A 121,896-nucleotide genomic window follows, 5' to 3' on the forward strand; every position below is an offset into this window, starting at 1 on the left:
TGCTGAGACAGTATCAAAATTATAAAATGTTTAACAGTATACTGGAAGAAGCATCACTAAACATGCACTCATGATGATAATTCATCCCGTCATCAAAGTCATATTTTTACATGCAAAATTTTACCTTGACATTATATGCAACATCATATATATTACATTATGTTATCAATTGTACCTGTAGATGAAATACATGTAGCAGCAGTAAAGCAATTTCATTTTACAGAATGTGTGATTGCTATTTTCATTTTCTTGTGTGTTGTATACAATACTTTGAGCATTTAAGAAAAAATATCTGTCCTTGTTAAGGTTAATTTGTACCACAGGAAAATAACAGAACGGTTTAAAAAAATCATTGCAAATGCAATCACACACTCCCCATCATCTCCCATTTACACACACTTTCATACAAAACTTCATAGGAATATTGCTCTAGGTAATTACCTGGCCTATGATCTGTCTTAATATTGATCTGAAATGAAACAGGAAGTACATTGTAACTTCAAGACAGGTTTCACTTTCAGATACAATGAACCCAATTAGAGAAAACAAATATAGTAATAATCAAAACAATTGCTGGTTAAAGCACTATCACAAATCATAAGTCATTAATTCTATTATCTCTGAAATTCTGTTTACTTGGGTGCATATTGTTTTCTGAATAAATGGATACTTGTGAACCTATTAGTGTGCGTGTATGTACTAGTGAGGAAGAAAAGGAGAATGGACGAGGGAAATTGTTTATAGGAATGAGCAATTATGCACAATACCCACCTAGTATGAGGCTACCTGAGCATCTACCATAGTGTAGTATCTACAATATTATTCCCTAATACTTCTAATCAAATATAATCAATATCACAGAGAAATGTAATAAAAGTGCATATTGCCAACTATCAATGAATCAGTGCTGGAAGCTTGCTTGCATATCAGAAGGGAGCTTGTAAGATTATGCTTGTAGATATCACCTAAAACTACTTCTACTTACTTTGAGGCATAATTTTACAGCTTCCATGAACCAATACGGACTGTAAAGCTTTATTTTCTTCTTTGACATTATGAGAAACATATATCCCATTTATCATTGAAATTCTCTTAAAATGTGGGATGACTAGACAAAGAGGAAAGTATAAAATAAAAACAGAAATTACAAAAAATACAAATCACAGAAAATTTGACCATAAGCTACACAGTACATTCCTACACAGATTCCAATATACAGTCATTTCAAGTCAACTGTCATGAGATACCGGTAGTTACTGTAAAACACAATATTTTTGCGGCATGAAAATTTCACGATTTGGAGCCGACAGCCTTTTTCCCGACATGAGATTTTTGCGAGTTGTCTCTAACATTCAATGTGTATAGTGCAGACAAGAACTTTCACATGCATTCTAATTTCGCGAATCTTGGCTCTCACGAAATTTGCGAACCTTGGCCCTCGCGAAATTCGGGAAATTAAAATGCACGCTAACGTTCCTCATTTAACAGTACATTGCATACATAGCACTACCAATTTGTTTTGAAGAAAGACAGGAAAAGTCTTGGGTTTTTTTCTTCAGAGTTCTTTTGTCATGGAGGATGTGAAAGTATCATTCTTGATATAAACCTGTTGAGGATGGGCTGATTTTTCTATAACACACATTTTCCATACACATCTGCCCCAGTATACTCAGGACTAGTCTTCAACAGGTTATGAAGTAGAAACATGGATAAACTGTGTGTAGCATGAAAATAATTAAATATGACACAAAACAGATTTCATCAAATCATTCTACCAAAACAATTATCTTAAGATTGTCAAAGGGCACCACATTTGATGAGAGATGGTGACTTTCATTATATTTATACTTTAAAAAAAAAATGCATTTGTTTGAATATTGCATTCAAATGTTTGTTCATTTGTAGTTTACAAATTCTTTTTTTTTTTTGGGGGGGGGGGATTAAATCTACCTTTCATTAACTTTGTTGTGTTATGCACAATGCACATTTTATTCTGCACTATTTGATTATCATGTTCAAATTGCCACAAGTATCAAGATATGTTACAGGCCACATAAAAGCATTTTTTAGCTGTTATATGGAAGGTTGCAGTCACTTTTTCTCTTTTCTTTTCTTTTTTGTTGTTGTTGTTGTGTCTTGGGGGGGGGGGGGGAGGAGGAGGGGTGTTCTGATTGTAAATTTATCTGTATCCCTACATGTTTCTGAGCCCCTTTCAAATCCTGATCATTTTCCTGTTTTATCATCACCTATGCACTTCCACAGCTAAAAGGTTTGGTGAATGGCACGTTCTCATTATCAATATTAATGAAAGCCATCTCTCCGTAAATTAACGAGACAAAGGGAAGGGCAGGCAGCTGCAGTGCCATAATGCACACGACAAGTGGAACTTTCTCATTGGCCAGCTACAAATATTAAAGGCACAAGAGAAGAGAGCTAATATCCTCTACACAGAAATGTTTTGGGTATGTTGTAGCCAAATGAAGATGATGAAGTAATACTATAGTACTTTGCTACATATTGGCAATATATAAATTGAATTGACTTGTGTCATGGATGCCCTCACAATTTTTTTTAAAGTTCATGTTATTATTCACATGCATTGCACTGTATTGAACAGGTGCAGAAGTACGTCTAAATTTATCTTTATGGTATATCAATTATCTATCCCATTTTACTTCATTTTCATTTCTCTAAATTACACAATACTTTGTCATAATATATAGATGAGATGGAAAAGAATAAACATATATTTCAATGTGAATAAGCCTTCTACAGTAGCAATCTTTTGCAAAATGCCATCAGGCCACTCTAAAACCTCTGTCCTGTATATTGCAGCTTATATACACTTACAATATATATGTAGCTACTGATATACAGACACAGAGTATTAAGGCCATTACGGTATCTCACAGAACACAGTCAAGTTATTTGGCTTTAAGTTCTGTACAAGCCAGTAGCCCTGTACAGCTATGTAAAAATAATCAGTGGATCATAGATGAAATATCCTTATTCACCTCGTCCATTATTTGCTCATTCTTTTACTAGAACATAGACCACCTCTGCCAGCACATATTCTGAATATGTTAAAATAGTATCAGGCTTTTTGTTGGATAATGTAGAAGTCAGTTTACCAACAGGGCTTCCACCCAAAAGTGACCTTTGCCATTATCACTTCCTCTCAGGTCTATCACTGATCATTTTTTTATTGTTCCACTGATACTGAGAGATGCTTCAGGTAATGGCTTTCAAGGAAAGCAGAAATCTTACCTTAATCTTTCTCCTTTCTACCCATTCTCTTCCTTTTATCTATGCCATTGATCCAGTATTGTAATTCATATTGCACAATACCATGGTCTACATGCCAATAATTCTGGAAATAGTCTAGAACTAAGCTTGTAGCCAGTGTATCATGACAGATTCTCTTTGCCTTGGTAGTGTTAAAAATAATGCATACCATGTGATTTGTGCAGTTTACTAGTTTATTTCGATATCATCATACCTGGTATTTGAATGTCAAAAGAGAACCAGGTTTTCAAAAACACTACCAGTAGCTGAAGAAGCAGAAAGCTTCTGGTATGAGAATGTCAAAGATATGGGTAATTCCATGAAGTTGGGGCACAAAGTGTTACATTTTAGCATAACTCAATACTAATTATGCTATACATATATTGTTTATAGGCTTTACATTTGTATTGAGACCATACATTTTCCTGGAAATTTTGTGCCATTCCGACTCAATTTTGATGAAGTTATTTTAAAAAAATGTAACGGTGTCCTGTAGCATCGTGACGTGTCCATGTAGCATCGTGATGGTTAAAATCTGGTCCTAAAAGACAAATTAATGCAATTAGCTTGACCAAAATTTGATGTAATATGCATAATTACTCGATTAGTCAGATAGCTAAATATCTTTACTCTCCTTTCCACAGTCTTACTTTTACAAGAAAATTACAAAATGTGTCACTATGCTACGCGGTGTCCACCAAATGTAACGAAAAAGGACACCGCGTAGCATCGTGACACATTTTGTAATTTTCTTTTAAAATGAAAACTGTGTACAGGAAATTTGAGATATTTAGCTATCTGACTAATCTAGTAAATATGCATATTGCATCAAATTTTAGTCAAGCTAATTGCCATAATTTGTCTCTTAAGACCAAATTTCAAAATATCACGATGCTACATGGACACGTCACGATGCTACAGGACACCGTTACATATTGTTTAATAACTTCATCAAAATTGAGTCTGAATGGCACAAAGTCTCCAAGAAAATGTGTGGCCTCAATGCAAATGTAAAGCCTACAAACAATAAATGTATAGCATAATTAATATTGAGTTATGCTGAAAGGTATTTTTCAAATATCACGATGCTACATGGACACTGCCCCAACTTCATGGAATTACCCATATACATTGTGACTGCCGTGGGGGCTTTGTCATAACATCTCTGCCAAACTTTGTACTTGTCATGGCAATGGCTGCTTATACTCAGTGAGTGTTGCAAGGAGAAACACCCTCTTAACACCACCATAGGATAATTTGAATACCTGGGCGTGAACTACAATGAACGTGGCCTAAAGAGTGGCCCATAGGAGAAGGCTTGTCACACAATAAACATTGTTCACACTCCTAGTTGAGCTATGTATCAAAGCAGCTGTTTGAATCACTAAATCACTAAAAGATAATTTGCCAAGAAAAAAATTAAATCATACTTTACTAGAATTATCACTGAAGGTGATTAATACCCCCCCCCCCAACTAGTGTTGCTCTATAGTTTTACTATGTAATATCATGAGGGCAATGACATTAATACCAAGTTTGTGCACTTGTCGAATTGGAAACAGAATGATTTTAGTTTACTGTACAATTACAGAGTTGACACTGAGAATAAAACTTACAGCAAATGGAAACATGCTTTCCCCCAGCATCACTACACTTAAAGACCATCATACACACCAAATTTCACCTTCATAGCTTGAATGGTTTATTTTCATACAAAAATGAGTGGTTACCATGGCAACACATTTTCCATAATCTAACACATTGGTGTCTTGCAAAACTACACTTCTAGATCATGATACATACTAAATTTGACTTTAATTGCTTGAATGATGGAAAAGTTAATCGATCTGCAAGGTTTTGGGAAAACTGTGGTTACCATTGCAACGGTTTGTGTGACAAACACAAAAATTATGTCTTCCACATCTATAACTCAGGGCCATAATGACTATCAAATTTGGTTTCAATTGCCTGAAAACTGTGGAAGAAGTTCACTCCACAGGATAAAAAAAAAACATGCGGTTACCATGGCAAGGTATTGTCCGATACAAATATAAAGGACATTTTGCAAAACTACACTTAAAGAGCATCATACACACCAAATTTCACCTTCATAGATTAAACGGTTCAATTTGATACAAAAATGAGTGGTTACCATGGCAACACATTTTTCTTATATTAATATATTGTTGTCTTGCATAACTACACCTCCCAATCATCACACATACTAAATTTGACCTTAAATGCTTGAATGATGTGGAAGTTATTCAATCCATTAAGGTTTTGGTAAAATTATGGTTACCATGGCAATGCTTTGTCCGACAAACACAAAAATGATGTGTTCCACATCTATGCCTCAAGGCAATAATGCCTACCAAATTTGATTTCAATTGCTTCAAAACTGTGGAAGTTGTTCACTCCACAAGATTTCGAAGAAAACATGTGGTTACAATGGCAACGCTTCGTCAAGTACAAACACAAAGAGTGTCTTGCATAACTACACCTATAGATCATCATAGATACCAATTTTGAAATTGACTGCTCAAATACTATGGAAGTTATTCAATCCACAAGGTTTTGGTAAAGTTATGGTTGCCATGGCAACGCATTGTCCGACAAACACAAAAAACATGTCTTGCACATCTATACCTCATTATCATCATTTACCCTAAGTTTCATTTAAATTGCTTTAAAATTGTAGGAGTTTGCGACGCAAGATTTTGCGACAGACCGACCGCCCGCCTGCTCGACCGCCCGCCCGACCAACCGCTTGCGCGACCAACCGCTTGCGCGACCAACATCACGGTGATTCCTATATACCCCCTTCACTTCACACTATGTGTGGCGGGGGTATAAATATTGAAACACTACTGGGGCCACACATACAAATTATCTTATTATTGTGTAAGTCCAAATGCCGACTTAGATACAAGATCATGCTGGACCCACAGTAAACTATTTAAATAAGAAAGGATTTCTTTCTTCAGAATGACATTAAAAGATCAATTAAATCTGCTCCCTATATACCTTCATCTCAAATGTAGTATAGGATGAGCATACTTTCAATGGATCACGTGCATGAAATTCTACGAATATAGTCTATTCTTCATGAGCTTATTTCATTTCATACATTAGGATGCAAACAGCACAGAATAACAATTGAACATAGGTCTACAATTCATTAAAATGACGAATAAGACTTATCTTCACACATCTTGAAACCAGCAAAAGATTAAGTTCATAAAAATGTCATATAGTATCAACATATATCCAATCCATGTATCATGCCACATTGTAAACACTAATTCTAAAAGAGGGAAATGATCAATCAGTCAGAGACTAAAGGCAGAAAAAGAGGGAAGAGGGAAAGGTAAGATTGTACATCACTGTGCTAGAAAGCTTTCTCATGGCGTCGCTACATAAACAAAACAATTGACTGGGATGCTGATTATGGGGAAAAGAACTGTAAATGGGTCAGGGACAAATGTGGGAAGAAAAGGATGGCTGAAGCGACAGGAAATGGCAATTTCTGTATCATGAGCAAGACTAATGAAAAGCAAGCATGCAACAGCATTTGAACAAGATTTTGAAACAGACATGACCAAACTGAGAAAGTGTTCAACATAGCTGCAAATAATTCTTTCCTTCTTATCAGATCTCTCATACACTTGGCATCCAGCAAGAGAGAAGTAAAATCACACATTCTGATCATGAAAACTCAGTTTTCGACAAGCTACTCTGACACAAAAATGGGAAGTTTCAACAGATCAGATTTATTTGAAAAAAAAAAATGAAAATCATAATATAATACAAGTACAATTATTGTGTGTTGAACTAGGTCTACCCAAGCATCTTTTTGTTTAATGTAACAAAACAAATTAGTGACTGGAAGGATAAATTCATGTTAAAAACTAACCAGCTTAAAACTGTCTGATGAGCTATAATGCATTTGTTAAATACTGACCTTCTTGAAGCAAAGAAGTGAGATTTGTTAAAATGTCTTTTAAAACTACGCAGGGCTTGATATCAGCAGTGGCCTGGTGGCTTAGGGCCACCAGAAATAGGTGTAAGGCCACCACTTTTTAGAAAAAGATATGTTTTTGCAGCCCAATCAGGCCATCAAAAACTTTTGATTGTGTAGATTGTTTGTATGTGTTTTTCTCACTCAAAAAGGGGAGAGTAACTCGCAGCTCAGTGCTTCATAACTGCAAGCATTTCAGCAGATACCACAACCAGGGTTTTAAAGGCATATTACACTGCTTGTTAATTTGCGGTCAAAAGGAGGGGCCATAATATGATGAACAATGCACACATTTTTCTTTTTTTTTTTCTTCTATTTCAGATTTGATAGTCTTCATAAAGTGATTGATCTAAGTCTGAGTACGCATGTGGGTTTGTGTTTAATAACGCCCTATACTATTCTTCACGACTGAATGTTTGTCAGAAAACATGGAGCGTAACAGACAAGTCCTGGGTCCTGTACGTAAAATGTACAACCGTCATACTATCTCTGTTGTTGGAGTGTGCCTGTGACTATTTGCCTGTTTGTGTTGGGCACGCCACTGGCGAGAAGTTGGCATGGAATGTGGGGCAACTGCTTTCAATTCTATTGTTCCTGGTGTGGAGACCTTGTGTGGCTAGTGCCTTTCGTGAATGCATGAAAACATTTTGCAAGGTAGTGTTTACCCACCATATATTTTCATATCGAACTGTGGGAACGTTAGTCTTTCTTGCTAGATATGTATGTATAGAATACTAAGCAAATAAGACTAAACAAACAAGCTGGCATTTGGGTGGAGGAAAATATTCAAGTGATATTCCTTATTGCATTACTTAATGAAATTTTACATACATATGGAAGAAGAAAACAAGTATGAGAAGGCACTTTGTCTAAAAAATCAATCTTTTCACCTTTATCGTGCTAGACAATTGACTGAATTTCATCTTCCTCTCCGAAGAACATTATTAGCCCAAAATACTTTTATCTTCACTGGTCCCTGATTCAAGAACTCTCTTGACAATGAAATCAATGTACCCCTACAGTTAATTCTTTGAAGAGTCAACTCAAATTTCCCCCCTTACAGTCATATATTTCCCCTACAAATTAATCAGCATGTGTCATTATTTTTATATGTACCAGCATTTCCTTATCACGCATAGTACACATACTGTTAATGTACAAGTATTATGCCACTTCAGAAAGTTATAGCACATGATTCAGATCTGTCTGATCCTTCTCTTTATCTTCTCTCAAGCTCTCTCTCTTTCCCTCTCTCTCTGTAGGCTTTGTTTCCATTGTTCATCTATCTATTTCTCATGTCTTCTTGTGTCCATTGTCCTATCATGTCATCCAATGTCCCGTCTTTATTTTTTTTTTTTAGTTGTGGGCTATACCTATATCAATATCCCTCATGTAAAGTATCTTGCATTATGACTGTAAAGAGCACATAAAGGGGGTAGATTTACTAGCATCTATGAGCAGCTGAGAGTGGTGCAATGACTTACTATCTAGCATGATATAGTACATTCGGAAATCGACGATCTGCATGCAATTGCGATTCTGCAATCAATATCTATATTTTTCTCACATTTTTGCGGTGCGCGTGCTATGCTAGCTACAGTTGTACAAATGTACACAGAGACCTGAATGAAACTTCAATAAATGTTCAAATTTAGAGTAATTGTTTGGAATATGTATATATGAAGAAATAAACTAGTAATTATGCATTTTTGGCCAATGAAGAATGAGTTTATTCGACTCAAAATTTCAGCAGCCTCCGTCTTCTTCAGAAGTCTTGTCATAAGACTCCTGAAGAAGGCAGAGGCCGCTGAAAATTTGAGTCAAATAAACTCATTCTTTATTGGCCAAAAATGCATTTACCAGTTTTAAATTTCTTCATTTCTTCTTGGAGCCAATACGTGAATATGTTTAAATATGCAGTATATATGACAGTTCTAGTTGAGTACTGAAAAAACAAGCTACAGAATGTAGAATCTATTTTTGGCATACAGTGTTATACAAATTAGACAAGGTGATGATGTCATTACCTCACAATTCTCCCATTGATTTGTATAATATACATGTACACTGTAAGCTATTTTTCTTCAGCTCATGCCAAAAACAAAACAAGTGAATGTGTGAAAGTAAATCAAATACTTAATCTTAACCTACTTAACACTCTGTGACTGCAACAAGTATCATTCTGCAACAAAAATATGATACTTTCTCATTATCTCACTGCTATTGACTTGTTTTAACTCCAAATTTCACAGTTCTGCTCGCATGATTTTATGCCTCTTGTGAAAGTCAACTTTAAAATGGGATGAACATTTATTGAACTTTTGTCTGACACCTACATCGTAATTTTGGTATTGTCATTAACAGTCATTGTTTGCAAGCCAAGCAGCTGAGAGTACCTGCTTGAAAATGCCTGTAATTGCCTTGCCCAACCAGAAGAAGAAGACCACTGAGCTAAATGTTGCATTGCTCAAGATATGGTATGAGTAGTATACATTGTACTGTATAAGCTGTTATTTACCATTGTGAATGGTCTCTTAATCCTTATCACTAACCTAATGACAGCATGCTTGCATAAGTTTCAAGCCTATCATATTTCATGGATGATCATAACTAAGTTATCATATGTAAATCATCACATACCAGTATCTTATTATCATGTTTTGTCATTATCATCGTCATCATTTTCATCATTAACTTCATAATTACTGGAAAAATGTAAATTTGTTTACTCACACTATCTTCATATTTCATAGCAAATTTACCATTGATCAAAAGAAAACAAGCCAGTAACAATGTATATCATGAAGATTACACAACACCAGATCAGACTGCCACAGAAGAAGAGGGTTGAATCAGATGTGCCGTTAATTATTTGAGATTGTTGGGGCAACCATTCCCAAACGCCCTAACACCTAAACTGACAAACCCGACAAAATGACAAAGTGAGATTTTATAATCTACTCAGATGGTCTTTCACCATTATCAAAATTGCTCATACAGTGTACAATCTCACAAGTAAAATGGTTTTTGGTCATACAACTTTCCCTACCATAGCACATGTTCATGCAAGCTAAATACCAAGAGCTCCAAAGTTATAATGCCTAGTTAACAATGATTTTCTTAAAGATTTTTCTGAAAGACTAACAGTGGATCTGAAAACTAGGTTTTGTTAAACTGGGGTTTTGGCAGTGTAAATGTGCCCACTGTCTTTGAAATTCAAAAGTATAACAGATGCTGACAACAGATAAAACAATCAATCGTGAAAGAAATCCAATTTCACCTACATGATAAGGGATGTACCGGTACATGTAATAGCAAGCCATCTGCAAAAGGGATCTGAGATCTACACTGTAGATCTCAGTACACCTGTATTTCTGTACAGGTGTACTTTCCTTTTAACAAACTTCATATCCCCAAAAAGTAGTGATGACAAAATCACTTCTGCATTCTTCACTCTAATGGCCTCACATTTCTCTTCTCTAAAAGTCAGAGAATTTCGCAGATATGTCCAATGCCACTCCCTGTCAAAGAACTCCACCTTGCCAAAGGTCAAGGGTTACATACTGAAAATTTTACTCAGGAGGCCCAACAGAACTCTCCTGCCTCCACTAATTTCACTGCCGTCATGCAAACTTCAGACGTGTAGATGGCAGAGCTGGATTTGTGTGTTTGATAAACATTACTGTGAAATGAATTATTTTTGCACTGGTCATATGAATATTTTTTCCTGATATTCTTTTCATTCTCCCTTTAACTTGATAACTCTCTTATTTCTTTTCTCTTCCCTCTCCCTTTCTATCTCCTGATATTCTCACTTACAATATACCTTATTTTTATCCTTTAAAGGCATTTTTACCATATTTTTGCAGATGAAACAAAAACCCAGCTTTTAGTGCTTCGAAATAGTTCTAAAATGTCAGTTAGGGATAGAAACAACCAATGTAAAACTGTTTATCAGTATAATCAATGCTAATTATACAAAATGTGAAAAATAATCATAATAAAATTGTTTCTTGAATAAACTGTCTACAGTTAAGGTTAATTGAGAAAAACAGTGATATCTCCTTATATTTCAGGCTTTATTACAATTTTTTTTTATACAGTAGGATGTTTCGTGATACAACTGACCTACACATACATGTATATAATGCATCAAATGTGATAACTGAAACATTTTTTAAAGTTACTGCTCCTGGTGGTAAACAATACCGCTAAAAATTCCCCTCCATTGCATCTTCAGTTATGCTGTAATTTTCAATACTAATTTCATGGCTGGTACATATACACTTTACAAGCTGTATAATGGAGTACTTGGGAGTATATAATTTTGACGATATTAATGTTTTGAAAAGAACTGGCAATAACACAAATACATGCTTCAAATCACTGTGACTACATTAATCTAGATTACTACATATTGTACAAGTGATCATTTGTGAAAAACAACAAAATAAACGTAGTGATGTTACATAATGTAAGTAAGAACTACCTGCAGAGTCGTTTCCATTGCATAATGTCATTGCAATGATGTTAACCTGACAAAAGATACAAGGCAATCTATTTCAAGGTACAGTTGTGGTTGGGTGCATGGTGAAATTATATCTACAGTGTATTGGTCATTCTTGTCACAAATACTATTTTAGAGCTTTTGTGAGTATTTGTTCGTGGTAAACGGGGCAGTTCTTTGCAGAACATTATTGGTTCACACACAAATAAAAACTTTTTACCAATCATCATACAAGCAACTTAGGAATTCTGAGCAGTAAACAACACCTGGAGGCAGTTTCTCGTTATTGCAAACAATGTAGTGATTGGTATACAAACTAAGATCCTGCCATCTTCTTGAATTATATACACATTATATATTTGGCACAATACCCTGGGTTATCAAAAAATGGATTCATTAACTTTCAGTGTGAGAATATTTTGTTGTGTTTATTAATCTCACGACAATTTCAATATTCAAATGAAAGCTAATACACCAAAAATAAACCCAATGATTTACCTAATTATAATTTTTTCTTTCTCTCTCTCCCTCTCTGATGGTACCAAACAGTATAATGCTAATGCCCTGCCACTACAGTGGTGGTTTAGGCAGTACTCAGCAGTGTTAGGCAGCGTCAGCAGCACCACTTCCACTGAACTATGCATTATCAACCCATATACAGCTGTACTTGTAAAAATAAGTGATCATGGGTCAAGCATCTTGACTAAAATGGTCTCTATCTAAATTACTGTCAAAAATGTCAGCAACATTTCTAGACAAAATATTAAAAAAGAAATCCTTTTTGTAACTGTAATAATGTTACAGGCATTATTTTGCCATTTGCAGATGAAACAAAAACCCAATAATTCTAAAATGTGAGTTAGGGATAGAAACAACCTACATTTGTAGAAGTAGAAATGTTACATGTAAGTATTGTTAAATATACAAAATGTGAACAATAATTATAATAAAACTGTTTCTTGAATAAACCTTCTACAGTTATGGTTTATTGAGAAAAATAGGGATATCTCCTTACATTTCATGCTTTATTGAAAAATTTTTATATGGTAGGATGTTTTATGATACAACTGACCTACACATATTCATCATATGTCTGAAATCTAACTTTTTTAAAATAACTGCTCCCAATGGTAAACAGAACTTTTAATAGTTTCATAATAGGGACGAATTGGCATAGGGATCATTATCACCGATTGCTAAAATTTGGCTGCCATGACAGCTGTGCGTAAGGGTCCATACACTATGTGTATACATTGTATTATCAAGAAAACGAGGTGGCGCTACACAACGCTTTACCCCGGGGTATGACGGTACCCCAGGTTACGAGGATGTACATGCCGCATTCTCTACTTTCAGAAAATTGTCACCAAAAGAGGGCAGCATGCTGCCAAGTCTGAAAATTAGATTGAGTAGGAACATACATTGTATGGTATACTACTATACTGCTGATAGCTCAATCAACTCAACCACGCACACAATATGACAACAACTAAATCTTCCTACCCCTTTTAAGCTTACGGCATGTGGCAACAAAGACAGCAGACAGGTTGAGGTACAATACATTTTTCTTTCCAGTGTAGATAGCATACAATTGTACATATGAACAATGAGAATTTACTGTATACTCAGAGCCATATTTTGATGTCATGTTCACCCTCAGTGGCGTCAATCTGGGGGAGAAGGGGGGCAGTGCCCCCCCCCCCCCCCCCCCAATTATGGAACAAGAGAATAGTCTTAATTTGATATCAAGCCAACTTCAAAATCTTTTTTTTTTTTTTTTATCAGAGCTCAACATTCAAAATAAAACTTGTGACTTTTGTGCTTTAAATGGCAAAATACAACAAGATATGAAACTCGTCACTGAAGATGAGTTGGTGATAAGCTGGGTTGATATTAGATACCGGTCATCCGTGGTCGACAATGAAAAGAATGTGAATATGAAACGTTACCTGAAAAGAGTTAAACAATAATAAAAAACAAAAGTGTCCTGTGAGCATCGATCTCTCAAATGCGTGCATGCGAAACCGTTACTTTAACCACTTGGCCACGGAACATCCATGGAAATGGTAAGATGACAAAAAACAATGTACAGTGTATAGATATAACAGGGGGAAAAGTCAATACCCACTCAACAAACATGGCCGCGTGAACATGTATTGTATTGCTAGACGGAAATGCGGCCTTGTAAGGACTGATGGCGGTATGCCATTTCTGGCAACTGGGGAAAAATACATCCTGTAGACACAACACGTAAAATCGGCTGATTTTGATACCTTGCCTTTAATCACAATTTTCAGTGTGATGACGTCATCAAATTACAAAACAATGACATGGACTTGAAAGACAATTGTTCAAAGTACAGCGTATTCATCGTACGTCGTCATTATATACTATGATCAGTTTGACAAACCAAGCCTGCAAAATTTTGCAGCAGTCAAAGCAATGTGGTCTCCAACACAAAACAAAGGGATATTGTGTGTGTGTGTGTGTATAGGTGCGTTTACATGCGAACGTGATTTCTACATGGACGAAGGTGTAATACTCCTTTGAAGAAAAAAAAGTAAAAGATATAAGTATTTTGTTTCGTGCTCTTGTGGGATTCGAACCCGCACGTGTGCAACCTCACGTCTCTGAGACATCGCCTTCAACCTCTCGGCCATACGTCTCAATGAGAAAATATGAGGAACGTAAGCTTATATGTGAAAGATGAATCAGGAATCGTTTCGTCCACATTCCCTTCTCATTTTCAGTTTTAAGCTGCAAAATTGTCAACCTGATGAGGAGATTTGAAAAAATAAAATGCATGATTACTGCAGCTTATTGTCTCAGCTACAACATGCTTAAGTTTCAGAGGAAATGGAGCAAAATCAGCTGAGGTAAAGGTGCTTAAACGTTGTCAAATCAATGCATGGTTTATAAAAAAAATCACCTCCCATAGACATAACACGTAAACTTGTCTGATTTTGAGTCACTACATTTAATCACAATTTAAAGTATGATGACGTCATCAAATTTCAAAACCATGACATGGACTTGAAAGGCAAATGTTCAAAGTACAACATATCTGAATTTGGGATAATATTGAGCTTAAACAAGAGAGATACAAGCAAATGAATGTCAGAAGCAGTACCTCAAAAAAATTAATCCACTTTTTTTATTTAAGATGACGATATGATGACGTCATAGAGCATATATGGAAATATTGATACTTGAAATGTTATTTACAATTCATGCTTTTGTAATATGCAATAAAAACATAGGGTCAACGGACGATTTAAAGAGCTATGGCGAAATAAACACAGACATGTTTTTTCCCTATATTTGCAGAAAGACGTGCGAGCGGATTTTTCACTTTGACGCCAGTGCATTCCTTCGTTATAGGTCAAAACCGATCGGAAATCAATGGATATTGTTATTTAAAGTATCAGGAATCCAAATCAGTCAAAAAAGGTGCATTTTCATGTTGCTAACGCCCTGTGCGCGCAAAAACGCGCGGACAGACGCATATGCGCAAAATTGTTTGAAACGCTTAAAATTGTCTGGAACTTCGAGATTTCCAATTGGGAAGTCATTTTGAGCATTTTAAAATTTTGACGCATGTCATGGTGTCCTGGGTAATTAGCATACAAAAGGGAGATCAAGCGTGACCTGAACTTTATGTCCACCGAAAATGATACAGAAATGACATTTAGTTATGAAGTTATGTTTGATCATGTGACATTGTCCGAAAATCACAAAATGGCGCCTAGATGACGTCAGAGATATGTTATTGTCATGAAAATGTTATTGTGGCTAGATATTGTCATGAGATACAATTGTATGTTGACTGAAAATTTCATGTTATCCCGTCATGTCATTATTGAGATGTGTAGACGACACAAAATTGTCCAGAAAGAAAGAATAAAAAAAATAAAGGAAGATTTTAGCAAACACAATAGGTGATACACTGATAGCGTATCACCTAATAAAACTATTCTATATCTGGGATCAATGTAACTGAGCTTAAAGAGGCCTACTACAAACTGTTACAATAACTACTGCAGAGCCCTTGTAAAGACCCTTAATTATAAACTCCATGAACACATAAATTCTACTTATCCACGTTCAGAAAATGTTTTCTTTATATTCTGGACTCTACAAAATGTAAATTCAACAAGTTACAATGTGCAAGTATACTCTCCAATGTACAGTTGTATTTTGAGAGACACTGCGTGATCAACGTGATGTTGACAACTTAATAGAAATAGCTGTCTGGCCTAGGAGAGATTAATAAACACTACCTTATCATTCCAGTGAATGAATTGCAACCAGATCACTGAAACATGTACACAGGTACATCATTGTGTACACAAAAGATTTAAATGTTACATTTTTATTAAACTAACAGTAATTATGAATTACACCTCAATATTTGTTCAAATCTAAGATGAGTTAGTAAAGGTGCAAGAATTTCAAGAATATGCAATTATTACATTATAACTACTTAAGGTTACATGTGGTCTACACAATTTATTATGAAGAATGATTTGAACGAGGCTGCTTTTAATACCACACATTTGTGTACATACGTACCGAGATTCTATAGTGTACTAAAAAGTGTAAATCTTCAACACAGTTTTTGTAACATTGCACACATGCTTTTCTTTCACACCAATTCAGGAAAAAAAATTGATATATTCTGATAATTACTTCGTGGATCATGCCCCTTTCTTTCCTAACCAGCAACATTAATGTGCCAAATATCAATAGAAGAAAGTTTAATAATACAACTTATTAACCTACAACTATGTCAGTCTGTGTTTGTAGGGCACCAGTTTTCAGCACTATCAAAAGACAAGTTCACCTTCATGTGTGAATTAAAAGAATGCAGCAATATTAATAGAACACTCCACGTCAGTGAAAGTTTGAGGAAAATCAGACAATCCATGGAAAAGTTAGGAATTGTTGAAGTTTCAGTGCTGCCATTGCTGAATGAGAAGACTGCTACAGCTTATGATGTATAACGATGAAGAAAATAGAGAGAAAATTTAACATGTTTTCACCTTTCTCCCATGTTAAAAAAGTGCACCTGACTTGTCTCTCTCAGAAGGCAGGGAGAGTGATATACAATAATAATAGTATATACTTAGTTTTGTTTGAGATGGGGTTCAGGTTTCCATTTTTTTTTTTTTTGGTGACATAATGAGAAATCTTTTATGAAATATTCAAGGGCATACAATTCTAAGAGGAATTAAAATTTATTTGATGAAAATTGGCTTTGAAATGTCAGAGATATCCAAAAACAAAGATGTCCTAATATACATGTAAGGTGGGACCCATCTTTTATTACGAACCACCTTGTTTTACAGCTGTACTTTGTTTTTTGAAGTAGAAAAACAATTTTCATAAAAAAACTTTGAATTTCTCTTAAAATTGAATGCTCTTTAATATTTCATACACTGTAAGTGGTTTCTCATTATCTCACAGAAAATTAAAATCTGAATCCCCTATCTCAACCAAAACTATACCATCCCTCTATTATATACAGTAGCGCTCACGGTAACCTGTGTCACTCCAGCGTATTCCCGCGTGCTTCTTCGAGTGGATAAATCGGTGTTCACTTCTGACATACATGTACCTGCGTGGATACGGGGTAATACGCAGGAGTACAACGCAGCGAGACCGCGTGCGATTTATCGTGTGGGAAACACGCCAAAACAGCCCGATGTACGATCAACGCAATGTATGAACAATGCGTGATCTTTTGCTATACCTCGCATGGTTGAGTGTGCGATTTTGCGCTGTTGGCCTAGGGTGTGTTTATGCTCAATTTGCGAAGGCAGAATCAGCGTTTTGAAACGCTGATTCAAAATGCTGATTCAAAATGCCGTTCACGGGAACACTGTTTATGCTCACTTTCTTCGAGCCTTGGAAAGACCGTTTGCGATTGCTTCGCTGACCTCAGCAGAGACAGGTCAAATTGGGGCGCGCGTATTTTGAAAGTTCTGGCCTGAGTGTGTGCATTGTTCATGTTCCGTAGCATGTCTAATATAATTTCGATTGCTTTACTAACATGACCTGTAGACAGTGATGGGAAATATGAGTTTCTATTTCATTGACAAATTGTTGTCCTCAGTTCATCGTCTTCAAATTTGGATCCTTTATTCATTTCTGCTTTTGTTACAAACTGTATTGAAAATCAGTCATTTGTGACAACTGTTACTTTGTGTCGCGATCGGTGGCCTGGCCTGGGAGAGGAGCTGGGAAAGACATGCGTATATGCACAGTACATGGGAAAATTGCACAGGCCAGGGTACACCACTGGCCGGATGCGCACTTTTTCACGTGAACTGGAAAGGCGTTTAGATGACGTCACTCTAAACGCGTTTAGAACCGCTGTTGCATTTATGCTTCCCCGTGAGCATGAACGCAACAGCGTTTTGTACTAATCACGTGTCAAAAGCCTGATCTTTGCCCCCGAAATGAAAGCATAAACGCACCCCTAGTAGACCGTACATCCAAATTACTATTCCACAGTGATAGAGTAGGAGGGGGGTTGTAATCACAATTTTTTGACCTTTACCTTTGTGAGGGAGCAGAGCGACCGAGCGGGGGAAGGGTGTGGGAGGGGGGTGTCCCCCCCTCCCACGGTAGGGAGTTTTTGAATTTTATATCTTAAAATGGGGCCATTTGGTGCATACAAAAATGACCTTTTTTTCCTGTTGTATGTAGGGTAAAAAGCCCTCGAAAAATAAAAATGTCTTTTACAAAGAGTGGACCTTTTGAAAATTTGGGGGGGGGGGTGGGGGTCGTACGACCCTCCCAACCTCCCCTTGCATACACCCATGAGTAGGTGGGTACTCCAGTTTGTTAGCAAACTAATCACTTTGTAGGTATGACAAGTTTACTTTCTTTGTCAATTCCGCCGCCCACTAACCTTTGCCTTTGGGCGCTTTTTCTGGAATCCCCCGACGCGACGTTACATCACATCACGCATCCAGCAAACACAGACAGCGCCAGCTTGCGCGCTGTCTGTATGTGCTGGATGCGTGATAATGATGTGATGTGATGTCGCGTCGTAGGATGATTCCAGAAAAAGCACCCAAAGGTTAGCGGCCGGCGGAATTGACGAAGAAAGTAAACTCGTCATACCTACAAAGTGATTAGTTTGCTAACAAACTGGAGTACCCACCTACTCTATCAGTGTGGAATAGTAGTTTGGAATATATTAATGCACAAGATCAGGTCAGTACTGATTTTATTTTTCCCCGTTACGAATTTTTGTAAAAAGATGTCAGACTTCAGCTTCAAGAGGCTGATTCGTGCTCGGAGAGGTGAAAGCCGCAGAAAAAAGCATCGAAAATATTTAGTCGGATCAGGCCGCTCGGTGCGGCAGTCTTGCATTGTGCGAACACGCTGGCGCCCGTGTTTTGATGGGTCGCTCTGCATCGGTTGATTAAAAAAAAAAAAAAAAAGAATATTTTCTTCTTTTCATCATGGATAGTGAACATTTGTGTGTAACAAAAAATCACTGTGCAAAGTTGTGACAATTTATGTGTCATATGTGAGATGAATAAAAAGTGAATAGGGAGCTTCTTGAGGCTCTCCCCCGGGAGGCCTCATGAGGCTCTCGGCAGGCCTCGTGAGGCGGGGCAGTGCTCGTACGGGGGAGCAGGCCTCGTGAGCAGGTTTCCCGGACTGATATACAATTTAATTTCTTTCAATTCAATCAATTCAATAACTATACTAAAGTTTAGAACTTTTGTGACAAAATAATCTCACCTGTCTACCACGACGAAATCGTTCAAATGCAGCTTGTAAGCCAGATTTCCTTTTCTTGGGTTGGTCCATTTTTTCACTCCTATTCATACCATCAGTCTTGGCATTACTATCATCATTTCTGATGGTCACTGTACCAGGATCAGACACTGCAGACATTGGTCTGAATGTATGTTTCGATCGAGTCACATTGTCTGGTTTTTTCCCTGATACAAAATCTATGATGAAAGCCTCTGCTTTCTTTTTCCGTGGACTGCGCTTTGATTGATGCGTTTCAGCCATTCTGCCATCCAGGAGTCGTATTTTTTAAATTCAACATTAACAAAGCCAGGGGGCCAAAATGTCATTGCCGTTGTTTTCAGCGCATTCGTGGAAACCCTTCACATTCATAACATGATGACACTTGTTGACTTGGCGTTTTGGGGTTGCGTTGCGTTGACCTTGTCCTTGACTTGATTTGAGTCACTTGGCACAATCTCACCACGGGTACGAGGTTCTACTCAGTAAATAATTGAGTGCAATAAAGACCCCTGCTGAGGGCTGATAAGGGATTATATTACCAAGCATCAATTGCATTCAAATCTAGTATTCCTACGTCCGAGTCAGCCCAACTGACAACTCATAATCCAGCTCCATGCTCCAGCCTCCAGCTCCATCTATCCGATATAGATCTATGAACAACTCACACAGAATAACACAGGTGGGACTGGCGTCAATCTCTTGCTAAGCGAAGGACCGGCGAACGGGCCTGGAGTGGATGGCGGTGAGAAAGCCATGGTGTACTGCTGATGTCTATCAACTGTAACAGATTACGAAAACGACAGCACGACAACAACACACAGTAAGATAAGCAAAATCAAAAGTTCAAACTCGGTTAGAGTATGCTAGATCAACGCGTACGTTTCTTCTGTCTCTTGCTTGTAAATTTGTTTAGAATGAATCCTTGGTGAGCAATAGTAGTCAGTATAGTAAGCACTTTTATGATTGGTGAATCTCTGAGCTCTTGACCAATTGGAGCGATCGTAGCTTACTAGTACTCATCGCGAGGAAACTGGCTCGGCGATCGGGAGGCCAGGACGGAAGTAGGACGGACGGAGAACAGAAGTACAACAATACGTCATGTGAAGATACTTTCAACGACTCCAACTACCACTTTGAAGTGCGAAATCCGCCACCACCTGACTATGCGCATCTAAATGAGTACATACAGGTGTCTCGAAATGACGATTGCATAATCATGCATCGTCACTGACAAAGGAACTGTTTCCCTAATTCCAGGTTTATTTAGCTGAAAATGTGCCTTTTAGCATGTTTAGGCGGAAACGTCTTTGAATAAACGCCAATGATGAGAAGCAGCAAACGTCAGAACATGACTAATTTTTTGTCGTATACTAACTGGTATTTTGCTTGGAAATCCTAGACTCGCTCACTATCGCTCACACATAGGCCTACAACCTTGCCTAATAGTGAGACATACATATCCAGGGGCGGATCCAGGAATTCCGTAAAGAGGGGGCGCGTTTACAAAATTAAAGGGGAGGCGCACGCACCCCTCCCCCCCATTTTTTTTTTCTTTTCATTTTTTTTGTTTCAACAAAAATAAATAAATAAAGGGGGGGGGCGTGCGCCGGTTGCGGTCCTCCCTGGATCCGCCCCTGCATATCCGCTTCCCTATACTGTCTCTTTTTACTCTGGAAAAGTGTGCGGAAAAGCGGATGGAAAATGAGATTAAAAAACAATAAATAATCAGCTAAAAATTTAGCTTTCTCTAAGTATCTGCATCTCGCTCATGAAGTTATCTGAGAGGTGATATACTAATACATACCACAACTGCACATATTGTATTTTCCTTGATTTATGACAGTAGCATCTTCTGCGCATTTGGTTCTTTATATTGAGTTTTCAAAGCTGCGTTGTGTTTGCTCTGCTATAATATGGCTTGCCGGCGGCGGAGATCATTTTGTAGGGTCAAAGCAGGGAAGAATGTTTACAATGTTGGTTATACTTTTGACATAGACAGAGGCATGTATTAATAAACGAAATAATGAATGCCTATGTGTAGTAGGTCCATGGTTATACTTTCACTGGCTTCATGCCAATGAAGTAAATGTACACGTACACACACAATATATCAATATCATTATACATGATATAGGCCCCTATGCAAAATTACAGGTAATTTAACTATGTATGTAACTATGTAATGTACTGATGTAAAGCACATTGTAAACAGTACTAAATTGTCTTAAAGTGCAAAAAATCATAAACTTAAACTACCATAACAATGTTAGGCTCTATCAATAGGCCTATAGGTCCTACTATTCATTGGGTCATGTACACGTGCATACAAGGAAAATATCATGACTTAGGTCACCTAATGCAAAGACAAACTGGTGGTCACACAAAGGAAAAAGAAAAAATGCATCCAGGAACAAAAGACACAGTATTGTACATGTAGAAAGAACAAGAACAGAATGACATTATACAGCACAACGAGGAGAAAGGAGAAAAGCAAAGAGGGAAGGACAGCTCAGGTCTGTGAACACGCCACTCATATCGCCAGGGCAAAGGTTGTTATGCAGTTTAATTATTAGCAGGGGCGGATTCAGGGAGGACCGCAACCGGCGCACGCCCCCCCCCCCCCCCGTTTATTTTTTGTTGAAACAAAAGAAATAAAAACAAAAAAATGGGGGAGGGGTGTGTGCGCCCCCCCCCCCTTTAATTTTGTAAACGCGCCCCCTCTTTACGGAATTCCTGGATCCGCCCCTGATTAGGTCACCTGAGCCGACGGCTCCAGTGAGCTGAATTGTTTAATTGCAATCACTCATTGTCCAGCGTTCGACGTGCGTCGTGCGTCGTGCGTAAACTTTTTCATCTTCTTCTTAAAAAACCTATGACAAATTTTCTCCAGATTCGGCATGTGCAGCATCCCTATAATGGGGATAGGATCTCATTTTGTTCAAATGGGGACCAAGTGCCCCCGAGGGCCCCCGCAAACACTTAGAAACCCCACTACCCAACTTGGGGGTTTTCAGGGAGTTAAAACTAACTTCTGGAACCCTATTTCACGATTGTTTGGGAAATATTAAAACACTACCCCTAATTCAAAATATTTTGGGAAAAACACTTTTAAAAAAACAGCCTATATCAACGATTCCAAACAAATAATTCATTAGTGACAACTTTACGCAAAGTCGGTATGAGCAACGGTCTAGTAATCCGGAGGTCTCGGGTTCGAATCCCGATGGAAACCCATTTTCTTTGCTCAAAATTGTCACTAATAAATCATTCGTTTCTGGTTAGTTTTCCCTTTGTTGCTTTCATTACATAAAAAAAAAATAACTGTATCAATTCGGTGATACCTTGCATTAACTAATCCCCAAGTTGATTTACATCCTTCGGGTTTAAGGAGGTTACTGTGTGTGCGTGTGTGTGTGTGTGTGTGTCAGTGTGTGTCAGTGTGCGTATGTGTGCGTGTTCGTGTGTTTGTGTGTGTGTGTGTGTGTGTGTGTATGTGTGTGTGTGTGTGTGTCACACATAATAGCTTTTGACCATCCCCGAGCACTGAGAATCAGTGGTTTATGGGACGAACACTTACAGTTACTGTTAGTAAAAGGACTTTTTATAAGAGCACCGATCTTGCAAAGCAATCCGGAGGTCTCGGGTTCGAATCCCAATGAAAACCCACTTTCTTTGCTCAAAGTTGTAACCAATAAATCATTCGTTTCTGGTCAGTTTTCCCTTATCCCCAAGTTGATTTATATCCCTCGAGTTTATATCAGGTTAATGTGTGTGTGCGTGTGTGTGCGTATGTGTGTGTGTGTGTGTGTGTGTGTGTGTGTCATACATACACACATTATATCTTTTGACCATACGAGCATTGAAAATCAATGGTTTATGAAACAAACACTGTACTAGAGCCTTCTATAGTCGGTAGAATACCGGTCTAGCAGTTCAGAGGTGTCGGGTTCGAATCCCGATGGAAGCCCTTTTTCTTTGCTCAAAGTCGTCACTTAGTTAATGGCAGATATCATTTTGAAGATGTTATATATCAAAATAAAAGACGCGTCGTCAGTGGTAGCGCGCCCATATCTTATTATTTATGTCGTTATATAAATATATTCTGATGTATTTTATTTGTTTCTCTTGCTCTCTTTGCTCTCTTTTCCTTTACGTCCCTTTCCTTCATTTCATAGTTTTCGTTATATACTAGGTTGTTTGTTATAACAGGAGCGGATCCGGGAATCCAGGAATTCCGTATAAAGGGAAGTCGCCTTTACAAAACACGCCCCCCCCCCATTTTTTTCTTTTAACTTCTTTTGTTTTAACAAAAATAAAGAGGGGACGCGCGCCCGGTGCGCCCACCTCTGGATCCGCCACTGGTTTAACAAGACCAACATTTTTACCTAGGGACCTACACATTACAAGCTCTGTTTTTTAGTAGGTGCCCCACATTCATGTTTGTAAAATTGTCTTCTCTTGCATTCTTTTTAATTCGACGCTATGTCTATAGTTTTGTATTATGTTATTTGTGTTTGAGATGTGGAACAATAAAATCAAATCAAATCAAATCAAATTTAGATAATGAAGATCAATGGGCGGAGCAAACTTCAATGACGTCACAAGTATCAAGCGTGTTCGGCGAGTTTCGGTAGGTTTTCGAAATAGAAAGGAGAATTCTCCTCGCTTTCGATGTTGCACAAATCTTTTCCGAGAGGTCGGGAATAGTAACACATTGTAACTGGGGTTAGCTTAAACTCTACTTGCAATTTCACGAAATATTATTCATGTTTAATATCTTTGAATGGGCAGTTTAATGGTTTTCGTTCGAGAATCAGAGCCGTTGACATGTACATGAACCACACGTGAACCACTATGGACAGGCTTCTCTACGTATGGGGTCTAGGGCAATTACCCCCTGGGCAATTACCCCGCACCCTTCCCCTGGCCCTAATCCTAATCCTGAACCTAACCCTAACCCTAACCCAGACTCCTAACCCTAAACCTAACCCTAACCCTAATCTTTACTCTAACCTTACCACTAACCAGTATTTGGCCGGGGGGTAATTGCCCTCTGGGGGTGATTGCCCGGATACGCTACGTATGACGTATATAATATGGAGATAGGTGTATTATGCATGGTTAATCGTATCAAAAGCCTTGGAGAAGTCCAGAAATCCTGGATATATCTATTAAATATATATATATATATATATATAGAGAGAGAGAGAGAGAGAGAGAGAGAGAGAGAGAGAGTAGCCTAAGTAGCTACTAGCACATCAGTAAAACCAATAACAGCGCAGTAATGTTTTTTACCTAGTGGCAGCCCAGTGACGCAAAAGTATACTCATCCCTATACAGCCCCTTCTTTGAGTTTATTATGAAATCCTTTATTTTGCTTCCTGGTTCAAAGGATCATCATGCCCGGGTGTGGGGTGCATCGTCACGCTGTCTTATCAGTAATCTGGAGTGGGGCTTTGGTGATGAAGGTTATGGACCTGTTATGGGGGAGTTATCGATGCCAAACTCGTAAACTGCCATCCATCACCCTTTTCCGGGGGAAAGGAGAATTGACCATAAAAAAGAGGAAATCCAACAAAAAAATAAAGAAGAGGAAATCCAACAAAAAAGAGAAGAAGAAGAGGAAAGTCTGACAGGACGCTAAATAAAGGATTTCATAAACTCAAAGAAAGGGCTGTATAGGGCTGTGGGGAAGTTGTAAAATTTTATCCCTGAAAAATGGCCAGTTAGGGGGAAAAAGCTTAGCTCAAATTTGTAAAATATTCTTAGAAGTTAAACATTGGGAATTCCACCATTCTAATTGCATTAGAATAATATCATATATGTTATGAAATACAACAAACCCCATATTCCTGAAATATAATGTGTTATAGAAATCTTTAACATTATTATTTGCATACAGTTGTGTAATATTTCAAATTCTACGCCGCGGCGTTACATGTCAAGCCGTTATTAAAGCATTTTTTTCTCTAAGATTTGCTCTTTTCGTGAGTTTTTTGTGCAAAGCAGGTTTCAATTCATTTTCATCATTATCATTGCTGAGCAATTTACGTCATCTCATTAGTAGATCTTTGGTAAAGGATTTTTAACGTAACGGTGTGACATTTTGTCCTCCCACTGCAATTCAACAGATAATTGAATTATAGGCAACCTATTTTCAGTTAGGCATAACAGACTTTTTGATACATTACATTGTATCATTTCCTTAACTCCACACCCACAAAAAACCCAAAACACTAGACAGTAACACTTGTACTATGCTAATGAGCCTCAACTTGACCCACTAATTAGGGTAGGAAAATATTCTTGGCCTATTCAAATGGCAGTAATATTTTGTTTTACAATATACGTGTGCATGAATTCAATGATGTCAGAATTTCAAAATCTATATGCTCATTTTTGGCTGTTGAAATTGAACAAGAATGTAGTACTTTTGTTTTCAATTTGGATACATGTTTAGTTGTAGAAATGTATAATTTCAAAGATTTTACAAGTTACGTGTAACTATATAGTGTACTGAAATTCCTTTGTTATCAAAAGTAAAAATGTGTCCATAAATCCGTTTTAACTCTATGTATGACAGCCTTTTTTCATAGGAAGTGTGTGATACAAATTTAATTGAAGCAGTATTATCTAATGAGTATTTTTTTGGCTATTTCTATAAAACAGATGTTCATTACAACATTACACATGATGGTGAATATTCAAAGACATGGTTACCAAGTAAAGAAACAGAAAGTTGAGAACGTCGCTTGTTTCCACAGGAACAGTACATTGCACTCGCATCTTTGTACATACATTTTGTAACCCTGCCTAGTAAATTTTGTGCCATATATACTTCTTTCAAGGAACATACATAGGAAGATTGTTCACATGGAGTGAACGATGTTTTCATATTGAATTTATTGAAAGCAGAGTTTTATATAATTAAAATTTGAGTTACACTACTGTATGAAATTTGAGAAGATGAATTTTCCACTCTTCCTCCTTAAATACATCACTAAAAATGTGAATTGTTCAAATGTTTCAATTTGATCATTTCTGCTAACTTCTGGCCAGTTTAATTGTTCTGGAAATGGATTTCAGTTCAATTTGAAGTAAACATTCTTGATTAAAGACAATTTTCATTGTCAAATTTCAAATGATTAATTGCTACCAGAAGACTTTTCTCATTTCATGTTTTTCCTGTAATAAAATGTATCGTACTTAACCATGTAATAAACTATCTTAATGACAGGCTAATCATCACTTAACCTTTTTTTTTCCTCCTTATTATCAATCAAATGCATCATTTATGTGAAAAAAAAAATCATCATGGTTCCTCTTACCATAACAATAGGATTCCCAGCCAACCTAAAAATCAGGGAAAACCTGGAAAAAGACTTTTTTAAGTTACGAAAACTGCAGGAAAAATGAGAGAAGTGTCTGTGATCTGGGAACAATCATGAATGTTTATTTGTCTGTTTGTTCGTTTGTATGTATGTATGTATGTTTGTTTGTTTGTTTGTTTGTTTGTTTGTTTGTTTGTTTTTTACAGTGGTAGGACTTTCTCTCCTCCTACATTCAAACAGTGAATCCTTAGATTTGCACAAGTCACAAGTAATCGCACTGAATAGCCTAGGTAAAAATGATGATTGTGAAATTTTGAACTTCCATTTGAGGAGGGAGAAAAAATAGGGAATCATAAATAATTATTCCAATGAAATGCTGGCAATAAGGAACCTTGTTATTAATAATAACCTTGATATCTTCTTCAACATCAAACATAATCTTGCATCATTTAGGGGTGTTTAGATCATCTCTCAAACAACACCAAAATGTGTAATATTGATAAATTATGTCACGCCGTTACAATTATGTAACGCCGTTACAATGTCACGCCTGTCAGGCCGTTACGCTGGTAAATGAGAATCTGATTGGTGGTACAACTGTATTGATAGGTCCTTCCCATTGCCCACTAGTCCAGTCAAAATAGGGTTTCACCCACCACCAACTGCAACAGTAAGAACTCCACTGCAGTGCAACTTGTTATGGGCTTCTAAACACCATACTAAAAGTCCCAAGAAATCCAGTGGGGCAAAGTGGCTAAATTTGCATAATATGCAAATTAGCTCCCATAATGATAAAGATACAGTGTTTCCATGAAAACTATGCTTCTAGGTTTCACATTGGAACACCAAAAGTGTTGGAACCTATGTTTACAATGTCAGCTAGTGCGATGCAAACATTGCCATGTACATAATATAGGCCTCATTTGCATAATTATGAAAATTAGCTCTCATAATGATAGAAATACAGTGTTTCCGTGAAAACTAGGCTTCTAGGTTTCACATTAGAACACCGAAAGTGTTGGAACCTATGTTTAAAATGTCAGTTAGTGCGATGCAAACATTTCTATGTACATAATCTGGGCCTCATTTGCATAATATGCAAATTAGCTCCCATAATGATAAAAATACGGTGTTTCCAGGAAAACAATGCTTCTAGGCTTCAGATTGGAAGGCTGAAAGTGTTGAAACTTATGTTTGCAATGTCAGTTAGTGCGATGCACACATTTCCATGTACACAATCTGGGCCTCATTTGCATAATATGCAAATTAGCTCCCTTAATGATAGAAATACAGTGTTTCCATGAAAACTATAGGCTTCTAGGTTTCAGATTGGAACACCGAAAGTGTTTAAACCTATGTTTACAGTGTCAGTTAATGCAATGCAAACATTTCCATGTACATAATCTGGACCTTATTTGCATAATATGCAAAGGTACCGAGCCAACGGAATAATTATTCAAATGCATCAAAGTGCCCGATATGAGCATATCAAGAGTGTTCAAATATGATATTTCAGTTTCTCTTCACCAAAAACAAACTTTACAGCATTAGTAACCTAGCATGAATAATATGCAATTCAGAGTTTGTTATCAGACAGAATCATAATGATAGCTTATCCATTAATCACGAAGAATCAAAAGACGAAATTATACAAGAGGTTAGTGTCAACATCTATTACTTGTCGAATTTTGTCATGAATGAACTCTATTTTGAGGGTGGTTTATTCGAATCTTGATGATTCCGTTCCTCCATCCTTGAGGGTCTCGAGATATTAAAAGGGATGGCGTTATAACTGATCAGCGGGAATCAGTGGAAATGCTGGGGGATGACTGTTCCAATCCTTGTGGTATTCATTTAAGAGTACATTATATATCTATTGTTGTGTGAAAATTATTTGCTTCAGAATGGTCTCATATTGAAGTAATGTGCAGTTTAATGTTTCCAGGTTAGCATGCCTGTACAGTGACGGGGCGATCGTTGACGGCCCGTTTGTGATCTTTTATTTCCAGGAAATAGAATTGGCATTGACAGCAAAGACATTTTTCTACAATGTGTAAATTTTTTTCAAAAAGTGGTGCACAGTCAAAGTGACTCGCAGGGAGGTACTCGAATTTATCCCTATAACCTCACGACCAGATACAAAACATAATCATACACACGTGAATACAGCTGTTTTCAGCGAAAACCCCTATAACGTCCTTTTCGTTTAATTTCCATTAAAATTCAATGAAAGTTATAGAAGAATCATTGTTCTACAATATTCATAAGGCGAAAATGGTTCACATACGAAGGCAGCCACGTGGAGGGTGCCCAAAATTACTCCACCCGGAGGCAGTCTTCCCGATAAGACATGCAATAATCATGTACCAACGCAAATACATAATTAAATTTGTTCCATGGGTACATGCCTTTAAACAGTCCTGAGTTCATGGTCCTCTAGCAAAGAAACTTTTATTTAATGAAATTCAATGGGGTTAACAGAAGATGATATTGCTCTGCAATTTTGACTGACACTGAGATTGTTAAAGTGGTGATCATTCGAAGGGAGCCTATTATATGGGAAGTGCCCACATTAATTGCCTCTGTATATGACCCTTATAACGCAAATACGAACGCAATTACAGTTGTATCAAAAGTGCATGTCTCAAAAAAGGTCGTTCCTTAAGTTTTATGACTATCATTTGAGTTTTATGACTATTTATAATTATCGTAAGGTGCTACAATAATTGTACATTCTTTTCATCCTACATAGTTTGACGCACCTCATTTTCTGTTACAAAAAAAAAGTGATGTCTATATCTTCTCGTCGGAAAATGAAATAAAGAAAATGAATTGGATTGTATTGAAATGAATTCCTGCCATATCAAGACACTCTTATTTCTATAAAAATTGCTAGGGTAAAGATCAAATAACAACATTGATCTACAATATCTGTACAGTCCAAATAGTTCACTTGCAGAGACCGCCTAGTGAGAGGTGCTCAAAGTAACCCCATGCATCCTCAAGGCAATGAAAAAAAAGGCAGTATATAAAACTGCGAAAAATGTTCCATGCGTATACATGCCTCTGAAAAGTTCTTCCGCCTGTCTATCAGCACATACGTTTTTATTTTCATAAAATGCAATTAAGGTATTAACATATAGAGGAGACGTTACTTTACAATATCTATTTTGTCAAAAAGGTGGACATTCAAAGGCTAGCCCTTGGGAAGTGCCCAGATCACGCCTACCCTGACCGTCGTGGTTCCCAAAACAGGTTAACAAAACATGCATTATAATTATGCCAAAGCAAACTCAGTTGTACATGCATGTAGAAAGTCGTTTTGCCGGAGGGTAAATAAAGTCACTTTACTTTTCATGATTTTTAAATGGTAGAGACACTGCTTTACAATAATCATGTAGTCAAAGGAGTGCACATTCAAAGGCAACCGAGTGGGATGTGTTCAAATCATCCAATCCCCAGGGCAACATAGGAAACATGAACTATCATTTAGCACGAATATGTTCCAATTTTCCATGCCTTCACATAGTCGTTACGGTTGTTTAGCAATTGTCCTTTTGTTTTCAAGAAATGCAATATAATTACAAGAAGAAAAATTGTTTTACACTAACTATATTGTCGAAAGGGTGAACATCGTACCAAAAGCAATGCCTTGGGAAGTGTCCAAAATTACACCTCCGCTCAATCCCCGTAATTACAACACAGAACGCAAATACCGACGTTCTTTCGTGCATGGTTTTAGAAGTAGTTACGGCAATACAGCTACACACTTTTATATCAATGAATGTCGTGGAAATGATAGAAGAGACATTGCTTCACAATATCTATTCAGTGAGAGGATGCACCTTAAACGGCAACCCTGTGGGATGTGCCAAAAAATACTTCACACTCACGGCAATATAGAAAACATATAATATATAACGCGAATATATATGTTCCAAACGTACATGTTTTCCAAATTCCATCGTGCCTAGCAAAGGCACTTTTGTTTCCAAAAAATGCAAGTAATTAATAGAGAAAATATTGCTCTATAATAACTACATTGTCAAAAAGGTGAACATTCAAAGGTAATCTCTTGGGAGGTGTCTAAATTTACACCTACGCTCACGCCCTTTATTACAAAATGCGGATATTAGCAACGCAAATACAGTTGTTCTAGCGTGAAGGTTTTAAAAGTAGGTCCGGTAATAGGCCTACAGCAAATACACTCTTATATGAATGAAAAGTCATGAAAATGATAGTAGAAGATTTGCTATACAAGGTCTACGCAATAAAGAAGGTGCTTATCGAAGGGCGATCCTGTGGCGTGTGCCCCCAAAATGCCCTTTATTCTCTTGGCAATATAGAAAACATAATGCGAATGTTCCAAACGTATACATGCTGTGAAAATTCGATCGTGCCTTATAGCAAGGATACTTTTGTTTCAAAGAAATGCCAATCAATACAGGAGATATTGCTTTACAATGCTTATATAGTATAAAGGGGTGCACATTTAAAGTGGCCCCTTGGGAGGTGCCCAAAGTTACCCCCTCAACCCAGCGTCCCCATATGCAAAACGTGCATTATGCCAACGTGATCTGAGTGCCAGTACTGTTGTTATGAATGTACTCTTAGTTTTACAGTTACCACTAATTTGCATTTTATGTAAATTATTTTTGTATGACCAATTCGAAAAGGCATCCATCGTGTTCATTGACCTACAAGATATAAGTTAATACATTAAAGTCTTTAAAATTGGATAACGGGAAACTAAGATATGTCAATTTTCTTTCATTACAGGTGCTAATTTGCATATTATGCAAATTCTACTATTTTGCCCTAATGGATTTTTTGGGACTTTTCGTTTGGTGTTCAGGAGGAGGCCTCAACGACTTGCACTGCAGTGAAATTCCTACTGTTGCAATTAGTGGTGGGTTACCCTCTGAAAGTGCTAAAGATTGACTGGTACTAGCACTACACCGAGAGTTGTTTATGTTGCGAAGAGAACCAGAGTCAGAGAACCATCACCAGACGGCGTACGTGCGTGCAGTGAGTGGAATACAGTGCGTACCGATGAGGAAGAGTTTAAAGTAGTTTATATTAGTAAATGGAATTGCCCGTATACGACTTGTGGGTCTCTCTTCTTGTCACTCAGCGATGTGAAGCTCAAAACAAAATGGTGATTTGTGATGATGTGTAAATCGGCGAAGAAATCAGCATTAGTGTCGAATGATCGAAATTTTACTACCGTGGTCCCACGTATTGTATGTCGTGTGTGTTTCATCTCATCTGATCTCTTTGGGGGGCATATTTCATGAAGCATTTTGTCCAAGTTGTCGGACAAATTTACTCTCAGCCAATCAGATGCAAGGATTTCCGTAGCTTGTAACAGTTTGTCAGAAAAATATCCGACCAAAACGCTTCATGAAATGCCCCTGGAGACTTCGAGTCATGATGGTTTCTGTACATTCCTAATTTACTCATGTAATTTACAACTTCAAAGAATGAACCAACCTAATCTAATCACAGTCGCACCTATTAACACTGCGACGGGGTAGAACCACTTTGCTGTGCTGCACTGCTATGAATAAAAATGCTTTGAACGTTTGCTTGGGGGAATCTCTTCTGCCAGTGCCATCCCATATTGTGTTCACTATTCTAATGTTAAAGGGACTGTACAGTACTGGTGAGGTGAGGATTGAGAGGTTTATGACATTTTTTTTGTGAGATAGAAACCTCTAGCTCTAGGCTCTATGATATGAAGGAGCATGTAATATCAAGAAGGATTCAACGTTTATTTGACGAAAATTGGCCTTGAAATGGCTGAGATGTAAAAAAAAAGCGATCCTAATAAAATTGACAGGCCACAACTTTTTATTAGGATCTCTTGTTTTACCTTGTTTTTAGATACCTCGGTCATTTCAAAACTGATTTTCATCAAACAGACTTTTGATTCCCCTTAGAATTGTATGCTCTTAAACATTTCATAGAGTGGTTTCTAAATATCGCAAAACATTACAAGCTGAATCCTCACCTCAACAAGTACTGTACACATCTATAGCATTTCTATAGCATTTTAGTGGAACTCGCTGAACTTGTCTAGAAACCAAGAACTGAAGAAGATTAAGCTTTAGGCCTTCATCGTTTGTGACGTGATTCTGCGGTTCGTGTAACAGACTCCCAGCAGTCCATTTCAACAGAAAGCACAATCATGAGTGGGCTTCACATCATTCTTTCCTATACGGATATTGCAGCTGCTGGAAGGTAACTTGATGATTTTGTACTTGTATCTGAAGCCTAGGTAGTCTAGTATGGGCTTGATTGCAATTTGATGCGTAGGTAAATTTTGTATGAGTTTGGGCCAGGAACAAATTGTTTTGAGACCCTGTGATAATCTTCCATAGGCTAATTTTCCAAATTCTCATCTGATGGGTTAACTCACAAACTGCAGCAAGCCGGAATGATTCGTGTTCAGGCTGCTCCCACAATATAACTGTGTGGAAGAGCACCCCGAGGTTACTGACGGGTATGTCAGAGCCCAGAGGAAATGTACTGGGGCCAGTTTCATAAAGTATGAGTGTAACTTGGATTTATCTCGCACTCGATTCACTGAATTGATAAATGAAGGAGATGGAGCACAAGATAAATCTTAAATCTTCAGCATGTTATGATACAGGCCCCTGGTGGCACACTTTTTATTAGACAGAAAAATCCATCTGTCCAGAGGAGGTTTTTTTAAATAATTTTTTGACATAATTCACGGCTCTGTACAAATGTGTAGGAGGGGATTCCATGAAGCCAGACATAGTCTTTGCGGAACATATCCCCGACGACAAGATACAGACTGATCTTTCAAAGTTTCAGTCAAACTATTTATGGACTACATTGTACATAGAATGTGTAAATCTTCACAGATATCACATGATGCCCAGTGGGCCACAGTGTTGCCTTTGTACATCCCGAGAAAGTCCACCCCTAAAATGAGTGTATTTCAGTGATTTCTAGATGTGATCTTTGTAAGCTTGGGTTGGGGATGTATCATCCAAGGGTCTTTTTTAAGCCTTTATAATCATTCATATAAGTCAGGCGGATCCAGGAATTCTGTAAAGGGGGGGGGGGGGTGCAACTAATATTTGTGGTGCCACTTCCGGGTTTCATTTCATTTCTTTTTTCTTGTTATTTATTTTGTTTTTAACTTAATTACAGGGGGGCGTGCGCCGGTTACGCCCCCTTCTGGATCCGCCACTGTAAGTCTTATTGCATTTTCGCAACCCTTCTCTCATTGCATTGTTATGACTTTTATATGCAGGGGCCACTGAATTTTTTTATTTCTTTATTTATTTATTTATTTTTTTTTTTTTTTTGGGGGGGGGGGGGTAACAAGACAAACATGGAGGCTCCACCCACCCACCCCCCGATATGCATTGGGTGTTAATCGCAAATTTAACAAACCTGAAAATACTAACTCTGATCCCAACATGAATGTGATGTGCATGCCTATATGTACTGGTTTGCTGTATACAGTACAAGTATAGGCTTATGTGTATTTCATATGCACTCCTTTCTGAAAATGAATGAGCCATACTTATTTCTCTGTAACTGCAGAGTCTTAAAATTGTTGGGAAGTCTAACTCACCAAAAATTAAATTCATGAAGATATATGGAATGCAGTTTTTCTAACCCTGGCAAGTTGTGAGATTTTGTACTCACACAATAAGCCAGTTCGTAATTAGCTCATGTGCACGTTGGTACAAATGACCTTTCTATTTTCTTAGCTGGTTAGGCACTTCACTCATATTCAAAGCAACATAATGCGTACCGGTGAGTTTGCCCGGCGTAACAATTTATGGAATTCATGTTAAACAAAAAATGATCTTGCACAGCGAGACCAGGTGACCAGAATGGTCCGTCGAACAACCCTCGGGGAAGCATCCATTTCTTTGTTTTGTATTAAATGCATTAAAACATGTTTATATTCGTAATGCCAAATACCACATTTGCAGTCAGGTGGATGTAATGGCAAGTATCATGCACAAGGATTGCATGAATAATCATGATATGACAGATGCTTATCTCTGTGAATTTAAAAACCATCATGCGTTTTGGTACCAATGACCTTTTTCTGCTCATGCGCAAAGTAGAACTACGAACTGGCTTATTGACATGTCACAGATCTTGCTTTAGAGATATTTGATGAGTGCTCTGTATCATTATTGTATCTTTTTCTTGCTTCCTCTCACCTGTTTTCTTTTGTTTCAATCCACAGCCGTGCTTGTCGTGGCATTGATGAGGAAGTAGATGTCTGCCCCCTAGATATCCCAGAACTTGCTGATCAGGATATTGCAGTGACTGCTGAGAGCAATACTGCAGAGCACACCGTTCAGACCATTAACCTGAAACAAAGCAAGGTGCAGATGTCTGCCTACATGGAACAAGGTTCCACACATTACAATAATTGCAGTATAGAATTATATAGTGTCCGTGATAGCAGTCATGCAGCTACTAAGCAGACTTTGCAGTATTTCAGTTGTTGCTATGGTAACTGTAGTTATCTCTTCCTGTAGTTGCAAACATCTTTATGAAATTGGCTCCAGGTTAAATCCCCTTCTTTGGTCCCCCCCCCCCCCCCCAAAAAAAAAAAAGACCTTACAGGATATGCCATTTCATCTATGTTTATTTTATATTTGCCAAGTTCACAACAAGCCAAATTATCACTCCTAATACATGAATGCAACGTGTACAAATTTATGTAGGTATTGCCAATTCATGACACAATTTTGTCCATTATTGGTTCTCAATTGCATCTGTCTTGTTCCGATTCTTTGATGATTGTGCCAGCAACATTGTACGTCACGATAAACTCAAGTTACAAAAAGTTTTTGGGAGGTTTTTAAGGCCTCTTCCCTATTCAACTCTAATATGCTACTTATTGCATATTCATTGGAAAGGTTATGATGTTTTTCAGATAACATGCATCGTGGTTAACTGTAATATTCCCTCGGACATCAGCCACCAAGTTGCAAATGCCCTCCTTGATCATGTGATCAGCAGCGGGGTGGAGCAACTGACTGTTGTCACAGCGTTGAGACCAGACCCATCCTATGCCAGTGTGATGTCCAATGTGATGGAAAATTGTTTCAACTGTAAATCAGGTTAGCTAGTTCACATGCACTTATAAATACGGTACATATGCTTACATTTTAAAGGTACCGTTTACCTTTGGGAGCAGTGATTTTGAAAATGTTTGAGTTATCACATTTGATGCATATGTGTAGGTCAGTTGTATCACAAAACATCCTACCATATAAATATTTTGCAATAAAGCCTAAAATATAAGTAGATATCACTATTTTTCTCACTTAACCATAACTTTTGATAGTTAAATCTAGAAACAATTTTATTATAATTATTGTTCACATTTTGTATAAAATACTGAACATTGATTATGTTGATTAACTTTATAAACACTCACATTTTATAACTATTTTGAAGCACTATAGCTGGGTTTTTGTTTTATCTGTAAATGGTAAGAAATGCCTTTAACATTTATTGTTCTTTTTATGCCTCTGCTATGAAGTGTCTCTAGAGGCATTATGTTTTCGGCTTCGCTGTCCGTCCTTGCATCTGTCATAGCGTCCTTTCGTCCATCCGTCCATAATCAATTTTAGACAGTGTAACACAAAAACTGAAGTATTCTAGTGAAACTTTGCGTATATACTGTATGCTTGACTGGATGAAGTTGTACCTATCAACTCGCAAGTGCACATTCTCAAGGTCAAAGGGCAAGATAAAATGCTCAAAACTTCACTATTTTCCCCATATCTATGGAATGCCTGAAAGTATTTTCCTGAAACTTAGTGATATCTTGGAATTGGCTCAAGGTATATTCATGGAACCTTGTACATATGCATATACTGTAAAGCCAGAAGGTGTTTTCTTGAAAGTTAGGGTATACATGTATTACCAGATGTAGTCTATACTTTGGGAAAGTTTTGGGCCGTAGGGTGTGGGTCAAAGGTCAAAGATCAAGGGAAAATGCTAAAATTTCACTTTTTTTCTCAAAATCTGGAATTGTCTCTAGGTTTCATCATGAAACTTAGTACATGTACGCTTGTACTGCCTGATGGTGATTCTCTTGGGAATTTTTTGGTCTTGGGGTCAAAGGTCAGAGGTCGGGTTAAAATGCTTGAAATATACTGATTAATGCTGCAGTTTAATACATTTTTCCCCATGCCTTGGAGATTACTCCATGCATAAACATAATAAAAGGGCCAAAGGTCCAGTGAAAGTCATCAATCCCCAAATACCTACTCTCTGAAACAATATAGCCATCCATCCAAATCAAACCTAGTTCAAGGAAAGTAAGCACTTGACACGTACATTTGTGACAAACATGTCATTTTAATTTTTTGCTAATTCTGTGAAACTGTTATCTCACATGAGGTTAGGTTAAGGAAGGTGAACATTCAACACATTTGTGGCAAACTTGTCATTTTAATATTTTGCCAATTTTGTGAAAATGTAATCACACATTGTCTACATGTACTGTAGACCTATTACGAGAATCATGCATTATGGCGGAGGCATACCAGTCGCCTTAGCGACATTTCTAGTTTTATTCATGATTTAGATTATTTCCAATATTTACACATCAATACCTATATTCATTTTAGATTATGGTTGATGAGAGGATGATGTAAATGTTTGAGGAAAATATGCATCTGTTGGTTTTTCCTGACCAGATGCAGGCCGTGCAGCAATGCCAGAAGACTTCCAAGTTCAGGATACATTTCTTAATGCTCTGCTTCGTCTCCTCAAAGTGGAGGACATTCCTGTTAGATTTCTAGTTGCTAGGGGATACCGTGCATCTAGAGGTTGTCCCTCAGACTCGGATGGCTCTGCACAAGTCAGTATATTGTAGCATTACCTATATTTTCTCCTTTAGATAGATAAGAACAAGAATGATGAAAATGTTGAACTGTGTGGCTAGACAGTTACATAGTTTTTGTTTGTTTGTCTGTTTGATACTCTTGCCTCATTAGATGATTAGTAGTGTATAAGAACTAGGAAGAATCTAGAAATAATTGATCATGGATTGTTAGTTCATGATGTTCATTAAATACATTCTACTCCATGAACTATCTGGAAAAAAAAAACAAATTTCACATTATAGATTTTGCTGCAGGTAGTGTTTTCAAGGCTCTTGCATTGTATCTGTGTATCTCCTTTGTTCAGACAAATGTGGGAACACACACACACACATATATATGTATATATATATATATATATATATATATATATATATATATGTATATAAGCTAAAGAATGTCTCAATGCTGGATTACCAGTCAACTTTCTGGTTCTTTAGGCCATGAGGGCACTTGAGTGTGAATTACCATGTACTCATCATGTCATTGAGATACATGTAAGGTCAGAACCTAAATTATTTTAGTAATTTCTGCATATATATAAAATGTTGAAAGAAAACACTGAAACTTGAACTCAGTTTTGATCATCTAGTACATAATCACAGAAGTCGGCCTAATCAGTACTGATGCTGCAAATGATGTGGATCACATATGTGACTCATCACATTTGCCTAGTAAAGTCCTAAACATTGATTTTCTCATTTTGACATTGTTAGATCTTCACTTTTTGCATGGACATGTATATATATATATAAGCTTAGAAATTATAGACAATGTAATAGGCAAACAGTACCATATTGTAAATCCAGAAATTTTTTCATGCATGAAACTTCCGCAAGTTTTTTCGAGGAGCCAAAATTCATGAAAGTTAGGGTTTTTTTTAATTCTTAATTTTTACACAGTGCATTGAATGCCAGTGGCAATTTGCAAAAGTTTCATGCTGCGAAAGAGGTGATTAGCTCCAATTTCGAAAATTCCATGTCACAAATATTTCTGATTTTACAGTACTTCAGAAAAGCCAATGAGTTTTAAATTTCACGGTATTGTTTCACTCTAAAATTGGACAGAAGGTAGTATGGAAGTAAAAAAATTCATTTTATTTACAGATGTCAAATTGTTGTGCTTTTTAGTCAAGTCACCTTGGATTATATTTTTCATTTTACATGGCTTTGATTTCTGCAAGGCTGTGAGGGTAATGTGGTGATGGTTCTTATATAAAAATGTGTTGTGTATGATGTCACATTTGATGTAATTGCAAATGTATGCAGTTACATTACTGTTAGCTTGCAGACTGCCCTAATGTAATATGCTGTAAGTGTAATTGATTTGCCAATTTCTTAATGATGTGGACATGAGAAGCATAAATGCAGATTTGTGGGTTGGTTGTGTCAAACATAATAATTTACTTTGTGGCTGTTGTATACACATTGATTTTTTTATTTTCACAGACAATCAGCAGTCTTCAAGATGCTCTGTCCATGATTTTGGGACTGAAATTCAGCAAAGAAAAGACTGAAAAACTGGTAAGGAACTAGAAGAGGACTCACTCCTATTTTGCCTGCACTTGAGATATAATACAATGTATACAGTCAAAACTCCATACATGTATTAGTCAAAGTCGCAAGAGAAAAAAATGGAAAATGAAAATTGTTGAATATCTGTGTACAAACCAAATGGAGAGCTGCTTAACAACTACGTCACGCATAGTTGCCATTTTGTCTTACTCTCTAAATTTTAACAATTCATTATTTTCTTTTTGTGATTGATTTTCCCCAAAGTTTTGCTGATTTACTTCATATATTTCTGTTTTCATGCATAGCAACATGATATTAGGATAACATATCCCTTTAAGTTTAAGCAGGTAGTCAGTCACTGCATGTGGGACTATGGTATTGGATTAGTAATTTCACTAATTTTGTGATAAATCTTTAAGAGGTACTATGTTATAGATATGATGTAATCTTGTCAAATTGGGCATTGTATTTCTTATTACAAGACAGTTTAATGATTGCAGATAAAAGGTTTTGCTGGATGGGTGTTGTCAACACCAAATTATACAAGGATTACGCCCTGTATGGTACACAGTATATGGAGCAATATCAGTCTACATTGCTATATAATATTGTTGCATGTAAGTTTCTGCATACCTTACTTTAGCAGACAATACTTATATCACTGCCTTATTTCCATTTTTCTTTTTTCTTCTTTTTATTTCCCTTCTTTCCTACTAGAAATTCAATGGCCTAGATGATGATGAAAAAGAAAACAAAAGCATGCTGTACGTGTGATTTAGCCACCCTGTGATCAGCTGAGAATGAGTACCATACACAGAAAGTATCCACCGCTCTGATTAGTGTTTGAGACACTCAAGGAAAATGAATACTAACCACAGCAGATTTCCAACCAACATACTTGTTGTTGTGGTTTGCAAGGAGCCAGCCAGCATGGAACCAGCTACACAATGAGCTCAGGAGCAGATTACAGAGGACAAAATCCATAGTCCAACCTTCTTGTCTTGATGAAATCTTGTTGTAGGCAAAGACAATTTAAACAGATGTGCAAAGAAAATTAAAATGTGGTCAAACAATCCTGTATCTTCAAAACTCTCCAGCTGAATATACATTGTACATTATGCACTGAACATATATTTTGCAACCTGTAATAGATTTACGTGCTTTCATGTAATTACTGTAAAACCAGAAATGTTTGCATGCATTGTAATTTTGCAAATATTGCGAGAGCCAAGATTTGCAAAGTTAAAATGCATATGCAAGTTCTTGTCTACACTTAATGCATTAAATACCAGTGGCAATTCACAAAGATTTGATGCCGCGAAAAAGGCTTTTGGCTCCAATTCGTAAAAAAAAATTTCATGCTGGAAAAATGTCTTGCTTTACAGAGATTGCTGTATTTGATGTGAAAGTAATCTTATCTTTTTTCAGCATCTTCCATTTGGTGTATATATCTGTAGCAAAAGTGACAGTTACAACTCGCTGTTTCATCTTTTAGAGTACAAGAGAAATAGCCCATAAGAAATGACAGACAGACAGATAAATGCACACGAAAACATAACCTCCGCTAGCCATAGGTTTCAACTACGGGCGGAGGAAATCATCCATTAGGAGTTGCATCCATGTAGATGATTCATCTCAAATCTGAATTTGTACAATCATGGCCTGCACAGGCCATAGGCTTGGCTGAATGAAATATGAAAATAGAAAAAAAAAAAGTATATTAGAATTTGTCATCAAAATTTAGAACCACAATGATGTGGAATAAAAAACAACAAACAAACAAACAAAAAACCTTACAGAATAAATGTTTGAGCAATTCCATGGTTATCTCATGTAGTCCAAGGGGTTGGTGACTAATACCACATTAGCCAATATGTAGTAGTGAATAGACCATTGAAGAAATAAGAAATATTACAATTGCATGTTTTCTCTTATTGTAAGTCTTAATACTTGTACAGTGGACTCCTGTTAAACAAAGTCCTCGGGACCGGCAGTTTTCTTTCGTTATATCGTAATTTTGTTACAACCAAACAAGTAAAAAAAAGAAAAGAAACATAGAGTGGATAAAGTTTGCGGCCTGAAATTTTACTTTGTTATAACCGTGTTCGTTATAACGCGAGTGCATTGTTTCTGGATTTCACAGATTATTAATAGGAAAGTCTATACAGCTGTAGTTATGTTCAGATTTAGTGGCTGTCATGGTAGCATCCCAAAGTTGTAGCTACCATGATCAAAAAGGCCTTCGACCCAAGAAAGATTGTATTTTCCTTGAAGGAGGTACATGTACATTGTAGTTTTCATGATGGAACAAATGTAAAAGTGAAGCGGCACATTTGTTGTGGTAGAGATAAGGAGAAAAGGAAGAAATGGAAGGTAATATTCTTACTTAAATAGTGTTAAGAAATACATGTATTATTTAACAAATTACCTTTGGAAATATCAGCTTTCAAAGCTGTGGAATCTTTGTATGAATAGGTCTTCAAGAGTGTTCATTGTATCAGGTACACATAATTACAGTTTGTCATGGATGTATCAATACCCACAAAAAAAAGAACGAATGATTTAATTTGGTTCCACTTGGGTAATTTTTGTTTTACAGATCTTGTTATAGCAGGTGTCCACTATGATAGCTACTGTTCACTTTTAAGCGGGGTTCCCACTATCGTGCGATCCTTTGCGAACGCCACGATTGGACATTCGTAACTGATCGTGGAAAATTTGTTGAACTCGTCTGAAATTTCACGTTTGGATACGAGGTTATGCGAGTCAATACGTGTTGGTCCGCTGGGATGCGATATGGTCACGATTGGTCTATTTTAAGCAATACGATCTATCACGATGTGGTCTCCGATTCAAATATGACCCGATAGGATTGTCCCGATTGAGTCTACGATTGGTTTCGATCTAACACGATCATTACGATCGGGATCCCCGATCTTGTGCGTGCAGCTATGTTCTGATACGTTTTAGTACGAATACCGCGAAGCAATGCGGGCTGTTGAGATAAGATACGATATCTTTCACGATCGGGATCAAAAGCGACTCGATTTAAGGCGCGATTGGACCCGAATGGGAATATTATAGTCCGACTGACAATGTCTTTCATTATTTCTATAACTTCTGAAGAGTGATTAGGCCTATTTATCCACAACCATTGATGATGGCAAGGGTTGACTGAGTGAGGATGATGACAACGTGACCTTTGCAATATTGCGAATGACGATTACGTTATCATCAGAGAGAAAGCAGCGCCTAGGCCAGCCACAACGTCAGAAAATCCCTCTTCTAATTCAACCTAAAGATTATTGAATCGACATGCTCGTCGTCATCACCCCCTCCCCCCCCCAAAAAAAAAAAAAACTGCATACGCAAGATCAAATCATTGCCCCCTCTTCCCCCCCCCAAAAAAAAAACAAACAAACAAACAAACAAAAAGAAGAAGAAGATAAAGACAAAAGGTTTTCGCCTTCCTTTGAAACACATGAAGAAAATATGATGAAATGGAAGCTAAAAAAGAGGATTGGATCTTTTTGAATGCTGGCTCAGTATAAGAAAGTTGACCGAACTTATAGTATTGCTCATGTGTTTGATTTCATATTCGCATAGTATGTATATATGCCTATGTATTTCAAAATTTCGTTATCTCATGGGGTATTGAAAGTTTGGTGGGTTTGGCTTGATAAATAGTTTTATTTAACAGTATTTAACAAAACCGATATACACACAACAGAGAAGTAACTCACCTAAAATAAAGTCACTTTTTAACACAAAATAAGTTTGAAGCAAAATTATTTCGCTGGGGTGTTGCTACACTTATTAACTAACCTCTATGTGAAAAATGACAGTGATCTTTATAGTCATGTATGAGTGACAATGGTCACTTTTCAAAAGTCACAAAAGTTTTCGTGGGGTGTGAGAAACATTCTGCTTCCGGTGAATGTTTCAGTGGTGTTGTTTTAGGATTCATTGTGCCAGCCCTCTTCTATTCAATATCAACCGTACAGTTTTGCAGTTTTTGCTCCATCTTTAAAGTGTACATGCTTACTCAATGAAGACACAACTACTCTTTCTTATGCTCACTTGACATGGGTTGCTAGATCTTAGCTGCATTATCTGACAACAATCTTAAACTAAATGGATTTTGCAGTTTAATGAGAGTAGACACAGCTATTTTCCTCTAAAAACCCGAAACCACAAAAAACAAAACATGAAAAGTGTCACAATAGATGTGAAGGGGTCAAATGATGGATGATGAAACAACAACAGCGATTGATAATTATATGCAATACACAAGAAACAATACTTTACCCCCCCCCCACCAAAATAAAAAACAACAACAACAACAAACAAACAAACAAACAACCCAACAAAAAAAGTAAAAAGTAAAAGTAGTTCTAAAAAGTAATCAAATTTGCCTTTGATGTGTGCTCACTCATGCACGATTCAGGAAATCATTCTCATTTTTATACTGACCTTAGTCAATAGGTGCAGACATACCACAGTCGTATTAGTTTTGCTATTTTTTTGTTTGTTAAAAAATTACCCCAGATTGATTACGGGGAACTCCCTTTTTTTGTGCGTCTGTGTTATGGTAAAACTATGTATAGTAATAATAATGATATGTATAAAAAATATCTAATACTCGCGGAATACAAAATATGTACGATCTTGGAGCAAAATAAGGGCAAATATAAAACAAAAGAAGAATAAACATATACATATAAGTAGGAGGGAGGTGAAAAAGTCGATCCCGATCAACACGATTAAGAAGCACGATTAGATGAGATTTGCTGCGTTTTGATACGATCCAAGACAACCTGATGCGATGATCACGATCAACAATTAATCGTGTTAATCGTAGAAAATTTTTGAACCGTCCAAAATTTTTCTACGATTAATGCGATTGCCACGACTGACGTCAAGATCTGATAAGATTTGATAAGATCACCACGATTCCTTCACGATTGGCGCCACGATTTCAATCGTGGCGCCAATCGTGATAGTGGGAACCCCGCTTTACAAGGTGGCATTGGGTAAATCAGATTCAGTTTGATCTCCAGTTGGTACATTCACAGGTGTTACTCTTTTGTGTCCATTTGTAAATAAAGGCAGCATTCCAGAATATTATTTCCTCCAGTGTCCAGAAATCTCATTTGGCTATTAGAAATACTTTATTCAAGGAGCAGATTAGTGTGCCTCTGAACATGACCTGAAGAAGTGTGCATTCACAGGTGTTACTCTTATGTGTCCATTTGTAAATAAAGGCAGCATTCCAGAATATTATTTCCTCCATAGTCCAGAAATCTCATTTGTCTATTAGGCTGCGTTCACATAGAAGTATTCGCTATTCGCTATTCGCTATTCGGGCACCAAGTACACCATCACCCGCACCGTCAACTCACCATCCCATGCAGTGAGGATTTCTTCCTCCTACATCCCAGCAAATCATATTAACAATTTCTAAACTGCATCAGAATGTCAGTCTACATGCTTATTTTTGCTAAAGGGCAAATCCAGACCAAAATTGTCTTGATTTCATAAACGAGAGACGGTATACGCTGCAAGAAAACCGAACAAGCTCGATTCCCACTTTGCTATACTTTTCGCAGCTATTGGGTACTTTCGAATAGTGCCCTCTTATGTGAACTGGTGTGAGGAAATCCTATCGTTCAATTCAAGCTATTCGCGTGCCCTCGAAAAACGAGCCCGAATACCCGAATAGTATACTTCTATGTGAATGCAGCCTTAGAAATACTTTATTCAAGGAGCAGATTAGTGTGCCTCTGAACATGACCCGAAGAAGTGAAAGCGTGTTTACAAATGAAGTGTAAAGTAGGACGTAGAGGTGGCTCAGTCGGTAACATCTGCTTTGCCATGGAATAATGTGGGCTTGAGTGTGGGTGCCCAGTGAGTCTTATTGAGCAATGTTTTATCTTATGCCGTCCCCTCTGCCCTAGTAGAGGCGAGGCGCTCTGTCCTTCAAATGCAACATAGAATGGAGGTCCTGTGTGTGAGAGTTCCACGCATGTAAAAGATCTCACTTCATTTATTCATTGCAAAGAGCGGGGAGCATAAACCAGTGAAGAGGTACCCGGTCCACTCCAATTATGTACAGCTGGACCCCATTGTAGACCAGCTAGTGCAGCTGAATATGGGCTATAGCTTGCCATCTTGTCAAATGGAAAATAAAAACAAACAATGTTGATATTGAGATTTGAATGGATACATTTTCATGCAATCTCTTTGCCTCAGTGGGTGTTAACCATCACTGTATGCAGGGCTCGACACTAACGGTGGCCCGGTGGCCCGGGGCCACCAAAAATGAAAGTCGGGCCACCAAATTTAAAAAAAAAGGCAAATTTCTTTGAAAAGTATGTCAATAAATTCGTAACTTTTTGCGCCGGAAATTAGCAGTTAAATTTGTTCAAAGGATGGATGAAAAGGACTGAATGAATGCCTGAGAGTGAGTGTTGCAAGTTTGTTGAAGTTTATTTATGAGTAGATATGTCCAACTTCTAATTTTTACTATCATAAATCTTGAATATTTGACTCATTAAAAAAGAAAGGACTTTTAATATTTTTTTGTTTTTTATTTTCGGGACACCAAATTTTTCTCTCGGGCCACCAAAAATTTGAAATTTAGGATTTTGGTGGCCCCATTGGGCTACCAAACAAAAAAGTTAGTGTCGAGCCATGATACATAACATATAACAACTATAAATGAAACATGGAAACTACAAAAGACTGGAGTCTTGTCAGGGTAGTTCGCAACAGAAAAAATAATTATAGGAAACAATATTGCTTTCCGATCAAGACATAGGACAGGTGAAAATATTACCAAAACACGAAAAAACAGACAAACTTACACAAAAAATACATTATCATTAATTGAATAATGGTGTTTAGTCATATCACCCCTCGAAAACAAAAACCATAAAATTATCTTTGATAATAGTGTATTTCATAATGACAACTCTAACTTTCTAACAAATTTCTTTTCAGATTTTTCTTTAAAATATTTGTAGTTGGAGAATTTATAACTGTATGGTAGAGAATTCCATAATGAGGGTCCAGTGTGTCTGAGTTTGTGCATCATATCCATATATATCTACCTTAAATAAATGATATTTATTACTAATTCGAGTATTGTAACTATGAATTTGATAATTAGATTTAAACATACCAGAAATCATCTCAGGTAACAAATTCATTTTATGCTTAAACATATACATAAGAATATCAAACTCATTCAATTGATATACATATATTCAAAACATTCATTTTCAAAAACAAAGGCATTGACGGCGCTTTATAATGCGAGTTTGTACAGAATCGAATTGCTCTTTTTTGAAGGATAAAAGTGTCGAGAGCTGAGATGAAGCGAGTTAGTCAAGCAGTTATCTTTTTCCTTTTCTTTTTTTTTTTTTGGATAGAAAAAAAAACACCCCAAAATCACCAGAAGTGTGCACTATAGAACGTTAATTTTCAGTTCTGAAAATGCACAATCTCCCTTGCGTGGGAGGGGGGTACATCCCTCCCAGACCCTCCCCCGCTCGGTCGCTCCGCTCCCTATATTCCACCTTCAAGTTTTTGCCCCCCCCCCCCCAACATGAAAATGGATGGACGCCGCTGGAATGGATTAGCAGAGAAAGTCATTTGCTGAAAATGTGTTAAAATGAAGGTTCATAATTGATTAGTGTGACAATAATTATTATTAGAAGAAATAAGTTTGAAAGAGCGATCCCTATTCACCAAAATCACGATACCAATTAGCAGCTACTTTATATTCTGTGTCTGGAAATATACCAACCAAAGTTCATTGAGACTTGCTTGAATTGGCTCATTTCTTTAAACGGCTTCTTGTGCTTCTGATCGACCGCAATACATTGCGTAACTTTTTCTAATGAAAATGTGAAGTCCTAATTAATTATGTCAATACATAGGATTATGTGTTTTATATATATGATTAATTGCAATCTATTGATAATCAAAACAAATGAATATGAATCAATAAAGTATTTCTGAGGAAAAACAAAACAGAACAGTAAATTTGATGGTGTTGTCCATTGAATTTGGTTAAGAAGAATAAGAGGGGCAGTGATTTCGGGACTTTAGGATGATCATATTAAGTAATGTGTGTGTTGGCATATGTATGGGGGATTTTAGGGACACACTGATATATCATCAATAATTATATGATATAAATGTATACAGGGCATATGTATAAATATGATAAGATATATAATCAATAATTGCTTGTTAGTCAATCTATAAGGGCAGTATATGCATAAATCGATAGGGTGCCCTCTATACATTAGAGTATTCTTGTCCCCAGAATATGTACGGTTAAAAAAATCAAAAACAGTAGGCCTATTGTTGTTTCGTTTTGTTCTTCGTTGTACGACATGTTCGTTCAAAAATCAAATTCCCCTAAATCTCTGTTCGGTATGTGTATGTATATATGTGTTTATGTGTGTGTGTGTGTGTGTGTGTGCAAGGGCGCCGGAAGGGAGGGGGGGGGGGGACGCAGAGGGGGCACTTGCCCACCCAAACTTTTTTTTTTTTTTGGGGGGGGGGGGGGGGGTAAAACGAGTTCCCTCCCCCAAGTGCCCCTGTAACAAATAATCAATTATTCAAAGACCAATATTAACAATAAAAGCGTTTTTCTTTTCCAAAAGTTGTCAATTTCATAACTGAAAATTTTTCCCCCTTTCGGGGCGAAAATTATAATACACGTACACTGATAATATACATTATTACATCCATACACTAATATTTACTTATGAGTAAATTTAGTGTATAGATGGTAGCACCGCGTCCTCCAGTGTGTCCCCTGAGACATTCCTTTAGTAAAGCTTTCATTTTTCCTTTTCTTCTATATGCTTTTCAGTAATATAAGAATAATTTTCATTACTCAAACAATGCGATCACATTTAAGCTTTTAATGAGTCCATTTCAGACGAATGCTGGCAAAGTGAAAGTGGCTCGCTCGCTCTTCCCGTACTTATCGTAAAATGAATAGTTTTCATAAGTTATGATCATAGTCCTTCGAAGTGATTTTTTTTTTAATTCCATAGAAAATAGATTTAAAATGCTCTATAAATGCAATTTTTATACTCTATTTTTACAAAAAGTCCCTACCGTGGGAAAGGTATCACCCTTCCACGTTCGGTCGCTTCGCTCTCTGGCCGAGGATCTCGCACCATTTACCCCCCGTATGTTATAATCATAGTCCTTCGCATTGATTTTTTTCACTATGTTTAATTCCCTAGAAATTTGCTTTTTAAATGCTCTCTAAACGCGACTTTTGTACTCTGTTTTTACAAAAGGTCCACACCCTCGCCGAGGATCTCACACCGTCACATAAAATGTATCATATAACGTTAATATAAAATGAATCATATAGTCCAAGTTCGCAGTGACTTTTTTTTTAACTGTGTTTATTTCCCTAGAAATTTGATTCACAATGCTCTATAAACGCGACTGTTATACTCTGTTTTACAAAAAGTCCGTAGCGTGGGAGGGGGGTATCCCACACCCTCCCCCTGCTCGGTTGCTTCGCTCCCTCGGCGAGGATCTCACACCGTCACATCAATGTGCCCCCGTCGAGCCCCCCCCCCCCCCCCCTTCCACAAGAAACAACAAACAAACAAACAAACAAATAAAAACAAAACAGAAACAGAAGCGTTCCGGCGCGCTTGGGTGTGTCACTTTGTGTGTTTAATTAAATAATGTCTCTAAGTATGATGTTTAAAATGATGCTCTATCAAGTGTGCACCAGATCGCACAATTTCACATCCCAAATATGTATACATGTACATTGTAAAGGCAACGTAGACAAATACTTGTACAAGTACTTTGAAAACAACCTATGCTTATGAATACGTGCCACCAGCAGTGTATGTATACACGTATAATATGTACAGTGTGTTATGTGCATGTATGATGATACAGGAACCAATAAATCAAATTACCAAAAAAAAAAAAAAAAAAAAATCTCGCAGGTTACTATTAGTGTCAAAGCGCACCCCCTTGAAAAAAAAGCTGGTGACGCCCTTGAGTTGTCCAATTGGCAGTAAATTAGGGATTCTGTCTGTAATCTCTTTGTCCATAGATGCATGTATAGGGTACATGTTTTTCACATCAGTGTGTGTCCATTGCATGCTGATAGGCATTGCACAAGCAACCAACATCTGGCCAAACTAATATTTGATTTCTAGGTGTTAGTTCATGTATCGTATAGACAGCGTTAGGACCTCCTCACAGCCATGTCATGTCCACCTAATATCCTCAGGGAACCAGGTTCCTGATTCAGATAAAACAGTACACCAATCGTAACATATGCCTTTTGCACCCCAAAAAGGCAGGCAGCTTTCATACAGCATCTTGGAGTTGCTTCATGAAATTTAATTGATGTGACCAGCATGCCAACAAAATATGCACAAAGGGCTACATGCCAAAGTCAGGGCCGTATATGGGTGGTGGTCAGAAGTCATTGTATCAAGAACAATAGGTATAAACATTTACTATCAACGATAAAAAAAAAATATATATAAAATGGAGGGGGACTAATGCACTGTAGCCTAGTGTAGGCCTATGCGTGAACAATATGTTGATATAGAAACTTATATTATGATGATTTCGTAGAGAAAAAGGAAAAATTGGTGGAAATTTACATATACGCCTAGGGCCCGTAGCTGTAAGTGCAAATGTTATTTAAAGAGGAAATCCACCCCAAAAATGAATAAACTTCAAAAGAAAGAAAAATATTTTCTACAGTTTACGATACAAAAATGAAAAAATATACATACACGTGTATACTGTATATCCCAATTCCCAGTGAACCCCAAATTGCACCCAGCTTGCTGTGATGAGCCCTGCTGTCCAGATCGAAGGACTTCCCTTATCCTCCTCTCCCCTCCCACCCTCTCAGTAGGTTTGTGTTATGTGTGTGCAATGTGTGTGTGTGTGTGTGTGTGTGTGTGTACATGCGTGTGTGTTTTGGGGCAGTTGTTTCTTCTTCTTCTTGTTTGATTTTTGTTTTGCTTTGTTTTGTTTTGTTTTTTGTTTTGTCTTGTTGTTTGGTTTTTTTGGTCGCTGCGCGTGTCCTTCGCCATCATCATGAATTTCGGCCTACCACCATCTACCAAAATACTGTCAATGTACTGAAACACCCATTATCATTATGTCATTGGATTTCAAGAAAGGTTTTGATACTATTAAAGGACAAGTTCACCTTCATAAACATAAGGATTGAGAAAATGCAACAATATTAGTAGAACACATCAGTGAAAGTTTGAGGAAAATTGGACAATCGATGCAAAAGTTATGAATTTTTTAAATTTTTGTGTTGGAACCGCTGGGTGAGGAGACTACTACCCATATTACCCATAACATTTGTCGGTAACGAGTCAGGGGAATGTGTCCTTTTTTGAAAAGATGGAATTTTGTGAAATTCTCTTTATATTTTCCTTATATTGTTGTACGCATGTGACATCTAAGTTATTCATACACTGCAGTAGTCTTCTCATCCAGCGGGTACTGCACAAAAACTTCAAAAATTCATAACTTTTGAACGGATTGTCTGATCTTCCTCAAACTTTCAGTGATGTGTTCTACTAATACATGTATTGCTACATTCTATCAATCCTTATGTTAATGAAGGTGAACTTGTCCTTTAATCATGATTTTTTGTTTGGTTTGTTGAAGGAACTAAGATTCAAAGAATCTTTCATTAGATGGATCAAAACGTTGTACAGAAATGCTAATGGTAGAGTAATGAATTATGGTTGGATATCTGAAGAATTTTTTTATTAAAAGAGGTGTGCGGCAAGGATGTCCGTTATCAGCTCTTTTGTTTATCATTGTTACAGAAATTTTAGCAGTAAAGATAAAGCAGAATGTTAAAATAAAAGGTATTTTAGTACCTAATATTGAATCAGAAAATGAGTATAAAGACATTCGAATTATTCAATTTGCTGACGATACTACAATTTTAGTTGATTCTGTTGATTCCTTCACAGAAGTAATGAAAGAAGTAAAAATTTTTGGTGAAAATGCTGGCCCAAAAATTAATTGGTCAAAATCTCAGTTTATGAGACTGAACTTAGATACTGAAACTATTGGAGAATTAAATCTCACAGAAGACGCCATAAAATGTCTCGGTATATATTATGTCGGGAAATGTTATAAAGAAGTTGAAGACCTTAACAGGGAAGGCAAAATAGGGAAAATAAAAAATACACTAGATTTATGGAGAATGAGAAATTTGACATTGTATGGAAAGGTGACCATTATCAAACAATTAGTTACATCTCAGTTAGTATACTCTCTAAAAAAAATCGAGTGAAAATATTCACTCCAAAATCTTCGAGTGATCCCTGACGTCACTCCAAAATGAGTGAAAATGAGCATTTTCACTCAAAATTCACTCCAATTTCACTCGAAATTCACTCTTTTTTGTATTCACTCTTTTTAGAGTGAAAATTTTCACTCGATATTTTTTAGAGTACACAGCTATACAGCAGAACCTGTGTCCTTAAAGATAATTAGGTCAGTAAATAGATTACTGTATTCTTTTATTATGGAATTCCAAACGGGAAAAGGTAAAACGAAACGTATGCTGCAACCCAGAAACAAGAGGAGGACTTAAAATGGTCGATTTGTTTTCAAAATGTTTATCTCTCCATTTATGATGGATTAAGAAGTATTTTTCTGAGGAACAAATGTCATGGAAGATTTTATTTCAATATTGGACCCAGAAAATTCGCGGAATGCCTTTGTGTTGGAAATTTAATCGCAAGAAAAATGATATATTAAGAATATGCAGAAGGAGAAAAAAACCTGAGTTTTATATTGACCTTTTCTGTTCATGGTCTGAGTTAAAGTACATAGATATGTTTAATGTTAATGACATAAAGAAAGAAGTTGTTTGGAATAACAGTCATATTAGATATGACCATGAAATGTTATGTTTCCAGAGTTGGATAAAGGAAAATGTTATCACAGTGAAACAGATTATATGGGGAGTGGAAAGACGTTACATCCATAAATGAAACCTTCCGAGACAGGCAGCTGCTCGCCTCATTTGAATTGTCTAAGTTAAAAAGCATTCCCCAGGTTTTGGTTAGACAAGTTACGTAATGATATACAGACTCTTGTACTGCTGCACACAGAAGAATTTGATGCTATTGAGGAGATAGAATCAGTGTACAGAAAACATCAGCTAAGCATTATTATAGATTATTTTTGCATAAGAAAAAACAAGAACCTGCATGTTTATACCTCTGGCAAGGTTATTTGAATTTACCGTGTGATTTTGATTGGAAAAAGGCATTGCAATATATAAGTTTCATCAGATTAATGATAACAGAAAAAAGCAATTTGATTTTAGCTTTTTCATCGAATACTGCCCAGTAAAGACAATTTGTTTAAATGGGAAATTTTGAATGATGATTTGTGTATTGTATGTAATTGTAAAGAAACCACTTGTCATTTTTGGCTGAAATGCAAAAAAAAAATCAAAATGTATTGGAAAGTGGTTTCGGTTTTAATTCGAAATATTTTCTATCTTGTAATAGATATCAATGAAAAAGTCATTATTCTCGGATGTGATATAGGTAACAAAAAGATGAAATTAGTAAACCTTTTTTTTAATCATGCCCAATTCATTGTCTACAGGAATTATGTCAGAGAACGCAATGAAAGAAACAAATGTTTGCTCAATGTACACCATTTAGTAGAAGATTTGAAAGCGGAATTAAGATTTTATATCAGTTTGAAATGCAACCAAACGAGATTCGATGATTTGGATTAAGAAGAATACGCAATTATTTTGGTTGGTACCATTGATGTATACCCTTTAATTATTTTTTTTTTCTGTCATAATGATTATGTTGAATGCCTTTTTGGATACTGCAGATAATGTGATTGTAAATATGCGAAGATATGTGGAAAAATAAAGTACATGTACTGTACCTCGGGTCAGGGAGCTGGGGCAATCTACTGTATACCACGTACAGCAGCGACAGGAAGAGACCACGGTGGGATGGACTGATCAATGACTGCAGTTGCCCTTGGCTCCTGCTTCCCATTGATCTCGGACCAACCGTACCGTGCCGTACGTACCCACTCAACCCGGCGCGCCGGCGCGGTAATCGGACCGGTACTCGCGCCGCCGCCGCACGTGCAAACAATCCGGCCAGCTGCACTTTTATCGTGAAACTTTAGTGTACACTGTACTTGCAAGGCTGCTGTGATGGAATACAGATACTTAGGAGGTTCTGGTGTAAAAGTGTCAAACATCTGTCTTGGCACCATGACATTTGGGCGAAGTGAGGTATGCACCCAGTACACGTATGCTAACTTCAGAATAACTTGCCAGCTAACTAGTTAGATAGTTAAACAAAAGTAAAACAAAAGTAAAATTTGACTGTCTCGTGCACTGTACACAGCATAGCCCTGTCGCTGTCGCTGTACAGAAGTCGCACTGCGTTCGCTCGGGCTCGAGCTCCCTTGACCGGCTGGTGTAAAAGTGTCAAACATCTGTCTTGGCACCATGACATTTGGGCGAAGTGAGGTATGCACCCAGTACACGTATGCTAACTTCAGAATAACTTGGGTGGTATTCTGTAAGGATCCTAGGACAGCTCTCGCTCCTAAATACGCGATTGGTATTCTGTAACACCGCGCGTAGGAGAAGAAATAGGATAGTGACGTCAGGGATCCTTATTTCTCTCCCAGCTTAGGATAGGGGCGTAACTTGATATGTTAATTAGATATAATTAGATGTTAATGAGATCTTAAGATAAGTGGTATTCTGTAAGCACAAGTAGGATCAAGTTTAGGAGCAAAAATAAGGATAGCCTCTAGGCAATCTTTCTCTGGCGCTTTATGCTGGGCTATTGCGTATATAGGCCTACTGACGACCTATAAAGTATGTCTCTTATTTTGTATGTTCATGAACAAGAAAATAAATACATAGATCGTATAACAGAGTTATCTGTTCCTCTCATACTGAGGATTCTAAAACTGCAGTCTATAATGTTCGAAACAACTGTATTTTTTATCTAGCTGGTACTATGTGTTTATTTGTTTGTTGTTCGCCATTTTCAATTCAATTCACACCTCATTTTATTCGGCACAAAATAAATCAAAAGTACATTATGTACACAATAACAACAAAAGCTATTACTGTTGTATTATGATTATTATTAATATTATAATAATGATAATAATAATTATTGTCGTTATCAATATTATCATTATTATCATTATTATCATTGTTATTATTATTATTATTATTATTATTATCATTATTATTGTCATTATTGTTGTTATCATTATTATTATGCTCAACGTCGGCCCGAACGTCATGCGGACGCAGTGCAAGTATCAAACCTACCTTCGCCGCCCACATTACGTGACCCTCGAAGTCGTTGCTATGAAGATCTAGTAACCAAAGAAAAAGAAACGTACGCAGTGCGCTTCAGGTCGCATGAAAAATAAAGCAGAGGCGGCGGAACGTTTTTTAAAAGCGTGGGGGCCTACTTCCGGGTTTCATGAGCTAACAAGAAAAAAAAAAGAAAAAAAAGGTCCTCAGCTCCTCTCTCCCTTTCCATTTCTGGGTTTCTTCAGCAAGCTGACAAGCGAATAAAAAAAAAAAAAAGGTCTACAGTGGAAAAACATAACCTTTACCGCGCTCACACTTCAAGATCTCTATCTATTTCTATTTAGTGCCACTTACGTACTTCCGGGTTAAAAAAATTTGTGGGGGCCCAAAGTGATGACACCTTATGTATTTCTTTGTATGGTGCACAAAAAGTGGGGGCCTGAGCCCCCACGGCCCCCACGGTTCCGCCGGCCATGTAAAGTACTAGTAACGCAACGATCCATACTGTCACATTGTTAAGACGTACGTAGTGTGTGACGCAACCCGGTGACCTAACAGTCCATGTGCATGGGTTAATTTTTTTTTCAAAATGTAGTGAACTTACGTGTTATACAGCTCGTTATTCCGAAGGTTCGTTATTCCGAAGGCTCTTCAGTCCGAAGATTCTTTATTCCGAATATTCGTTATTCCGAATTTCATTTTCGAATTAACAAATCTTGGAAATAACGAACCTCCAAAATAACGCCACAAATGTTCGGATCATAACGAACCTTTTTTTCATTTTCGGATTAACAAACCTCTAGGTATAGGGAATTTGTGTGTTTCGGTTTAACGAACCTTCGGAATAACGAACCTTCGGAATAGCGAACCTTCGGAATAACGAACAGCACCCGTCTAGGTTAGGATATCATGGAGCTATAGCAGCTCCATGTTTATATCTTTGTTTAATCTATCAGTAATCTCCTTTATTTATTCTGTTATCATTGCCCTGCATGTAAGTCTATAGTATCATAAAGATAGGGGAGAGCTAGCGGGGTTAATTAAGTGGGGAAAAAATTGTGATTTTATAAAGTTTCTCGAATAACTTTCTGATATTTAGAATGGGGCACACATGTATCGGACCCAAAGACTTTTGATGCTATAGCCACATAACGGGTTGCTACGCTATATTCCTATAAGTGTCGTATTTGTGTTATCATTGTTTTGTTTTTTTTCCTATGGGAGAAGTGGAACATTGGTTTGGTTTAAGTGGGACAAACAGTAACAATAAGCAAGACATTATTATTACAAGCATATCGATCATAGAGTAATGTGAGCGCATGTGTGTGTGTGTGCATCTATGGGCAAGTCCAAGATAAGGTCCCCTCAGAAGGCAAAATTTCATCTTTGCTCAATATTGACATGTTTGGTATCATTTTAAAGCTTATGAGTTGAAGTTTTGATTTCCATGGAGGAAAAAATTATATTACGTAAATTTATGCAAATTTCAAGGGCTTTATTTGCATAAATGTGAAACACAGCGTTACGTATGGGACATTTATAAAAATTCATATTAATTCAAAGGAAAGCAAATGATATTTGATTAATATGTGGACATAAGAAGTTCATCAAATAGTTTAACTTGGTATGAAAATTTAGGGATTATGCAAATGATTATGCAAATTAGCTCGTGTCCTATCATGAGATGTCCCATACGTAACAAATTGAGGTCATTTTTTAAGGTTTTTTCTGAAATTGCTAAGGTTATATTAATGCCCTTTTGGAAAGTTCTAATTTATTGTTTAGAGAAATTAAATACCACAGAAAAAAGAAAAAACAGTAAAAGGAATATTTTTTATAAGGCATTGAAATAATGTTACGTATGGGACAAATGCGTTACGTATGGGACATCCTCATACATAATGCATGTGAATGCATGTAGCTAGCTGGGAAGGTCTCTCAGTACACAAATGGTCAATCATCCTGAAGAAAGCATCCCAACATTGTTGCTACTTTTTGAGTTATAGACACTTTAAACAATACATGTACTTGACTGAACAATTTTCAGAAAGGGGGAGGGGAAAATGGCAAAATACACAATGAAAAAACAGCATTAAAGGGATGGTATAGTTTTTTGTAGAAATGGGGATTCAGTTTTCAACATTTAATGAGATGATTGGAAATCAATTATATGAATTACTAAAGAGCATACAATCCTAAGACTAGAGGAATTCAAAGTTTAGTGATGGAGATCCAATTTGAAATGGTTGTGATATAAATATTTAAAAAGAATATAAAGTAAAATGATTTTTTTTTATTGCAAGTGATACACAAATTGTCCTTATTCAGGTTTCAATAATAGCCACGACAAAATTTATGGGTATACATACTGAGGTGTGACTCGAATCAATGACCTGACTGCTAGACAGACATCATATATCTACTCGATCACTGGGGTTCCACGCAGCAGGTATTGCTTATTTATAAAAATTAATATTTCTTGTGTCAAGTTGTTTTTTATTGAAACGAAATGGCAAACTGCCCTTCATCAATGGAAGTAAACACTTTAAACTATTCAATTTTTCAGTAGTAACTATCCTGATAAAAATAGGGCATACCCCATACTCAGGTTGGTCATGAAAATATAGAATATGATTAAATGTGATTATGATGGTAAATATTTGGGGAATATTGTTCCCTTGTCAATCTGGATCAGTATTTGAGTAGTTTCAACTGATTCCATTTCAATAATTATGCAAAAATTTGTTTATGGGTATTTTACAAAATTATTTTGCAAAATACCCATAAATGTGTCTCTCCACACACTAAACGAATGGGGGACAAAGGGCATGCATACTCAGGTTGGTCATAAAAATATAAAAATATGATTGAATATGATTAGGATGGTAGATATTTGGGGAATATTGTTTCCTTGACAATCTGGATCAGTATTTGAGTAGTTTCAACTGATTTTACTTCAATAATTATGCAAAATACCCATAAACATGGTTCTTCACACACTAAATAAATGGGGGACAAACTGTCCCATACGTAACTGTCCCATACGTAACACGTCATGTCTGTCTTTAATTAGAACCTGTAATTAGAGCTTTTTACCTAATGACACGAAACTTACCTATGATAATCTTGAGTGTTGTGACTTTCATCACAGTGAGTTACAAGTTGTAGAATGAAATACTTTCAGAGAGTTTTGAGGTTGAAAAAAATGTTCAAAAAAACAAAAATTTTCTGGTCCCATACGTAACGGCACATATTTTCTCTTCTAGAATATAATTGTGAAGGTCATTTTTCTCCATTTTTTGCATGATTATACTTCTCCTAGATATCAATCACCATGATAAAGTTTGATATGATCAAAAGCCATTAACACTATTTTTCAGGTCATAAAAGTCTCTGAATGTCCCATACGTAACGCGCGTGTTATCTTGGACTTGCCCCTATTATCATTATTTCTTTAATATTCATTTAAGAAAATCTAATATATTTTATAATAACTTTGAATTAAGGGCGAAGTTTGGCATGCAGTGATGATATCCCAGTTTACCCCAACATATCCTCCAAAAGTTCAAAATTTGAGCTAATTTCTGCAAAAACTTTAAAAGCAAATTAATGGAACTCGTAAGGTCACATTTATTATGGTGGGCTAAGTGCGTGCTAAAGCTTTCATAATCAAAATTGTATTCTTAACTGTAAAATTACACTGACAATGCATTTTTAACTCCTCGCACAGTAGAGCTGCGTGAAGCGCACTCTTGAGCAATGTAGATCTTGGGCGCGCATTGCGTAAAATTAGCCAGATGATTGGCTTATAGATATTGCGTCGGGTGTGTCCTGCCTTTCCTCATTAATATTCATTATTCATAGATGACTGTCCTAGGATAGGCTTAGGACAGACTTACAGAATACCGATTTTGCCTGTCCTAAGGGTATCCTATTTTCTGTCCTACGCGCGCTCCTAGGGTCGAAATAAGGATCGCGCTTACAGAATACCACCCCAGATACTTAGGAGGTTCTGGTGTAAAAGTGTCAAACATCTGTCTTGGCACCATGACATTTGGGCGAAGTGAGGTATGCACCCAGTACACGTATGCTAACTTCAGAATAACTTGCCAGCTAACTAGTTAGATAGTTAAACAAAAGTAAAACAAAAGTAAAATTTGACTGTCTCGTGCACTGTACACAGCATAGCCCTGTCGCTGTCGCTGTACAGAAGTCGCACTGCGTTCGCTCGGGCTCGAGCTCCCTTGACCGGCTTGATCCGGCCATAGCTAGCACAAGTGCATGCAGTGCGAGTATGACCGAAAGATCGGCCTGTATCTTGTCGGGGAGTTGTTCTGCAGATGCTACATTCCATGGAATCTCATCCTCGGCCCACAGGCGCAGACGAGAGCCGTAACGTTAAAAGTATTAAAAAAAGAAAAGAAAATGTGTAAAAGACTCCTCGGAACAAAGTGTGAGTGTGACTAACAAGCAGGCCTAATGCGTCTAATAGTAGGTCTTTGTCCTTTGTGTGTGTGTTTTGTTTTTGTAGCAAAAAAAAAAAAAAAACTGCTGAAAACTGCTTATCCAATAATTGCCCTAATGTAACATTTGTGTTAGATCTAACGTTTTAGTGATGAGCCTCGACCTCTGCAGGGGATGTTTCACAAAGGCAAAGTCAAACTTATTGAAATTAACTAAAAATTATGGTATATGCCACTGGTTTCCCTGTTCAATATCATCCGCGCACAATCACCACCTAACTTACTTCAAATTATCATTGTAATGGCGTACAGAATAATTGTTCCGTTGTTATCTCTTCAGTGATCAATGCCTAGGCCTACAAACATGAAAAAAGTCTCCAAAATCTTCATTTCCAACATTGAAGACATGCATACAGCTACCTTAATTTTTAGTCAATATTAAATTTTAAGTTTGACTTAAATTTTTTGTTAAACACCCCCCCCCCCCCCCCCCCCGAAGTGGAATTAGCATGTTTCTTCTCTGAGCAGATTTCATCACTTTTATTCTCAAACATTGCATGTATCATTTTTGGCCTTCCCTTGATCAGACAGCTTGTGAACACATGTGAGAGCTCTCATCACCTCAAGAGTAGACAAACTCCATGCTATGGGGCACTTCCTCCACTACATGTCCATCACTGTCAACGTGAAAGATTTACAAAATCCTGTCAGTCACCTGTACAAATGTCTCCAGAACTGTGCTCCAAATTACCTTTAGAAACTAATCTCACTTTATCAGTCTGAGAGACAAGGAATGCAGTCTGTTCAAGACCCAATCCGGCTATGATCTATGGACTGTGACTCTCATACGATCACTCGGACGGCTGGCTGCTAGCTGCTGTCGCATGCTTTGGTGTGAAATCTGCTCTCCCATGTATCAAGAAATAGCCATCTCTGGCAGTATTCCAAAAATCCTAGAAGACTTTTGTAGTTTCTTTTTCAATAATTGATTGATTAATTACGGTATGTATATTTTTTATTTTTATTTGTTATTTTTCCTACCCCCTTACGTAAGATTGATATCATTTAGTGAAGAGCACTGATATACATGTACATGTGTACTCATTTAAGAGCACTATACAGGGTGGCCCAAAAAGAACGGAACACCTAAGATCTATAATTTTAGCTATACTGTTGCTATTTAAATATGTCACTAGATTTTGCATACTATTGGAAAGGCCATTCCTTTTCCCATATAATGACACCAAGTTCTTTGAGAATTCGGCTTGCCATAGAACCAGTAGCGTTCACAATGTGGGATGGACGGTGTTATTGCCGTCGGGTCGTCTCATTCACAATGGTAAGTAACGGACAATGACAACCACATTCTACACATTGTGAACGTAACTGGTTCTACGGCAAGCCGAATTCTCCCTGGTTTCGGTATCTCTGAGAGTGCAAAATGATCACATTTTGAAAATTGCAAGGGTTGACAAAAATGGTCCTAAAATCATAACGCATCCACCAAAATGAAAGAACTTGGTGTCATTCTATTGGAAAAAGAATGGCCTTTCCAATAGCATGCAGAATAATTACCGGTACATATTTGCAAAAATATTGCTGAAATTAAAGATCTTAGGTGTTCCGTTCTTTCTGGGTCACCCTGTATATAAGTACCTATATTGTATATTGTATTACATGTCCTTTTCACAGGAGTCTCCATTGACCATTCATTCAAATCTTGTGTTTTTGAAGGAAAATTATACAAGAAAACTTGTGTTTTGCTTTATATCAGATCATATACTGAGCAATGATGACTTCTTAGGGGTTCATTAAATAGTGCAATATGATTTTGATTTTACTCAAGACCACTGATCATACATCTAGTCACCCTGAATATGGAGTGGCATCCTGCATGTCTCTGATTAAGGTTTAAAATGAATACCGTCCATATAGAATTCTTTCGTATCTCTCAATTTTTCTCTTAGGAAGTGTGTTTATATCTTTTCTGAAACCCTTACAGGATGTTCAGAGACCTGGACAATGTGATGAACAGTTAGCACACAAGATTCTTGACCGCTATAAAGAACTTGGAGGAAACTTCATTGACACTGCAAATGTATATGCCATGGGAATGTCAGAGTCCATCATAGGGTCCTGGCTTGCTAAGTAAGAGATAAAATATTCAAACAATGATGCATTTACATTGTACTTTTTGTGTGTGGTTTTGTTATATTTCAATAAAAGAAACAATCCCCACGAAATCAAATTGAATTGACTGTAAATCAAGTGGCATGAGATAATGTGTTATCTATCAATTCTGCATTATTTTAGATACACAAGTAGCACTGACTTTGTCATGCCATTTGTAATGATAAAAACAAAAAAGACAGCAGTGCTGATTCTTGTAATAACATTAATTGCTGCTAAGAGATTCATATGCACAGTATTTTCAATATTCAAGTTTCAGATTACATTTACAGAGTAAAATTTTTATGATAAGCACAAAAAACACAGGTACCAGTACAGCAAAGAGGAAAAAATGGTAGAATACTAGAATGCTGGTGAAATTTTTAAATTTGACCTTAACTTTGACTTTCGACCTCCTGCATGTGCAGCCACATTACACTGTAAGGCCCAGCTTCATTAACTCGTACATACATGTAGTACATACATGTAAATATACAGACAGACATCCCAGAAAACATAATGCCTCTGGCGGCACTTCATGACGGAGACATAAAAAGAAAAGAATTTAGATAGGCACAAATTATTACAGAGGGATGTCTACATTTCCTGTATGTTCACGTTTGTGATTACATTTACAGAGTAAAATTTTTATGATAAGCACAAAAAACCCCCACATGTACAGCAAAGAGAAAATATGGTAGGATGCTAGTGAAATGTTTAATTTGACCTCGACTATGACCTTCGACCTTACTAACTGCATGTGCATCCACAAGTTATACACTGTAAGACAATGATGTACATACATATGTGGATATACCGACAGACATCCCAGAAAACATATTTTATGCCTCTGGCGACGCTTCATGGCGTAGGCATAAAAAGAAAAGAATTTGATGGGCACAAATAGGGAGGTCTACAATTCCTGAAGACAAAATTTGGAAATGAAAAAGTTTCACTTTTCATCAAGTTACAAGTTGCGTGTCGGCTTAAAGTTTTAAGTGAAATACTAGAATTTATTGAGAACAGTTTAAGAAACAATTTAAAGTTATGTTTCCATCATCCTTGTAAGGAGAATGGACTGTGAGAATTACTGTGACATCTAATATTAAAAATGCTTTCCCTTTCCCTAAATGATACTGTGCTACAAAATGATACAACTGTCAACAATCGCTTTCTTTTGCAGTGGGGTCATGTAGCGCAAGCCCCTAGAGACAACAGTTCATGGTGTCGGTGTGTTTGTAATTTTTATGATTTTTGTTATGCAAAAGTGTTGGTGTAGGGGGGGGGGGGATGGCTGCAGCACTGACTACATCATTGGCTGCATCCCGAATTGCAGCCTCAGTTCTGCACAGCCCTTGTATGGCATGGTTTATGATACCCCTAGATGTATTAGAATGTAACTTACAAATCAAAATTGTTTTCCCTTTCCAAAGGCACAAGAGAGAAGACTTTGTTCTTGCCACAAAAGTGAGATTTTCTATGGACCCCAAGAACGAGAATGCAGGAGGCCTGAGCCGCAAAAACATCATGTGGAGCATAGAAGAAAGCCTGAGAAGACTGAAGACAAGTTACATTGACCTATACCAGGTGTGATTGCATTGTGTGTCAATGATTCTTCATTTGCAGCATGTATGGAAGAGTCAGTCTACAAATCCTGCCATAACTCATTGTACGCATTGTATTTACATATATTTTCATGGAGGAAACTGTACTATCAATATGTGGAAAAAGTATATCTTTGAATGTGATAGGAACAAAACACAAAATGCCATGCTTCAGACAAAGAAAAGCATGATATTATTTGACATTGTTTGACCTCTTAACAGCTTCTATTCCCACTATTACCTGGTAACAAAAGGCATACAAGGTAAGATTCAGCTGGTATGGCAAACACAAAAAATGTATTTGGCAATGACATACAATCATGTCAGCAAGCTTTGGAGTACAACAGAAAACATTACTTTAGCCTAAAGTAGATTTGTAGTAGGGCCTACTATTTGGTGCATGGTACTACAATCACGGCGTACTGAACATGTGCCTAGAATCTATCATTTAATTGTTCAACAGCAGACAGTGGAATTGGAACAATTTGCATTGCAAAGTTTGCCTTTCTTTTCCAGTTTTTCTCAAATCAACTTTTCATTATGAAAAGGATTAAATTTGAAGATATTTCTTGTTTGTTTTCATTTGGTATTACTTTCTTTCATTTCATTTGATGCATTTTTTTTTTTTATTCTATGTGAGGAGAGGGGAAAATTGTTCTATTAGTGTAGATGTTTACTTATAAATGTGTTTAGGGGTTTGAGCATGACAGGAAATGAAAGCAAAAACAATTAAGAAAAAGAAGCCTCTCAGAGAAGGCTGTTTGATGTCCGTGAGGTGTGGCAATATTTAATATGTTCTGAATCAGTACAGAATGAAAACACGCCACAAGAAAAAAAAAAATCATCTGCAAATGGTATCCTCCAGGCAAGGCTCAACATTGGCAGTGGCCCACAGCCACAGAAATACATGTAGATGTCAGACCACCATAATTCAAGGAATGGTATGTTTTGGTGGACTGATCAAACAAAAATTTGTGAGTGTGTTCATTGTTTTTATGTGCTTTCTTGTCCAGAAAAGGGAAGAGTAACTCATAGCTCAGTAACTGCAAGCATTTCAGCGAGGTGCTGTGACAAGTGTTGCCAAATCACCACAATAGTCTTCATGACAACCTCAGCCTATTACTGTATATGTCAAATATTTCAAGAGGTTTTTATTTTTGCAAATTTTGCAAGATGGGTGCTACTCATGAATTTAACATTATGTAGAAATATGAACTCTGATCCTGACATGAATGTGCCTTGCATGCATACAATTCTCTGTTCATAAATGTACACCACAATCATGAATTCAACCACTTGCGAATTTGTCGGGAAGTCGCAATTTGCAAAAAGTTAGACTCGCAAAATATGGCGAATACAGTATACGGCCAAATTGAGCCCAACTATTTTTTCTCGCAGCCATATTTCATAACCAAATCCTAGCTATACATCCAAGTATGTATAGAAGGAATACAATAATAGTAGTCATTTCATACATATGTAGTGTTGTTAGAAAAAAAAAATGTGTATTATGCCTCTGTTCATTATTTAAGACATGGACTTTTCGTCACGATGCATAGCCCTCTGTTGTACCTGCCAATTTTAACACAATGAGCATAGCTTTTAATTTTTTTATGTTTTATTGTGTTGTTTCATTGTGTACTGTTTTTCTTTCTTTGTTCCTATATTCACGGTATGTCACATTTGAAGCCCTTTATTATACCTTCCAATTTTCATCTAAGTGACATGATTTATAATTGGTCTGTATTTCATCAAACTATTTTAGTGTTCAGGTGTGAGTTTCTTCAATTTGTCTCCCTCTACAAATGAAATTTGTTCATTTATAGATCAGCAGTTGCGATCCGAACAACTTTCATTTGTAGAGGGAGACAAATTAAAGAAACTCACACCTGAACCTTCACCCCTCTAAATAATATTCTGCTTTCATTTACTTTAATGTTTTCCATTATTTTGTAGAGCCATCAAATTTTATCGTTGGGCCACAAAGAAAAAAAAAATGTATGACTTGGATGGTACAATTTGACCTCTCTTATCTGGACATGTCGGACTGGCCCTTATACAGATGGGGGATTTGGCTGGTTATGGGAGACTCAATGTTTAATACATGCAGCTGCGTACCCAATGGTAGCTACATGGTGTGTATCAGTTTTGCGTGAACATGTCACATCCTCATCAGCTGGTCTGCATTCCAATTCTCTGATAATTTTCTCATTGAACTATAGCCTGTTCCGTGCCCTGATTTAATGAAAAGTTTTCCGTCCATGTTCTTGCAGTGATTTGGGGGTAGTGAATGTCTGAATGCATGTTATTGTAGATGAAAATTTGATGTGAATGTACCGGTATGTTAATTATGTTGGGAATTATGTAATTTGTGTGAGTTTGTGTAGGAATTTTGATTGAGCTTCAAATAATTTTTTCCCCCATAATTATTAGATTATTTTGTTTGAAAATCACAGCGAGATCACGTCTGTATTTGTAGTGAGAGATCCGTATAAAGGGAGCCAGATAAGAGAGGTCAGACTGCAAGGTTAATTGAAAGTCCATTATTGTCCCCGCCGAACGAGTTCGAGCTGGGGACTATGAAACGGGCTCCGTACGTGTGTGTGTCCGTGTGTCCGTGTGTCCGTCTGTCCGTCTGTGCGTCCGTGTGTGATCAAAATGTTCAAAATGCTACTCCTTCGCCATTTCTAACCCGATTTTGATTCTGTTTGCTTTATATGATAGCACTACATGGGAGCTTTGAAACTTCTATACAGAATTTCAGTTGTGACCTTTGACCTTGACCTTTGACCTATATTGTACATTTTGCTTCAAAATGCTACTCCTTCGCCATTTCTAACCCGATTTTGATTCCGTTTGCTTTATATGATGGCACTAGGTGAGGGCTTCAAAACTTCTACACAGAATTTTGACCTTTGACCTTGATTTTTGACCTATATTGTACAATGCCTACAAAATGCTACTCCTTTGCCATTTCTAACCCGATTTCGATTCCGTTTGCTTTATGTGATGGCACTAGGTGAGGGCTTCAAAACTTCTACACAGAATTTTGACCTTTGACTTCTTTGACCTTTGACCTTGATTTTTTACCTATATTGTACATTTTGCTACAAAATGCTACTCCTTCCCCATTTCTAACCCGATTTCGATTCCGTTTGCTTTATGTGATGGCACTAGGTGAGGGCTTCAAAACTTCTACACAGAATTTTGACCTTTGACTTCTTTGACCTTTGACCTTGATTTTTTACCTATATTGTACATTGGCTACAAAATGCTACTCCTTCGCCATTTCTAACCCGATTTCGATTCCGTTTGCTTTATGTGATGGCACTAGGTGAGGGCTTCAAAACTTCTACATAGAATTTTGACCTTTGACTTCTTTGACCTTGATCTTTTTACCTATATTGTACATTTTGCTACTAAATGCTACTTCCGGCGGGGACATATATTACGCACCGCGTAATTTCTACTTTTCCTTGTAGGTAATTGAAGTACAGTTGAACCTCTCGTATCCGGACAAGTCGGGACCGGGGCTCATCCGGATAAGGGATTTGGCCGGAGACTCAATGCTTTATACATGTATACACATGTACATGTACTGATGTAGCCCATTGTAGTACCACATGTAGTAATGTGTATACTGCAACCTTTTCATTGTTACACTCAGTAACAGACCCCAGAATAGAGATTCTTGGGATGATTTACCTAAATAATTATTAAGAAATGTATCAAGTATATGTAATTCATTGTGTTTGTGTAGGAGATCTCAAGGAGTTGGGAATCCCCCTTTCCTCCCGTAATTATTAAAAAAAAATCACGGCGAGATTGCGTCCGTATAATAGAGAGATCCGGATAAAGGGAGGCCGGATAAGAGAGGTTCAACTGTATAACATTATTTTTGGGGGTAAGTCACTAAGTTTGTCATCATATTACTTCATATATTATATCTTGTAGTCCAGAGATATTTTGGTGGTACCTATGACATGTTTATGTATTAAGATATTCTGTAGATGACAAAATTGTTTACACTTTCAAAATACATGAGTGATTTTATCGAGGTCTGTTTTAATGGCCGACAACTTTGCTCCAGCACTCCACCAGTGAGGGGATAAATTGTCCACCATACTTCATATTCAATAGTTTGTTGAATGTACTTTGTGTGTGCTCTTTGTTAAATTGAATGCTTGGGGGGGGGGGGGGGGGGGGAACTCTGACAGTGTGATTCAACCATAACGTATGTAGTTCAATGTGTCTTTTTTCTCCCCTTGTCGTACATGTACATGTATCTCCTTTTTCTCCCTCTCCCTCTCTCTCTCTCTCTCTCTAGATACATGCCTGGGATCCAGCCACACCAATTGAGGAGACCATGCGTGCAATGAATGACTTGGTGAAGGCAGGAAAAGTGCTGTATGTTGGAGCTAGCAACCTGAAGGGGTGGCAGATGCAAAAGATTATGGACTTGTGTGAATATAAGGGATTTAACAAATGGATTTCTTTGCAGGTATTTGTGTTAATCTATTTAGAATATAATTTCCAGTGTCTGTGTAGTCACAAATCTTGGTGCAATAAGCTGTGGTATGCTTTCTTGGGATTAGTCCTGAATTAAGGACTTTGGTTTTTTGTTTGTTTGTTTGTTTATTGTTGAATTTGTTTTACATGAGTGTAATGTCTGGTAATCACATATATGTAACTTGTGAAACTCTGGCCAATATAATGTGTAACTTCTTCTAGTTGCATGCTGAAACCTATGATATAAGCTTTCTGTATAGGCAGTTGTAGAGAAATACATGATAGAATTACTCATTCCATTTTGTGTCATAAATTGATAGCACAATGTAATATCCATGGCCATAACTAGATGAAGTCCGTCCTGCCTAGTTGTACAGATAACATGTTGCCCAAGTTCTGTAGTCTAAACTCATCCATCGCAAGCCTACATTGCGTAGTTAGGTATGGGTCATCATTGTGTATTTACAATCAAACGAAGAGCAAATCTTTTGTCAGTGTTTGACAAATTTAGAAATTTTGTTACATTCTTGGTGGAAAGAAGTGGATCTTCAGCCTGCAAAATTTGAAGGTGTATTTTGATTGTCATACAAAGAATTGTTGTATAAAATGACTTGTCACAAAGACCTTCATTTCAATTATGTATTGCAAGCACTGTACAAATCAAAAGACTCAGTGGGAAATTTTGAAGCTATTACACATAGCAAATATGAATTGCTCGTGGCCACTGTGTTGTCAATATGAAACAGCAAGAATAATAGCTGTGAGTTACAGTATAATTTTTCTAGTCCTTAGCCAGCTGTTTAATGGCTGTCTTCAAGTATTGTACCAAGAATTGTCAAAGTAGTATTTGTTTGAAACAAAAGATTGCATTTACCATATTCATACAAAGGGGGAATTTGACCTGTTCAAAACAATAGAAAATATTAAACCAAGAGCTAGATATGTTGTAAACTGATGAGTTTTGACAGAAAACTGTGCTGAAAGTGAAAATTATAAATCAGCAGGTGTTTATTTATCAAACTTGCATGATTATACCCTTCATGTCCCCACAGTCCCAATACAGTCTTCTGAATCGTGAGCTTGAATGGGAGCTGGTTGAGTGCTGCATGAATGAGGGTCTTGGCATACTACCCTGGAGTCCCCTTAAAGGGTGAGTACATAGGAATAAATTCCTTACAAGTCAGCCATCCTTGGTTGTCTGAAGCAAAAAGTATACCGAGCTTCTAAACCCGCCTTCTGCATTTTGAGAACTTCACAAAGTGGATACCCCATTATGTACATAGTTTTGATCATTGTGGAATCCCAAACTTATCAGGTGACATCAGATTTTCCTATTTTCCAAAGATATCTTTCCATCTTTTTGTGGTACAAACTTGGCTGAAAATGAATGTTATCCGTAGTGACATTACTGCAGCAGAAAAGCATTATTCCACAGACTTGTCTGAATTTGGAAAACAAGTACATTTGGGTCTCTTCACATTTTGGTATCCAGCTATCTTTCAAAGACCCAAAAAGAAATATGTGCATGACATGACACAGTGGACATGTTCTGCTAAGAACCATCCAGGGTGTTGCTGGCATCTTCACATTTGATTTTCTACTCACTAGTTATTATACCCCCGCCAAACGAAGTTTGAAGGGGGTATATAGGAATCAGCGGACGGTCGGGCGGTCGGTCGGGCGGTCGGGCGGTCGGTCGGTCCGTTGCAAATCTTGCGTCGCGAACTACTTCCTCAGTTTTCAACCGATTCCCATAAAACTTGGCACAGATGTGTGCCTTGGGTTGTAGATGTGCAAGACGTATTTTTTGACAGTACCCAAAAGTACATTGCCATGGTAACGGCATATTATGGGCAAAAATGGGTACAAATCTTGCGTCGCGAACTCCTCCCACAGTTTTTGATCAATTTTTATGAAATTAGGTACAGATGTTCATCTGAATATGTTAATGTGCAAGACACATATTTCCGCAGTGGCAAAAAGTGCGTTGCCATGGTAACGGCATGTTATTGGTAAAATATAGGGCAAAATGCTTCATGGCAAAACTGCTTCATCAGTATTCTTCCAATTCTCATGGAATTCATATTGAATGTTTGTCTTAGGATATAGGTCGGCATGACACATTTCTTGACAGTGACAAAAAGTATGTTGCCATGGTAACAGCTCACATATTATGAGCCAAAATGATGGAAAATTTTGTGTTGCAAACTACTTCCTCAGTTTTTGCCCAATTTCCATGAAACTTGGTACAGATGTGTGCCTTTGGTTGTAGATGTGCAAGACGCATTTTTTGACAGTACCCGAAAGTACGTTGCCATGGTAACGGCATATTAATGGCAGAAGATCAAGGAAAGATCTTGCGGATTTAACTACTTCCTCAGTTTTTTGACCAAAGCTTATGAAATGTGGCACACACCTTGATCTTGGTGGGAAGATGTGGAAGACATATTTTTCGGACGTGTCGGAAGCTGCGTTGCCATGGTAACGGCATATAAATGGCAGAAGATCAAGGAAAGATCTTGCGGATTGAACTACTTCCTCTGTATTCGACTGAAGCTCATGAAATGTGGCACACACATTGGTCTTGGTAGGAAGATGTGCAAGACATTTTTTGGACGTGTCGGAAGCTGCGTTGCCATGGTAACGGCATATTAATGGCGGAAGATCAAGGAAAGATCTTGTGGATTGAACTACTTCCTCAGTTTTTGACAAAAGCTTATGAAATGTGGCACACACAGTAGTCTTGGTGGGAAGATGTGCAAGACATATTTTTCGGACGTGTCGGAAGCTGCGTTGCCATGGTAACGGCATTTAAATGGCAGAAGATCAAGGAAAGATCATTCCTTGGGTAAGACTGTCGTCACGGGGCGGGGGTATTAATCACCTTAAGTGATATTTCTAGTTAAAGTTCTGATGCCATCATCGCTGGATGAGAAAACTACAACAGTTAATGATATCACTGCAGGACAACATTTTGCAGGACAACAATTTGAAGAAAATTCAACATATTTTCATTTTCTAGTATAATGAAAGAGCACTTGACTTACCTCTTTCAGAAAGCAGGGTGAATGGTATTACCCTCAACATATGTCAGTAACAAGCTGAGGGTATGTTTACTTTTAAAAAGAAAATTAAGTGTTATGGACTTCTCTTTATATTTCCTTAGTATTGTTCTGCAGTGATATCATAATCTGTAAGATTCTTCTTATCCAGCAATGGCAGCACTGTAACTATTAAAATTCATACCTTTTGAAAGGATTGTCCCCTTTTCCTAAAACTTTACTGATGTGTTCTAAAGCACTGCATTCACTCAATCGACATACATATTTGTTCAGCATTGCCCTTTAAAGTGAAAAGAGACCATAGCAGAAGGATGTTTGATAAGAGAATTATCATTTTGTTATTACTGTTCTTTGGGTATTTTGTCACTCTTGCAGTTATTATGGGCTAAACAGACAGTGAGGTAACAAGATATGATAAAATGATTCATTCTATGTTATCAAAGTCTGCACTGATTGAATCATCATTTATGACCTGGCTTGCATTTTTTTTTTCTTTTAAGTTTTGTTCCTTAGTCCTCTGCAGAATGATGAATCTGTACCATTCCCTTGATATGTCAATTCATTTTTCAATTCAATTTCAATTTATTTGTTCAAATAAGATATAGATATAGAAGAATTGGAAGAAGGTTACAGCAGGGGATGGTTGGTTGTAATATTGCTCTTCTCTGTGGAATGTACCTATATCAGCAAAATGACTACAAGACCACTTCAAGTGACTGTCTCACTTCTTGAAATTTCATGTTGCACAATTTTAGTATTATAAGTAGCAACATGAAATAATTTTAAGTGTTTTCACAGCCACAATGCAGATGCTGTTGGTATGTAACATAGAAAGCATATTATGATTTAGCTAGTGGTAAAAATGATACACAAGGCAGAATAAGCAAAGTTGTTGGGCTGAGTGTCTTATCATGGATATGATCAGGCATTGTCGCAATAAATTCGTAACATTCAAGAACTGTCAAATGATTTTGCACAGCAATGATTCCTAATACTTGAAATGCTTCATAATCATTTCAGAGATGAATTAAGTAAAAATGCAAGCTAGTATCAGTTGTGAATAAAATTTATAATTGACAAAATTCCACAAAATGCTTGAATGACTGTCAGGAATGTTCCCATGCTTTGGAATTTAAGTATCCCAGTTGTTCCACAGGGAAAACATTAAGATTTGAATGTGAGTAGTGTATGTCAAAAACCAAAAACTGATGCAATATATATGTTATTAGAGGGATGGTGTAGTATTAGTGGAGATGAGGATTGGACTTTTAACTTGCTGTGCTATACCAAGAGACTACTGATGAAATAATACAGAGCATACCACTCTAAAAGGAATTCAGAGTTTATTAGATGAAAATCGGTTTCAGAATTGTTGAGACATCCAAAAACTATTAAAACAAAGCAATCCTAATAAAAGATGGAACCTCTGTTTTGGATATCTCTGCCATTTCAAAACCAATTTTCATCAAATAAAGATTGCCTCCCTTTTGGAATTACATGCTCTTTCATATTTTATAAGAGATTTCTCATTATCTCACAAAAAAATGTTAGAAACCTGGACTTAAGTCTCAACCGAAACTATACGATCCCTTTAACCTTTTCTGTCTTTTACCTCTATTATCTTTCCTATAGTGGTTGGCTTACAGGCAAAATCACACGAAACTCTGCACCCCAGGGCAGCAGAGTGGCATATGCACAAGCAAGACCTGAGAATGTGAGTGAGAGTCATCCAAATCACTCAAACTTTGCCAATGAAGAGAAGATCTGGAATCTTTTGGACACCGTGCAAGGAATTGCTCAGACAGAAGGTAGACTCTCATACTCTATATTGGTAGTTGGTTTTTGAGCTAGTAATGATTTTTGTGTAAGCTTTATGTGAACAAAAGTTCAAAGGCTGTTTAGAGTTAAACTACCCAGATTCGCTCTTTTGTGTTGCTTTTACAGTTGTTCTGTACTTTCTGGTGTATTAGTCACAAATATGTTTATATAATATTATATAAAAATAGATAAACATGGCCAAGTTTGTGGATTTCTGACTCAATATTTGATGTATGGTACATGTACTGCATTTCTCAGTGTCCAATACACTGCACCATGAGATAATAATATTGTTCTAAATGACCCGACTCTATCATACTTTGTTTACTTTGATCATTCAAACAAAGTGTACATTATCAAGTGACCTTTATCTCTATCACTCACATAATTCAGTTCAAATGATGCAATTGCATCCCTACAACATTATCATGAAATGCAGCCTGCCTTTCTTACAGTAAAATAAATCCAAGGTCATCTTTTCCTTTAAACCCTTGAATGTCTTTCCTTTTGACGCCTCAACATCCATATGATACACCAAAAAAGAAACTAACCCTTCACAAACATTGAATAAGTTAGCCCTCTAACTGCAGTTATGTATGGGATTGTATTGACCGTACGGTATACGTACATATATGTGTGTAAATCTAACAGTATACAGCTCTATGAAAGTGACAAAATTGAATCCCTTTATCTGATTCTCATTCCTATATGACCATGACACAATATTCTTCTGAATATGGAGTCTTACATTATTCCTAAATAAAACATACACAGTATTGTAAACTTCAATCATACACTCACACTTCCAACATTTCTCTTCCCTGCCTGCTAAGTAGGAATCATGTACGATAATCAATACCTACAGCGTACCGTACTGTTCTACGTGTAATCACTTTCTATACGAACACCGTATCGAATCGTTTTGTCAACCTAAATTCTGAACTCAATTAAGAGCTAACAACACAACACATATCACTACATAAATGATTAAACAAAGCTACAGCAATCAAATATTCGTCTGTTTTCCATCATAATTTCTCTTACCAAACTGTTTAGGTTCCTAAAGTAAATCAATCACAGATCCGAACTCATTCTTTTTTGATCGTGTCTTGCATCTTGGCCCATGTCTTTTGCGTGGCTAGCTATCATGTCAGTACGCATGCAGCATACTAGTACGTAAAGCAAAATCAGTGCGCAAGCAACCGAAGGAATAGAATGGTCTCTTTTTTAATTACTGTCCAAAATTATAACATTTTAGAAAAAAAAAATTGTGTGTAAAAGATAATATTATTGTAATTACATCAAACACTTCAAAACTGGATGAATTGGCTTTGGGATCGTTATCACTAATCGCTAATATTGGCCACCAAGATACATGTAGCAGTGTATAACTTTATATATCTTAACCCATTGAAGATGGATCAATTTTCGTGTAACATGCATTTCCCATTTACCTCAGCCCAAGAATACTCATGACTAGGCTGCAACAGGTTAAGAAAGTAAAAAGATGCTACACAATGGTGTACCCTGTATTATGGCATGTCGAATCAATTATGAACATGACATTGTATATATGTATTTAGTGTTTGTATACCCGTAATCAAACTTGTTCACACTCTTACCTGTGAATTTTTTTTTTTCTTGCTACTTCAAGTATAAAATTGTAAATTAAGGATTAAGAATGCTATTGGTGTGACTAAAACCAAAATGAAACACTGTGTTGAATCATATATACATATATGTACTGTATAAGCTGTTATTTTCCCGTACAGATATTTTTGTGAATGAGGAGATCACGGTCATTTTCACGAAATGTTAGTTTCGTGAATTGACACTGAGGCTATTGTAAGTGCACTATTACCCTAGTGCATGGCATCATTTTTTAAGTGCTGTTAAATTCACAGTCCAGCAGTGATTGGCAGAATTCACGGAAATTAAATCCTTACAAAAAATAACAGCTTATACAGTACTGTATGTGTGTGCATCATACACACACATACCACTAGTCAAGTTGTGTTCACACTTGCCTTTAGAGGACAAGTTCACCTTCATAAACATAAGGATTGAGAGAATGCAACAATATTAGTAGAACACATCAGTGAAAGTTTGAGGAAAATTGGACAATCGATGCAAAAGTTATGAATTTTTAAAATTTTTGTGTTGGAACCGCTGGATGAAGAGACTACTACAGCTTGTGAGTCATATGCATACAACAGTATAAAGAAAATGTAAAAGAAAATTCAACATATTTTCACTTTTTTCACATAATAAAAGAGCACTTGACTTGCCTCTTTCTAAAGGCAGGGGGAATAATATTACCCATAACATTTGTCGGTAACGAGTCAGGGGAATGTGTACTTTTTTCAAAAGATGGAATTTTGTGAAATTCTCTTTATATTTTCCTTATATTGTTGTGCGCATGTGACATCCAAGTTATTCATACACTGTAGTAGTCTTCTCATCCAGTGGTTACTGCACAAAAACTTCAAAAATTCATAACTTTTGAACGGATTGTCTGATTTTCTTCAAACTTTCAATGATGTGTTCTACTAATATTGCTACATTCTCTCAATCCTTATGCTTATGGAGGTGAACTTGTCCTTTAATGTCTTTTTTTTTTTTTTATCAAATGGAAGTATGGAATTGTAAGGGACAGATAAAGAATGCCATTTCAATTACTGAAATACAGCAGTGCCAACTTTGCCTATGTGTATGTAGAAGACTTCATATCAAAGTTATCTTTAAGAAGACAAAGCAAATACATCCCAAGAAATACAATGGCAAATAGTTACAGAAATTGGATTAATTGATTTATGCTGTGCAAAAACACAGTGAGGGATTAGAAGCCGAAATGCACATCTCAAATAAGGCCTTCTACTAGATTATGTCAGATCTTTGATGAGTGGATATTGTATTTTTCCTGCATCTTCCCTCACCTTACACACTTTCTCTTCTTTGTCTATTCACCTCTCTTCTTGTTCTTTACTCTCAGTTTCCTCAACCATAGTATGTATGTTATGTATATTGACCTTGTACCAAACAATGTGAATTATTATGACTATTCTGATTATTTATTTATTCATCTAATTGGCAAATCCAGGGAATAGTCACAAAAACACAAGCACACTGTGTGGTTCCAATTATCCATAAGATAACATAAGATATTTTTCTGGTTCTGAGATAGTATTTAAGAATCTGAGGAATGAGATTAAAAATTTGATGTACATTTTGGTCGTTTTCTAGTAGATTGGGAGACAGAAATTCTAGTGTGTCATAAAACCCACTATTAGTTGTTTTAGCCATGGAGCTACACTCTTGTATACTTCATTTGTTTGTTTGTGAAGTATCATTTTATACCTTTTTTACTCTTGACATGCTATTTTTTATGCCTCCACCACAAAGTGTCACCAGAGGCATTATGTTTTTGGGTTGTCCGTCTGTCCATCCTTCATCCATAATTGATTTTGTGGACAGCATAACTTAAAGAACAGTTCGAGGTATCAAATTAAAAACTTCACATATACACGTTATATGCATATATATATATATATACTGTATATGAGTGGATGAAGTTGTTCCCATCAACTTTTGGTGCACATGCTCATAGTCGGAGGTCAAGGACAAATTTTTAAGATGTCACTATTTTCCCTATAAATGCTGAAATTACACTCTTTTCTCCATACCTTGAAAATTACTCAGTGCATACACTTGCTTTGTATATGTATTACTGCACATTGATTCTGTTAGGAATGGGCCATGGGGTCAAAGGTTAAGTGATAATGGCAAAATGACACTAATTTCCCACATTTTGAAAATAGCTTTTGACAAAATTTTGAAAAGTATTATCATGAAATTTGGATATTACCAGTCAGTGATTATTTGAAGAAAGATATTAGCCATGGGGTCAAAGGGCAAGGGACAAAGGTCAAGTGAGAAAGCTCAAATTCCTGAATTTTTGCTCTCAGAAACAATTTAGCTATCCAAATGAAATCTGGCTGAGGAATGTATAAACACTTAACACATTTAGGGTTGTACCACAAACTTTCAAACCAATCATGTGAAACTGTCATCTCACACTGTCAAGGTGTACTACAGCCCTCAAGAGAGAATAGCGCAATATGGCAGTGGCTTACCAGTCTCCATAGTGACAGTTTTTTTTTTAGTTTTCATCTCCTTTACAGCCTGACAATTTTTTGATGAGTGCAAGCAAATGAAGATTGAGTGTGAATAATTAATATTGTGTGATTCTGTGGTACACTATGTGAGCCTTTTAGACATCATAAAGCATTCAAAATCATGAGTAAGTTCGCTTTAGAATTTCATATGATAATGTGTTTTGCCCAATTTTGTCACCAAGTTTAATCAGTAGTTTATCAGCAGCACTGTCTTATTGAAAATATCCTCTCTTTGCTTTACCTAGTATGTTTATTCCCAGTTTGGGGTGATGTGATTAATTTCACTTGATGCATTCCCTGCAGGTAAGACCATGTGCCAGGTAGCTATCCGTTGGTTGCTCCAAAAAGATGGTGTGTGCTCTGTTATCATTGGTGTCAAGACACTGGAACAGCTGGAGGAAAACATGGGTGCTTCGTCTGGATGGAAACTCTCCACTGAACAGGTAAGGTATTATGATACTGGTAGGACAGTTTTCTTGTACTTTGTACTGGCACCCTATTTTCACAAAGTTGATTGAATCGCTGATTTTTCATGTTATGAGGTGTTATTTTATTCAGTATGTACCGTGATATCAATGGATTATGAATCTGTGTTATACAGTAGATCACTCTCTTGGTGTTCATTTTCCCTTAGCAATGCATTTATTTGATTATATTCGTGACCCTCTGAAATTAAAGTCAAATGGAGTATTAACTTAAGCATTGCCAATGACTTGTCTTCATAGCACCCATATTTTCCAAGATTCCGTCCTTACGTTCTCCCCGTCTGCCCCTCAGCTCCCCCCCCCCCCCCCCCCACCTTAAAAAATGTTCCAACTGGGTAGGGTCAGTATAGATTGGATTGAGGCTACTTGCAGACATGTATCTCTTGGTCGTCCCTTTACACTGGGAAATTGTCTGAAAGAATATGTGAAAGGTGAACTTGTGATACTCATGTTAGCACGAGGCACACTGAGAATTTTGAACATTAGATGATTATGGAATGATAGCAGTGAAAAGTCATTAACTATACTATCATACAGTGAGCTTGTCACAGATCCACTTCGTCATGTTTCCTTGAATATCAATCTTAAATTCTGTCCAGAGTGCTATTATGGATGGCTGTCTGGAGACATTATAGCACTGTAGCCTTTAATTGAAATAACAGTGCCACAAAGAACGAAGAGTGCCTCTTTTACCATGCTAATTAATCCCAGTCCGGAGTATACTCGGGCAAGTGTCTATGGGAATGCTTGTTGTAGCAAAATCAGTCCATCCTCAACGGGGTAAAGGAAACCGAAACCCAAACATAAGTGTGGATTTGAGGGAAAGCAGCAATACTCATCAGTGAAAGTTTGAAGAAAATTGGACATTCCGTTCAAAAGTTATGAATTTTTACAGTTTTGGTGCCGTCATCACTGGACAAGGAGACTACTACAGTTCATTACATCATTATGGACAACAATATATGGAAAATATAAAGAAAATTCAACATATTTTCTCTTTTCTAGCATTATGAAAGAACACTTTGCTTACCTCTTTCAGAAAGTAGAGGGAATAATAGTACCCTTAACATGTTTCAGTAGCATGTCGATGGCATACTTTCCATGAAAATTTTCTTTTTTAAGTCTCTATACATTTTCTTATTGTTGTCCACAATGATGTCATGAACTGTAGTAGTCTCCTTATCCAGCAGTTACTGCACTGAAACTCAAAAAATCCATAACTTTTGAATGGAATGTCCAATTTTCCTCAAACTTCAAATGATATATTCTACTAATAATGGTACTTTCACTCTATCCAAATTTATATTTGGGTTTTGGTTTCCTTAAATATGTATATATTGAACGTTTTTTGTTTGCATTAATATCAATTGGATATGGTTGGTAAGAGCACCAAAGAGATGTAGTTAAACAGAGATGTTATGATTGTAAGAATGAAAAGAAATATAATTCATCTATGCTCTGTAATATAGAGCATCCATATATATATCCATATATGGATATAGAGCATCCATATATTTTATAGTGTTATACTGTACCAGAAATACCAAGTGATCACAAAACTAAAATTATTAATTTCTCTTTAGATGGCTAAATTGGACGAAGCCAGTGCCGTTGCATTACCTTATCCTTACAACATGCTGAGCCGGACCAGTGCGAACAGACACAGGGACACCTGGACACATTAGACAACTTTTAACAAGACGTTGTATCTGCAGCTGATGGTGTAGATACCAATTCATTGCAAGAGTTAATGATTGTGCATGTTTACTGATTGAGCTTTGTTTGTGTGTGTGTGTGTGTGTGTGAGAGAGAGAGAGAGAGAGAGAGAGAGAGAGAGAGTATGGGTGGGGGGATTAGATATGTGTGTTTTCAATGGATTATCTTGACAGGTAATGATTTATTCCAGGTGCAAAACACGTATTCATGTCTTGCATTCAAAACCAGAGTATTGCAATTCAGAGTATAGAGGTGTCAGAGCCAATGAGAATATAACACAAACTCTTTTCTCATTTTCAAGGACTTAATCACATCTAAGAGTTCATAGTACAATGTACTAAGTTAGCATTGCATATTTAGAGATGACTGAGGATCCACTCTTTGTACCCACAACACTTGGTGGCATCACTAGGTCTCTTGGGCTTTGCTTCAGACAATTTTCACTTGGTTCTACTTGTATTAAAACCTTAAATAGGAGAGTTGCTATCTGTTACAGTAAAAATTATAATGTATTGATTTACCAGGTTGCAGTTTGATTAACTGACACTGTGCTAAGGTGTTTCAAGAATTTTACTCCCTTTTACGTTTAAGAGCTAAGCTGGATTCAAATGTAATTCTATAGGGTTAAGTGCATTGCTAAATTAGCCAATCTTATCAGCATGAGAGTTATTTCACTGTTATAGAATACAGTTGTATGACAGAGCGGCTATTTGTTCATATGCCATAAGGATACCCAGTGAAAATCACTTCAATTAAGTGTTCATAAAAGTACTATGTATATTTCTTTTGATATTACTGACTGTGGACACACTAATATGCTGACATAGACCATGTCATCAAGAAAAATTGCTACTGCGGAATATACCGTGTACTTTCCCTTCAGTAGACATGATGACAGCTGCATTCAAGGCATACAAAAGAACAATCTAGGTTATGCCACTTGTTGTCATAAGCAACAATAGATACTCTACACAAAAGGTCAGTTCTTGACCAGTCACCTAACTGCACAATATTATGTGTGTGATGTTAATAACTTTTTTTTCCATTAGGGTCACCCAATCTCTCTATCACAATATTCAGTTTTGAGTTGTTTGTTTCTCATGTGCATTATATTGTACATCTCATATGAAAAAGCAAGCATGATTTGCCATTATACAATAAACCTCACATAGCTCAACAAGCATAGGACTGGAGAAAAAAAAATCAGTCACTTTAGGCTGATGTTGACCTACATATAAGTCAACAAAAGAAAAAAAAAGAAAAACTTTGGGACTAGTTTATTGCTTGGACTTATGCTATGTTGCCTCATGTGAGATGTACTGTATTTACAACATTGTACTTGTTCAAATGCTTACTTGATCACTCCAAGATGAAGCAATGTACCTGGGTATCATTACACTCCTGAATCAAAACTTCTTTTGAAAGCAAATGTCATAATCAGAAAATAGAATAAGATTTCCTAGAAATATATTTCACCAACCAGTGAATCCATCATTTAATTTTAGGTGTGTTTTGTTTTTCTATCTTTCTTTTTGGTTGTTGGTTTTTTTTTTTTGTGTGTGTGTGTGTTTAAGTGTGGTTCATTGCTCAGATCAATCATACGAGTATGAGGACTACCGTGTGCAATCTTTACAGTGCAATGTTCAAAACAACTTTGAAAGAAAAGAAAAATCAAGCATCATTAAAATCAGTCATGAAATAAACTTTCCCATTTCACATTTTTACAAAGCAGTGATATGTATTGGTACTGGATCTCCAAATTAGATGAGGTGATGATGTCAGCTGGCATTTCTATGAAACGTATCGCTTTGCACACAAAGATATTAAAATCATGTTTTTTTGTAATAATGTAGCACTTACCACCCCATGACCCTCAAAAGTCACAACAGTGAGATTGTGACAGCAATAAAAAACTCTGATTTATAGGATACTAGCTAATTAATAACTTTATATTCTGGAAAAAACACCACAAAGTTCAGTACAGATTTGTGTAAAGTCAATGGGGACCTTTAAAACAGTGGCATCATCACTGATTCACATCTTCTACATATTTGGTTAAAGCTGCTATTACTGTTTCATGAACACATGCGAAACTTAGTATTAGAAAAAAAAAAAAATTCAATAATGTTTTTTTCAGTTTCACTGAAACCTGCACCATTCTGTTTGATTTTCTCTACCTACACAAAACAAAAAACAGTATCCCCCTTAAAGGTACTAGCCCACACTTGCAAACCCACGAAAATCAAAACTGCATAAAATAGGTCCAATATGACTTCAAGTACAAGTTATAACAGTAACATACCTCACCTGTTGCTCTTTGTCTATACCATTCGATGAAAGAGAGAAAATCATCGTTTTAAAGTCAATTTTCAAACCGGGTCAACCCGACCCAAAATCGAATTACGAGCGCGGGCTAGCTACGTACATGTAACTTACACATGTATCGCATGCATGTAGTACGTACGTGGACCGGAGCTAGCGAGTGTTATACACATGCATACGGTGCATTTTCATTTATTTTTATGAAAGTAATGGACTAATTTGAACGAAATTTTGCACAGGTGTTACTGCAATCATACCCAAACTCCATGCTAACTATGAGACCAATTGCTGCAGGTTTACAAATGTGGGCTAATACCTTTAATTAAGTAGTGTAACTTTCTAACAAACAAGTTTTTAGTAAAATAATTTGGCAGGGGTATGCCTGCAAATATTGACTAACTTCTGTGTAAAGTGAGCATGATCTCTTGAGTCATGCATGAGTGAACACACATCAAAGACAAAGGGGTCACTTTTTTTTTGGGGGGGGGGGGGTGCTCTGTGAAACATTCTGTTCCTGGTGAATATTTACATGTGTAAGTGCTGGATTTTTTTTTCAACCATCATTTGACCCCTTGCACCTATCGTGACACCTTTTTTATGTTGGGTGAGCACAATTCAAAGGAAAATAGCTGTTTAACTCGCCTGAAACCTACAAAATCCATTCAGATACAGTATCAGATATTGTTACCAAAATGTAACAGCACATGTCATATAAACCTAAGAGGGGGTTGTGTAGTGCTTGAGAGAGCACACTTTAAAGGTGGCCTCAAGAAATGCTAAAATGTACTGTTCAGATATAATGATGAAGAGGATGATGATCCACAGCATTTAGATGCTACATACAGTATAATGATATTGCATAAGGGGGGGGGGGGTCAAACAATGGAAGATAAATAAACAACAGCACTTGCAAGAGCATTCACCAGAAGCAAGAATGTTTTACAAACTCTGAGAATTGACTTTTCTGACTTTTGAAAAGTTACCATTTGTTGTCTATAATGTGTCATCCATGCATTACTCAACAGGGGTTAGAATACACTGATTTTCGGACAGAAGTTAATAAGTATAAAGATATTCCTGCAAAATTCCCATTTGATATGAATATGGAATTTGAATTCAATCATAATGCTGTGATAAAAATATGGTGCATTAACAGCAGAATGAATCGGCCAGTATGCGTCTTAATGTGCTATGTGATGTGAGTGTGTGTTCCTTATGTGTGTTCCGTGTTTGTTGTCTGCTAGCTAAGTATGTGTGCGACTTTGCTTCTGAAAAAAAAAAAAAAAAAATGGTACATTTAATTCATTCGCTCACTTTATGTTTTTGCGAAAGTCAATAAATAGCACTCTCGCAAACAATACCTCCTTGTCATCCAAGCCTGACGCCTGAACCCACCACATACACACACACACACCCCCCCCCCAAAAAAAAAAAAAAAAAAAAATGATAGCAAATTATTCTGGATAAATCACTCTTTCAAAACACTGTTACAACAGGATAGCCTTTCGTTCATGGTTATACTTTGTCTGTTTTTGTTTTTGTTTTTTTATAAATGAAAATTTTCCGAGTGTAAACTTTTTTTGACTCGCCCTGTAGTACCTCCGTGGTAGTACAGAGTGCAGTACAGTAAGGACACAAAAGATGTCCTAATAGACGAAAGTAGACGAAAAACTACTGTCGCGTATTCTTCTCGATCATACGTACGTACACACACACACACAGCACGCACTGCGTACGTTCCTGCTGGATCTGTTTTCACACTACATACGAAGTGATGTGCATATGTGAGAGCATATATCGTACATAATGTTTGCTTATGCTTACTAAGAATTATTATGTTGCTGGCAAAGTAAAATTCCAGTCATTCTAGGATCTATCCAAGTGTTGGTCATAACCAAGAAGGCACTATCTTCAACTTGAAGCTGAGATTTTCATCACTGCGACAGATTTGCTGAGCGAGGAAGTGTCAGCGCGTTGCAATCATTGTAAAATTACCGTAGATCTAAAGTGTTTCTTATTCTTAGCAGTGTTGTAGACATCTACTCGATCGAGTTTCTATCGCACTCACTCACAATGGCCATGCAATTGCTTCGTGATGATCCCACCTCACCAAAAGCAGAAGACGGAGAGTTTTAAAGGTAGGGCCTATACCATTATGTTGTTCATTACAATTATTTTCGATTGCATATCGCCTAACGTATGAAAAGTGGCAGGTGTTGGAGATCTTGCCTCCTCAACCAGTTTATTTGTAAACCGAGTGTGAAAAACCAAGCAACACAAACCAAAGCCAAACCAATGTCAAAGGCAAAGAAATAGACGAAGACATGAATAAGATATGAAGATATGCCAAGGACGGTTCAGCTGTGTAAAAATAATTAAAGAAAGAGATAAAGCACTGCTGTGCTGGATATTTGGGACGTAGTTGATAAAACAGTGACCCTAACCCTTTAACCCCAGGGCACTCCTTGTACTGTAACGTTACACACGTCACAGTTTACTGTGGGAGCTTCGCGTTGGGGCTGGTCCCAGTTACAGCTACACTCTAACATCGTTACAGTGACCTCAACACGCCTCATTTAGGCTGGTTACAGCGCCCCGCAACGGGGTTATTGATACACATAATACTATTATAATACTATAGACCGGCCCTAAGATCTATGTTGTTAACATGTAGTACACGTCTTTGCTATGTAAATGCAAGATTAACACGCTTTGTCAGTTGAGAACAGGTGCATGATTGCTGAGAACAGGCTGTCATAATGAGCTTGCACAAGATTTCTACTTCCTTTTGTTGCCGAGAATTCCGCGTACCGTACAATACGAGTCAAAAATCTGAACCCGTGATAGAATCTGCAGTATTTTCTGCCACAGTGAAATCAAATGAAGTGAAGGTGAAACTGAGGAATATTTTCTAAGTTACACAAGGTATTTAACTCTTTATGTGTCATGTTTGCATGCCCAATTCCCAACTCAGTCAACGGTGTGTCAACTTTGCATATTCTGCTCAAGATTGTACCATCTTTGTGAATTCGAGCCTTTAAGGGTCTCTACCACATTATTCGTCTTCTCATCAATCTTATTCACTCACTCTGAATCCTTCACCAGTCTTTTAACTTTGTCATATTTGGTCTGGAGTTGGGCTGTTTATAGTGTCTTGTCCAATATGCTGGGAGAGGATTGATTATGAAGACAAAACTCACCAAGCTCATCAGGCAGAATCAACAAATGAGGTCAAGGAAGAGCCTGAGAATCTGTTGCACTCTGGGTACAGACAGGAAAAATTAAAAATATTTTAAAGGAATTCTTTTCACTTCTAGACACTCTTCTTTCTGTGTCTAGATTGTTAAAGCCAAAACATACACTGTAGTTCTGGTACGCCTGAAAAAGTTGTCAAATTTCGCTCCCAAATGTGAACGTATGCCTAAGAAATGTGCAGAATAACGCTGTAATAACAAGATATTCGATGGGTAACGACGAAAATACGAAATATTAACCAAAAAGGTTCGCCGGAGTTGCAATCTCAGAACTTACCCGATCAGGGTCAGGCTAAACTCGGACGCGGGGACAACTCGGCCTCGCTTTGACAGCGGGCCGAGTTGTCCCTCTGGATTGTACAGTGTTGTACTATGGGAGCGGCCTGTATAGCGCTTCGCGTTCTTGCTAGTCGCAGTTATGGTCTGAGTTGATACAACGCGCGCATCAAAAAACCTCTGGTGCGCATGCAAAATTAGTGTGTGCCTATCAAGCACCTATAGAACAAAGATTTTTATCTAAGAACAATCAAAGACGCTTGATAAACAACAACAAGTTCAAAGACACCGCGTCTCAGCAACTCAGGTGATGTGCGTAATACGCTTGAGGACCGCCCGCTGTCCATTTGTTTTGTACAGGATTAGCGCACGCTTTCCTGTCTGTTCAGTTAAGCCTCGTTTGGTATACAGTAGAATATGGCGATCACGATTTGCGTGTAAATTGTCTGAATTAGGGCCGAGTTTTCCCTGAGACCGAGTCAGTCTGGATCCTTCTGGAATAAAGGTCGGTATACCGACTCTTATTTTTTATCTCAAAATACTCCAAAACGACTCATCACCCGGACAAATCGCGTCAGCCAGGTAAGTGTCTTTGTAGACTCTTTCGATATATTGCAAGCAAATATGAAATGGTGCCAGACGGGTTCTCAAACCCATACCAAAACTATGTTCTCACTTTAAAATGTTTTACTTTGTCATAAAATTGAGAGTAGTTTTCTTTAACTTGCATGGAAGTGGAAGGCAGGTTGAAGTTCTTGCAGCCATTCAGCCATCCATTGATTGTCAAGAAAAACAAAAGTTTCATGAGGATAACTTCTTGCACTAACCAGTCCTTTGTTCCCAAGTGGGCTCTGTCATAGTGTCAAACTCTTCCCATCTCACACACTATATGGAGGACAATATGACATACTAAAACATAAAGTGAAAATAGGCTCGGCGATACATTGCAATTAACTTGCCAATCCATAACGTATTTAGCATTACGCAGTCTGATTATCGGTTTTCGTGCTGCATGAAACAGTTTGAAGCACATTGCAGGGTTCGTCTTTCACCCACTCACCATCCTGTGGACCGAAACTGAACCTTGTCGCTGAGCACCGAACCTGACACCGCTGAATGGCTAAGCATGCTCTGACCAGTAGAGAATGCTTAAGCAGGAGGATGATCTACAGCTATTTGTGCATGTCCAGTATTTCCTCTTAAATTTAGTTGTCTATTTGCTGTGATTTTAACCTAATTACTAATTGCCCAAACCTGAAACTTCGCAGGTAGTGAGTCTGCAGGGTATATATCGACTAGCAATATGTTAATCAAATGTATGTAGCAGACTTGTGTTGGGAAATAATCCTAACCCTTTCCCACGACCGACTCAAATAGAAAAATACAAATTTATATCTCGAAAGATACATCAGCATTTCTGCCAAAAATTCATATGAAAGATGATATAGCCATATGAGATATATGTGAAGTTTCAAGGGATTTGGTAGTGTAAAATAAGATAGATACGAGAAGATGAACTTTTGAAATTTTTTGTCCTTCACTTCACACAGTGCTTTGATGACTATTATGAATTCAGAAGCTTTCGCCTCTTATCGCGGAGTTCATTGCACCGTATCGCCGGCCTGAAAATAATTACTTGTAAGGGTATAACTCCATAATATGATTATTTTGAAATACTAGTACACAGTAATGTTTCATAAAATAAACTAAAAGCTCTTCATACCTGTAACTAGGGGAACAGATCAATTTTGTAATTCTCATGTTCATCCTTTTCCATACGGTACCCATAATTATTGCCCTAACCAGAAGAAGGATCACAGATAAACCCCCTAGAAGGTAAAGTGGGATGAAGTCTAGTCTGGTAAAAAAGAAAGTGAAAGTTAGAGTCCTGACCTGTTGGAGGGGCATCCACATAATTTTGTTAACCAATCTTCACCTTCAGTATCTTATCCTGACCACACAACTGACATGGGATCCACTGTCAAAGTTTTTGATGGTGCTGTGACTGCAAGAAGATGTAGGTGGTTCCAGATCCTGATTGTGCGGGGGTAGAAGCATCAATGGTTGCTACAGTAACTTCGTACTTCAGAAGGTGACTGTGTCTGCCGAGATATTTGGCCGGGGTTATGTACACTGGAAGTGGGATATTGACATGATGGTAGTGAATCTTGAAGAACATGGTACATTGTGCAAGACGTCTGCGGGTGTGTAAAGTGTCCCATCCCAGCTTTTTCTTAAGTTCTGTAGCAGAGGTATTTCTGTGATAGTCATGGTGGACAAATCTGGCTGCAGCTTTCTGCACTTTCTCCAAGCCTTCCACTGCTCCTGCAGAGTTGGGGTTCCAAGCTTCTGTGCCATACTCTAGTTGGGCACGAATCAGCGCTTGGTACATAGGCTTGACGCTTGATGTCTTTGGAACAGGGTGACAGTGTTCTGCGCAGAAGACCAAGGGTTTTGTTGGCTTTGTGTATAATTTGCTGGCAGTGGACTTTCCATTTTAAGTTAGCAGTTATGATGACGCCAAGGTATTTGTACTGCTGAACTCGTATGGATTCGTTGAAAAGCGTGTAATCAGCTATGATTGGGTTGCGCTTGTTGGTGATGGTGAGAGCAGCACATTTCTTGATGTTAAAGCCCATCAACCACTCGGATGACCAGTCTGCTAGTTTGTTGAGATCGTTTTGGAGGATGTATGAGTCAGATGTAGAGTTGATGTTCCGGTAAATGACACTGTCATCGGCAAAAAGACGCATTTTCGATTGGATATTGGTGTTGATGTCGTTGATGTAAAGCAGGAATAGGACCGGGCCGATGACCGAGCCCTGGGGCACTCCAGAGGTGACAGGCATCCAAGATGAATGAGCCCCGTTCACAATGACTGCTTGCTGCCTGTTTGTTAGAAGTGACATGATCCACTGGAGAGTGTCCACTCTGATTCCATAATATTGCAACTTGGTCTGTAGGTGTGGGTGTGGTACTCTGTCAAATGCTTTATGGAAATCAAGGAAAATTACATCTCTAGATTGAAGAGAGAAGGCTCAGTCATCAGTCGTAGTTATGAGTTGGGTAGCAAGTGTCTGAAACCATGCTGTTCGTCCGTGAAAATGTTGTTGGCAGCAATGTGCTTACAGATATGACTCAATACTATGTTCCATGATCTTACTACAGATACAAGTCAGAGATATTGGTCTGTAGTTGCTTGGGTTACATTTATCGCCCGCCTTGTGTATTGGTGTAACAAGAGCATGCTTAAATTCAGTAGGGACATGTCCAGTATTCAGACTCTGTTGGAAGAGAAATGCCAACGCTGGGGCAATCTCATGTGATACCAGTTTTAACAGTTTAGGGGACAGTTCATCAGGGCCACTGGCATTGCCTGGATTTAGTTGAATGTCAGTGAAGGGCACTTTGTCAATCAGTTGCAATTAAAACAACTTGATGCAAGTATCATTATTTTTAATAACTTTGTCATGTCCGATATGAGACAAATTTGTATCATTCAGATGCTTTTTTTATCACTGCCTTTATAAGAAAATAAAAGTTTTGGTTAAGATGAATCTATCTGGAAGATTATAGTCTGAAATTTCACTGCATTTGCAGTAAACATGATAGAAGTAGGCATGCAATTTACATTGTTTCATGATGTTACAGGGCCATAAATTGATCATATTTTATGGAGAACATAATGAAGGTGTGGAGGTGTGCACCATGGTGGAATGATGGTGTATGTAGCATAGTGTATGCTGAAGTATAGTGTATTGCCAGTGTTGTTGGGAGGACTTTGCATGCAATTATAAAATGTTAGTGATATTTTATGTTTCTGTTTTGGATGTTTCTATGTATTGCCAGCCAAATCTTCTTGAGCCAGAAGTGGGTTTGGGCTACTCCTCTTAACACTGGTGTCGACCCTTCATTGCCATCTGGATATGGGAGAAAAGAAGGAGGGAGAGTTAGAGTCCCACTCTAACCAGTCAACTCCAACACCTCGCCGCAAGCGCTCTGTTGACACAGAGAAACATGATGGAATTGAGCGGGAACATGAGACCCGCCGCTCATCCAGCTCTAGAAAGAGTAACCTGGAATCACGAACGAAGAGGAATGCTGATGGAGACATTGTCCAGTACATGGGGAAGGAAAGCACAGTCTATGAAGTTGGAGGTATGCAACTTGTCACAAAAAAAAAAATGTATTCAAAGAAACTCAAACTGTGAATCTTAAACATATTTTTTCCTTGATTAATGAGGAAATGATATCCTCGTGGACTTCTTATCACTAGTAAAATTTATTGTGGTCTTGCCTAGATAAGTAGATAAAGTTTATCAGATCCTGTCAATGAAAGAGCCCACGTACCAACTACAATTTCTTTTTCTTTTCATCTCTTTTCTGGGAAAGGAGTGGGGGGGGGGGGTGGGTAACTTGAATAATTCATGATTTTTTTTTTGAGGGGGGATTGCTTTGTTTTATGAATATGTGAGCTCAGAAATTTTATAACAAGTACCCATGATATCCAAAGTAGCCTTCATTTGTGACTAGTAAAAGGCAGAGTTAAGAAAAATAACCTCCGTCTGTGAGAAAGAAAAAAATCTATGGTTAAAACTATGAATGTATCGCGTTTCTTTGTAAAATTGAACTGCCCTGTGTTTTAAGCATGTTCCTCAAATGTCTTGAAATGTACTGCAGGTCATAGGCAAGTAGTGTCACGTGGCATATGACTGGTTGGCTTTTTGAGAGGATCAGGGAGATAGGATCACAAGAATTGTGTAGGGCTCACAAAGACTGTGTACATGTTTTTGTTTTTGTTTTTAACCAGTACAATCTAATACCTGCTTCGATTATCCATTTAAGGTCTCTGTCAAGGGAAGCCAGTGAATGTTACTTTATCTTGTACATTACCTTTTACATCTGTCAACAACTCTTAACTGTTAATTTTCTTGTCTGAACATTCTGAAACTGTACCATCTTCTTTCCTCTTTCTCATTCTTCTCAGCACTTTAAGACGTCTTTGTGTGATTAGCGCTATAGAAATATCGTGAATCATTATTATTATTATTATTATTATTATTATTATTATTACATATTATTAGTGTTCTTGTCGTTGATGTTGTTATCATTATTATTAGTAGTAGTCGTATCATTACATTAAAATTTCTAGGATCTTGGTCAAATGCCTGAAAAAGAAGGATGGGTTTAACTCATAAGGAGAGCAAATTACTTAAATCAGTAAAAATTCACGTTATTTCTGATTCTCGTGAAATTGTCATCATCTGTCTGATTGGTTTTGTTGCTTTCATTCAAAATACCTTTATCCTCTGCATAGATTCTTCTGTATCTGGTGCTTTCCATAAAACAATTACACTGTAGATGTCAACGTTTATTCTATAGCACTCATGGAACTATTGCTCTGTGTTATTTTGTCCAGATGATGTGTACATGGAGAGCCCTCGAGCTGAACTGCCTTATTTCATCTGTTCCATTCAGGAGTTTAAAGTTGTAAGTGCTAGCATTATACTTTGTATACGCTGATGAAATGTACATGCCTTGTATTTTAATAGCTGTTCTTCCAGCTTCAACTAACCTCAATACATTTCACATCATCCCATGTTTCTGTACATGTTACCTACAATATGTACACCATTGTATGCCCAACACCCTAATGGTTATGAGCCTATCATGGAATCTTCAGTGAATAGATATACCGGTATTCAGAGATGTTTCAAATCAAGTAAACATACTCTCAAATAACAGAAATGTTTGCACTGTCATAATATTTCTTTGATGAATCTGTTGAATTCTTTGCTTTCATCTCTGGTTTCTTTTCTTCTTTTCCAGTTGTCTTTGCTTTAAAAAAATAAAGTTCAAAGATTTCTTTTGTGGTAAACATTACTTTTATTTACTGTGAATTTATCATGTTTTCTACAGAGTAAGCGGGACAATGTCCATGTCGTAGTAAAATGGTATTACCGGCAGTCAGAGGTTCCAGATTCTGTTTACCAGCTTCTAATGCAGGACAGGCATGTGGAAAATAGTAAGTGAATTGGTTTTTCGATTTGCGGTATGCAGTCGCAAAACTGGACAAAGTCAAGAGTGATATTTTTTTGATGCTGTTTTCTATGGCTTGAGCGTAAATTCTGTGTATTATCAGAAATGGTGTATCAGAAGCAAAAAATATAGTGAAATAGTTTTTGTAAGGGATAACTACATGCAATATACATCAGGATGACTTCATCTCTAATTGCATGTTTTGTGATGATTTTTGAAGAAAAATGAGAAAACTAATACTGAATTGATATTAAAACCATCTATATTTCTTTATTGATGGTAAATGTGCTGCTGTAAAAGGTGATATATTCGTGGCATGAAATTTTCACGAATTGGAGCCAATGGCCTTTTTCGTGGCATGAAATTTCGCGAATTAGCCACTGGCATTCAATGCATATAATATAGACAAGAACTTTTGCGTGCATTTTAATTTGGCAAATCTTGGCGCTCACGAAATTAAAATGCATGCGAACATTCCTCGTTTTACAGTATTTGAGAGATGATATGATCAACTTGCTGATAAGTACATTTAAAAATTGTATTAAACAAATTTTAAGTTTTAGTTTACTCCATAGTATAAAAAAAAAAATGTTTCAAATCACATTACTTGCTGCACATTTACCAAGTTGTTCATATTTGTATGTGGCATCCATGCACAGCAAGTCTTTTTCCCAATCAGACTACAATCTGTATCATATTTGGGACATAAATATTTCTTTATCATGTATGTAGTGATATGTGATTTTTTTTTTTTTTTTGGGGGGGGGGGGTTGTTTGTTTGTTTGTTTGTTTTTTGCTGCAAGTATCTACGTGTATGTGAATTTAGATTTCCAGTTATTGTTTAGATGAAAATCATAAGTATTTCATGTAAGACATTTCCAGTCATGACCTAAAAATAATTCATGAATGTTGACCATTGAAATGTTGTCATGTCATGTATTTTTGTTTGTTTGTTTGTTTGTTTGATTGATTGATTTTAAGTGTGCTGCTCTTTTTGTTTCCAGACTCTGGCCAGGATTTAGTCACTGCAGATCCAATTGCAAAAGGCAGAGAGCTGTTCATATCAGATACAATTGAGACATATCCTGTTTCTGCACTCAGGTTTGTGAAATTTCACCATCAAGTTTTTCTTTTGTCACTTAGATAGTTCTCAATAGATTATTTCTTTAGTAATCTTGTTTACCAGCTTGAAAATACATGTAATGCTCATCAAATTTTAATGCCCTTGTCTTACCAAAATCAACCAAAACATAGGAAGAAAAAGTCTTTGCGCATGCCAGACCATCCCAGTGGAACGCCCTCCTGAAGACATACAGAAATGTAAATTGTCTGAGAAATTGTCTTTGTTTACTGGACCTTGAACATTCTGCAGAGTGGATTCTGTGCACTTAAAATCGCATTGATTACAATTATCATTATTTCTACTTTTCTCATGTAATTGTTTTATCAAATATAAGTGACTTAAATCACAGCTAATCCTGTCTTCCTTTATAGGCTTTGTCTTGTCACACACTGTGCTGCTGTTCAAGCAAATTGATACAGATGTGTGTATGGTCACATGTGCAACAAAATACAGCCGTATATTATATTATGTATATAATATATATATATATATATATATATATATATATATATATACATGCATACATACATACATATATATGATTATAAACATACATATCATATATAAACATGAACATACAATATAGACCCTATGCATACTCTGTTGGACATTTGAATAAGGCTTTTTTTTTTTTGTCTTTCTGGAAGGCTGCAAAAGGTTGATATTCATGAGGTTTCAAGGGCCCTTAGGCAGGCCCTGGACCCCAGCCGCAAGGGGTTTCATATATTGCACACATATAGACCATGGTACATGGATCATTCTTTGAATCAGCAACAGTTTGGTCAGATGCTAGCTTGGCTGTGCAATTGGGTTCAAAGGTCAAATAAATTGCATTCTGTATCTTGGTTAATACAAACCCTATTGCCCCCATATTTTGCACTCATATAGACTTTGTATTATTGTTTGTTTCAGTGAATAACTTCGTGATCAGATGCCGTCTGGTTGTATAAATTAGGGTCAAATGTGAAAAATACATTTGTCTTTATCTTTGTTTACGCATTGTCTATCCCCCCTCCCGATCCTGCATATCACCTATCTTGTCCAAGTGCCGAGATCAAATCTTGTTTTCCTTCATGTTCCTGTGCTGATTCAAGTCGATGATTTGGTATGTGTGAATGGTTAAAGTTTTTTAACCTTGAGGAGCTCAGTGAAAAAATCTTGCATTCATTGAGAGCCAGCAGTGCCTTTCCTCTTTGTTAATGCAGACGGAAATGCCATGTCTACCACTTCAAGGATATTCATGAGGCCAAGGACTTCAATGCCCTAAATGACAAGTTTTTTTACATTCTGAGCTACAATCCAGAAACAAGGTATGATTGAAGTGAATACTACGGTAAAAGCTGTTATTTTCGCAAATGAGGTCACAGATTTATTGGCGATATGTTGTTTTCACAATTTGATACTGGGGCTTTGTCATAGTTCCACTAATGCCCTATCTATTTGCAATATTTTTGCATGTTGTTCAATTTACCGCCCAACAGTTATTCACAAAATTTGCGAAAATTGAACCCTCCTGAAAATGACTGCTTTAATAGTAGTGATTTTGATTACATTTTAAACAGCTGGTAACCAATGTTGATAAAATCAATGTGTAAGTGTAAATCCATCACATGTGATATAAACAAACTGGAAAAATTAGCATGCCTAATTTATGGTCACAATAGTAATGTTTGAAAGTACATGTTTAGAATGATTGTTAGATTGTTAAATTTGTTTTTCTAGTCATTGCACACAACATTACTGTAATAAAGATAGAGTACATCATCATTCATCCTCTGTAAATAATAATAATAATAATAATAATAATAATAATAATAGTAAAAATAATGATAATAATGATAGTAATAATAATACAATTTTAAAAATAGATAGATAAATGAATAAATAACTTACTGTAAAGACTGAAAGGCAGAACCACTGCTATTTTCAGATTGCACAGATAATGCTGAAACTCATGATCAACCACCAATCCATTTACTTAGTTACTGTACCAAACAAAATAATTATACTGTGATTTGCCATTGAATTTACTTCAATAGTTGAGGAATGTCCATGCTATGCTAAAAGTAAAATTGATATTGTTTCTGCAGGGATCATTGTGTAGTGAGTTAGTCAGGCAGGCATGAATTCAGTCTGTCAGCCCATTGCAAAATCTTGGGGATTTAACACTTTCCACGGGTTGTTGGTAGTGCCCTCACATATTATCATTATTATTATTATTATTATTTAATATATTCATTCATTTCTTCATTTATTTATTTATTTATGTATTTATTTGGCATTTCGATAAATATATAAAAAATGTGATTCTCTCTTCATACACACTCTTGTGCATTCTACTAGCCACATTTCTTCTTGATTTCATTCAATTTGTGTAAAGAGGTTTATCAAAGTCAAATCTGAGGTATATACTTTTATGATGCTGCCTCAATTATTGTCTTTTATAAGGTCAAAGGTAATATTTTGGATTTGGTCATGAGTATGGCATACATTGTATAGGCTGTTTTTTGACAAATTTTGTTTACATTTGATATGAAAGTTATTCAAAAATCAAGCCACCTGTATCTTTTGGTGGCAATGTCCTCACTTGTTCCATCATTACCACAAAATTGCTTAGTTTGGGGGGTCATTTGTCTGCACTCTACTGGCCACATTTGTCTATGGATGTCATTTAAGTTCTGTACAGATGTGTATGATTGTTAAAGTTGGACTTGCACTAGTTTTGATTATGCTGCCCCAGTGTTCTGCCTTTGATTGGGCCAAACGCTGCCCCTTAAAGTTACATTTCTTGCATGTGCTCTGCCATCTACATTTCTTGATGGAAGCTTTCTGATTTTTCTTTGATCACAGATCATCCTGTCAGAACCATGTTTTTTTTTTAGTGTAATGCTGTATTTTTATGTTGTAAGCATTGTCATTCATTGCTTTTGTTTCATATAGTAGAATCCCCTTTTCTCTTTCATGCGAGCACAGAAGAATATACACGTGTATGTACATGTTGTGCGCTTTATGAGTTGATATATCATCATTTGTTATTATTAGTCTGGTCATAGACCTTTGTTATCCTGATTGCAGAATCATTAAAAGCCTCAAAATCATAATTGATCCTTTTTTGGCAACAGAATCTAGATTATTAAAGAAAATGTTGCCAGTAATATATTCTTTAAAGGTAACATTTTCTTAATTTTTTACAGAGTTAATGAACTTTACCAACTTCATGCTGCCTTTCTCCAGGATATGCAGTAAACTTGAGAGGTACCAATTTAATGAAGAAATGAGCATACACAATTTTTGCAGCAAGATTCCCCTAGGACTTGATGGGTTAAATGTTTGTATGTGGCTAACTTGTGACAGATCCAACAGAATGACAGCAGTTTAAGGAGTAGTATGAGTCTCATCAACACACTCCATCCATGCTTGTTCCTTTCGGCTGTTATATTCAGACGTTTAGCAGGCACCCAGGGGGAAATCAGGGTAGGGCCAAGTCATCAAGCTGTACTTCCAGACATCAGGCCCAAGCAACCACCAGGCAAAGGGACCAACATGGAATTTGAGGAACTGAGCTGGAAGCCAGAGATTCTGAATGATGTAGATCTCAAGATGTACCTTCAGGCTGCAAGGTAAGCTTTGCCTATCGTAAGTTAGAGTGGTCCTGTGGTATGAAGGATTGAGTTCTTCTCGAGAACTCATAAAATATTACAGGGATGCTTTACCTGACTAAGGTATGTAAAGCAAAAGGCAATCTTCAAGGTGTGGAGAAAAGGTGTAATGCCAGCATTAAATAGTAATTTAGCATTTTAACCTGACCCTTGACCTTTGACCTCTTGACCCAAAAATTCCCAAGAGAATTACTGTAAGACAGTAAATGGATATGTAGGCCCTTTTAAGATTCATGGTGATACCTTGAGCCATTTCCAAGATATAGAGAATATGGTGTAATTTTTGCATTTTACTTGACCTATGACCCCATGACCCAAAACTCTCCCAGAGAATCCTTATCTCATAATGGTCATGTATACACTAAGTTCAAGAAAATATCTTCAGACATTGCATAGATATGGGGGAAATAAGAGAACTATGAGAACTTGACTGTATGACCTTTAACCTTAACTTTTGACCCCATGACCCAAAAAATTCTAAGAGAATCTTTGTCAGGCAGTGCACACATGCATGTTTACTAAACTTCATGAAGATGCTTTCAGCCTTTTCTGAGATACATGGAGGAAAAAAGTGAAATTTTAGCATTTTCACTTGACCTTTGACCTTTAACCCCATGACAAATCTTTCCCTCAAGAATCTTTATCTGGTAATACATGTATACACTAAGTTTCATGAGGATACCTTCAGACATTGCATGGATATGGGGGGAATAGTGGAAATTTTAATAATGTGACCTTTGAACTTGTGGATGTGCACCCAAAAGTTGGTAGGCACAACTCTGTCCACTCATACATGTTTGTCCCAAGTTTCATTAGGATACCTCAAATGCGTAAAGGTGAAGAATAGTAGTTTCATTTTGACAATGCTAGTAGTGGGCCATTTTTGCAGTGGGTTTTTAAGAAAAAAAAGGTGGAGGAGCCCCATAGGTCAAAAGTAATAATAATAGTAATAATTTACAACATTTATATAGCGCATTATCACATGAAATGTCTCTAAGTGCTACGGGGAAAAGAATAGAAAAGGAAGAAGAAGAATGGAAGAAAGTAACATTTTAATCTCTTCTGCATGTTACTCAATCAGATTTTCACCAGCCTTGGCAACAATCAGGGTAGCAGGGACAAATTTCTGTAAAATTTTAAAGATACTCTTTGACCAGATCAACAGGTATACTCCCACAAGTTGTACTGTATGTAGAATTAGTTTGAAGTAGATATGTTTTGTTTTTGTTTTGTTTTTTCATAATTCGGCAGCAGTGGTGGCTTAATTTGGCTCTCAGGCAGTGACATGATGGGGAGAGAGCAAGTTGATTTTCTTCAAACTACATTAGATCAGATTGGCAGGAATTATCTTAAGGGCAGGGATTACAGTCTTTCCAAAAGGTTCACGTAGTCCCCACAGAGGCCATTTAAAGACAGGACTACTGAGGCGTGAAACACAGCAAGTGTAATTCATTACCTCTATATCTAGCAGAACAATTAAATTGCATCTAGGGTGTATGTACAGTTATTGGTAAATGTTATTACAATTTAACTATTTGTGAGGCTTTTGAAGAGGTAGCCACAGTGTATTTAATAACATACCCTAAAGGGGTACAACTGAGGAAGTTGCACAGGGATGGATATGAGGCATTTGTTTGCAGTATTGTCAGAGATCAAATGTCTAGGGAGAGCATTTGCCAGAACTTACATGCTTAAAGGTTCTGTTTACCTTTGGGAACAGTGATTTTGAAAAATGTTCAAGATATTACATTTGATGCATATGTGTAGGTGTGTTATATCACAAAATATCCTACTATATAAAATTTTTGCAATAGAGCCTAAAATTTAAGGAAATAACAGTATTTTACTTATTAAACCATACCTGTAGACCGGAAATTTAGTCCGGAAACATTTTTATTATAACTATTGTTCTCATATTGTGTATTAAACAATACTTCACGTTGATTATTTGAATTCAAACTTTTACAGTGGTTGTTTCTATCCCAAACTCACATTTTAGAAGTATTTTAGAGCACTAAAGTTGGGTTTTTGTCTCATCTGCAAGAGGTAAATTATGCCTTTAATGGAAATAGCAGAAGATCATACAGGTCTAAACTAAAAGATTTTCGGTTGCACGACTGACCGACTTTGGATCTGAAATAAATCACAATAGCCTCAGAATAAACACGCTTGTTTATTTCAGGTCCAAAGTCAGTCAGTTGTGCAACCGAATGTGGTATAGTGTGTGGTGGCCTTTACTGAACTATTATGTGGACATGTTAAAACGACAAATTGAGCCATATTTGCTGACATTGTGTACATAAACATGTGATTAGTTACTCTGGTGTAAAGGACATTTTGTTAGCTATGGCACATCTTTGTGTTTCTACAATGTCCAGGAGCATGGCAGCATTTGTTGGGATGTGTGATGGAGGATCACCAGAGGAAGGATGTGAAGTAGCATCAAAAGATGAGACCACCATTAATGCTCTTACCGTGGTGAGTATGAATGAAGCAACCAGATATGTATTGCTAGAATCATTTTAATTGCGTTTTGAAGGACATGCATGTACAATTGTATGATATGGATACTTGAAACAGAATATTTCCTGAGGATTGTACCACACTTCAGGAAAAAAAAAATCACTCTTATGTGCTCTGCTGAGGCCTAAGGGTTAAAGCTGAAAGTTTCATCTTCTGTTTTTTGTTGCATGATTGGATTTTACCTAAGTAGGCACAAAATCATTCTTTGGGTAGGGCACAAAAGATTATTCAAGTAGTTTATGTGACCCCCTCCTGTAAAGGCCGAAGTGTATCTGCAAAGCTGCCAAAATTGTTAACTGGAGTAAAAAGGGGCCCGATCTTTCAATCGTAGCAGAATCTTCATCAGAGGCAAAATGACAAACATGTGAGGAGAGCAATCATGATGGACTACACACAACAAGCACAGTGTGAGTAGGGCTAGGGACACGGAACAGTGAAAACAGAAGAGGTGGGTGAGAAGTCAAAGGCAGGGAGTAAAACAGTTATTTGAAGGAGGATTAAAGCAAGGGGTGAACAGACAGAAGGCAGAGGTGGGCCAGTGATGATCCCATGGAGCAGAGAGGGCACTCTGTGAAGGATAACGATTAATAGGGAAGCAACATCAAACAAGGTGAGGAACAGCAGAAAGATACAGAATAGGAAAAGAGTGAAATAGCAACAACAAGAGTAAAGGGTGGAGGGGGCTGAACAGGCAGCAAGCCCTAAACCAGGTTTACAAAGATATGGCCAAAAAAAAAATGAAAAATTAAAGTGAGAGCCAGTGTAAGTATGAAACATATCAACATAAAGAAATAAGGCAGTACATACTTCAGAGGAGTGGATCGATATATAAACAAAGTGTGTATGTGTCTGTGTAAAATGGTTATATAAATGTAACTCTAACAAGAGGAATGCACAAACTGGGAATAAGAAGTGTACATTTGGAAAATGCATAAAGTAAGGGAAGAAAGAAATTATATTAGTCATTTCCCTCCTGGATGTTGAGGCCATGGGGTTGGATTGTTTGAAGTTGTCTCATCCACAGCTTCTCTCTGCTGGTTTGGACTGTCTGGATGAGTGTCCAAGGATTTGATGCCTGTAGAATCATGTAGGTGATGGAGTGATTAGGGAGATTGAAATGGTGGCCAGCTGGAGTGTCAAGCTTGGCTGTGTTGACAGTTGATCTGTACCCATAGAAGTGTCTCTTAACCCGTTAAGGACGAGTCCCGAGTATACTTGGGCAGGTGTCTATGGGAAATGCGTGTTGTAGCAAAATCAGCCCGTCCTCTACGGGGTAAGTGTGGTCTTGCTTTCCCCTACATACTGAATCCTATAAACTCTGTGAGTGATGAGACACACGACATTAATGGTGGTGCAGGTAATGTTTCCTTTTTGTATGGTGAGAGAGGCCAGTAGAGTTGCTGGTGAATTTCATCCTCGTGGATGTGTATCAAGTGATACAGCTACTGGCTGTGTATTTGAAGGTGCCATGCTGTCTGGGAGAATTGTCAGTGAGGGTGGGTACTTCAGTTAAAACTAAATTTTTATGGCATTTAGGAGCTTTCAAAGGTAAGGAATACTTGCTCATGACAGTGGCAGAGGTTCAAATTCAACATCAGGGGCAGCAAGTTATGATACAAAATCAATACTTTCTTCTCCTTTGCATTATTCACAAATAATGTTTTCACCAAACTTTCAAAAATTATTTCAAGGAGCAGTTTTATACAGAGTTGTTTAAACTGCACAGGAGATCATAGGCGCCGGAAGTGGGGGGGCAGGGGTGGCAGCCGCCCCCCCCAATCCAAAAAGTGGGGGGGCAAAACACATTTTTGCCCCCCCAAAAAGCCCCCCCCCAAAAAAAAAAAATAATAATAATAATAAAAATAAATGAATAAACAAAGAAAATAAAATAAATATGTATATATATGAATAAAAGGGAAAAAATATGGCTACAAACGGCAGCTTTTGGACTGTAAAATGTCAAAATTTTCTAGCTCGCTTCATTCGCTCGCTCGCATCCAGCAGTTGAGCCCGGTGCGCCTCCCCCTTAATTTCTAAAGCGAAAAACATAGCTACGACGGCAGTTGTTGGACTCTAGAATGTCAAAATTTTCAAGCTCGTTCGCTTCGCTCACTTGCATTGAATCGTTATGCCATTCTCCTAATGTTGCTGACAGTAATTGCCAGTAGTTGCGCCCGATGCCCCCACCCCTTAATTTCCAAAGCGAAAGATAAATATAGCTACAAACGAGAGTTTGGGGACTGTAAAATGTCAAAATTTTCAAGCTCGCTCGCTTCGCTCGCTCGCATTGAATCGTTATGCCACTCTCCTAATGTTGCTGCCAGTAATTGCCAGCAGTTGCGCCCGTTGCCCCCCCCCCCCCCCCTTAATTTCCAAAGCGAAAGGTATAGTTACAAACAGGAGTTTTGGGACTGTAACATGTCAAAATTTTCAAGCTCGCTCGCTCGCATTGAATCGTTATGCCACTCTCCTAACGTTGCTGCCAGTAATTGCCAGCAGTTGCGCCCGATGCCCCCCCCCCCCCCTTAATTTCCAAAGCGAAAGATATAGCTACTAAACGGGAGTTTTTGGACTGTAACATGTCAAAATTTTCAAGCTCGCTCGCTTCGCTCGCTCGCATTGAATCGTTATGCCACTCTCCTAACGTTGCTGCCAATAATTGCCAGCAGTTGCGCCCGATGCCCCCCTTTAATTTCCAAAGCGAAAGATATAACTACAAACGGGAGTTTTGGGACTGTAAAATGTCAAAATTCTCAAGCTCGCTCGCTTTGCTCGCTCACATTGAATCGTTTATGCCATTCTCCTAATGTTGCTGCCAGTAATTGCCAGCAGTTGCGCCCGATGCGCCGCCCCATTAATTTCCAAAGTGAAAGATATAGCTACAAACCCCAGTTTTGGGACTGTAGAATGTCAAAGTTTTCAAGCTTGCTCGCTTCGCTCGCTCGCATTGAATCGTTATGCCATTCTCCTAATGTTGCTGCCAATAATTGCCAGCAGTTGCGCCCAATGCGCCCCCATTTATTTCCAAAGCGAAATATAATAGCTACAATTAAAACTCCAGTTTTGGAACTGTAGAATATCAAAATTTTCAAGCTCGCTCGCTTCGCTCGCTTGCATTTTATTGTTATGCCATTCACCTTATGTTGCTGACAGTATATAATTTGTCGAGCGTTTCACACCGTCATTCCATAATCCATGTAAGGAAAACTTACAATGTTCCTCAATGACTGTGTTGTTGAATGTATCACATTCCGTAATGTATTGTAGTCCCATTATTGCTCACGCACACACGCACTTGTAAGCATACAGACCGTCTAAAATTACTTTATGGTTCCCCCCATGTTTCGACCCACCGTACGCCACTTTATATATATATATATATATATATATATATATATAGATATATAATAGATGTGTGTGCGTGTGTGTGTGTGTGTGTGTGTGTGTATGTGTATATTGTGTAACATATGCATGGTCTAATCTTGAGCCCCCTCCAATGTTTGCCCCCCCAATCCAAAACTGCTTGAGGCGCGCCTGCAGGTGACCTAGGAGCCACCGGTGCTAGGAGCAGTACATTTTCAGTTGAGATGGGGCTTCTGGTTTCCAGAGTTTTTTTATTATGTTTTTGAGATGATGAGAAACCTCTTATGAAATATGGAAGAGCATGTAATAAGAAAAGGAATTCAGAATTATTTTTGATGAAAATTGGTTTGAATGTGCTGAGATATCCAAAACAAAGCAATCCTTATAAAAGATGGGACCCCCCTTTTATTAAGATCGCTTTGTTTTACTTTTGCGGGATATCTCACCCATTTCAAAACCGATTTTCATCAAATAAACTTTGAATTCCTATTAGAATTGTCTGCTCTTTAACATCTCATAAAGTGGTTTCTAAGTGTATTGTAAAAAAGTTTAAAGCTGGATCCTCACCTTTACCAATACTATACCAGCCCTTTTCGTGGTTTAGTTTAGTCCAGTCAAAGTGAGAATTTTACCGTCACTCTTTTTTCCTGCAGCTTCATGAAAATCACTACAACTGTGGAAAGGCTCTCCAAGAACTAGTCAAATGTCCAGTACCCAGATCTATTGACAGGAAGTGGACAGAAGAAGAAACGGTATGTTCCCTTTCTCATAGCAGACATCTACATTTTGTATGTGGTCATCAAAAAGAAGTAGCCATCCTTTTCATACCTTCCAGTTTTCCATTAACTTTCAGTTGAAGATTGCATGTCATGTCAAATAAACATGTATTATGTCACCAAAGAAAAATAGACAGAGTTTTGGATAGGGAGATATATGAAATAATCTTTGAAATTCTGTTGATGTTTATAAGTACTTCATTTTAAAACCAATGGTCCTATTCAAACAGACTATAGGATAAGGTCATGCTGCTCAACTAGTGGGCTGCAGCCCAATGGTGGAGTTGCAAAGCTCTCTCAGGTGAGCTGCAATGTCTTCCCAAAATAAAATTACAAATATTTCTGTTTGATCTAACTGAGCCTCAAAAAACAAATGAACAAATTTCAAAGGTGCCAAAGTGGGCCTGGGGTTAAACAAAAGGTATGGAATTGCAGGGACAGGGAATACAAACTTGTTCAAATAGTTCAGGTATGCTCCCCATAGGGGCCCAGGGTGAGACCCAAAAGGCCCAAAAAAGAGTGCATCTGTTGTCTCATCAGCAAAATCCGTAGTTCAATCATGTTGTATACTCCATGAGGTAGAGATTGTAATATGCATGTTTTGTAAGTGTATAACATTGCCAGAGGTGGCTCATTTGGACACTTATGGGATGTGACAAATTTAAGTAGGGCCCAGGAATAGACTTTATCTTATCCTTATACCAAATTTAGCATATATGCTCTTAGGGTTAGGGGATGCAAACTTGTTTCATTGCTTTGGTTAGCCCATGAGGGCCCAAAGAACCAGACCCACAATGCCCTTAAATGTTTTAAGGTCCACAGAAATCAAGAACATCTCATTTCGTTATCACTGATTTTGATTTTTGCAGTTATTTCTTGCAAATTTGAATGAAGATGAGATATATAGACAGAAAACCTGCCCTGGAAGTGCTCCTCAAAATCCTGCCAAACACTTCAGTACAATACATAACAATATAGATACTTATAAAGTGTTCTTACAACTAGTAAACATGTATCACAGCGCTTCACAAAATTATATCAAATTAATACATTAAGGGGGTATGAAAAAAAAAATGAGAAAAAAAAAAAACAAAATATACATTATTGATCAATCAGTTATTGAAAAGGAAAGTCTTCAAAGATTTTTGAAACACTGAAAGAGATGGTGATTCACTGATACTTTGAGGGAGCTGATTCCACAGGCGTGGGGCAGCTGCCCAGAAGGATTTGTCTCCTGTCCGAGTGAGAGTCCTGGGGATAGATAGCCGGGTTGGGTCTTGGCAAAACACTGCAAGCCATTATGATTATGTAGAGCATGGCATTATCTTTGAGATGAGTGCTAAACAATAAGCACATACAGACATTCAGGCATACATGTGTACCAATCGCCATAGCAAAATTTCTAGTCGTGATAGTACTGGTTGTATAGGTGGTTCTTCTTCTTGAAAAGTACAGTCCGTCATCAGGTGTATAGTCGTACTATATGGCAGGTCTGGTGTGGTGTATGTACAGTGACTTTTTTTTAAAAATACCTACATCATACTATGTGCAGCTAAAAACAGTGTTCCTATATCAGCAACAATGATGATGGAAGAGACAGAGATTCTGAAATTGAGTATTGTCAGAAGATTCAACAGAAGAGGAAATCTATCTATTACCAGCAGGACAATGGGAGATAGGGCCTTAACGCTTTTAGCCAGAAACTGATGCAGCTGCCAAAAACAAGGAAGACGATGGTCCTGACTTTACCAACAATCACAAAGACATGAAAAGAAGGCTTTGCAATAGAGATTGGATAAGAAATCATAATCAAAAGAGGATAATTGTAATGTGTTTGAACAGTTAGCTTGTTGGGGAGAGGGTAAATTACTTAACTGACAATTTCATTTTGAAGAAAAATATCTTCCTAAAAATATTGTAAGTGTTCATCACACAAAAAGTACTGTGGTATGAAAACACTCTCCAGACAAGCGAGGACACTCTTGTGGTATTGTGCGCAGTTACCGACATGGGGGATAGGTGACAGTTTTCACTCAAAATTGACCCCGTATTTGCACCCCCCTTTTTTTTTGTCACCAACTAGTTGCTTAATCTTAACTCAGGCACATAATCCATTGTTCTTGATCCAGTTATTTATGTGTCTGGATTTTTCATAGACTGACCCTTCTTTCATGAAATATATAAATCATTCAGATGTTTGATGTAAAATATCTGAATTGTGTAAAATGTTTATTGCTTCATTTTCCAGAAATTATTCATCAGAGGGTTGAGACAGTTTGGCAAGAACTTCTTCAGAATAAGAAAGGACTTTTTACAGCACAAAGAAACGGTAAGCTGTTGACCAATTGCTTCTGTTTCTGCTTCTTCCCCCCTCCCCACTCAAAAAAAAAAAAAAAAAAGGAAGAGAGAGAAAAAAATAACAGTAATAATGATAATGAATGGCTGATAAATGTATCATTCATATCAAAAAATGCTATTGTTTTGTGGTAAATTGTGGTAAATTTTCTTTTTCAGAGCTGTTTCTAAATTTGTTTTGTATCATTCTACTGTATGATATAAAAAATCAAAATGATTTGGAGCCTCTTCTCCCACTTCCCTCTTCACAAGGCTCCTCTTCTTCTTTTTTTAATTTACAGAATTTTAACCATGCTTGTTATCATTTCTCATGCATATCCATTGAAACATTCAGCCCACATTTCCAGGATAATGCTTCTGTCAGATGTAGTGGCTGGACTTTTAATGAATATTTATTTTGGTGATAACAGGGAGAACTGATTGAATTCTACTACTACTGGAAGAAAACACCAGAAGCTAACCATCACCGGATTTATCGCAGACATCGAAGACAGAGTGTGCTCAGTCGCAGGAACTTTGGCCGCAATAATCGCCCTCCTTCCAGTGAATTTTGTAAGAGAATGTACCAGTGTTGTAGACAAATGACTTAGTGTCAATGTTTGCTGAGTATTGCTTCCTTTTCATTTCTCTTTGAGTGATCACACACCAAAAAAAGAAAAAGAAAAAAATGTTTTTTATCTTCTTGGGCCAGGCTTTTGAGTAATGCTGCAAAGCTTGTATCTTTTTGACACATGAAAACAGGAACAGTACATGCATAAAATAGCGTGGTTTCATGAATTATACTTTTTACTTTAATAAAGACATTACTACTATTTTCTTTTGAACAATCAGTGACATGAAGATCCTTTGTATGTCATGGACAATATAGCTACACTAGATGTGTAAAGCTTGTGGAAAAAGGAGCAAATTTATGATCCTGACTATTAAATGAAAACACATTTCTGCTCCATAAAATGACTGTGCATGTTTGAAGCAGATGTATGTTTTCTAAGTTTGTCAAATGAGATGGAAAACACTACCCTCTAGAATACCTCCCATTTAAAATAATAAGCCTTTACAAAGACTAGGGAATGTACTACATGTTAGACAAACCATCAAAACCTATCTATAATTACAACAACAGTGCCGTGATTCAATACTGAAATTGAAAATGGAATGTTATTGGAAAAGCCCTATCCAGGACCTCAGGTGAATCACATTGGGTAAACTCACACATATGGATATGGGCTATCTCACTGGATATGGGCTAAACTCACTGGATATGGGCTATCCAGCCATCTTCTTAGATGGAAATGAACAAACAAACAAACACAGCTGATTCTAAATTTACATATCTACGCACACATTTAGATTATATTACCACATTACATAAAATCATGTGTATGTAAACAGAATGGACACCTAATGAACCAGAATGGTTCTCTTATAGTTGTTATGAATGAGTGTTCATTGATTTATGAAAGTTGTTTGAAAATGTGAGAAATAACTATAAACTTTTATACACCCATATGTTTTCTGGCAATTCTCAAAGGTACTTTTTCAAACCCAAGATACTCTTAAATGTGATATAAAGTATACAGTGAAATTATTGAAAGATGACATTAAATGATACAGGAAAGGGAAGTGAGCATTCTATGTACTTGTGTTGTGAAATATACAAATTGAAATAATCATCATTTGTCTTTGCCTCGTACAGTGGATCTCAGCTCTGCCAGTGAGTGTGATTTAGACAGTGATGACAGTGAAAAAGATTTCAGTGGCTATGCTTGTAGACACTGCTTCACAACTAGTAAGTAGATAGAAACTGTATCAGCTCCCTTTGCCCTATGCTCATGCCATGAGATTTATACCTTTGCCTTTTATTTTAGGTGCTATTTTGTTGATCTATTTAATTTGTTTTTGCTTCTATGACTCAACTTGGCCAAAAATGTACCTTTTAAAATAATTTTTTTTTTAACAGAGAGTTTTCAAAATGCCAAGTAGAAATTGACTGCACTGTCTTTTCAGAGCTTACAGACTAAAAAAAAAACGTATTTGTTCAAGTTATAAGTTCAAGGATGTCTGTACAGAAATTTTAGCCCCTTCTACTTGAGATGTTTGACCACTGTGGCTATTCGGCAGCATATCTTTGTTCATAATAGTGCTGATGTGTGTGACACAATAAGTCGAGAGATATAATGAGTGATAATGACATCTATGTTTTGTAGGAGCTCTGAATAACAATATACGTACATTTTCAGCTTCCAGGGATTGGCACCATGGAGGCAGAGACCGCCTGCTCTTGTGCACTGACTGTCGGGTTTATTTCAAGAAGTATGGCAACCTGCGGCCTATCCAGAATCCACGATCACCACCTGCCTTTATGTTTAAGCCAGTCAAAGAGGGAGATTCCTTTGATGTCAAGAAGAATCTACGCACAAGGCGCCATAGGGATCAGGTAAGCATGGTTAAAGATAGATGACAAACTGCTGCAAGAAGCAGCTAGAAGGAGGAATTATATACACTTTCCAGCCTTTAAAAAGCTAGTTTGAGGACTTTGAAAAATATTCCTTATCAGTGTACTGTGACAGTGATGTAATGCCTGAGGTTTCTGTAGCTCATTATCATGAGCTACATAAGCTACATTATCATTTCCTTGGTACCTTGCCCTAATATGCTACATGAGGTGGGGATACACTGGTTAGATTATAGGCACAATCCCTGTAGGTAAAAAATCATTGAACTTTGTCCTAGAAATAACATTTGCATCAATAATGTCACAAAGGATTTTTATGCCTCCACCACGAAGTGGTGCCGGAGGCATTATGTTTTCGGGTTGTCCGTCCGTCCGTCCGCATTCGTTTATGCGATAACTTGAGTAATATTGACTGGATTTTTTCCAAACTTGGTCCAAGTATAAAGTATGATGGGGCAATTACTTGATTAGATTTTGGGTAAAATCAGCCAAAGGTCAAAGGTCTAGGTCAAATCATGAAATTGTATCCGTTTATGCGATAACTCAAGACTGGATCAAGCAAATTTCACCAAACTTTGTACAAGGATGATGTATGATGGGACAATGACTTGATTAGTTTTTGAGTGGAATTGGACAGAGGTCAAAGGTCAAAGATCAAGGTCAAATCCTAAAATGTATCTGTTTATGTGATAACTCAAAACTGGATGAAGCAGCTTTCACCAAACTTGGTCCAAGGATGATGTATGATGGGGCAATTAGTTGAGTGGATTTTAGTGACATTGGCAAGAGGTCAAAGATCAAAAGGTCAAGGTCAAATGCTAAAAATGTTGCTATTTCCCCCATATCCATGCAATGCCTGAAGGTATTTTCTTGAAAATTAGTGTAGACATGTACTACTGCATAAAGATTCTCCAGAGAGAGTTTCATGTCATAAGGTCAAAGGTCAAAAGGTCAAAGGTTAGGTGAAAATGTTACAATTCCACTTTTCTCTCAAATGGTTCAATATATCTTCATGGAACTTGGTACATACGCATGTACTGACTGGCAGGGATTATCTAGGGAATGTAGGGGTCATGGGTCAATAGTCAGGGGGTCAAAGGTCAAGGTCAACTCCTCAAAATTTTACTATTTCCCTCATACACTAGTATATGCAATGTTTGCATTATTATTTTTAAAGCTTGATATATGCATGTATTACCTAATGGAGATGCTCTGGGAAATTTCCAGCCAGAAGGTCAAAGGTCAAAGATTAAGGGTCAAAGGCCAGGTTTAATTGCAAATATATATATATACAATATATATTTTATACTGTAATTACACTCTTTCTTCATACCTTGAAAATTACTCAATGCATAAACTTATAAAAGGGTCGGTCAGAAGTCAAGTAAAAATCCTCAATTTCCCAAATACATGTACCTACACTCTTAGACAATTATAGCAAACCTAGTTCAAGGAAAGTGAACATTCAAGATATTTTTGACAAACATGTCATTTCAATATTTTGCCAGTCACGTGAAACTGTCATGACACATTGTGAAGACATTGTACCATACACCTATTGGGAGAATCATGCATTATGGCGGAGGCATCAGTCGCCATAGCGACATTTCTAGTTTTCCTATGGTAATATAATTTGTTGGGCGGACATAGATAGGCAGGTATTTCCATTAAAGTGTAATATTTTGCCAGTCACATGAAACTGTCATGACACATTGTGAAGACATTGTACCATACACCTATTGGGAGAATCATGCATTATGGCGGAGGCATCAGTCGCCATAGCGACATTTCTAGTTTTCCTATGGTAATATAATTTGTTGGGCGGAAATAGATAGGCAGGTATTTCCATTAAAGTGTGAGTGAGTCAAGGTCAGAGGTCCCTGTACTGTATGACCACAGAAGGAAGAAGTTCATTTCCAGTCATTTCTTTGGCTTTGAATGTCCAGTGGTGGTAGACGTTGATGGACAGGGTGAAATTACATTGATGATTATTTGTATAAGCATAATAGCGGTATTAGGTCAAAGGTCAAGGACAACAAGGGTGAAAATTGTATTTTCTAGCAGTACCTTCAGCTAGGAAGAAAGATGCTACAGAAACGAATTGAAATTAATGGTGTTTAATGACAGGGTGGAAGGTCGAGATGAAAGGTCACCAAAATTTGAGCAAAATATCATGTTTTCATCTTTAATTCACCTTGGCAAAGATTTTTAAAAAATATATATATATATGTGTGTGTGTATGTGTGTGTGTGTGTGTAATGGATGGAAATAAATTAGAATACATACCTAACCACAATGAACTTACATCAAATTGTCAAAGAAGGACTTGCAGATACTTGCAGATATACTGATTGCCTGAGAAGTGTAGGCATGCAAGTTGACTGTTTCACTCATGTGAAATGCTTTTCCTTTTATTATTTGTTTGAAGAAAACATATATATCAGTTCAAATCTTAGTCAAGAAATATGTTCATTCCATAAGGCATAATACAGCATCTTTCAGATAACATTGAGTGTGCGGTTTTAGAATAAGGAAAGTAAACATCAGCAGAGTCCAATGTGCCTGCCACTGGCTATTTTAACATTGATGATGTACATGGTCTTGACGTGTTCTGCTTTTCCCATTCAAATCTTTGCTTTAGGCAAATGGTGCATCACGAAATGGACGCAATAAACATCGTGATGGTGTTGCCAGTGAACCAAGCAGCCCACTTCTCCATTCTAATCGTAGGCGCAGTAACACCTTTAGCCACAACTCACCCAGTGGGCTTAGCACCTCCAGCGAGGGTAGCACCAAGTCCAAGAAAATCAAGGTACTGAAGATGGTGTAGTTTTTTGTCTTTGTCTAATGTCATTTGTGATTACTCTGTGAACCAGAGGGCTGGGTTATAATTGTATTATCCCTCGGCACATGTACAGGATACTTTGGATTCAGCGTTGTTACTCCACCGCCATGTCACGTTTGTGTGTGCATTGCTAGTCACATTTCTTGATGGATTTAATTGTCCCCGCCGAACGAGTTCGAGCAGGGGACTATGAAACGGGCTCCGAACGTGTGTGTGTCCATGTGTCCGTCCGTCTGTCCGTCTGTCCGTGCTAACGAGAGTATGCTTGTGTGGCTAGGAGAACAATAGTGCACAATAGATGGCCTTTATTCCGTCAGGCTTGTGTGGCTAAAATTTTTGCTTGTGTGTCTATTTTAACAAAAGGGAGAACAAAGGGGTAGACACACAAGTATATCACCGTGAGGTCGTCCGTCCGTCCGTCCGTGTGTGATCAAAATGTTCAATTTGCTACTTCTCTGTCATTTATGAGCCAATTTTGATTCTGTTTGCTTTATATGATAGCACTACATGGGAGCTTTGAAACTTCTACACAGAATTTCAGTTGTGACCTTTGACCTTGACCTTTGACCTATATTGTACATTTTGCTTCAAAATGCTACTCCTTCGCCATTTCTAACCCGATTTCGATTCCGTTTGCTTTATGTGATGGCACTAGGTGAGGGCTTCAAAACTTCTACACAGAATTTTGACCTTTGACCTTGATTTTTGACCTATATTGTACATTTTGCTACAAAATGCTACTCCTTCGCCATTTCTTACCCGATTTCGATTCCGTTTGCTTTATGTGATGGCACTAGGTGAGGGCTTCAAAACTTCTACACAGAATTTTGACCTTTGACTTCTTTGACCTTTGACCTTGATTTTTTACCTATATTGTGCATTTTGCTTCAAAATGCTACTCCTTCGCCATTTCTAACCCGATTTCGATTCTGTTTGCTTTATGTGATGGCACTAGATGAGGGCTTCAAAACTTCTACACAGAATTTTGACCTTTGACTTCTTTGACCTTTGACCTTGATTTTTAACCTATATTGTACATTTTGCTACAAAATGCTACTCCTTCGCCATTTGTAACCCGATTTCAATTCCGTTTGCTTTAAGTGATGGCACTAGATGAGGGCTTCAAAACTTCTACACAGAATTTTGACCTTTGACTTCTTTGACCTCTGACCTTGATTTTTGACCTGTATTGTACATTTTGCTACCAAATGCTACTCCTTCGCCATTTCTAACCCGATTTCGATTCCGTTTGCTTTATGTGATGGCACTAGGTGAGGGCTTCAAAACTGCTACACAGAATTTTGACCTTTGACTTCTTTGACCTTTGACCTTGATTTTTTACCTATATTGTACATTGGCTACAAAATGCTATTCCTTCGCCATTTCTAACCTGATTTCGATTCCGTTTGCTTTATGTGATGACAATATGAGGGCTTCAAAACTTCAACACAGAATTTTGACCTTTGACTTCTTTCACCTTTGACCTTGATCTTTTCACCTATATTGTACATTTTGCCACTGAATGCTACTTCCAGCGGGGACATATATTACGCACCGCGTAATTTCTACTTTTCCTTGTTCAAATTGGTGGTAGCACCCCTCACCTGTTCCAGTTTGATAAAGAAAATGGCTGATTTACTAGGGTCTCTTTGTCTGCACTGTACATTGTACTTGCCACATTTGGATTGCTTTTGGATTGCTTGCCCCATTGGTTCGCCTTCAAATCGGGTCAAAGGGTGCCACCATAGTATATTTCTTGTGTGGCCTCTAGCATTCATATTTTGTGGTGGATTTTTTTTTTTTTAATTAATTACTCATATGGCCCTCTATCATGGTGAAATTAATACCCCTGTCACACTTGGCAAATTTCATGCTGCTGCACCAGGGTTAACCCAGGAGATGTAATATGAAAGGGCTCACAGGTGAAATCCCACGTAAAATGCCGGTTTAGTTGACTGATAAAAACAGTTAAGTAGAAACTGTCAAGAGTTAAAGTGTCTAACATCTTTTAATATTCATCATTCAAATTGACACATTCATTTCAAAAGGGACCTCCATACAATGAAATGTTATGAAACAAGACATTTAAAAGGACAACACACCCAGTGTCCCCAACACATTCTGCATTGAATATTCACTATGCATTGCCTCTTACTGTGCTTTTGTCTTACTGTGCTTCCTTTGACTTCTTTGACCTTTGACCTTGATTTTTTACCTATATTGTGCATTTTGCTTCAAAATGCTACTCCTTCGCCATTTCTAACCCGATTTCGATTCTGTTTGCTTTATGTGATGGCACTAGATGAGGGCTTCAAAACTTCTACACAGAATTTTGACCTTTGACTTCTTTGACCTTTGACCTTGATTTTTAACCTATATTGTACATTTTGCTACAAAATGCTACTCCTTCGCCATTTGTAACCCGATTTCAATTCCGTTTGCTTTAAGTGATGGCACTAGATGAGGGCTTCAAAACTTCTACACAGAATTTTGACCTTTGACTTCTTTGACCTCTGACCTTGATTTTTGACCTGTATTGTACATTTTGCTACCAAATGCTACTCCTTCGCCATTTCTAACCCGATTTCGATTCCGTTTGCTTTATGTGATGGCACTAGGTGAGGGCTTCAAAACTGCTACACAGAATTTTGACCTTTGACTTCTTTGACCTTTGACCTTGATTTTTTACCTATATTGTACATTGGCTACAAAATGCTATTCCTTCGCCATTTCTAACCTGATTTCGATTCCGTTTGCTTTATGTGATGACAATATGAGGGCTTCAAAACTTCAACACAGAATTTTGACCTTTGACTTCTTTCACCTTTGACCTTGATCTTTTCACCTATATTGTACATTTTGCCACTGAATGCTACTTCCAGCGGGGACATATATTACGCACCGCGTAATTTCTACTTTTCCTTGTTCAAATTGGTGGTAGCACCCCTCACCTGTTCCAGTTTGATAAAGAAAATGGCTGATTTACTAGGGTCTCTTTGTCTGCACTGTACATTGTACTTGCCACATTTGGATTGCTTTTGGATTGCTTGCCCCATTGGTTCGCCTTCAAATCGGGTCAAAGGGTGCCACCATAGTATATTTCTTGTGTGGCCTCTAGCATTCATATTTTGTGGTGGATTTTTTTTTTTTTAATTAATTACTCATATGGCCCTCTATCATGGTGAAATTAATACCCCTGTCACACTTGGCAAATTTCATGCTGCTGCACCAGGGTTAACCCAGGAGATGTAATATGAAAGGGCTCACAGGTGAAATCCCACGTAAAATGCCGGTTTAGTTGACTGATAAAAACAGTTAAGTAGAAACTGTCAAGAGTTAAAGTGTCTAACATCTTTTAATATTCATCATTCAAATTGACACATTCATTTCAAAAGGGACCTCCATACAATGAAATGTTATGAAACAAGACATTTAAAAGGACAACACACCCAGTGTCCCCAACACATTCTGCATTGAATATTCACTATGCATTGCCTCTTACTGTGCTTTTGTCTTTTTTGTTTGAATATGCAGATGGAGAGTGACAATGGTCCAGATAGCCCTGCCAGCTTACCACCAAGGATCAAACAGGAGCCAGAAGAGGATCCAGAGGAAGAAGAGGAAGAAGAGGAAATGGAAGCAGAGGAGGATGAGGAGGAGGTAGAACAGGAGCAGGAGGCAGAGGCCGAAGATGAGGAGGAAGATGATGATGATGAGGAAGAAGAAGAGGAAGAACGGGATGGTGATGAAGAGGAGGAAGAGGAGGAGGAAGAAGACGAGAACAAGATGGTCTCTGGGGACATGGAAATGAACTTTCAGGAAGTAGAAGCAGATGTCCAGGTGAGTTATAGTCTCATATAATTACAGTTGGCATGTTTATATTACCTGAACGCACACTTAAAAATCTCAAATAATGGCCGTGTTAAACTTTTTAAAGTGGTAACATGACTGGCTGGGAACCATATTTAGAGAAACAGTTGCTAACATTTCTTAATTTTTCAACATTTTTCTGCACTACATTCAGAACTGACTTCTTTTTGTAGCCTCCCAAAAAAAGTGTAACCAGAGTCATTATGTTTTTGGGTTGTCCGTCCTTCCATCCTTCTATCCATATTCTATTTTGTGGATGACGTATAGTGGAAAACTGTTTGAGGTATCCAATGAAACTTGGCATAAGTATGTATGAGTGGACAAAGCTGCACCCTCCAACCCTTGGGTGTAAGCGCTCAAGGTCATGGGTCAAGGTCAAATATGAAAATGTCACTATTTCCCCATATCTCTGCAATGTTTGAAGATGTTTTAATGAAATGTAGTGTATACACGTATTACCAGATAGATATTCTCTCAGAAAAGTGTTGGGTCATAGGGTCAAAGGTCAAGTGGAAATGCTAAAATTCCACCTTTTTTCCATGTCACAAAAAATGGCTTATGGTATGTTCATGAAACTTAGTGTATATAAACATGTATCACCTGACAATGATTCTCGTGGGGAGTGTTAGGTTTGGGGGTCAAAAGTAAGTGGTCTAAGGTCAGGTGAAAATGCTTAGTTTACACTTTTTGATGCTGAAACTACATGTACACTCTTTTCTCCATACCGTAGAAACTGCTTAATGTATACTATGTATACTCGTAATGAAAATGTCAGTATGCATTACCACACAATGATTCAATTGGAAAAGTTCAAGTTAAAGTTCAAAGATGAAGTGAAGATGATAAAATTTCACCATATTTTCCATATTTTCCATATTTTGAAAATGTAAAGGGTCAAAGGTCTGTCCAATCTGGTAAAAGTGTTATCTCATATTGTCAAGATTATTTAGGAGAATGATGCAATATAGCAGAGGCATATCAGTCACCATAGATTTCTTTTATATTTTCTTATTCTTTTTTTCTTTTCTTTTTTTATGGGGGGGGGGGTATTTTCTACTTCCTTGATGGACACAGAATAAGAATTGTTTTTGTATCATCCTAGGGTTGTCCATTCTAGAGGAATTAAAAAAATTGTGGGAGGCAGGACCAATGAGAGCATTTCCCTATATAAATTCTTTGAGAATTTATTGATATACAGTATTTTGCCTACTTAATATCACATTCAACTTCCATAATACATAAAAAGGAAAGTTGTTCGTGGACTGTCTCAGGGTACCATTTTGGTCCCTGAATGAGTTCAAGTTTTGGTATGTGGTGGGTACCAATGAGAACATCTCTGCATTTGAGCTTCTTGAATATGCAGCGGTATATATTAGCCAATCATGACAGGGATCATTTGTGGAATCGTGGGATTTCATAGCACTACCATGGCTGCAGAGACACACAGTATGTTCCTTAGCTTCACAGAATGTTTAAGTCATTCTCAAGATCTGAAAAAGCCAACTTCATGAGAGTGCTTGTAATTAAGAATTATATGTACCCTATGAAGCTATTGTACTTGTTTTTAGCAATGTGCCTGTGACTATCTTTGTACATTTATTTATCTATTCATATTTAGAGAGGTGAACAATTTGATTCACCGCAGCCATGCTTACTGAAGGATGAAGCCAGAAACAGTGAAGACAAACCTGCAGCAACAGAGAGTGAGAGTGATAAAGCCCATGAGCTCCCTATTCAGAAAGAACCAGAGAAGTCTGAAAGCCATGGCAGTCCAATCAAGGATGTACTGTCCAATCAGTCTCAGGTGACACGAAGAGATGAGATATCAACACTAGTAATGCCAACCAGTGCAACCACAGAAGGGACCTCTACACAGCCAATTCCAGGAATACACCAGGTGTCTTCAGCAAGTACCTCTCATGGACCTGCATTGCTTTTGCCACCATTCACATCAGCAAGTGCACTCCTGCCTGCCTTCACTTCTTCTAGCAGACTTCTTGAGTCAGGAGATAGGACATCCCGAAGAGAGAGGACTTTTGAGACCAGTTTTGTAGATCACATGATTCGAACAGAGCTTGAGGCAAAAGATCCTTCACCAAAAAGAGAGGCAGAGGATGAAAAGAGGAGCAGTCCAGAGAGGAAGGAAACACCCCTAGCTCCTCCCCCTCCCATGTATCCCATTGGTTTTCCAGGAGGTCCACCATTGCCAGGTATGTTGGGTATTCCAGGCTTGCCACTCATGCCAAATATGGCCATGCCACATATTCAGGGAGTGGCATCACACTTGCACAGTAATTACAATGAGAAACAAAGAGAACAAGGACAGCCCATAGATAGCTTACCTAAAGCTGAGGAAGACAAGGAAAGATTTGAGAGCATCAGAAATCGTACACCAGAAGAAGCTAAGGATATCAACCAAGGGCAACCCATTAATGACAAAGAGAAGAAAAAGAATCAGATAGGTGAGATGGTTGACAAAGACCATGAATGGAGTCATGCCAGTGAGTGCCGTAAAGAAACAGACAGTTCTCGTCATGTTTACCCTAGTGGAGTTCCTCGCTTTCCTGCACCAACCCTTGGAATGCCTCAGATGTATTCAAAAGGAGTGTCTTCACACATCCCTTATGATAAAGAGAGTCATCTCAGGTTAGGAGAGAAGGCACTTGCAAAGACTACTCATGAACCTATAGAAAACATTAAGAATTTGGAAAAACTCACTCAATCAAGGACACCAGTCATCAGCCAAGAAAGCCAGCGACCAACCTCGCCAAAGAAAAAGGGTGATGTAAGGGAAACAAAGCACAGATCAGGAGAAGGGGCACTCCTTTATCCTCCATCTTCAGTGCCTCACCAGGAACCAATTATTGTGGGCAATGTACGTATCAAGCAGGAAATTCCTGCTTATAGCTATCATCCCTACATGTCTTATGAGAGGAGACAGGAGCAGACAGAGATTCCACAGGATAGCCATCCATATCCTCTGCCCCACAAACCTGTACAAGCAAACCAGTCCTCATCCCAGGCAAATGACAAAGGCACTTTTGACATTTCCAAAGTCAAGGCTGAATTTGAAGCTGCTCACCGTTCAATAATGGGGGATCAGAAACCTACCCAGCAGACTTCTGTCATCACAGAGATTCAGCACATGACAGCGGCCACAAATTCTTCCTCCTTGCCATCACTGCCCCAACCTAAACTGCGGTACACAGAGGGTACCATCAAAAAGGAGCCAATGCAGGAAGAGTCGGTAGAAGTGAAGTTGATATCTGTCAAACAAGAGAGGAGAGGGCATGAAGGCGGAATGCCAGGAGGTCAAGAGGAGAAAGCTGAGGTTGGAGAAGAGGATGAAGAAGAGGAAGATGACTATCAGGATGTTGGCAACAGGTCACCATCACCTGAACCTGTTCTTGTTGACCGCCTTCTTCACACCAGCTTTTCTGCCAAGTATGTGTTGACTTTCATATTAACAAATTAGTGCAGTGTTCCTTGTGTTCACTTTATGTCATAGATGATAGATCTCATAGATGCCAATGTTTCCTCCTTTGGCAGTAGAGGTTAATTTCCTCCTCAAAACAAAACAAATGTACATTGCAACAACATGAAGAAATTGTATGCACATGCATCACCGACCCATACAAAAGCACAGAAAATAGTGTAAAGTTATCCTTCCTTCTGTGTGCAATAATTCTAGCAACCTTGTTAAACGTTCTTTTGTCTTTCATGTTATGAAACTTGATAATGTTTTAAATTCAAATGGAATATACTTTTTACTGTCATGTCAGGAACCATCTCTTACAAGAAAATGTTTGAATGCAATATATTTGTGATATACACTTTATGGCTCTTCATAAGTTGTGAAGAAATTTATGATGTAAGGCCTTGCTTTACGTACAAGAATGCTTCAAAGTTTATTCTATGAGGAATTCAAGTCACTCATTATAGGCACCTTGATGCAGACACTTTGGAACACAAGGTAATATGACTCATATCACTAAAATGCTGAGAAATATCTTTTGCCTGTCTCAGTTTGCTGCAATCTTCACTGACATAGTATCTGTGGCATTGTTTATTAAATTTTTATGTGTTATATATTATTTTGTCAACAGGTTTATCCGTCACTGGTCTAGACGTAACAATTCATGCAGTCGTACAGACTTACTTTTCTCACCCAAAGAGGATTCCAAATGGATGCGACGATGTGCAGAACGCAAACGACGTGCGGGCAGTAGCCATGATCGCGACAAAGAAAAAACTTCTCATCGCCAAGAAGAAGAGAGGAAATGCAGTGACACAAAAGAAAGACTTGCAGTAAGTTTTAACTATAGCCTGATTGGCTTAATGTTAGTTTAACCCTAAAAAGACTTGGCTATTTTGGAGGTTTTGAGGTCGAGGGGTATGATGCCCCCCCCCCCCCCCCCCCCCAAGATCTTGGCCATGGAATATCCAATTGTCGCCAAATTCGGCATGCACCTAGTTTATGACATACCCAACAAGAATGCATAGCTAATTTTACAATAATCATTATAATTTTCTCATTGAGGCTAATTAATTATGCAAATATGCTAATTTTCTTGGATATTTTTATCTGTTTGTTTATTTTGTGCCAATATGGATGTTAAGTGATCCCTTCATTGTGAAATATGTGAAAGGAAGTTGTTTATATGTTTTAAGAAAACTTGTTGTCTGAGACCAAAGAATTATGTAATTCATTACAGTGATGTAAACAATTATATTTGTTATACATATCAAATTCGGGTGCCTTAGCATTTTCCATGTCCATTTATTCCATACTGAACTGTAACAATGATGACATATCGTCGCTGGGTCGACAAGACCTCGTATCTACAAAATGTCAAATGTTCAGGAGAGCAAAAAAACATGGCGGCCAAAGCACTGTGGCGAATGGGATAGCCTTTCCTTTGACATGCCGTGGTGGCTTCATTTTCGGAGTAAGACAGTTGGGATTTGGACAGGACATCACTTAACCCATAATTTGACCATTAATCCAAAAAAGTCATTTTCACCAAAATTGCAGATACAAGGTCTTGTCACCCCAGCGACGATATATCATTCATCTGTGACATTATATTTTAGGCTTACTGAACAAGAAATACATTTTGCATAAATTCCAATTTTAATTTGTGCAAATTACATGCATATATTAACCTCATGTACAAGAATATGTATCAAAATTATATTTCCATTTCCAGATTTTTTATGTTTTTTATTTCTCGTTATGTTGATTATTGTTTTTAATTCTTATGTTTTCTGTTGTTTTGTTTTTTATATCCAGAACAATTGATCTCAAATTCAGATCAGATTTTAATAGCTTAAAAACATATTGTGCAAGAAAAACAAAAGTAACACATTAGAATCTTGCAAAACCTCATTCATTTTACACATTAACACATACAAATATGCCATGTTTGACTGACATGTAACCGTAAAATGTTATGTAGCACCACAACCGCTGCAGGTATGTACGCAAATTAGGTGTAAAAAGATGCCTAAAAAAAAAGAGTCATGAAGTCTCGGGATGAGATCTTATCAATTTTGGAAGTTATTGCAAAATTTCCGGAGGGGGGCCATAATCCCCCCCCCCCACGTCTTTTTAGGGTTTAGCCACTGTCACTTATTACACATCCTAGTTTAAATGCTTTATGAAGTAAAGATCATTTTTCATATGTAAGTGAGCAATTGCACAAGATTAAGTAATCCTGCTTTGCTAGTTTGTAAGACACATTCCTAACTTTCAGTATTTCGTGATGTGAAAAATGGTGCAAATTACATATAGCATTTTTTTATAATGATAGAAAAACAAATACGTATACTTTGTTGATCATGTTATTTTTTTGAAATATAAACATGTACTCTGGTCTCACTGCGAGATAAGCATTGACATCACCATACTGCTGTTCACATTAACAGAGACGGCCAGACACACCACCTGAAAACACCAGTGCTGATGCACAAGTGATGAGCTCTCTTACCACAACTCCAGTCCCTGGCACACCTAACTATCCTGGAGGTGTTCGGGTTGCCTATCCTGGTCCTGAAACCCCTGCCTTACGAACATTGAGTGAGTATGCACGACCTCACTCTCATGTAGCTCCAGGGATGCTGCCTAACCTCATTGGTCCTGATCCTATTCTGCGCTACCAGCTGGAGTCAGCATACGTTATGGGCAATCGGGATGCCCAGATTGACCTAGTGGAACGTGAAATGAGGGAGCGTGATCTCCGCGAGAGGGAGCTTAGGGAATTGCGGGAACGAGAATATCTGGGAATGAGAGAGATGGAGATGCGTGACCTGGAGCTTAGGCAGAAGATGGGATATGAGCAGCAGTATGCATCACGCCCTGATGGCACTGTCGTGAATGCACTGATGGCTGCAGAGGCTCAGGCAGCCCAGGTGTCCGCTGTCCAACAGGCCCAAGCAGCTCAAGCAGCCCATGCTGCACAGGTGGCACATGCCCAAGCAACCCACGCACAAGCTGCCCACGTACAAGCAGCGCGGGAGGCACAGTCAGCCCACGTCCAGGCTGCCCATGTTCAGGCAGCCAGAGAAGCCCAGGTACAGGCAGCACATGCACAGGCAGCACTTGCACAAGCCACTAGAGAGGTTCATGCAGCAAGAGAGGCTCAAGCTGTCAGAGAGGCTGTAGTGGCAAGGGAAATACAGGCAGCTCGTGAGGCCCAAGCCGCAAGGGAAGCTCAGGCTGCACGTGAGGCACAAGCAGCAAGGGAAGCACAGGCAGCAAGAGAAGCTCAAGCAGCAAGAGAAGCTCAAGCAGCAAGGGAAGCACAGGCAGCAAGGGAAGCTCAAGCAGCAAGAGAAGCTCAAGCAGCAAGGGAAGCTCAAGCAGCAAGAGAAGCTCAAGCAGCAAGGGAAGCGCAGGCAGCAAGGGAAGCTCAAGCAGCAAGAGAAGCTCAAGCAGCAAGGGAAGCCCAAGCAGCAAGAGAAGCTCAAGCCGCAAGAGAAGCCCAGGCTGCACGTGAAGCTCGAGAGAGAGAAGCCAGAGAGGCTAGAGAAGCCCGGGAGCGGGAGTCGCGCTCTGTCCACTCTGCAGAGTTGACAAGGCAATCTCCAATGCATCCCTCTCTTCATCCTTCAGCATTTCTTCATGGGGTTGAACATGAACGCCATCTCATGGCTCCACCATCGTCAAGTGCAGAACGACTGAATACAGAACGCCTACACTCTGAACGAATGGCTATGATGGCAGACCCCAGGGTAGACCCATGCGTTGACCCTAGAATTGACCCGTGTGTAGAGCACATTGTTGACCCAAGGTTTGACCCAAGGGTCAATCCAGGTATCCCAACACCTGTTAGCCGAATTCCTACCCCCCACCACCACTCACATTCACATTCACACACCCATGTCCACTTCCATCCTCAAGAGCACATCCACCATACCTACATCCCGCCTGCCCTCATTCCTCCAACTGATGCTGCTGCTATAGTTCCATCTCACATTCCTTTTGGCCCAACTCCAGTCCCCTTAACCCAGCACCCTCTTGTTAGCCCAGCCTCAGTACCTGGACCCCCACCCCCAGGAGCAGTGCCCCATCCACGCATGTTTGCCCCACCCCATGGTATCATGAGAGATCCAGTGGCTGAGCAGCTACATCATGAACAAATACAACGACAACTGATGGGTGATAGACCACCCCCACACCTGTAAGTTTCATTCTTAAGAGCTTACAAGATAGTTTTCTGAAAGATGCGCAGATCAAAACGATGTCTGTTGAAGCCTCAGAAGACTGATATACATAGACTCCCAAACTGTATATTTATTTTGACTGCTTGACTGCTCATGGATTGAAGTTCATATATGTTTAATTCAAAGAACAGTGATTAATCTGTTTTGGGATTGCAGTGCTGACATGACTTCATGATTGTTACACATTGTGTAACATTGTAAGAGACATTGATACATATCAGAAATTTCCAACCATTGTCCTTCATTCTGTATTTGTGTAATATTGCCGATAACTGGTCAGCATACAAGGATTTCATTGTGCTCTCTGTCTTTATGTTTTATATGAAATTGTGCATGGATATTGAGGGGGAAAAAAATGGCATCATTTGTGTACATTGCAGCAATCACTGGTATCTAATGGTGTGTAGATTGTTGTTGACATTCATACTTCAATTAGAAAAACTAAGTAATGTAAAATATATTCCATGTTTATACATGGCTGGACACCTTAGTTTAAAACTGAAATGTCTGAGCAAGTCTTGTCCTAACATTCATTGTTGTACAGACCATATACTCTCATGAGCAAGTAAAGATATATA

General features: G+C 37.6%; 4 protein-coding genes across 5 annotated transcripts in view; 3 read left to right on the forward strand and 1 right to left on the reverse strand.

Moving 5' to 3' along the window:
• LOC139731805 (uncharacterized) overlaps nt 1-19,648 on the reverse strand; it is a 102,362-nt gene extending 82,714 nt beyond the window's left edge. The window contains exon 1 of the mRNA XM_071642681.1: nt 19,572-19,648. Coding sequence (XP_071498782.1) covers nt 19,572-19,640 — 69 coding nt within the window. The 5' untranslated portion in view covers nt 19,641-19,648. The remainder of the gene's footprint in view (nt 1-19,571) is intronic.
• A 12,286-nt stretch (nt 19,649-31,934) lies between these two features.
• Nucleotides 31,935-40,631, forward strand: LOC139731799 (uncharacterized). 2 transcript variants are annotated; one of them, XM_071642672.1, is made up of 7 exons: nt 31,935-31,948; nt 32,972-33,163; nt 35,166-35,307; nt 35,865-36,051; nt 37,642-37,805; nt 39,276-39,350; nt 40,059-40,631. In XM_071642672.1, exons 2-7 carry the CDS (start codon nt 33,111-33,113, stop codon nt 40,113-40,115), a joined length of 678 nt encoding a protein of 225 aa, XP_071498773.1. In that variant the 5' UTR covers nt 31,935-31,948; nt 32,972-33,110; the 3' UTR covers nt 40,116-40,631. The 2 variants fall into 2 exon arrangements, with proteins under 2 accessions (XP_071498773.1, XP_071498772.1); XM_071642671.1 differs by having other exon boundaries at nt 31,947-31,962.
• Nucleotides 40,632-53,581: 12,950 nt separating this feature from the next.
• Nucleotides 53,582-79,018, forward strand: LOC139731791 (1-deoxyxylulose-5-phosphate synthase YajO-like). Its single transcript, XM_071642664.1, has 8 exons — nt 53,582-53,679; nt 61,198-61,343; nt 62,798-62,951; nt 67,296-67,469; nt 68,530-68,627; nt 72,172-72,347; nt 76,836-76,975; nt 78,601-79,018. Exons 1-8 carry the CDS (start codon nt 53,599-53,601, stop codon nt 78,700-78,702), a joined length of 1,071 nt encoding a protein of 356 aa, XP_071498765.1. The 5' UTR covers nt 53,582-53,598; the 3' UTR covers nt 78,703-79,018.
• A 3,868-nt stretch (nt 79,019-82,886) lies between these two features.
• Nucleotides 82,887-121,467, forward strand: LOC139731798 (uncharacterized). Its single transcript, XM_071642670.1, has 18 exons — nt 82,887-83,193; nt 88,435-88,743; nt 90,005-90,075; nt 90,505-90,610; nt 91,629-91,725; nt 92,953-93,057; nt 95,191-95,367; nt 97,785-97,884; nt 101,946-102,044; nt 104,317-104,397; nt 104,834-104,975; nt 106,120-106,212; nt 106,664-106,860; nt 109,520-109,690; nt 113,258-113,563; nt 115,212-117,037; nt 117,700-117,901; nt 119,522-121,467. Exons 2-18 carry the CDS (start codon nt 88,512-88,514, stop codon nt 121,277-121,279), a joined length of 5,763 nt encoding a protein of 1,920 aa, XP_071498771.1. The 5' UTR covers nt 82,887-83,193; nt 88,435-88,511; the 3' UTR covers nt 121,280-121,467.
• Nucleotides 121,468-121,896: the final 429 nt, after the last annotated feature.

Source organism: Diadema antillarum, unplaced genomic scaffold, assembly GCF_040938485.1.
Source record: "Diadema antillarum isolate AM-2024a unplaced genomic scaffold, OU_Dant_1.0 seq00000385_RagTag, whole genome shotgun sequence".
Classification (NCBI taxonomy): domain Eukaryota; kingdom Metazoa; phylum Echinodermata; class Echinoidea; order Diadematoida; family Diadematidae; genus Diadema; species Diadema antillarum.

Excerpts from the sequence above, each read along its gene's own strand:
- LOC139731799 (XM_071642672.1), top strand. The coding sequence starts at position 33,111 with ATGAGTGGGCTTCACATCATTCTTTCCTATACGGATATTGCAGCTGCT. Across the intron at positions 36,052-37,641 it reads TTGTTTCAACTGTAAATCAG|ATGCAGGCCGTGCAGCAATG; the intron begins GTTAGCTAGTTC and ends TTTCCTGACCAG. Across the intron at positions 37,806-39,275 it reads ACTCGGATGGCTCTGCACAA|ACAATCAGCAGTCTTCAAGA; the intron begins GTCAGTATATTG and ends TTATTTTCACAG.
- LOC139731791 (XM_071642664.1), top strand. The coding sequence starts at position 53,599 with ATGGAATACAGATACTTAGGAGGTTCTGGTGTAAAAGTGTCAAACATC. Across the intron at positions 67,470-68,529 it reads ACAAATGGATTTCTTTGCAG|TCCCAATACAGTCTTCTGAA; the intron begins GTATTTGTGTTA and ends ATGTCCCCACAG. Across the intron at positions 76,976-78,600 it reads GGAAACTCTCCACTGAACAG|ATGGCTAAATTGGACGAAGC; the intron begins GTAAGGTATTAT and ends ATTTCTCTTTAG.
- LOC139731798 (XM_071642670.1), top strand. The coding sequence starts at position 88,512 with ATGGGAGAAAAGAAGGAGGGAGAGTTAGAGTCCCACTCTAACCAGTCA. Across the intron at positions 91,726-92,952 it reads TATCCTGTTTCTGCACTCAG|ACGGAAATGCCATGTCTACC; the intron begins GTTTGTGAAATT and ends TTGTTAATGCAG. Across the intron at positions 109,691-113,257 it reads CCAAGTCCAAGAAAATCAAG|ATGGAGAGTGACAATGGTCC; the intron begins GTACTGAAGATG and ends TTGAATATGCAG.